Source organism: Lonchura striata, chromosome 4 (assembly GCF_050655825.1).
Source record: "Lonchura striata isolate lonStrDom1 chromosome 4, ASM5065582v1, whole genome shotgun sequence".
In the NCBI taxonomy this organism is placed as follows: domain Eukaryota; kingdom Metazoa; phylum Chordata; class Aves; order Passeriformes; family Estrildidae; genus Lonchura; species Lonchura striata.
In genome coordinates, this window is record NC_140706.1 from 29,331,453 (window position 1) to 29,468,769 (window position 137,317).

At 36.7% G+C, this 137,317-nt stretch overlaps 3 protein-coding genes across 10 annotated transcripts; 2 read left to right on the top strand and 1 right to left on the bottom strand.

Moving 5' to 3' along the window:
* Positions 1-33,330: 33,330 nt before the first annotated feature.
* FGF20 (fibroblast growth factor 20) lies at positions 33,331-43,253 on the bottom strand. 2 transcript variants are annotated; one of them, XM_085577918.1, is made up of 4 exons: positions 42,900-43,253; positions 37,557-40,034; positions 35,274-35,377; positions 33,331-34,554 (listed from the first exon to the last, which is right to left on the bottom strand). In XM_085577918.1, exons 2-4 carry the CDS (start codon positions 37,849-37,851, stop codon positions 34,309-34,311), a joined length of 645 nt encoding a protein of 214 aa, XP_085434044.1. In that variant the 5' UTR covers positions 37,852-40,034; positions 42,900-43,253; the 3' UTR covers positions 33,331-34,308. The 2 variants fall into 2 exon arrangements, with proteins under 2 accessions (XP_085434044.1, XP_021390869.1); XM_021535194.4 differs by having other exon boundaries at positions 37,557-43,251.
* Positions 43,254-43,347: 94 nt separating this feature from the next.
* On the top strand, positions 43,348-95,525 carry MICU3 (mitochondrial calcium uptake 3). 6 transcript variants are annotated; one of them, XM_077782842.2, is made up of 15 exons: positions 43,348-43,650; positions 55,947-56,100; positions 59,605-59,636; positions 60,442-60,520; positions 63,911-63,958; positions 65,294-65,376; positions 70,414-70,485; positions 71,818-71,856; positions 74,187-74,282; positions 79,322-79,419; positions 79,734-79,905; positions 83,975-84,083; positions 84,993-85,150; positions 88,026-88,100; positions 93,251-95,525. In XM_077782842.2, the coding sequence occupies exons 1-14, from the start codon at positions 43,363-43,365 to the stop codon at positions 88,092-88,094; spliced, it is 1,497 nt and encodes a 498-aa protein (XP_077638968.1). In that variant the 5' UTR covers positions 43,348-43,362; the 3' UTR covers positions 88,095-88,100; positions 93,251-95,525. The 6 variants fall into 6 exon arrangements, with proteins under 6 accessions (XP_077638968.1, XP_077638967.1, XP_085434043.1 ...); XM_077782841.2 differs by lacking the exon at positions 88,026-88,100; XM_077782845.2 differs by lacking the exons at positions 43,348-43,650; positions 88,026-88,100 and adding an exon at positions 43,778-44,199.
* Positions 95,526-102,147: 6,622 nt separating this feature from the next.
* ZDHHC2 (zDHHC palmitoyltransferase 2) lies at positions 102,148-133,992 on the top strand. 2 transcript variants are annotated; one of them, XM_021535314.4, is made up of 13 exons: positions 102,148-102,352; positions 112,461-112,487; positions 115,121-115,215; positions 118,142-118,262; positions 119,181-119,250; positions 120,807-120,839; positions 125,598-125,718; positions 126,489-126,621; positions 128,549-128,675; positions 128,836-128,928; positions 129,979-130,088; positions 130,520-130,597; positions 133,270-133,992. In XM_021535314.4, the coding sequence occupies exons 1-12, from the start codon at positions 102,184-102,186 to the stop codon at positions 130,558-130,560; spliced, it is 1,140 nt and encodes a 379-aa protein (XP_021390989.2). In that variant the 5' UTR covers positions 102,148-102,183; the 3' UTR covers positions 130,561-130,597; positions 133,270-133,992. The 2 variants fall into 2 exon arrangements, with proteins under 2 accessions (XP_021390989.2, XP_085434762.1); XM_085578636.1 differs by lacking the exon at positions 102,148-102,352 and adding an exon at positions 104,343-104,464.
* The last annotated feature ends 3,325 nt before the right edge of the window (positions 133,993-137,317 follow it).

Here is a 137,317-nt window from a genome sequence, read left to right on the forward strand (position 1 = left end):
GGCTGCAGTTAATATTTTTTATTAAATAAATATATATAAATATAGAGTTTAATCAATACAAAGATATCAATATTCAAGAGAAATTCTAGAATTTACTGAGATATTTTCCACAAGGTGTTTTTTACTTCATTAAAAAATATTGCCATTTTCTGTATGTCCTCCAGGTATAGCATTTCCACAGTTCATTAACAGTATCTAGCTCTTACCAGTGATAACGCTATGCAAAAAACAACATATAGTTTTAACTTGCATCTAAATAGTCTCAATGACTTCAAAATATTTGTACAGGATTTGTATCAAAATGGAATCTGGCCTTATATCTACAAAAGCTACTAATTTCAGGGCATTTTACTAGAGATGAGTTTAACTAAATCCTGTCCAGGGTCTTTTTATAATTTCAGAAAAATGATCTATCAAAGCAACACCATCAAAGCACATTCATGGAATTTATACTTCTGAGTATATTGCTGGTTCTTAATTTTTGAAAGTCATACTATAGTACCTTTACTAACAATTTATTTAATGTCAGTTTGCAAATGTGTAGCATAACTTATCTGAGATCCTCAAAATTTTTCCTGATGTTTCCAATTTTCATCATACAATATCTTGTCAGTCTGAGGAATGAAATACCTTAGTTTTAAAAGGAGAGGAAATAAATCAGGTAGTTTAAGGAAAATACATAGGTTTCAGGTGTCCTCTAATTCCATGTGACTGGGTGTTTGGATAGCCAAATGAGACTGCTGCAAACCCTTCTGTTCCAGTAATTGGACACACATACACAGGATAACTTGTTACATCAGACCTAATAGTCCTAACACACACATTTTAGTATGCATTGTTTGCACTTTGTGGGAGCAGGGAGCAGGAAGGTGGAAGTGTAACATTCTTTTCTATTGAAACCCTAGAGAAAAAATAAACTGACAAATGTAAGCTTATTTTACCTAATTAATTTCATGAATACTCATGGTGCAGATACAACAGTATAGTATATTAAAAACAGTATAGTAACATAAATTCAAGGAGTATGTGTACCTTTCTGATGACTAATGACAGCTTTGTTGTTTTTCAGTTATTATTGATGGCAACATTAATAACAAATGAGTTGTTATTGGTTTTGTTTGATTTTTGATCAGTGAAGTTAATGTTTTAAAATTCCCTAATATGCTGGGGAAAAAAATACATGGAAATACATTAGTCTTAGCCCATGCATACAATGAACCATATCTCAAGGGAGAGAATACTTCTGTGATGTTTTATGCTAAAATACAGTTTCACAGATGAGGTGACTTCCTCATATACTAGCATTGAGAGTTCTCAGTCTGCCTGTTGAGTTGGATTCTTCATCAAATCGAACAATGAATCAAAATTCATTGTTTGCAGAGTAAAATGAATCTTTAACCCCATGAAAATTCATGGGATTCTTTTATTTCTTCATGAATATAACAAGGTACTGCTAATCCTAATATGATCATGATACAGATGGAAAAAAGTTGAATCATACCTGAACAGATGAAATATCCTTGGTGAAATTCTTTTAAAATTACATTCAGATACATATAACAAGGACAAACCAGAGCTTGCCTATGGATTTCCCTGTGCGGCATGGCTATTGACCTTCTACACATCTTTGACAGATCACAACAAAGAAAATTATAATCTAATCCACAAGAAAGATAGATAGGCTTGAAAATTATAATTAGTAATTTTCTGATATTGTGTTACAGTTTTAATAGGGTAGCACAAACCCAGACACTTTTCTGGAGGAGTCCAGTTAGAACTTAGTAATTACTCTGGACAAACTTAATGTACAGAATGTTTCATGCTTTGGATGTCTAGTTTGGTTTTTTTCCTTTTTTTTTTTTTAATTGGGCTGAAATCAAATAAGCTTAACTAAGTTACTTTGTCATAGGCATTTTCACATCTTTCGAGATATTCTTTTAAACCAGAGTTCTAAATTTGTACTCCCTAGTATAATTAACTCCCCATTATATCTTATTTGCAGTCTTACTGTCTTCTATATACAGAAAACACTGATTTGACTACAAGAGGCAGTATCTGGAAAAATGACCTTATGAAATAGAAATTAAATGTTATGTGTGTATCAGTGAAGTCATGATACTATTAATGAGGGTGAATCGCAAGCACAATTTCAAACTGTAATACTATTATTCAACCCACCTAGCCAGGAGTGAGGCATTTTGCTAGAATAGAATTTATATCATATTCTGATTTTTGAGAGTTGCTGACAGTAATGTCAGTACTCAAGAGATCATCCCAATAGTTTCCTGAGAATTCACATTTTTATTGAACTTGTGATTAAGAGGTTTGTTTACATGTACTTCAGCAGAAATGTTAGTTCTTCAGAGTGAGGAAAGTTTTCTTCAATATCAAGGATGTAATTGACAAGAAGGGGAAGAGGAAAGAGAGAGACATAACTAAATGAGCACGTGACTGTAGCTTTCCCTAAACATAAAACTGTCTTTCCTGAATAATTTCTTGTGACTTCTGAGCTAAAGGTGGAAATAAAGGGAAAAAACTAAGAGACCTTTCATCTTTTTATCCATGCAGTCTTGAATTAGGACTTTTTGCTGTTATTTTCACGTTAACTCTGTAGACATTTTACCTTCTTTCCCTTTGGGTCTGTTCTGTGAATGGTTGACACCGAAAACAAGTCAGCCAAAGCTTCTATTCTTTTAACTTGAAAAATGGCCCTGTGCTGTGCAGAACTCTTGAGATCAGAAAGCAGAGACATCTGTGGAAAGAAAAGAGGTGGATTTTAAACAATTTTATCTGATTAAGAAAAGAGAGGGCAAGTTAGCAGTTAGAAAGGCATTCCCCATCAAAGAACAGCAAGTTCCCTAACAAGATATAGGCAGTTCTGCAGCTTAACTATAAAATAGCAGTGAATCAAAGAGGTGTTTCCAGGGTCCTGATAGTATTATTGATCCTTGGTGGTTGTTATTTTGTATTTTCTTGGTAGCAGTTTCTGTGATATATAATAAACAAGCAATCAGCTCAAGAGAACTGAAGCTGAGAGTTGCTATATAAAACAGAGTTCTGATAACTCATCAAAATAAAAAGCCAAAATACATGATAACTGGAGCATAGACCTGTCTGGGTTGGGAATGTAGTGAGCACTGAGGTAAGCTAAATTTCAGAGCAAGGACACAGATTCGCATTCTTCTTCCAGGATGAATATTACTTGCATGCTGGGGCATGCTTTCATTGCTCCTGGAGCTCTGTTTCTCCAAATGTCCAGGTCAGGCACAGTTTAGAGTATTCTGCAGCTCCTTTTTAGGAGCATAATTGTGGTTTCGTTCAAGAAATTCAGAAGGTAGTGTGGTGTATCTCATCTGAAGTTAAGGTATGAATACCTTTCACATAAAAAATAGTGCACTGAGTTCCCAAAATTTACAACAGATTTTTTCTAGAAGAAGATACTTCACAACTGTAGCTGTCACATATAATAAATCCTTTCATTGCCTGTTTCTCGGAATTGAGCCTGAAAACAAAACAAAATAATCCATAATTTTTGCCAGTTTTCAATCCTTTTATAGCACAATATCAAATAGTTTTACTGAAGGAGGCTGTACCAGAAATGCTAATTGAATTAATATATCTTATTTTTTTGTACAAAAAAAGTAAAGTGTTATGTTATTTTAGGAGCATTCACACTAGATTGTACAACATATATAGAAGTTCTAATAAACCAATTTCACTTCAATTTTAGTGGCTATTTATTTTCATATCACAAATATTTATGCTTTCAATGAATTAATTTCATACCTGAAAACAGCACTGGCTTGAATATACTAGGATAATGAAAATATCCAGTGGAATATGATAGAAATAAATAATAACAGTCAAGAAAGTAGTTAAATAATGGCTCTGAATGGTGTCTGAACAGATTGTCATACTCTAACTAGAACACCAAAACCAGTTTTACTTAACCTGATATGACTTCTGTTTAGTTTAAAGACAGGGTTTAATATTTTTCTTTAATGGTTTCAGGCTTAATAAGCTGTCTTTTTCTTAATGACCTTAGGAAAGCCAAGCAAGACCAGCAGTTCCACATTATAACATCTCTGGTTTACTTAAAGCCTAAACATTGTGCAGATAGCTGCAGTAATGGCTATCTCAGCTGACCTACCAGTAACCCCTGTTTTGACCTCTAGGAATCACCCTCTCCCTAGAGGGCAAGAAGTTATTTCATTTATGGGGTTTACTGATTCTTCTATTTAAGTGGAAAAGTTATAGGAAACATTTCAGAGGCTTTCCTGGCTTTTTTACATGCTTATTTTCTCTGAAGCTTTCATTATGACCCTACAAAAAAGGTTGATTTTCCTTCCCTCAAAAAAAAAAAAAAAAAAAACCTGCAAAAATAATGTAACAATTCAAGACCTCAAACATAAAAATTGATTTTTTCAATTGTCAAAATAGAAGGGAAAACAACTACAATATTTGCCATACTTGCCCACAGAGCCCTCCTAGTTGCCCAGCTCAGGAAATCCTTTATCCTGCCATTTGCACTGCTGATTGCAGTATTGATTGTCACTATATATTAAAGACCATGTAAATGTCTTCTTACAAAAGGCAGAAGATTCCTTACTGTGTCAAGAACATTCCCATTTGCTGTAGTGTCTTTTTAATCAAAACAAATTGACAGTCAACCAAGATCAAGAATGTTATTAAGGTAACATATAAATATACTTCAAGAGGTAAAGGTACCAAAAAGTTATTACATCATTTACCCCTGCTGTCTCCAAAGGAAGTTATATTCTTAAGTACATTTATGTATCTGACACAATTCCTTTTTCAGAATTATGACACTACCACTATAGAAGGAGCTTATATACAATTTCCATATTTTTACTAATAAATATGTTTAAAGAATGAGACATTAAACAGGGTACATATAGAATCAAACAAAAATTATTAATTTCAGATTAGAATTTCTTTCTTCTAGATGAACTCTGTCAATAAGGTTGCTGTGTGGAGGGATGGGAAGAAGGTGTCAAATACAAATTGGAATTTATTGCAGAGGAATAAGAAAAAACATCTGGAAAACTATTAGTGTTTATCCAACTCAGAGTGGAGTGCAATTTTTCCTGTTGTTTTCTCTTTTTCCCTAAACATTAAGTAACTACATGCAATAATGTATTTTATAGTATTTTATAAAATTTCTTTTATGCTGTGTGGCATGTCCTCTATATCAAGGTTAATGCATTTTTACATTTAATCACCAGCATATAATGTTTATATACCCTATTACTTAGCAGCTTTGGATATCTACCTATTCATTGTGACAGTAATACTAGAGATCATCTCTGATATTCATTGTTCTGGAATTGTTCTGGTACCATAACTGATGAAACCAAAACCTCAGGCATTTGGCTGTGTGTGCTGCTTGTTGCCTGCTCTTTTAGGTATACATAGAGGAGGTGCCAAGAGGCAGAAATAAGGGTGCTGCACAGGAGGGAAGGTGAGGCAGGGGCTCTAAATCTGCCACTTTCTTGCACCAGTTCTATGCCTGTGCCACAAGAGCTGCCATTTTAGAGTACCCTTGGACCCAAGCCCAAGCTGCTTATGCTTCATTGCTTCAAGGTCCTGCATATTCATCTTTCAAAATACTTCATTTACTCTTAAGCACAGTGACATTTCCTACTCATGTAGCAAACACTTTCAAAATCTGACAAAGACTGCTCATTCCATTAAACTCCCACTTCTACTAAGTATTCCTGTGAGCGACTGTTGCCTAAGATGTACTTTTGATGATAATTCCTTTATTTCTAAGATAACACCTTTTGCAGAAAAACATGCTGAGTGACAAAAAGGACAATTAGTTGACCTCTTCTTTACCACAGAAATAAAGAACTAGCATAACACCTGATGAATGATGTGGTTTTTCTGTAGCAAACTGAGCACATATTCTTGCTCTTATGTCATACAGAAGCTGACATGATAACGCTTTTTTATTTTGATTTCTCCATAATAATTAATTATCCTCATACAGAAGGTGTTTTATACATCAGTACAGCAGGTATAACTTTTAGTTATAAATCAAGTCTGAGATTCACTTTTTCTCCTTTTCTAGTATCAAAGGTATTTAGGGTGCTTTTTTATTGCTTCAAATGGAGTAGACCATCACTAAAGTGACTGTGACTCATGTCTTTCTTGCCCTTACCTTGACTCATTATTTATGGGATGAAATTCCCCATAGTTCCCATTATGTGGCATCAATTTTTTTTAGTGCCCCAAACAATATGTGTAATAAACCATTTTGGAAAGAATTTAATAGAAAATACATTTTAGGACAATCAAATCTTTAAACCTGTCTTTTCTTCCTCAAATATCCACAGAACACAGAAAATGGGAGACTACAGGAAATTTCAAATAGTCTTTAGGGAGTATCATTTTATGTTCATTTGTTCTCAATTCAGCAGTAACAGCATGATTTCCTTCTGTCTCCAGGGAGTTTTCTTGGAAATTTTATTCCTTTGATATCTGTGCCTTAGGTCTTGTTTTCAGCTGGGACATGAGTGTAGACCTAAGCTTAGGTTCTACTTTGTAGGAAGTGTTTTTCTACCACTGCCACATTGCTCTATCAAGCCAACAATAAATTGGTCCTCGGTTATTAAGGCACTAGAGAGTCCCTGTATCTCACTGCAAATCACATCAATATTCATAGGTAATGTTTAATTACTTCATTAAAAAGAGGACTTTCACCATGCCAACTAATATATCACAAAACATGAAATTATTCAGGCATCTTCTTACCTACGCAGTCTACAGAAAAAAATAATTTAGAAAGTAGCTTGGCTAGTAAAACAAATTATTGCTTTGATTAAAAAAAAAGGCATAGTTTGTGTGTCTTAATTTTTTCTAATTTAAAAGTTTTGTGTTTAATCTCTCTTCTAATAATCCAACAGCCATAGCAGATTAATTTGCCTTACTTAGATAACAATTCTTTTGCTAACAAAACATGTCCTACCATTTGTGATTTGAATAGAAAATCAAAGCCAGTACACATGGTATTTCATCCAGTAAACATGACACTCCAGAATGTGAATGGGAACAATATGGGCAAATTCCTGCTTTGAAGTCAGCATTAATCTCCAATAGACCTAAGCAGGCCACATTTCACTCGATGAGTTCTACAATCTGTCTCTAAATATGGCTGTAAAATCTGAAAGTAAATAATTGACAAGCCAGGTTAAGATGGAATGACTTGAAAAGTGTGAAAAGCATTAGAAATTCATATATCAGTCTCAATGTTTCCAGTGAATTTGTGTTTCATGATTGATAGACATTTAAAATTAATTAAAATAAATGTGAGCTCAACCATTATGAGACAGCAGACAAACCACATAGAGAGAGCATGTCTCACTTCATGGTCTGAAAAAAGTACAATCGTGCCTTTTTAAACAGTAGAGAATCCAGTCCTCTGCAAAAATACTGGAATTTTTTTTGTGTCTAAGTTAATTCTCAAGAAAACAAGATGTTCAGAGACTCTCTTATTTTTCATTCTCTTCCTAATCGTCTGCCTCCCTCCTCAACTCTATCCCTCATTTCTCCTTCCAATGTGACTTTCTCAATGACTAGGAACATTATAGATTACATTTTGTTTTCTGTAGGAGGTGAATTATTATAGCTTCTTCATCTTCTGCCTGCTTTCATGAAAATTCATAGATCTTTTACACCTATAATCCCGATTCAAAATTGTTTGAAATATTAGCGTCTATCAGTAAACTCAATGGTATTTACTCACAAAAGCATACCTATATTAAATTTGCAATCATTTATGTGGCAATGAAGGCTATCAAACATAGCTGAGGATTTTTTTAATGTTATCATTTTCTGGTTTACATGATATGTAAATCTCATTGAAGTGCCACAAAGAAATTGCAAGAATTTTCAGCATGTACTACAAAATGACTGCTGAGAATAATTTGAAATTATCAACCGCAAAAAACACTAGGTAGAAACAACTTAATGTTAAATTCTTTAGGCCTCTACTTTCAGAATTTACATTATAAAAATATGGATGTTTATTCTATGTGGGCTGAAAAACTAACAATGAAAACTCATTGGGTCCTGTGTACCTCACTGATTCATGAGATACCCAAATAAGTGTCTGTTTCCCACTTCTCATAGATTTTTCCTCTATATTTTCCTTCAGATGTTTGAGTGTTTATAACCTACCAGCAGACATTCTTCAGAAAATTAAAAGCTTTGAGGGTTACTATTAAAACTTGAAACCAGAGGCAGAGTCCTGTAGCACAGAAAGATACAGAAAAAGATCAGTTTCATTTGGGAAAAACTTTACCTACTTTAGAAGAATTTGCATATTTAAGGATATAAAGAGTGTCTCTTGGACTTAAAGACCCCAAAAAGTCTAAAAGGTGTAAGAACCACAAACTTTTATTATTCTGATAAGCACAAATAAAAAAAAAATATTTTAAAGTTCTCAGAATTCTATCATCTTGGCTGTTTTGGAAGTTTATTTAAAAGTTTAGGACAACGTGAAACACAAATTCTATAGATCTGGTGTCTATTTAGCTGCTTGCTGGAGTCTTATTTTAGGGCAAATACGCTCCAGGTGCTTCTGTTCTGCTCTCTGTCTCCTCTCTGTTCCCAGAGTGTGACTGAAGTGAGCAGCAGCATTTGAAGTCTTTAACCTTTAGACAGTCCTAAAAGCATTCCACATCCTCCTGAACATCACATTAGCCAATGTGCTGTTATATGCACCGGACCTACAGCCACATCTGATTCCCAACATGCAAACCCTTACTTGGAGTCTTTGATAGACTGTTAGAAATTACAAGGAAAACAATATAAATGCTGCACATAGATTAGCAGATCATTATTAGCCCTTTCCACACTAAAAGCTGAAATCTCCTTGATCCTAGACTATAAAAAGCCTTCTGAAGCATTTTGAGTTTCTCTTTGATTCTTGGCCCAAGCTTTAATTTTCTCACAGGGCTGCAGCTCTGGGTTTCATTAGGGATATCATCTCAAATTCCTTTGTGCCTCTACCTGTTTGGAAGTGTTACTTGCACCCTCATCTTGGCATGCTTCCCTACCTATATAAAAAATCAACTGCTAATATCAAAATGGCTTAAAACATGTCTGCTAATGAGCATTGTTTATCTTTTGCATCCAATTTAGTCTTATCATTAGCCTGTAATATAAAAAAAAAAGCTTATCAGCCATCTCAAAACAATGGATTTGTTATCATAATCTTCTCAATTTCTTTATAAATATTTCTATTTTTGTTGTATTTTCAGATAGTTTGTTTCTTTATGGAAGTTTATTTTCAACTTTTCAACATTTTAAACAAAAATATTCATTTTTATTTCTTTTGAATGTGAACTCCTTCTGCACATTTAAACCAGGGAGACTTATGCCTTGTAAATGTGCACCAATCACTCCAAAACACAGTGCATTAGCACCTGTAAATCAATGTGAATAAATACGTGAACAGAAAGCAAACAATTATTTAGCAATTTATAATAACCACATGGTAAGAATATAATAACATTACTGTATATTAAGGGTCAAAAATTGCCAAAACCTAGAAATCTTTCCAGGTTGTAGAAAGATTCAGAAGGGGAAGGAAAGAAAAACACAATAACACCAGAATCAATAGCAACAGCAAGGAGATGGAGATTCTTTTGTGATGCTAAATTGGATCTTGAACATGAAAGCCTGACAGAAGAGAAAAATTTATAATCAGAAAAATGGGATGAGAAAAAAAGTTAATTTTGATGATAATAATAATGAAATTACTGCTTGTTTGATGTAACAGTGTTATGGATCCAAGATATTATGTCAGTGAAATATAGCCCTAGAAACACTTTTTTCCTTTATCCTAAAGTTTATTGAATTCTTTGACTGTGAAGTTCCATAACTCATTAAAACATACTGGCTGCTATAGACTGAGCATATTTAATGGGAAAAAGGTTATATTTATAGTCTACTAGTCTCATAAAACTGTCATTGTTCACTCTTAGGTTTGGATTTGAAGCTACTTTATATCTCTTGTCAGACTTTCATTTGCCTTTCTTAGGATGAGCTGTTAGAAGAAGCTTTCAGCTGCAACAGCATAGCCTTTTCTGAGAACGATATTTTGGCTGTTAAAAAAAAATCTTCCACTGAAAGTCTTCATGCTTTTATCATCAAGAGTAGAAATCCAGAAGTTGTCTCAGCAGTGTCCATGATGTGACATGCACCATTTTCTGTCTTTGAAAAATTCCCTTTATTGTGGTTGAATTATAATCCTTCCAAAGACTGCTGTTTGCACCTGGTCAGTCAAGCTTTCCATGATTCCTCCTGCCGTGAGCACACTGGTGCCAAGAGATGCAAGGCTGCAACAGGACATCTTAATGATTGCTCCAGTTAATAGCTAAATTCTGTGACATGTGACCCTGGAGCTGAAAGCGAAATGTCCATTCCTCCCATCCTCAAGTACCTTTCAGCTGGCTCTCACACAATGCAGAAGAGGACACTGCCTGTCTTGAAAGCAGAAGAGTGGCCAGTGTGAAGATGCAGCTTGCAAGGCAGCAGAAAAGTGAGGAAGGAGCTGCAGAGTAAGGGAAATATGGGAGCCATAAATGAGGCTCCAGAAAACACAAATATCTGGAGTTCAGAAAGATGCCAAAAAGCCAGGATGCTTGGAAAGACACATACAAAGGAGGAACATGAGGAAAACCTAATTTCTTTCATCAGAAAGTATGAAGTAAAAGAGGAGAAATTTCAGGAATATGAAGAGCACTAATTAAGTTGAATCTACGCAGGTTTTAGGGATGCAGTTGATTACCCAATGAAAAATCCCAATGAGTCATGTAGTATTAGTGATAGGATGCAAATACAGTTAGTGAGCACAGCAATTATGTACATATTGCTTTTAAAAACTCAGATATTCTTAGAAGAGTCATTCTTCATTTCTTATTTGTGGCACACAAAAATGGACACGGTAAATTTGGCTTTAATCTCTTTGTGCTTCAGTTCCATAGCTGCAAAAATGGGACACTGATAATACATTTTCAAAAGGAAAATAAAGATAGGTTTAGCAGCAGCCATGAGGCAATTAGCTGATGTGATAAGAGAACCAAAGAAATTCCCAGGAAAAGAAATTAATAATTCTGCAGTCAAGATTTTTGATGATGTAGCATAAATAAGGCCTGAGGCTAAACCACATAGTGAACAAGATAAAAAGAAATGTTGGATAACTATTACTCACTCTGTAAGGCAGAGGTCTCCTGGGAGAAAAGCTGTGTGCAACTGTGTAATTAAAGATTATATCATAACACATATGCACAAGGGGATTAAATAATAAGGTTGAGTGAGAAATGTTGATTCCTGTCTGTCCTTCTTTCCTGACTTTTAAAATGTTAGATCTATTTCAAATGTTAGAATAAAGAAGCATTTGCAAATTTTTATAAGGCTAGCAAAGGGAATTTTTTCTAGGTATTGAAATTAATCTTAGCATTGTAAGCAAGAACTGCTTAGGTATGCATTTTAAAAGACAAAATAATATTAGTCTACCAAAAAAAAAAAAAAAAACCTGGTTCAGAACAGTCATGTACAGCTGAAGTTGCCTGCTACTGCTTCAATATCATATTGAAATTACACGTTGCATGTGTTTCTCTTCGCCATTATATTTTATTAAGGAATTGCAAAACACATCAGACCATAAGTCACTGAGAAACCTGCTGCTCACCAGCATTCTAAGATAACTGAAATGCTATCAAATCCTCTGTACTCTCTGTGTTTTCTTACCATTTGCTCTTTGCTCTTTGATCTTCTCAGTCCAATGGAATCCAGATAAACTTTCTGAGAATTTTCTTGGCTTTCAAATACTTTGCCACTATCATCTTTGTAATGAACATCAGAATACACACAGGAAAATCTGCAGAAAACTTTTCCAATCTATGCGCTCCTTGGCATTAAGCAGCCCTTGGACCGAGGCAAATAACAATACAAATCATATACTGAAAATCTAAGCAGTTATTTGAATGATGTCAAGACAACACCTTGCTCTGCAAAAACTTAATTATTTCACTACATTCTTCAAAATTAATCAAAATTGGTTTCCCTCTGAATATAAAATTAAGCTTTATTCATGTTGAAAATAAGAAAAAACAGAATATCTATTCCCTAATGAGAGCTAGCTTTCTTGTGTCAATAACATGAGCAATGGACTAGTACTTATGAACTCTTCATCTCCAATAAATCACCAGATTATAGAATGGCCCAGGTTAGAAGGACTTTGAAGATCATCTATTTCCAGCCCCCTGCCATGGGCAGGGACACTTTCTGCTGGACAAGGTTGTTCAAAGCTCCAGCCGACATTGTCTTGAACACGTCCAAGAATAGGACACTCACAACTTCTCTGGCAACCTGGTTCAGTGCCTCACCACTCTCAAAGTGAAGAATTTTTGCCTAAGAGTTATCCTCCTTTTTTCTGAGGCATTTATTGATTCAGACAACCCAATAGCTGTTTCAATATTGGAGTGCAGTGCAAATGTGAGCCCAGGTTTAGGATTCCATCAACTGAACCAGAAGGTTGAAGCATTTAAGTTCCTTCTCTCATATTGATTCCACAAAAAGTGTGAATGGGAGTATTTCTCCTAAGAGATGTTATTCTGGACCAGGCATCATGTACCTGTGTGCTTCTACCTGTAAGTCGAGTTGGATATTTGATACGTTGCATCAATGTCAAATATATAAAGCCTATGCTGCCAATTTGACAAAATGGAATAATATTTCTACACCTGAACCAAGTAAAAATTGGCTTAAGCAGATTATCTAATAGGTTACAGATTTGTTTTCAATGAAAAAAAAATAACAATTCCTTCTAAGGAAGGCAGAAAATTCATTCTCATTCTTGGCTTTCGGAAAACCATGTACATTCTTCCTTTAGCAAGCTGGATCAAAATAAGTTGTTTGAGGGAATTTTAGAACAAATCCTATTCACTGTTTTCTCTTCAATAAACCTTTAGTTACCACGTAGCTTTCCTTGACCTCTTAATTTCTTTCCATCTTTTAATAAATTAACACCTCTTGTATAATTGGTAGCCATAAATAATACCTCACCTTTAGTGAGTTGATGCTGGCTGGATGCCAGGCACCCACCAAAGCCAAACACTCACTTCCTCACCTGGACAGGGAAGAGAAAATATAATGAAGGTTTCACGAGTTGAGATAAGGAACAGGAAAAATCACTCACTAGATACCACCATGGGCAAAAAGGGCTAGAATTAGACATACTAATTGAAATTAATACTAACAAAATCAGAGGAGAATAATGAGAATTAAAATAGAACCTTCAAAACACCTTACCCCTACCTCTTCCTCCTTCCCATCTCCACCTCCTCCCCTAGCAGCGCAAGGAGACAAGGAATGAGGGTTATGGTCTGTTTCTCACACATTGTTTCTCCTGTTGCTAAGGGAGAGGAGTCCTTCCTCTGCTCCAGCATGGCATCCATCCACGAACTTCTCCAATGTGAGTCCATCCCATGGGCAGCAGCTCTCCCCAGACTGCTGCAGCATGGGTCACCTTTCCATGGAGTGCAGTCCTTCACAGATAGGCTGATGCAGTGTGGGGTCCTCTCTCCCCAGGTCTCCCATGGTGTCACAGCCTCCTCTCAGGTATTCACCTGCTCTGGCATGGATCTCTGCCTCCTCATGGACCTCCCTGGGCTGCGGGGGGCAGCTGCCTCACCTGGTCTGCTCCAGGGGCTGCAGGGGAATCTCAGCTCTGGCACCAGGAGCACCTCCTGCCCCTCCTTCTCCGCTGATCTCGGTGTCTGCAGAGCTGTTCCCCTCTTATTCTCACCTTGCTCTTCTCTGGCTGCAATTACATCTGTGCAATTCTGGTTTTTCTTCGTAAATATGTCTTCACAGAGGCATTACCACTGTTTCTAACTGGCCCAGCCTTGACCAGCACCCAGGGATTGGCTCTGCTGGACATGAAGGAAGCTGCCACCAGCTTCTCACAAAAGCCAGCCCTGTAGCACCCCCACAACTGAATCTTGGCCATGCAAATCCAGTGTCTTTCGTAGCATCATGGCAGATGCCAAAAAAAGAATACTGACCATCTTTTGCAATGTAAGTTTTCAGGTTTCAGATTAACAGGTTTCCCATTTAATACACACAAAAAAGGCAATTTTTTTTTTTACAGTATGTTCTCACTATTCGATCAGTTAAACAGAAACTGCTTCTGGTTCAATTAATTATCTTTCTTCTAGGCAATCTATAATGTGGAAAAACATTTGGCCATGTCAAGTGTCCCTTTATTACCTTATGTTCAATACAACACTCATCAAAACCAGATTAACTACCTCTGACTGCATATCAAAAACCTGAAGCTAGATTACAATCTACCAGATTACACAACATATTGAAGATGTGGGGATGCACAATATGGATCTTCAAAGAACAGGAGGGAAGGGTAGAAGATAAGAAGATCTCATTTGTAGTTTTTTACAGCTGGTTTATGCATCATCTTGTTTACTTGTACAAACAGCATTATATTCCCTGTTTTTTCAAAACATATATATTTTACAGGCATCCTGAGACTAAACTGCAGCAGCCACCTTCTCTTTTAGGCACAGTAACTAAAAGCATTAATCTGCTTCTCTTTAATATTTTTTCTTCAGCACTTGTGAAATGAATATATATGACTTGTGAATAAAGTTGTTTTAGAATTTACTGATTTTAGGATATTGCTGGGAGAAGTGGGAATGAAGAAGATAGATTCTGAGGATTAGGGCATGATAACCATTGCTTTGAATATTTCTTAAAACCTTCCTAATTGAAAAGTTTCTCATTCTTTGATATTTGCTTTCTAAGAAAAAAATGCTTTAAAATTATTAATGTTGTACCTTAATATTTTTCTTCCTATGTGGATAAGCAAAGATTGAATTAGTAATTATCAGACCACTTTAAAATTATACAAGTTTTACTTTGTGCTCTTTTTCAATCTTGAATTTCCTATTATTTTCAAATACTGAATTTTCTCCAGCCTTTGAATCCACCGTCTCTTTCTTCTTAGCTGCTTCTCAACTTCAGCAATTCAGAAAGTATTCCTAAATGTTCAAGATCAAAAATAATCAACATATTTTTAGAAGTTTTTTACCAAATTAACAAGTCTAATAAAATAGAAATATTTATGTCTGTCAACACAAAACCCAGGTCTATTCTAACAATAAAGAGTACACCCCTTTCAGCACCTGAACTCCATCCTAATTTTTTTTTCTGATGCACTTTACCGAAAGTTAATGAAGTCATTCTGTGTCAGTCATGTTCAGACATGAAAGTGATTCAAAATGCAACATTTGCAACTTTCAGTTTAGGTTTCACAAGGCAATAAACGAGTTTACTAATACAGAAAAATTGCTCAGCTTGCCTGATTATCTGAGGAGAGGGATGATTCCCAAATGGACTCCTATATCAGACATTAAACTGGCAGCTGGTTATCATTACCAAAATGAATAATGAAGTAGCACTGACATCTGGATGGGTTCTAGGCAGGCACTGATGTATCAAGAGAGTTTCTTTGTTTTAAAGACTGATCCTTTCAGTGTCACTGATATGATAAAATGCATCTTCACTGAAGCTGTGAAGTATGTTATGGAAACACAGAATTACAGTAACTGCTAAAAAGATTTAAAGGAACTGAATCATAAATAAAATTTCCTCTCTCCATGTCCAAGCCAACTATTGGCATGATGAGATAATGCAGTAAACATCCCAATAAAATGACAGAAAATCAAGTTTAACCCCTTTAAATGCTTTGAGCTTATGACACAGCTGATAAAATCTTCCACTTACAAATTCACTTCTGGTGTGATGATTTATCAAGACTACATAATTGATTTTCAATGAGTAAATGCCTTGCTTTATAGATTTATAGATTTTATAAATAGATTGCCAGTAAGATATATTACACAGTTATCAATTTGGTTCACTGATATAGAGAGGAAATTATAGAATGTGACCTCACATAAGGATATTTTCCTGTCTTTTGCACTAACAGAAACACACTGACACCATTAATTTCTTGTCTATTATTGTTAAATGCATCAGTACATTATCCTTGCATATATTTGAAACAGCATTTGATGAGCAACAAAAAAAAGGCAAAGCCAGTTGTATGAGCTATTTCCCAAAACTTTGTTTTGTATTACTACAAGCTTTATTTGGGATTTAAGAAGGGGAATGTATCTGGGTGTTTATAAATAGAATAAATGGCAACACAGTATTACTATTTTCTTCTTACTGCTAAAATATATATGTGTTTATGTAATAAAATTATATATATGTACATACATACATTATATATAGATAGGTGTAATTACTGCTTAACATTTTGAAAGGTTTTGATGGATATCTGACATCAAAATTAGTCAGCTATCTGGAAATTACTCAGAAAAAGAGGACTCAATTTTTACAGAGGCAGATTGAAATATTTAGTCCTAGTGTCTGAGAAAAAGTGAACCAGTTCCTCACTTTTCATGCTGCTATATCATCCAGGAATACAAGGATGCTGTCCTGAAAAACATTTCCATACCAAGCCAGTGATTGTAGTACAAACTGGAAAGTTTTTATAGAACTCAGTTTGGGAACAAGTAGAGGGATTGTACTTTCTTTCTAGCAATTATAATTATCAGACTAGTTCAAGCAATTTCAGGGAAACCCCTGAGGGAAAGTAAACATGTCTCTAGGTTTCTATTCTGAATGGTCTCCATGCAAAACAAAGTCAGTAGTGAACAACAACTGCATAAGAAATCAGCTATTCAGAATTAGTTTCACAACCTTAAGATGAAGTTGCTGATTAAGTTTTATAATTATTCAGAAGGCCTTATTATACGTTGTTAATCACTTTACAGAAGTTAGAGCAGTGGTAGGTTTTGTATGTCTTAAGAATTGCTTGGATGGGAAAAGAAATTGCTGTGCAGATTCTATTGACATTGAAGACCCTTAAATATGCATATGAAGATAGATAAAAAGTCTTTTGCATAACTTTTGAAGTTACATGAGCTTCTCATATATTTCATTGTTTATTCTTTAACATCACAAACTGAATTCAATTGGAAGTGAATTTTTATCATGAAGACAAAATGTTTTTCATTTTGCCAGCACATCTATCAGATTTATAAGCTAAGATATACACAGCAAGCATTAAATAAATGCATTTCTTAGACGCATTTTTCTGCTTACTTATCAGTAATTGCAGATTTCATTAATTGTCAGCTTGCTGTTCTTTACCTCTTAGTGGTTGTTGTTATAAAGGGGATTATATACAATAACAAACTATCAAGTTAAAAAAACTTCCACTTCTTTGACTGACAGACAGACTAGCTGTGCTAGTCTTTTATAAATTAAGACCAGTGAGAAATAAATTATGTTTTATCCTATTCAGCCAAAACAACAAAGCATTGGGGGGTTTTCCTACAGATTTAATGTAAAAGTCCCCAGATGACAAACACAAAAGCCTAGATATCAAACAGGTTGAAAATGCTGATGTTTAACACCTGCACCGTGTGAGGGCCAAGAAGAACGCTAAAGCCTTTGCTAAACAACACACCTGCTTGATAGTTTTTAACCCTTTAATCTTCATTCTCAAATGCCTTGCTTTTAATAGGAGAGGATTGTAATAGAATGGTGCAACCTAAGATATTTTAACACACAGTTTTAAAACAGAAACTACACTCTATCTTCTTTTCAAAGTGTATCAAATACTATTTTATTTGTATTGAAGGGCTATCTAGCTTGACAGGTTTTTTAATAACACTGGAAAGGATTATTTATGGCTACAGACTTATGGGGAAAAATCATACAAGCTGTGTGGATCTGTTTTCTGTGTCTAGCATGTCTGTATTACCACATGGTTATATCTGACCAGGCATGTGCTGCAAAAAGCCATGATCTAATCATTCTCCCTGTTTTTCAGAGGCTGGAATCCATCCAGCCAAAGCTGAGTCCAGACATCTACTGGGTCTGCCTTGGCAGTCCATAAGCACTGAGTGCACATGCTGACGTGCAGAGGGCTTATGCTTAATGTCACAAATGAATGAGCAAGGGCCTGTGTTGCAGAAATTCTTACATTTCAATACTCTCCACTCCTTCAAAAAGAACATTTGACAGTTTTTCTTCTGTTGTAATTAATACTGAAGATGAGGTTCATAATATAAGGTCCTCAGTCACCTTTAAGATAACACACACAGGGTAATTGCCACTGTCAAAAAAAGCAGTTTGCCTAACTGAAAACTTTTGCAGCAAGTGCAGCAAATATGTCAATTTAAGTAGATGTCACTTTCTGTTTCCTTCACTATTCCATGTAAAAAACATGTAGTGTCTTCCATTACTGCTTGGAAAATTCCAAATTAATTTAAAACCTATCACTGTACACTAGAATAACATGGGATACTGCATATAGGAGATAGTTCTGCTTCTTATAGCAGTAAGAAGGGTTAAGGTGGAAAGGGTGGACTCAATTAAGTACAACTATAGCTGTGCAAATTAGGCATTTTTCCCACACCTAAATTATACTAAAGAATGATCACACCAAAAAAGCAGGATCAGGACCTGTGATTTTGTTGGAAGCATTGGTAGAAATTCTTCATGTTTAAAGATAGGTGATCCCATGTAATACCAGGAACTCTACCATGTTTGAATGTGAAACTTATTTGTATTTTTTTCATCCTTGCTTCCATGTAAAAAAAAAATCATCTACAGAACTACTCAGCAAGAGCTCTTCAACTCTTCTTGATTCAAATGACACTTCAATTAGACGTGGAGCTGACTATCCTTTAAGGTAACATAATTTTTAAGTCACAACCTCAGAAGGGAATAAATTAAGAAATTAATACCCTGAGGATGAGTTTTCATCACTTCATTTGGTCAGGAAGCAATTCACAGAAAGTCCTCATACAGAGGGTTTATCAATAGCAATTTGAGAAAAGCTGACTGTTCCATAAAAGAATATAGAATAGAGAACAACAGTCTCTAAACAGGACTTCAGGAGTGTTCAAAACCGGTGAGGAATCTGAGGCTGAACACCCATGTAGTTGTTATTGCATGATCTGGGTTTGTGTATTGTGCTAGATACATGAAACAGCCAACTTCAGCTTTGTGTCTTTTCTCCATAAAATCAGTCTGCACGGTATTGGGCATTGAGGAACTAAGTGTTCAGAGTTAAAACCCACTGAAAGGTAATTCCACAGCATGGACTCTGACATTTCAAGACACAAAGCAGAAATCCTAACTAGAGTCCCTGTCAAAAGAGATTCGTTTCCCAGAGCACTAGAACCAATTATCAAGCAAAACAAGGGTAAATATGAAGTTTAAGGAATCTGACAGACTGCTATTAAGATGCAGAGTTCACCCCTCCTTTCTTCCCGGGTGCATTTTGTATTTAATTGATAGAAACTCCTGAAATGTTTTCAATATTGATCTAGCAAAAGTGATTTTCATTCTCCAACATCACAGATCCAAGGACAAGCAGCATTTTAATATTTATTACCTCACCAAAGATATTTTGGTATGCTTCACAAGAATATTCCTTTCTCCCTTGCTAAACAAAATTATATCCAAAAGTTTGACAATATGTTCGTGGAAACAAAGAAAAGGGAACCCAAAATTTCTTTTGACTTGCCACCTCCTTTAGCCCATCCTTTTAACCTCCATTTGAACTTTGGCAGTAGTTAAATTGTAGACTGATGCTTTAAATAGAGCTTAAAAGTGCTGACAGTGTTGGAATAAAGGTTTGAACACACTAATAGGTTTTAGTGTCTGAAACTTTTGATAATCTGGCCCTGAGTGTCATGGGTCTCTCTGAGTGGATTCCATCTGTCCCATAAACTTATGTACTGAAACGTAATGCAGCCTTTTGATCTTCCTTGTGTGAAGATCCTCATGTTCCATAAAATCAACAAGATGCTCTCATTCACTGAAAAGCCAGATCTCAGACATGGTGATAGGTGACACTATACTACTTGCTAGTGTGTGTGCCTTTTCCCCTTTGTCTATGTCAAATTTCAGCTGCAGGATGACCTCACAAACACTGTTGAAATATCAAGTGCCTTTACTATTATGATATAGTTATGTTAGAATAAAATGTCACACTATATGACCATATTATGACCTGGCCATGTTAGCATAATATCAACTGAGACAGTAAAAGAAATACTAATGGTTGTGCTCTGTAGTAAAACACACCATAGTGAATTAACAGACACTTCAGAAATGTTGTTTATTTGTCTCTAATCAAGGGTTTTGACACTTCAGTGGAGTCTGTTAAACAAACATGGCACCTAACAAGGTTGCTTCCAATTAGCATTGCCATAGTTGGGACTGGAGTAAGAAAAGGATTATTTCTAACTGAGTTCATAATTAGAAATTAAAGTGAGGCTGAAAGCCCACTTGCTGTAAGCCCACAGCACAGTGCAGAACAGACTCATGCACAGTCTGACCATGCTGAGACGCCCAGTCCTACACCCAGAGCTGCCACCAAGCTGCTTAGAAGCTTTCTAAGACCACCAAAATCAACACCACAGGTGAAATCCAAACAGGGCTGGAACCCAGCTGGCCTCCAACAGTCCCAAAAAATGAAGATCCCCTTGTCCCACCTCAGCATCCACATAGCAATGCTGCTGTGCTTGAGGATTTTTGTGGAGACAGATGTGGGGCAGGATTTTCCCTCAGTGACTGTTCAAGTTCATTCAAGGACTACAATGCACATCTGCAAACAGAACCCAGGAGACTCTATTCCACATGTCTTCATCCCCAAAATTCATTTAGGTCTTTGTGTGAAGCAGTTGGCAAGAAACCACTTCTGGCACTGTAAATACTGTGTAAATAGGATTACATATCACCCAGAAAATAAATCTGTTATGATGTGTGAAAGGAAGTTTCATTTAATTTGGAGTTTTTACTTCCGATCTTCAGAGAAAACTTTATTCATTGTCTTTATTTAGTTTAGAATCTTAATATAATCTGTAGGATGAGGGTTTTTCCAGCTACTTGAAATATAATGTTTGTTCTAATTTTAAAATATAATTATTAGTATTATTAATTATTAACATGAATAACCATTATTGGGTTTTTATATTAATAAATACATAATTGATAAAGGTACTATTTTCATCTTGTTAAAATGGTATTAATAATGATCTGTATTATATAATAATATCTGTATTATATCTCCAAAAACAGGTGACAAAACCATGAAATGCTTTCATGCAATTTACAGTTATTTCATTAGATGGCAGTGTTACATTCAAAAACAAGAGTTTTATTCTTTCATACATATGTTTTTTATATTCATCAAGAAAAGCAGTTGATCTTACTTTACGTGATAAACTATACATGTGTATATACACGTTGGAATGTTCAAGTCTTACATCTGGAAGTGTATCTTAAAATTAAATGCTAAGTGTTGCTAATTGAATCAAGATATTATTCTACTTGCTAAAAGGTTATACCTTAAAAAAAAAAAAATTATTTACCATCATCTTTAACTCCTAATATCTATTCAAGAAACCTGTATTCCAGAAATCAGTGTAATCAAAGGAATTTTAATTTTAAACAGTCTATGTTTTCTTGATCCTTAGGACAGCTAAGAATCAAGTTAGCTCCAAACAAAAGTTTGAAACTGCTTTAATAAATTACCATAAAGAGCTTTTACAATGCCAAGAATGATAAGTTATTTTTCTCGTGCCATGAATATCTATGCTGACCCTCTGCTACACTAAAATATGAATCCACAGAGAAAAGACTGGCTACCTTGCTTTTGAGAAAATTAACGGAAAGCATATCTAAGATTTTATCTTCTTACCTAATTTCTTTATACTCCTTTCCTCCCTTGATATATTTATCAAGGAGGAAAAAGGAGTATTAAAATAGAAAAAAAAAGAAGGACTTTTGTGGTAAGGGACACTAAATCTAAGCTAACAACAAAATATTTGTTATGACTGATAGTGAAGTAAAGCAAGAAGTTGGAGGATGAAAGAATTGTACTGAAAAATATCATTATATTTTTCTTTGCAATATTGTAATGAAAAATATCATTATATGCTTGTCCTGGTCACATCTTCTGTCCTTCACATTTGGCACTGGACACTGTGTAGGATATTGAGATTGATGGACAGACCCTCTCATTCAACCTGGTAGCACTGTTCATAAGGAAAACTACTAACAAAAAATTATTCATGATATATATAGGCTTCTCTTCAGGATACAGATTGTTCTCAAGTGCCCCAAATGATGTCTTTTTGCTGCTTTTTTTTTTTCCCTTTGGCTGGTTTTTGGGGGGTTTTGAGGGGTTTTTTGGGTTTTTTTTTGGTGGGTTTTTTTTGTTTGTTTGTTTTGGTTGGGTTGGGGTTTTTTATTTGTTTGTTTGGGTTTATTGTTTAGGGTTTTGAGGTGTTTTGGTTTGGTTTGGTTTGGTTTGGTTTGGTTTGCTTTGCTTTGCTTTGCTTTGCTTTGTCCAGGAATAAATTCAACCACCAAAATATACAAACTCAGTTTCTACCTACAAAGTCTGTTCTGCATTTTAGTCATTCTATCCGTGTTGATCTCTACTTTTATACTTTCTGTCAATAGGCTTTTAGTCTTGCTGGAGGAAAATGATAGTAGAACTACACTAGTTCTTCTTCAGCATTTCTTTATAATCAGTCGTTCTGATAGCAGCAGCAATTTAACTGGGAAAAAATAATTCCCAGTTTAAAAATGTGGTTTATTTCTCACTCTTTCTCTCTCTTTGCAGTATACATGATGCCAACATGATTATTGATGTTCTGTTCCTTTGGATTGTACTTTCCAAGGTTACAGGATTAATACTGCAGGTGCCTGATAAGAGACAGCATCCTCCTCAATGTTGTACTGTCCTTCCATGTACAGAACACTCAGGCAGTGTGCTAATATGGACTGCTTTTGTCTCACAATATTCCTTAAGGGATTTCTATTCTTCAAATAATTGCTGATGAGAAAAGCATTCTAAGAATCTCTGGTTCTTTAGAATTCCATCTATTCCTCTGGAAAGGCAGGTTATCAAAATGCCATGTCCTTTACTGGCATTTACCCTGAAGGCTGGGAAAGCATTTCTGTGAAAGGTGGAGTTCTTAGTACAGAATTACAGCAGATGTGCTACAAAGCCCTACCTCAGGCTACTTGTTATTTTTGCACCTTATCTGAGCTGATTGGTTTTTCCCACCTGTGTGAAATTAGCATGTTTTTCTTTTTTTTTTTTTTTAATTACTAGTGTTGTGCACCAGTATAAGGATATCACAGATTTAGCCACAAGTTTGTCTCTTTTGTGAGACACAAATATCTCTTTTGTATCCTCATTGTCTTTTCTCTATTTGAAATGGTATGACTTTTTGCCCCCTACTTTACTTTTCAAACTTCATTAGAATATACGATTCTCTTAATTTGATTTTCTGCTTCACTTTATTGGCAAGATACTCAATTCCAGGAAATTACAAAGCAGCAAATTGACACTATTATTTGACCTTTGAGAGCAGTAATACTATACATAATGTCATGAGAACTTGTAAGTGCACTAACATAGAAAGAAAGCACACAGGTAAAGAAAGAAAATAGTTTTCTTAGTAATTATAGTATATGAAATTTCTTTTTTTTCTGATATTTTCCTGTTATTTCTGATCTACATGGCTAGGAACTCTACTTTTTCTACCATGATCTTTAATCTGGCTAGCAAAAATATAACTTTTAAACTGAGGTCTTTAAAAAGCTGAAAGCCAGAACAATGATGATGATGATTAAAGGGAAAAGACATTGCAGATCATGTTTTGTGAGTTTGCAATGATACATCAGATAAGAGGTGGCCAAAGTTCCCAGTGGAGCTGAAACTCTTGCTAATTGCTCTGCAGTGTGTTCTTTCATGCCTTCCTGGTAAATACCTTCTGTCAAAATTTGTCTTCTCATTGGACACAATCAGATAATAACTCAGATTTGAAGCACAATATTCTCACATTTGTGTTTACTAATATGCTTCAAAATAAGATAACAATTTATTGAAACTTTTGGTTTTAATATTAGAAAAACTTGAATGTGCTACAGAGCCATCAAAGGGATTTAGGAAATTTTAAGTGTAAATTGTAGACATGAAAAAGTATAGAAATTAATAATCCTAATGGTTGGTTTTATCTATGAGGGAATGTGCCAGAGCAGAAGTGAATATATAATCCAAAGTCTTTACGTTTTTGTATAATCAGACATTGATGACAGAGGAACCCCATTACTATAAAATTACAGTTTGATCACCATTCCCTATCAAATAAACTTGTTTCCCATATAGTTTGTAGAGTGTGAGAAAAACACTATTATGTTTGCCAATCACCTTTTTCACTATTTAGCTGGCAAACAAAAACAGCGCTATGGAAACCTGCACCACAAAGAGGCCTCAGGTGCTGTAGCTCAGAGAATGTGGAAAGCAGATTCTACTGAATGCTCTTCAAAGGAAAAAAATCATCTGCCTTTTAAGGATAGACAGCCAATGAGATGTGTGTCAGATCTCCCAAACCAGACAGTTTCTGATCCTGCTTCCCAGCTATATAACCAAGGGCTAAACAGTAGGAGAGCAGTTTTCTCTCCGGCTGCCTTTGCCTCCCTCCCTGCACGCAAGGCTTGGCTGCCCTCACCCCTCAGCACACAGCACCCAGCACACAGAGCACAACACCCAGCACACAGAGCACAGCACCCAGCACCCAGAGCACACCACACAGCACACAGAGCACAGCACACAGCACACAGCACCCAGCACACAGAGCACAGCACACAGCACACAGCACACAGCACACAGCACGCAGCACACAGCACACAGCACCCAGCACACACAGCACAGCACACAGAGCACAGCACACAGAGCACAGCACCCAGCACACAGAGCACAGCACACAGCACACAGAGCACAGCACCCAGCACACAGAGCACAACACACAGAGCACAGCACCCAGCACACAGAGCACAGCACACGGCACACAGAGCACAGCACACAGAGCACAGCACCCAGCACACAGAGCACAGCACACAGAGCACAGCACACAGAGCACAGCACCCAGCACCCAGAGCACAGCACACAGCACACAGCACACAGCACACAGAGCACAGCACACAGCACCCAGCACACACAGCACAGCACACAGAGCACAGCACCCAGCACACAGCACCCAGCACACAGAGCACACAGCACCCAGAGCACAGCACACAGCACCCAGCACCCAGCACACAGCACCCAGCACACAGCACCCAGCACCCAGCACACAGCACACAGCACACAGCACCCAGCACCCAGCACACAGCACACAGCACACAGCACCCAGCACACAGCACACAGCACACAGCACCCAGCGCACAGCGCAGAGCCTGTGCTTGGGCACTCTCCGTGTCCCTGCCCTGCTCCTGCACCTGCCTCAGCTGCACCCCCTTGCACAGGAGCAGCGTTAGTGCTGCAGGTGAAGGCAGCCACCCTGAGCGAGGGACTTGGCGATGCCTTCCTTTGGAGTAGGAAGATGGACAAGCAGGAGCACAGCTTTTCAAAATCCAGAGCTGCCTCTGACAGCAAACACTAAACAACAGAAGCAGCAGGAGCATAATTTTCATCAGATTAATCCAGGTCTCTCCCATGAAACAGGAGAACCTGGTTGAACGAGGAATTAAGGCTATAGTTTCTATAAAAGTGTAAAGATGTGTAATTAGGAAGACCCGATTTGCTCATGGACGTGAATGTGCCTATGAAGGCAAACAGGAGGTTATGTATACAGAATAAAAATTGATGACTAACTGATTAATTTTTGGAGGGATTCAACTGCTTGGAGAGCATAGTTTCTGTGAATAGCAGGGCCATGAGACTGGGAATAGTTCAGAATATGTTAACCCCACCCTGTCATTCTTAGTGCTTTAAAACACTATTTCTGTATTAGGAAAAAGAAGCAGAAATGTTAGCCAACTCTGATTTGATTAGATGAGTATTCCCATATATTTCCAACAGACTTAAATTATATTAATTTCCTGAAAAACTGTATATATCTACTTTCTAATAGCATGAAAAAAATAAATCTTATACCTCATAAGTCAGTAGCAAAATACATTAATTTTAACATCATTAAACAGTTATGAATTTTGTACAGAAAAGCAGAACATCAGCCAATTTCCTTCACCTTTTTCCAGACATATGAAGGAAAGCCTGAACTAAAAAATGAAGTTCAAATGAGCCCAATGACCAAAATTACATTTTTCTTGGTTATTTTTATCTTACTATCATATTTCTTCTACTGATTTGAATAAGTTACCTAGGAGAAACAATGTATAAAAGTCTGTCTTCAGATCTCTGATAGGAAATCCCCATTACAGCAATAAATATTGTATCTTTGGCAGGCAATTGGCAAGCTACCTTAATCATGATAGTCCCTGGCTGACAATCACACAAAAGTGAGACCAGAAAGTATATCTTAAATGTTTCAGCACTTGGATTTTCCTAACTACTCCTTTCAAGTTCTTTATGAACAACTTGTATATAGATCAAAACATGCTAATTTCATCATCACTGGCCAGCTTCATAAAAGAATCCTACAAAAACATATGGGCACACTCACCAACTTTTTAAGCAACCAAAACTTTCATAGAGCTATTGAAGTTTCTTCATGAGATAAAAGCATTTTGTTGTTTTGAAACAATAGTAACTTTTTTTAATATGAAAACATATGAGTGCTGTGTGTCATTCATCATCTGTCAACTTTTCATTTGAAACACTGTCAAGGGGCTGCCTAAATGTGCAAAGGTAGCAAGGGCTACTACCCTGCACAGCCAAGAAAGGTCTGGGGTTTGATCCTGAATGCACTAGTAGCCCAAGGCAGCAAGAAAAAATATCAAAAATACATTAAAAATACCTGGATGTGAGATGCACTTTATTTTTGCTCACTTGAGTAAGTCTTTGAAAATGCACTGCTGAGCTGAAAGGGATCTTTCTCAGAGATGCTCAGGGGTAGGAAATGCATCCTAAAGACTGACATAAAGAAGGTGAGAGCAAATAGAACAGATTAAGGCAAACACTGCTAATAACCTAGAATTAAATAACTTGAGCTTTTCTAGGTGTATATGCCATGAAGAAAAACTACATTAACGTCTACATATTCCTTATTGTAGCTGTTTGCCCAGCACCATCACAGGATGGAGAACACTTTACATAGTTAAGATTACCAGACACATTCCTAGATAAAAGAATTTATCTCCTCATTACAGTCTACTGGAGAAGTTAACTGAGGTCATAAGCCACAAAACCACAACCACTATGCAAATGTATCTTGAGCACAATTTTCCATAATAAATCAAATGTAATGTGGTACTTGCAATGGTACTTGAATACAGTCATGAGAAATGTCTATCAAATGAGAACTTCACAGCATATGAGACAACTTCATACTGCACCTTACAGTGTAGAGCATTCACAAGCACAACACTCACCTCAGGAGACTTTTATGATTTTGGAAATGATATCCATGGCACTATGACCGAAAAGAAAAATTGCAGTGACTATGTACTGTGCCACACAAAGTTCAGTGTTTGCAGTTTCTATTTAATACATAAAGAAAACAGCATAGAATTAAGAGCATTTGCTGATCATTTGCTGACTGTTAAGTACTGGATTCTAAATCACTGAGGAAAGTTTAGATAAAGCAGACTTCTCACAGCAAAAATCTACAGTTTGTACAAATAGGTATACGATTCTAGCAAAGGTAGGGATTCCTTTGCATTAACTGTAAAGAGATCAATAAGAAAAAACCCAGATATCCAGATCACTACACTAAATCACAGTGGGTAAGAACTACAGTTGTGAAAGTTTGACTGGAGGGCCAGAAGGACAGAATAGCTTTGTACAATCATAACAAGGATTTTCCTGAATAGGAAAGCTACCATATAACATTTTAAAAATCAAAATCTGCTCTAAATAAAAGCTGGAACACAGTAGGTTACAAGCATGCACTCATCTTTGTGTTGAAAGTTACCAAAGGTATAGATCATTTTAATAGGCCCATTCTGGAATTAAAATTCTTGACAAAGTATACAATTATATGTCATATAAGACTTTTCTGCATTTGTTTAGTTTAATGATTAATTAGACATCTTTTCACTTGATAGGTGTGAAATTAAAATATAAACACTTAAATAGGTAGGCCCATGTTTGAATAGATGGTCTAAGTAGTGCTAAATCTAAGATATGAAGATACAGTCTTTATCCAGTTAAAAATAAAATAGGTTTTTGTTGGAGTTCAAAACTTGATAACCCATCTGATCAGAGAAGTAAGGAAGACTTACTAATTGTGAAGATCATCTCAAAATTTGCAAAAAGTATTGAGAATATTCTCCTATCATTTCACCTTCATCATATTTATACAAAGCTTCCATCCATATCTCTATTAGAAAAGGAAATTATATTTTCTGGCTTTAGCAAACTAGAAAACATAAAACCAGCATTAGCAGAACATTGATGAGTTGTAGCTAATATCACTTAATATTTTTATCCAGAAGCTTTAGCACAATATGTGTCAACTGTGGAAAAACTCCTCAGTGTAACCATAGCTGCCTATCACCACCTTCTGATATCTCAGCCACCTACAGATCAAATCACCCTAAGGCAAACCTACTTGTCTTGAGACCCATCTTCATATCTATTGCACTTTATAGCCACTGGAATTAGAGGTGGATGGATGATCTTACAGGAACAATAAAGAAACCAACATGCCACCCACTCTATCAGCCACTGAGATTGTCACTGTCAGGAACAACAGAAACACTTGAAACTAATTTGAAAAGTTCATAACTATATGGTAGAGTATATAGATATATATATTTAAAAGTTTTCATTTGGGAGTCAAATGTGACTTAACTAAAGTTATTCAAATAGGCTCTATTTGTAAATCAGATACCACTCCTGATTTGAAGGTACTCATGAAAGTAATATAGGTTTGTGATATTTTAAGTGAAAAAAAACATGATTCAATTTTTCTGTAATTAGACAAAATATATAAACCAGGACCTTTCCACAGGAAGAGTTTTGCTAAGCTCACTGTCAAAAGACTGCCTAACACTTTTACTCCTTTCCCTATAAACTGCCTTTACAAGAGACTTGCTATAATAAGAGAACCACAATTTTCGATATGTTCAAAATACAGAGCTTCTGTCACCAGTGTTTTAATTCAGTGTTTTCTCTTTTTCCTGCACTTCCAGAATGATTTTAGTGACTGATCATGTTGCAGATTAAACAGCTATTTTGGCAAGCTGCCAACCAATTTCTGTTTGAAACTTAATCTCTCTCCAACTGGCAATAGAAGTAACTGTTTGACCTCTTCCCTGTTTGGATTTTTTTTCTTTCTATTTGTGCACAACTTATTGATAAAGATGTCATGGTTAAATATGCCCCACCTGAGGAACTTTTACAACTTTATGGTTTTCTGCCCATGAATCTCTGAATGTTAAGAAATCATAAAGGATTGGATAAAACTTATCCAAGGCTTTATATCAAAAACTGAGTAAAAACTAATGCCATAAACCAATTTTTCAGATTACTATTTAATGGCATATAACAACTTCAGAATGTTCTCTTTCCCTCTCTAGAAATGTATTTATTGCCATGTACTGAGACAAGCACTGACACTAGGTACAGTAACAGCGACAATTCCACCACAGCTGCTGAACACACTATTGTAAAGGAAATTGTTGTAAGAGAAATGTCCGATAAAGTGCACATTTATGCAATTGTCCAGGAAGTGAAGAATTCCACCACTATATTTTTCAACATTGTGAAATGTTTGTTTCTCTTTTCTTCCTCATAAAAGGAAATATCCCAGAGGATCATTGATAGAGGAGAATCCCTAGAATGTATGTCTGTCTTACTCTCCTTCCAGTGAAGTACTCTCTCCCAGGGTGGTAGCATCTTATCTCATGCAGCTGTTGTTATTTTCATATAACGCTTGAGTCTTCAAATGGATCTGCTATTAAAAAAACTACCAAGTAATGCAGAGATTGGAACAGTGGTGAAGTTTTTCTCTTATTAAAAGTGAAAGGAGAAAATGCAGTACAGATCTCCAAAAGGTCTCCTTACCAATAGCATCTCCATGCAGTATGGAGCAATAGGAGCAAAACTTAATCATCCTGTCACCATGTTCTCAGTATCTGACACAGCCTTGCCCCAGTACATTAAGGCAATAATAAAGATGCATTTATGGTGTATAAAATTGCCTTACCTCTGTTTAGTTCTTTGCTGTATAGAAAAAGTAGCATGGTAAACCTAATTTGCAATGGTATAACTAGAGCTGTAGCACAGTGGTACTATTAAGATTGCATAAGCAGCAGAAAATATCTAAATATCACCCACTGCTCTTATAGCTACTGGTAAAGGCCTATGTTTAGGTAAACTTTACAAGGTTAGTGAAGCTAGATTAGATGCCTATGAGAAAAAAGAGTAAACAAAGCACATCAAGAAATGAGGGTAGCTGGAAATGAAAGCTATGATGAAAGTATACTTGTTAAATGACCCTCACAGAAAGTAAATTCTGCCTAACCCTGAAGTGCTACCAGAGTGCATAGCCATACCAGGGATTTCAATTCTCAGATAGAAGCAGTGAAGCTGGCTGTCACACCTGAGTATGAAAGATAACATCAATAAGCTTTTGATAGCAACTTGAAGATATGGACAGGATCAAACTGCTCCATGCAAACACAAATGGCTCAGACCAATGAAAGGACTGTGTACCTTATAGACTAGCTGTCCCCCTTTTCTGATTATATCAGCTTGTCTATTAAAATAATACCCATTTACAGACGAATTTGAGTTCTCGTATATGTGGTAACTATTATGGCTGTAAAACTTCCACAGAAGACAGGAATCCTATTTTCTGCATTCTGAATTCTGATTAAGTGCACAAAGATTAATAGAAGTAACAATTTCACTTCAAATATGTTCAGAAGTCAAGGTTCCTCCTGGCTTTCAGAGAATATTTTGTATGACCAGTATGTTATTTCTGACACAACTTGGAAAACAGAGTAGCAAAACCCAAAATATATGAAGAAATGCAGAACTGACATGGGGCACTCCATTTCAAGCCATCTCTGAGATCAAAGGACCAAATTTTACAGGTTTTAGGAGAATACATGGGAAGCAGAAAGTGGAGCTGCAACTGCTGCACAAACTGAATTAACTGTCTTAATGAGTCTTCTTCCCTGGGAAAAAAAATAAATGAGGAAAGGCAAAAATAGGGAAGTCAGTTACACAGGAATTCATTTCAAGATGTGGCATTTTCTCTGCCTTCAGAGAACTTCCTCTGAACCTTGAACATTGTCACCTCCTTCAGATTACTCCCTTCATAGTATCAGAGCAGCCCACATCTTTCAGTTTTATACAGTTATTAAAATATGACAGTTAAACTAGATCATTTATTCTACTGATTAAACAGAACAAACTCCTCCCTCTGTGCTGTTGGGCTTTTTGAAGTGGGAGTGAAAATCACATACAAAAAAACCCCCAACCTCTGACAATTAAAGCTATTAATTTAATAACATATAAAAATTGCCCTTTTGAGGTGTTACTGTTGTATCCACCATTCTCAAACTTGAAAAACATTAACTGCATCTGACGATCACAATGGACAGGATGTAACAGAAAGAAAATACATGCTGCAAGCAAAATGAAATAAGGAACCTCGATGTATTTCTTCAATGGCAATACATCAGACCTAAAAAGAGACTGTGACAGCTTTCCAATGCTCTGGAGGTTTTGTGCAGTCATTCGTCGCCACTCCATTATATTTTTTTCAAGGTTTATTTGCATATATCTAAAATGGAAATGGGGCAAGGACATTTCACTCTTTTTCTTCACTTAGATGTTGGGTATGTGTTTGGATCCAGAAGTTTCAGATGATTATTTACCATTCAGAGGTATCCTCAGTTACTGTTACAGGCTGTATCATATCTTTGAAATAAAGATGCCCAATGATAACAACAAGGTTGATTACAGCCTTTTACATCTTCAATATACTTTTGAAGATGAACAGTAAACTGGTACTCCAAAGAGAGATAATTCTTCCTCTATGGTTTAAACGCTGAGTCTGTTTGCCAGAAATGCATGGGAAATAAATCCTAAGCAGCAGCTACTTCTTTTTATATGGACACAATTTATATGGAATAAACTACTTCTTAAGATGCAGAGGAAGAATTTTTCTATTTATAACATATACTTTTGTCTTCAGTTATTGATCTATTACTAATGGGACTCAATGTCACCCACAAAATCATTATTTTATGGTAAACTGGAGTGCATTACAATGTAATTTTACTAGGATGCCTTCAGTGTAGTGTAGATTTCCACTTCCCACTTTCCAGAAAATTTAAATGAAACCTTTTATGTAAGCTACACATTGCTAGCCCCAAAGTGCTGAAACATGCTTTTGTGTATCTGTGTTTCATTTCTATTTGGCAGACAGTAAAATGATTTTGTCAACAATCCATCAGTAACCTATGCTCATCCACTTCTCACTATACAGTGGAAGAAATTCTGGCACAGTGAAGGTGCTAGCAAGGGTGCTATATACCAGAAAATGCTTTTTATTGACACCTTAATTTTATGTAAATTATGCATGTGCAGTACTTGAACCATATATAAAACTGAATACAAATGAGTTACCTTGAGCAGGAGCCCACTGGGAGCCTTGGCATCTGAAACATGAGACCACCTCTGGTGCCCTCTCCTGAACTGCAGTTTCCTGGGCTAGCCTTGTCCATGCAGGTGGCAATCATGTGACAGCAAGCCTCAGCAGGTTTAGGTCTAAATCATAAATCTATCATTAACCCCTTGTATTCTTGCAGAGCAGACTTCCCCATCAGTTAATATTCAGATGAGTTTGTGCTTCATAACTGACAGTTCTGAATTAAATTAGTATGATCTGCCTGTTTTATAGCATAACTAGCACAGAGACAGAGCTCATTTTTGTTCTGACAGCTTTCACAGAACATCTTAGCTGAAAATATTGCCTAGATGAGGAATTAAAGTAATAAAGTTGTCTTCTTAGGCTTCTCTGTACTCAGTAGAGAAACAACTCTCACTCAGAAGCTTTTCATACAGCAGTATCTGAAACTTAGCACTCTGAACTTGTTTCCCCTTAACCATACTGATAGAAAGAATAAAAACATGAGAATACTATATGAAAATTTTCCAGAGAATAGCTACTTGTGTGTTAGTAAAGATAGTAGGAATCCTTTGGGCAAAAGTCATCAAGCATGTTGTGATTTGAACCAAGATTTCAAGAGTTAATATTAGTTTTTCTTTCAAGGTAACTGCAGTACATACTTCACAATTGTTGCAGGTGGGAAATGTTGTACATAGTGTGCTAAGAGACTCACAGTTTAAAAATAACACTAAACCAAAGAAAATGAAGTAACTTTTAATTCCCTTTTTAAATGTGCATTTCAATTTAATACAATCTGTAAGGCACTCTCATAAGTAAAAAAAAAAAAAAATAAACATTCTTTTCCAAATAAGGACAGTTACAAGGCAATGGTATGCACAAAAATATAAACTTATCTGTAACTGATAAACAATGAAACATGAATGTTCAGGTTTTGGATGCATTGCAAGGTAATGTCATTTCTGTATCATGACACTTACTCAGAGTAAATATTGGTACTGTAAATGATTTCTCATTGGGGTTAGGAACTTGTATTCTCTTCATATCCCAGTAAAAAATAAACTCTTTAATAAATAAATATATAAAATAAATATATGCTATCTGGAGATATATAAATAGGTCCATCCTGAAGAAAAGTTCCAGTTTTGACTACTATGTATTGACATCTAATGTCCATCACTAAAGTGGAGACTGTAAAACTTCACACACAGTTCTCAGGATTTATTATAAATTTATAGTCCATTTCTTTCTATTTCTTCCAGCATTGTCTCATCCATGTAACATAGATATTTCCTTGCTAATCTACAGGCCACAGGTAATCCAGACAGAATTGCCAGGAGCTGGCTATGTTTTAAGAAGTTCCACTTCCCCCTGGTGACTGGCTACCAAACCATTCAGAAAGTCTTGAGGAGGCTGGTCCACCCTTATCTTCAAGGCTTTGTCTCCTAAATCCAGTGGTTAGAAAACAGAGGCTTGGCTTTCACCAAGTGGGTTCTTCACATCCAGCATCCTAGACCACTGCAGGTTCCTCATGCTGGCATCGCCATGAAAGCATGGCCAACAGCTCCAGTTTGCCTATTTGCCAAAGCTGCCTCTTTCCTCAGCTGTATCCTAACACGTCTTTGTACAGTTCTGGAACTCTCTCAGGATCCACAGGCCGGGGCAAGAAATGTGTGAATTTCTGATGTCTTTTGGACCTTGCCCCATCTCTGGGAGTACCGTCTTTATTAAGTGCTACAAAGTACCTCCGCCCTGAATCCCCATGTTTGTAGACATTGGATGAGTAAGTGTTGTACCAGTTTTCCTCAAATTGTTCCCTGAAGATGCACTCAGAAGTTAGTTTCTCCTAGAGAAAGACAAAAGAAAAATAAATTAAGCTGCCACTAGATATTTGAAGACATGAAAAAAGACATTATAAAAATAAACAAAATGCTTTAGGCTTTGTGTAGCCTTATTGTTCATTTAAATGTCAACAAACCAAACCCAAGCAGACTATGTAGACCTGACAATGAGTTTGGAAAATTGGACCTGTACACCTACAATTTCAGATTTAAAAAATGCACTAGTTAACATTTGTTGCAAGAAAATATTACTTATTTATGATTTATTTAAAATTCATCTGACTTACAGGAATTGTATTATGTAGAGTTCTGTCTTGGGCTATCTACTGTTCTAGAAATGAGATTTGGTAGAGGGACTCGGATGTAACACAACAGAGCAGGAAGTATTTACATATTTCTTTGTGGTATGCATCACTTCTCACATTTTAAACTAGAATGACCACAACCAAAGGAAGTGGAGAAACAGAATATTTTATCTGAGAATGTTTTAAAATGTGAAAGAAGAGTAGGACTTGTATTGCCCTCATAACTTTGTAAAAATTAATTCTATTTTGTTGAAGTATCTAAGGGTACACTGTATACTTCAAAAACACATTACACATTTCAACGGGAAAAGATGTTATAATTTTGAAAGCCTAGATGAACTTCTTGAGGGGGTTGCATTGTGTTCAGAAGCAAACCAAAAGCCTAAAGATGCATGAGCTGATATGAAAGTGGTACTTACAGAGCCATAGAGTTCTCCCTTCTCATTCATTCCAAGATAAAGGCCACTGTCCACACCTCTAATACTGACCAGTCCCACTGCCACACTGATGAATTCAAGGATACCTGGGGAAAAAAATTGCTTTAATTAATTTTTTAACCAGAAAACACATAGCATCCAAAAACTCAGTTGAAAACAAGTAGAAAATGCATGTATTATAGTAAATGTGGCCTAGTTTCTCTGAAGTTTGAAATACTATGTGAAAATATACACAATATTTACAGGAAAGCAGTCTGAGAAGCCTCATCTAGGAACATGAATCCTACACCATTTAAGAAACTTTTTCAAAATGTTGAATATGAAAGGATTTTATTGAGCACTGAGAATAAAGCCATTACTACCATGCTGTTGGAGTCTTTAATGATTGTACACTGTTTGCTAAACTGCCTACTTAAATATTGGAAGATTGGTTTGAATTACCTGAAAATATACTTTACTACATCTACAGAGTTATCTTAAAAAAACACATCCATTATTAGGTCATTTGAATGGAAATCAAAGTACAGATGGGAATTTTATACAACAGAATCTACCCACAGAAAAGGTATTTGCCAGACATCTTATCTAGCATATGGGCCCACACCTCTTGACACAACTTGCTGTCTTTAGTGCAGGCTTTTAAAGTACATAAAATATGCTGCTTTTTTGCTACTGTTTGGATTATAACATTATTTATATTACATTTGCCCAAAAATGTAATATATATTAATAAAGTATTTCAGACATGAGGTATTATTTGAAGCCTGAATTTGGCAAAGGTAAACCAACATATTTAACCAATTGATATGCACAGATTACAGCACATACAAAACATGAAAGAAAGGGAACGTGTGAACTGACTTTTTGGAAGTTGTTAACAATGTAAACAAAGCCTCAAAAAGAAGTGCCAAAATAATGTCTAAGATACTGCTGCTCAGCAGCAAAACCACAAAATGTTTAAAAAATCCCTGAATCTAAGGTAAGCTGTTTTAAATAGTGCAGCTGATTATGACTTTTTGTCTGTTTACTATTTATGATTTCAGGAAAATTTTCAATCTCAGATTAACTATCTGGACTATCCAATAATTTAAAATGTTTTCCATTTTAATTGAGCTTTGGCAGGTTTCTTAGTTGCATTAACAAACAGCAAAGAAAATAAATCCTTTACAAAAAGTAAGCATTAAAAACTGTATCACACATAAATCATCCTAGTTTTCCAGTTCATAAAGTACAGAGTCCCATAAAAGGTTTGGAGGCATTTTGTCTTTCTGATATCATTTTCAAAGCCACTCTTTTCCAAAAGCATAATAAGCAGGTGATACAACCCACAAAGAAACCACATCAGACAAATCTTCCAAGAGCAGTGGTAGACTAAAGGTAGTACAATTCTAAAAAGCTGAGTAAACGTTAGATCTATGGCTAACTTGATTTTTCTCTTTAAAGCAAAAAATTTATTTCATGTTTACATGCTGTAGGAAATCTTCCATCTGAAAAGAACTGTCTGACTACTGGTCTTCTACTTCTTAAGCCATCCATGTGTTATAAAAGCAATTAAGAGCCATTCCAGCAGATTGTTTTGACTATGTGGAGGATGATAGGAAGCTCTTTAATCACCTTTTTACTACTGCTAATCCAATACACACCAAAACTCACATGTTGTTGACAACAGCAGGTTTGTTCAGATGTCCAGCCTCTACAACTACTACTTAGGATTTACTCTCATATCACAGGTTGCCTTCACCTCCTTTGGGTTTACTGCCAGAGAAAGCTGGCTGGGAAGCATTTTAAACACTTAATCAAATAAGCATTTTAGGCTCATCTGCTTCAGCGTTATGTCCTTCTGTGAAGCAAAGCAGTCTAATGCACCCAGAGATAGCATGCCCAAGTCTGTGACCTATAGTGTTTTACAGAGGCCCAAGAAGCTCCGATGCCAACAGGGAATACAAAAAGGATCAGTCTGACTCCTGACCATTCCCAGAAAACCTACCGGCGTGCGCCTGTGCTTACAGACCCCCAGCATAGGCTGAGCAATGCCTGTCTTCTGACTCACCTGAGATGAACAGCCCTCCCTCACTACCCTGCCCTGGTGCAGATCCCACGGCCGAACGCCGGAGGGTGAAGCCTTTCTGTTCCGAGCACTCGTCCACCTGCCTCGGCATCACCAGCATCACATCTCCCTCTCAAGAGCACGACTGGTCCCTCCCAGGTACGCACAGAGGCTTACACACACGCGCGCACACGCGGGGCCGTGCCGCAGCCGCCTACCGAAGAGGCTGTGGTCCTGGCGGGTGCCTCGCACGCTGCCGTCGGGCAGGATCTGCAGGTGGAAGCCGGTGCGACAGTACAGCTGCCGCCGCCGCAGGATGCCCTGCAAGTGCGCCAGGTCCGCCGCCGCTGCCGCAGCCGGGGCGCGCCGGTCCCCGCGCTCGGCCGGGGCGCGGCGGTCCCCGAGCAGCGCCGGGCGCTCCCCGGCGGGCGGCAGCAAGAAGTGGGCACCCACCGGCTGGCCCAGGCCGTCCAGGCCGCCCAGGAAGCCGCCCACCTCGGCCAGCGGAGCCATGCGGGCGCGGGGCGAGCGGACTAGGGCGCGGCGGCGGCGGAGAGCGGCTGCCGGCCTCTCCCGGTGGGCATGTGGGGGTGCGCGGCGGAGCCCCAAGCATGGGGAGCCGGCAGGGCCGAGCGGAGCGGAACGGAGGCGAGCCGTGCTGATCCGAGCCGGTGTGAGCCAGGCGGCGGGGTGCTGCTCGTCAGCCCCGCGCGTGTCTTTATATATACGGCGGTCCCCTGACACATGCTAATGAAGCCGCTGGGGAGGCCGCGTTTGAAATTGTAAACCGGCTCCCCCTCCGCTCGCACCTTCCTCTGATCTGCGGGGACGGCGGGGAGGGGGCGCCGGGCGCGCCCCCCGCGCGCAGCCGGGCGCGCACACGCGCGGCGGGGGCGCGGGCGCGGCCCCTGCGCGGAGCGGAGCGGAGCGGCGGCGGGGGACGGGCGGGACCTGCCGGAGCATTACGTGGACAGGTGCAAGGAGAGGCAGAAGGGAAGAAGGAGAAAGGGCGTTACCTGAGGGTTAGACCTGCCCAGACACACATGAAAGAAAAAAACCCGGAGATCTGACAGTTTTACTCCCTGTTTCTAAAACGCTAATAAAATGTACATGCATTACGCTTCCCTTTTATCGCTTCAACTACAAGGAGGGGAATTTCTAAAGAAATTGGCATAGTCAGGGAGGTGCTTTCCCCTCTGCAAATTCTCCCTCGCATTTATCATTAATGTGACACTAAACTGGTCTAGTATTTGGGTATTGACAGGAGGTCTTCAAAACATAAATGGGCAGCTCCATCGTTTGGGATAAATATTTTCAAAACTTGCAGAGAAGAAGAAAGAAAGATTGAGAGGTGGCTCATCTAATCCATCTTCTTTGGGGTTTTTCATTGGGCCTGTAGCCAAGGTCTGTGAGCATCATAAATTAGCACTATTATCTACTGAAAGATCCCTGTTGTAGTTCTGCAATGTTTTTAATGTTTGGGACTTCGTTGTCCTGTTCCAGATGAGCATATACACTTTTTTCATCCCCGGAGTAGAATGGTTCACACAGGAAAAAATATTTTGGTGGAAAACATATTCACCGATGGTAAAACAACACTACATTAAATCTAAGAGTTTGACTTTTGCCATCTTTCCAGCCTTTTCTGTAAAGTCTAATGAATTTTAGGGCTTAAATGACATGACCTATCTCAGCATCTAAGATATGCAGTTCTTTGCCAATGCTAAAACATGGTATTAGAGTATAAAATGTAAAGATCTTTCATAGTTAATTCTTTCAAAAGTTCAAGAGAATCACTTGGTGGTTTAAGTTTCATTTAAACAAAAAAGTTGCAGAGAATCATGAGAGATTAGTTCTCCCGTCTTGCTTCATGGTCTTTTCAGTCACAGTCTAAATCTGAGAGATCAAATGGATTTGACTGCTTACCTTTATTTGCTATGGAGAGTATAGGGCTAATTAATTGGCAGGTGCTTTAAAGCAGGTAATGTGACACCTTTTCATCACTGCAGTCCTAAGTACTGCCCCTGTGTGCACCTGAATTATAAAAAGGCTGCTTTAAAGCAAGTGATTTACTGTGGAGGGATTTAAAACTGAAAAAATTAATGCTAAATACAATGATCAGATAAATCACCTCAGAGGAGAGCACAGGCAGACCTGTTCTGAAGGCAGTTACAGATAGATGTTATATTATTTTACATTTCAGATAACAGGAGTCTGTCATGTGGTAGGACCCAAAAATCCACCATAATTGAGATTTCAAAGCACATCTGTGTAAACATTATCACATCAGTGTAAAACATCAACCAATGAGCTTTCTCTTTGAAGCAAATCTACTTAATTGTAGTGCTAAATCAAAGAAATAGATCAAAGTTGAATAATCTATATGGCACCTATTTCTCAAATAGCCTGTTCACTGATTACTCAAATACACCAAAAACGTTTGAAACAAACATCAAGTATTTTTATTGACATGACTGGCAGGTCAAGATCAAACTGCTCATCACAGCTGTTAAGTTGCAGGACATGCACCAGGATGGTGCAGTTAAATGGAGGAGGTACATGGTTCTAAGCCTAAAGATGCTCCCATACAGATACCGTTCCTGGGTCCAAGCAGTACTCTTGAGTCCTACAAACAGTAGTGGGGTCTACGCTTCAAATAACATCACTGTCTCCAGTAGGGAAGGGTTGGGGTTATTCTGAACAAAAAAAAAAAAAAAGTCTTCAGCAATTACACACTGAAAGACCCTTATGGCTAAATCTTTCCTGTTATATCATGGAAACATTTAAAGTAGAGCGGAATACATAACACCAATCTTTTCTGAGTGGAGTCTTTAATGTCTGGGAACTAAACCGGTTATGCTGTTTTATAAAGTACCAGAAGAGAAACAAAAAGATAAGATTTTTTTTGTGTGTGTTTGCACTAGCCATGTGACAGGAAAAGATAACACTAAAGATTTTTTTTTTTTGCACCTTCTGAAACTATACCATGGGAAGTTAAATAATTTTGAAGAGTTTTTTACAAGAGTACATAATTCAACTTAAAGTATACAGTACAATCTAATCGACTCTACGTATACTTCCTAGAGACGGCACTCTCAGTGTCATTGAACAAATATATATGTGGTCAAGTTTTTATTTCCATAGCAAGTAGTTAGGACTTCTATAGATAATACAATTTCTGTATATTTTCTAAGAATAGCATGGTGTCATAAGCAAAACCTAGTGGCTACCAAAGGAGTGAAGAATGTAATGGACTGAAATTTTTCATAGATGGTCTACACATATATGGAGAGACAGATAAATCTACATATCTATAAAACTCCTGTTAGCTATAAAACTTTAGGTCCTACAATTTATTACACTGTTGTTAATTTTATAACTCCCTCACAACAGTCCTATGCCAGCCATAAATTTTTAATTATATAATAAAATATTGGAAAGGGAGGGCTCATGAATACATAATAAAGTAAACATTTGGTGGAACAAAAACCATGGAGTAGTACACAAAGCGGTAAGTCCAGCTTGAGATACCTATGTATCATGGCCAGTTTCAGATTCTTCTCAGATTTGGACACAAAAATATGGTTATCTGCTTTCAGGAAGGTGAGCAGAACATGCACAAGTTACAATGAGTACCTTTCTAAGCACTGCAAGTCTGAGTGAAAAAGTTGTATTCTTGTGCAGAATTCACTAGGAAGAAAAGAACAGAACCTTTCCAAGGTTCCATGTACAAATCAGGCCATAATCTGATGATGTAAAAACTTTAAAATGCGATACGTGCAGATTTTAAAAACATCAAAAGCTTTCTCTTCTGAACAGATACAGTAGGAGGTATGTATACAAGTATATATACATGCATATTTATATTTAACTATTTAAAAAGCTCAGATGAGGAAAAAGCAACTATGATTTTTTTTTTTTTCCTATGGGAAGGGAGTTCTTACACCTTCATGCTTTGTTTTTTTTCTTTAACTGAAGACAAAAAAATCATAGAGCTTTTTAGGATTTATGATTTTACTGTCCATGCTTTTGTGGACACACATGAAAAACCCCTATATATGCAGAACGGAACAGAGAAACTATTGCAATGAGCACACATTTACATGGCTACATCCAATGAGAACAGACTGTTTCCATATATCAATATTCAAATGCCTCATCTGACAGCTTTTTTATTAGTTCTGTAAGTGAATCATTGTATTAAAACAACCTTAATTTATTTAAATGACATGCTTTCTGAATCTCTGCATACAAGATGTTCAGACAGTGGATGTTTGCTACACAAATAAATTTTGCTCTTGTTCCTAAGCAAACACTTCACCAGGGAAGTTCTGCCTAAAATTGCCTGGGTGTAAGTAGTTGCAGATGTGAATTGGATTTTTGAAGTGAAAGAAATTTTAGCCTAAAGGTGTTATTGAAAAGTCAGTAAAATGTGGCGAACTAATTTCAGGGAAACAGTGTTAACAGGGAGATAACTCATGGTTCATGACTACAGTTCAGGTGACTGATGAGCTCTTGACAGGTTTACTTTGGGACACCACACTGACCAAAAATGGTTTCTCTTCCAGTCAAACCAAAAAGGTAGACTATTGGAAAAAGGTAATTGTATTGGTGAATGATGTCTCCTAATGAGGAAGCAAGAACTGATAAGATCCAAGAGCCACATTCTACAAAATTTTCCAGACTGGATGCTTAGTCATGTACTTGCAAGAAAAGTACTCATGTTTCAGTCATGCTAAGCATCAGAAATTATTATTGCCTTGACTCCTAAATGCTGGTCTTCATATTGGCCTTTAGTCATTTAGTACAGAGATGTAACTCAGACTTGAAGACAAGAATTTTCCCAAGGAGTCAAGGAGTCATATTTATAAAATAAAGCAATAGATTATTAAAAAATATAGGTTTTGACAATTGGGAATAATGAATGGGAATTATTTGATTAATGAATTGGCTTACAATATTCTAAAATTTTTAAAGAAATGCAGTAAATCTATCATTCAGCCCAGATACCTGCCTTTCTAGCCATAGATCTGAGTAATTCAACCTTGGCCATGCTTGCAGTTGCATGATCTGACAGACTGTCAGTTGATAAACATCGCCACACTTATTCCTGGGCACATATCATAACCACTGAATGTAACTGAAAATGCATGAGTGTCTTAAAAGGTATCAAGTTATCATTTGTGTATTTTCTGAAACCTCATTCATAATAATATAAAAAGTCATTAGAGATTTGGGGTGGAAGGGGAAAGGATTAGTGGCTTGGGGAAAATGTACCTGTGTAAAGAAGAAAAATACTGAGACTGTACCACTGCAAAAAAAAAAAAAAAAAAAAAAAAAAAAAAAAGAGCCATAAGGTGTGCTGTCTTGAAATGTTTGCCTGCAGTTTATAAAGTTTCAAATTAATGTAGGTTATGATACAGGTTGTACCATGGAAGAATACCCTAACATGAAATGCTTGACAAGATTTATTGCCCATCAATATCAAGCAGGGAAAAAAGACCATGCTCAACTTTCACAACTGGTCTTTAACTAGTTCTTAGTTATGCTAAGAAAGCTACCTGTCTCCAAGACTATTTATCAGAGGAGAGGCGGTTGATATGGCAAGGACACATCGCGGCATCGTGCGGCACCCGAGATCCAGGCCACGGAGTAGCGCGGCGAAGCTCCGGGCACGATGCTGAGCACACGCGGCACGCACTGTGCGCGCAGAACGGAGCGAGGCGCCCGCACGGCTCTGCCCCGCTCCCCGCGGCTCCCACCGTGAGCATCACCGTGCCCGGCACTGGCTCGCAGTGCGCGGATCCAGCTCCGTGCCGGATCCCCGTGTTTGCTCTGGCCACCTCGCATCTCCGCTAACCGGTCCGCGCCCCGCCGCCGGCACGGCGCGCCCCGCAGCCCGCCGCCGCCTGTCCCGGGAGCGGGGCGGGGCCCGCTCGGTTCCCCACCCCCTTCGCCGCTTCTCGCGAGGCTTCTGCCGGCACCGGGGGCTCGGTGCGCCGGGCGCTGGGGCGGAGCGGGGCTATGGCCGCCCTGCGCTCCCTGCTGCGCTGGCGCCGCCGCCTGGGGCCCGCGCCCGGCGCTCCGCCCGCCCGGCGGCTGTGGGGCGGCGGGGCCGGGCCGGCCGGGCCGCGGCGGTGGCGCCGGGAGCTGGGCTGGGCGGCGGCGGGGGCGGCTCTGGCCGGGTTCGCGGGGTACCGGCTGTCCGAGCGGCGGCGGGAGCCCTCCCGGGAGCCGGCAGCCGCCGGGCCGGGCGGGGCCCGGGCGCTGCTGCCCATCCCCGTGGCGGCCGCTGCCAAGGAGGCGGTGACGGTAGGTGTGTGCGCGCAGGCAGCCGGCGCTGCCGGGGGCGGCTCTGCGGAGGGCGCTCCCCGCGCTGGGGCGCAGAGGTGACCCCGCGTGGAGCAGCCCCGGGCCGGGAGGCGAGGCGGGGCCGCGGCGGGAGCCGTCAGCCGTGGGACAGACGGGCTGTCACCGCACTGCCAGCGGGCACTGGCGCGCCCTGGCTGCGCCCCGCAGCCTGAGCCTTGCGTTTCGCCTCGGGTGCTCTCCTAGCTGATCTTTCTTTAATAGAAAACGCTGGTTTGCGAATGGAGCAGCTCCTGGCAGCGCAAACCCTGAGTTTCGATTTGTACTCAGGACGGTTACCTTTCTAATATAAAATTTCTTGTAGAGTCAAAGGTTTACACTGAACTTCGTAAGAAGTGACAGCATTGTGACAAATAACGGTTCAGTTCGACTAATTCAGCGAAAACACCGGTTGAGTAACCAGGTGTAACAAGAAACAGCTGGCATTCACCAGGAAAATGAAGTTTCCTGAGATAAGGACGAACTCCTGCGCCGCAGCCTATGTAATATATGGTAATCATAGGGTTGGGGTTTTTTTCATTTGAAAATTTCAAGAGCTGTGATTTGGCACAGTGGCATCTGCTGATACTGGAAGTCAGTGGTGCAAATGGCCTGTTTTCTCTATACTGAGTTTATTTTATGCTGTCTTTGAGAACAGGATCTACATTTTTGCAGTGGAGGCCTTGTACCTAGGTATGAGTGTTGTTTGCCCTTTTGCCCTGCACTGTTATCTAAAAGGCAGATTCTGTGGTGGCGGTGAAGGGAAGTTGAATCTGATATTTTTGATTATTCATGATCTTGTGTCTGGAATGTGTTACTATGGCACAGAGGACCGAAGGCAAACTGTTTCAGTTTTTCATAGTGTTTTATTTAGCCAGTCTTAATAGTTAGTTGTCTTTAAAGGGAAGTATTTGCTGCTATACCTTTGAAAGTCAGTGATTTACTTGGATGTATGATTATGAATTTTCACACACATCACTATAAAAGCATTAAAGCTGAAAATTAAGAACTAAGTTTATATTTTAATTAATGTAAAACTAAAAAAAGTAGAAAATGTAATACCTATGTATACCTATTTTTTAAAGACAAACACTGTCTTGAAGCACCTTGCTCTGGTATGGAAAAGGGCTCTAATTAATTTGTTTTTTTATTTGCACAGAAGAAAATTTGAAAGATTAACTTGAAATATGTCCACTCAGATTTTGTGGCCTAAATCCACACTGACATCTGAGAATTTTACTTTTATGTTGCAGATTTTTATTTTTGAATAATTGATCTAATTGATTTGCAATTGCATGCCTATGTACTCAGGATTCCTGAAAAAATATCCTTTCATTTAAAGCCCCCTAAAAATGAGGATCAAATAGCTGTGGAATTTTTGGGCTGAGGTAGTGGGTTCCTGTGCTTTTTTTTATTACTGACTCTTGTTCCGCGGAATGGGTTGTGGGGAAAGACCATAGTTTGAAAGTGAATCTAGACAGGGAACTACCACGAGTAGTTTGACCATGAGCTCTATCTGTTTTCCATTTATAATTGCCCTCTAGACCTGTGATGAGCACCAACTCTTTCACTACATATTTCTAAAACATCTCCAGAGATGGAAAAATGGATGCAAATATTGTGTTCAAATTGTGTTGAATGGTATTCAATGGTATTGTATTGTAACATCCTTTGGTAGATGGCTGAATTAGTGTTTCCTGAGGGGCAGTAACTTTTTAAATTCCTAATTTTGAGTGCTGAGCTTTCAACTTTAATAGTGTGTAAGAGTTTTAAAAGTCTGACAACTTTAAAAGTAGAAAATTCTGTCATGAAGAGTAATAAAGGTGTCAGTCTTACTAGGATTTAGTCTAGGATTGGAGCTCTTGGATCTACTGCAGAGTGTGTTTAGAGTAATCATTGGAGAATGGTAACCTGCAGCTTCTGTATAGATGAGTTTGATGGAACTGTGATGCATGTTTTGCTAGGATATTTTTACAGTTTATCAGGTACTGACCAACAAAAAATCATGAGGCTCAAGTATCTTGGACTCCTCTCCAGCTACTTTTAGTTGTTTCTTTATTTCTGATGCATAAAGTCTGGCACTGCTTTCCGTAGTTTTCTAGTTTCTTAAAATTTCCCCAGTTCCCCATTTCATTTCCAATCTTACACTGCCTTTCATTCCACCAAAGCAAATCATGCATCAGCTTTTCTTTTTCCTCCCTCCATCCAAGCCACACTCTTCTACTTTATCTTAATATTTTCATTTGCATATTTCTTCCTTAATCATTACTCTAGCAGCATGCTTTTCCCAAATGCTATTTACTTAGATGACTGGAAACAGGAAGTGGAGTCTCTGCTGTCAGTGTCTTGGTATAGAGATCTATAGCAGCTGGTAGAAGCAATTATACTGAATGTTTCTTGCATCGCCCCTAGGGGACAGAATAACCACTAAAAAAGACCCCAGTACTGACAGTAAAGGGACCAGCCCCTGCAAAACCTGAATTTCTTTCCTTTAAGACAGCTGTAATATATGGATTTGTATAAACATAGGCTTGACAGAGAGTCTTAAATTTTTTTTAAATGTTCTAGGGGGAACTCTATCTCCTCCCATAGATTTTCTGATAATTTTTTTAAAATCCATTCTGAAACATTAATTGACAATGGATAATTTCATTTTTAAAGGTTAACACGTAGTTATAAACTGAAGACAGTATCACAGTGTGAAGTATTCAGATACCCAGGGTAGTTAGCACTGTCTCACCTCTAGCACTGTGGTTAACCTTAATCACGCAGTAGCAGACAGCCACTTCCTCATCTTCTAGCAGTGGGATGGGAAAGAGACTTGGAAGTGTAAAAGTGAGAAAACTTGTGGGTTGAGATAGAGACAGGTTAACAAGCAGAATAAAGGCCACACAAGCCTTTACTTCCTTACTTACTAAAGGAGAATAAGCCATGCAAATAAAGCAAAACAAGGAATTGATTCACTGCTTCCTGTGGGCAGGCAGGTTCAGCCATCGTCAGGCAAGCAGGGCTCCATTAGATGTAACAGAGACCTGGGAAAACATGCACTGAATGTGTGTGTCCATTTCCTCTGTCTTCCCCAAAGTTTTTATTAGCAAGCACAATTATGGTATGCTATGGAATCTCCCTTTCGTAAGTTTCGTAAGTTGGGCCCTCCCAACTTCTTGTGCACCTCCAGACAACTCAGTGGTGGGACAAGGTGAGAAGCAGGATGAGCCATGACACTGTGCCAGCACTGCTCAGCAACAGATGAAACATGTCTGTGTTATCAACACTTTTGGTCACAAATCCAAAACATAGCACCATATCAACTGCTGTAAAGGAACCAATTATTATATAGCTATCCTAGCAAAATCAGTACAATGACTGGTACTGAATTCCCATATGTCTTTTTTACTTCTTCAGAAGAATTTTTGTTGAAGTGTAATAAGTGAAGTGGCCTTCACTTACTAAGTGGCTAAGTGTGTCATCCAGGCAGCTCCAGTGGACAGCAGAATAGTTTTCTGATACTCCCAAACACTAAACAACAGGGGTTAACCTATTGTGATGCACTAAACCCCTACATTAACCTAATCTACATTTTGACTCTCAAAGAACAACTTTCTTTTCTGGCAGGCCACCTGCTTCCACATAATGTTCATATGGTCTGTGAAAGTATTCTGAGAGTTGTGCTAGTTCCAATTACTATCTCTACAGCTATCTTTTCTTCAGATTCTGTCACTGAGTTGAAATAATGCTTGGCAGTAATGACAGAATATTCAAGTGTATGAAGTTATATATTTTAATAGTTGGTTGCTTTGTCCTACTACTGTCTTCTAGGATTTATGAGCCAGGAAATTTTAAAAGGGGTTTTAGATTCCAGGACTAATAGTGATGATTCACAGATGTTGATGGGACACCTTTTTAACCAATTCAGAAATGAGGCATATAATTTGAGACTAACTGGAAAAAAAATGTACTTGAGACCTGTAGAGAAACAATGTCAAAAGTGTCAAAATGGTCTACATATCTGTCTCCATGTTCTATGAAATTGTTGAAGTATGAAACCTGATGAGCAACAGATTTGTGCGTTTATGCACAGATAAGTAAGAAAATGCTGTTTGCTAAAAGTCAGGTAAGCTCTAAATGTGTCACCAGCATGGGGTTTGTGGTGGGGTAGACTATTTGATCAGACAAAGATCATAGGATGAGTGCAGAAGTATGCTTTCTTGACCAAGCATAACACTTGAGGTGTTCTGGTGTTGCTCTGTGTGACATTCTGGTGGAAATTAAGATTAGTTGCAGAAGCAGCATGAAGCTAAGCCCCCCCATAGGATTGCCTTTTCCCAGATGCTTTCTGAGAGTAACTCTGGACCCGAGGGCTTTATATATGATTACTTGGAGTGAAATCTTGGACACTATAATAAACTGGCAGTTTTAATTCCAGGAGTGTTGCCACAGAACATTTCTGAACCAAAGTAAAATTCTGTCCTCAGAGCTCCTAGTTTTGTGTCTGAAGGTTTTGGTGAAGGCTGGGAGAGCTCTGCTAGCAGACAGCTCCTTTAAAGTTTAGGAGCTGGTTATGTCGAGCAAGAATCTGTTTGAAAGAGCTGTTATTTTGACATAGTGACAGAGTTCCTCAGAGGAGTTAATATTTGTCTTCTAGTTCCTTATTTCTGTAAGTTCAGTGTCATTAACAAAACTTACTACAGTGGTCTTGGAAATACCAATGATGTATCTTTGTTCTCATAAGAGACCTCCTGTGTAATCATGTTGTCATTATGTAAGAGTAGTGAACTCCAGGCTTCTATTTAGTTTTTGGGGATATTATCTGTGAATCACTTCCTTCAGAGATTATTTAGGAATCTAAAGAGGTACAGGGAGAGACAGACACAGACTGTGTACTTCACATTTCTTGAAGGCATATTAATTTCCAGGAGAAGAAACTATATACCTTGAGTGTTTCCAAAGGGTTTCTCCCTAGTATCTCAGCAGTACTGTCAAACTGCCACTTTGTGAAAATTATCAAAGGTCAAACGTTTTTGTAGCAGCACATTTCTAAATGCATTATGTCATATATTTCCATCTCTGTGAAATGAAGAACAAGACTTTACCTCCAAAAAGTAAGGGAAGCTCCCCAAGGGAGGAGGCTCTCCTGCCTGCTCAAAGAGGATGCTGTTCCAAAAGATGAGTAAGCATCACTTTTCCAAAAGCCACTTGCAGCAAATGCTACTTCATAAGTATTGTGCATTTCATGCCATAGGACAATTGCCAAATGTATGTAGACGGTTTGTTCTTTGGCTGATCACATCTGAAGTTCCTTATCAGCATAATCCTGAGAAGGATACTGCTTGCCAGCTGTAGTGAGAGCCATGCTGAAGGACAAGGAAGGTTTACCTTTTGTCATTATTTATGTGTTCCTCGTGATATTAAAAAAGGGTGGTGCATGTTTGGGATGGACAGATCCAGCTACTAATGTGTTTTGGTGTGGCCTGCAGTGAAACATAGGAACATATGGTGCTGGATATACATAATGAGTAAGGTTTTTGAAGATGTGCTGTAGGTGAAGTGGGTCCCCTGTGAAACTAATGCAAGCAGGACAGATACATCAGTCCCAAAGATTTCCTGTGATAGAGTTATATCTGAACGTGGCCCTTTTTACAGCATTTTAACCACATTCCAGCTTCCTATGCTTGTAAATGCTTCAATATAATAATGTCCTTACCTGAGTGAAACAGGATCAACTAACAGAATTGTTGGCTGTACTACATCTAAGTAGTCTGCTAGAAATACAACTTCAGTAAGCATCAAAACAATTTTGTCTACTTTGGGATTTTCCCACACTGGAAACCTGACGGTTAACCTTTTGGCCACCCAGCATGAAAACAGAATTGTGCTACTTTTATCTACATGGGAGCATATTAAATAAGCCTGAAGTCAAATATAAACGAAGGAAGTTAGGAACAGCGTTGCTTTGAAAACCTTTTTATTTTAATAATTTGCAAAGATTCTCATTGATGGAAGACAGATTGCTTTGTGAACAAAAATTCAAAGAAAGCTACTCACTTGAAATAAATTAAACTACTGTTGCAAACATATTTTTGACTGCAAGCGAAATGTATCTTTAGTAGTAAACATTGGCTTCTTTAGCTAAAATAGACACTCCTTTATCTCAGTTGGAAAAAGCAAGAGAACACTGATTTGACTTGGAATAAAGTGGTAAGATTTTATGTGATACTGTTGGAGCTTTTTGCCTCACATGCGCATACAGAATGTATATTTTAAACTATTTGTTCTGTAAAACATTGTTCATTTTTTGTGGATATTCTCAGAATCTGGTAATTGGAGTATTAGTCTGGGTTTCGACAATGGATTCTTGTAGATTACTTGTCCGGAGCTTGTAGGCATAAAATTTTTAATTTCCAAAAATCCTGTATCTGGCATTTAAGCTGATCTCTATGAGAAAACTAGGTATTTTGTCTCAAAATAAAACTTATTTCTTACTGGCCTAATGTTACACAAGACTCACACTTGACAAACAGCATTTCTTTTGTGTTTTTAATAAAAAGAGTAATGAGGTACTGCTTTATGGTCTGCATTTTACTCCCAGTGAATTTGAGTCATATCATTGCCATTTTTTGATATTGTCATAACTACTGCAAAATTTTAGCTATTTCAATGTTACTGTGGCCTTGTGCCTTGTGTTAGGCCTTGTGGTGTGTTATCACAATTTAAAGTTATTGCATGGGTTTCACTGGAAGGCCATACAGGTTAATTCATGTTATACCAAATTCTGAAAGGAAATGTTTCTGAGATAAGACAGCCAGTAAGATTAACATGGGACATGGGACCAGAAATAGAGATTAGCCCTTGCTTCAAGAAACTTCAAGGAGTACATGGAGACCTTTGGTGAGAACACCAGATTTTCAGGGCATTTTGACTTGCCTCTATTGATAGACACAGCACATGAAAGATGAACCCAAAATGGAGGGTGGGTTTTGAATGCTGAATTTGCTTGATAAAAAGTCTAGATTTTCTTCACACAAGTTTTTGCTGTGAATAGAGGGAGGAGATACTGTGGAGTGTCACTCTGAAGAGGTTCTGTAAGAAATGCTTTCAAAGTTGATTGACTTTAAAACATCAAAAATCTTCATCTAAAGTACTACTGCTTTGTGACACACGTGGTGGTATTATTACAAGTAGAATATTAGGTGGTCCTCTTCAAATACAATACTCGCAGAAAAGAGTTTTTAATAATTAAGTCATTTAAACATGTTACTGAGAGAGCATTATCATCATATTTTCATTTGTATAATATATTTGAAACTTTTGAGGCCTTTCCCTCAAATATTTTGGGCTATTTGTAATATTTTTATAGCATATATTGGCAGCACGCTGAATCAAAGAATGATAGTCTCCCTTCAGAGAAGTATCCTGCCAAATTACTATTTGGTCTTCAATTTAATTTTTACTTACCTTGTTTCAATAAAAAATGTTTCCCTCTGTTTCCTTTGCCTAAGTGTGTTTTGTATATACTTGTTGAATCTATTTAATCAATTTTAGAACGGGCTTTGAAATATCCTCCATGGGAGAATTAGGGGTGTGTATACACAATTCTATGTTATGGATCAGCAGGAATATAGACCAAGATAATTTTTTCTCTTCAGCTGATTTAAACACCCAAAAAAAGTGCTATGTTCTCTCTGCAGTCCATCTGCAAGAGTATGGCACAGGAGGATGGGATGAAATGTGGAGCATTGAGGAAGGAAGGACAGAAGGATGATAACCATAAGTTGTTTGATTGCAACTCTTAACACTTAAAATTTTTTGAGAATAGGGAAAAGATAGTATATAATTTGTGAATTCTGATAAACTTCAGTCTTGCCTCTTTTTGTTTCCTTCTTGAGTTGTGAAGTTGAAAGAATGGAAAGTTTGTCTATCAGCTAGATTCTTGGTTTTAGCTGTGGACTTTTCCCCCTTTTTATTTCAAATGACAAAGCAGGTCAGTGTACATGTGCATGTAAACCAGAGATAAGCAGCTATGCCTAAAATTAAGGTAAAACTGCTATTAGGAGATTTGTGACTTTCTGTGTGATGGAATTGGGCGTGTCTGTTTTTTAAAAGACAGAGAATTGTAATGTGATAGAAGATCATAGCAATTAGTAGGCATGATTGCCAAGAGGATTAGTAAACATGTAGCATAAAAAAATCTACCTTCACTTGTTTGTTAGAGAAATGTGCTTTCATGAAAGTTTTTGAAAATACTTGCTAATCATAGAGAGATTTAGTCTGGATAAGCTCTTGAAACTTCAAATAGAAATTGGAAACCTGGTGGATCTTGTTCACTCCTTCACCAACAGTACCTTCCCTGAGGTATTCAACATCTGCTTTCTGTTTCTTGTTCACAGAATCTTAGAATATTTTGGAAGGGACCTTAAAGATCATCTAGTACCCAATCCCTCTGCTATGGACAGGGACAGTTTCCACTGTCTGGCTTCCACTAGACTATGTTACTCAGAGCCCCATCCAACCTGGCCTGGAACACTTCCAGGGCATCCACAGCTTCTCTGGGCAACTTGTGCCATAGTCTGACCACTGTTCCTTTCTTCTCAGTAAAGAATATCTTCCTAGCATCTTAGCTTATTCTACCCTCTGACAGTTTAAAGCCATTCTCCCTTATCCCATCTCTATGTGCCCATGTAAAAAGTCCTTCTCCAGCTCTCTTGCAGACCCCCTGTAGGTCCTGGAAGGATGCTCTAAGGTCTTCTTGGAATCCTTTAGGCTGAACAATTCCAACTTTTTGAGCCTTTCCTCACTGGAGATGTGTCTGTTGTGTCCATTGGTACAGTAAGATTGCCCAAGATGGGCATAAATAAATCAATCATGAGCAATTGGTATTGTCACTAAAATTTTCATACTTGGCTCACTGCATTATCATTTGCAAATGTTGGGGAAAACAGAAGATGCTTCATTGTTATGTGTTGAGACAAATTTCTTAAAAGAATGCCTGAAGAAGTGCAAAATGAGGAAATACTTTAGAACATCCTGGTTTTTCATTAGAATATTTGTTACTTCCCAGTAATTATGGCTTTTATACAAGAGAAAAATGTTCTCTATGACACATAAATTATTAAGCATTATAGAAGCAATAAAGCTCTGAAAAGAAATTGGATAAAAAATAATGTTATTTCCAAAGAAAGTTTTATTTGTCAGTTTGCTGATTGTGTGCCTGGAGTCGTCTGTAGCCAGACTTTGCTTTTAGTTGGGCATTTACTGTATGGATCAGTGATCCAATACATATTAAGCCTTGTTTATGTTTATTGAAATTCATGTTGGATCAATAGCAGAAAGAAGTTGTTTTGATTCTTTCAGATCAAACCACCAAGTTCAAAATAAAGTGTTGTTTTTACTCCTTAGAATAAAATAATGCTCACTTGAAGTAGGTGGAGCTTGCTGCTGGAACAGGTAGTATTTTTTTTTTTTCATAATCTGTAAGCTCCTGTGGCCTAGGTTTTGCAACAAATAATTGGTTTTGTGGGGTAGACCCAGGCATCTATCTGGCTTAAATATAGCAGCACCAAAAGAAAAGTTCTCAATCAGAGCAGTTCCCTTATCCAGTTTGATGTTTGGAAAAGTGAACATAAAGCACCAGAGTGAGGTCATGCAGGTATTGGACCTTTAGGGAGGTACTCCTCATTATGGGGGCAGGCTGTATTCATATCAGGTTACCATGATTTTGAGCCAGACCATGAAATACTGGCATTGCTATATAGTCAGAGGGAAACTAGATTGAAAAATGAGGCAGAAATTAAGGCTTTGCAAACCTGAGTACTGACATGCATAAATTTTAAGCATCTTTGAAATTCCATGTTTGCAGCATGTTATTTTATACTTGTAGTAGCATAGAGTCCTTAAGATAATATTGAAATATGTGTCTGAGAATTTAGCAAATATTTTTCTAAGCATCTCAATAAAAATATTAAGCAGTAGTACCTGAGACAGTGAGAATTTCTTGAGAGCAAAGAATCTCAACATGCTCTCTAAATACTGACAGTGATAAAAACGAAAATTATATTGGAGAGTTACATTATCTAGAGATTTCCATGATTGTGTCTGATTGATTATGACTGATTACAATTTATTATCCATATAAGTGTGTGTAATATCGCCTTAAAGCTGTTTCTTTTCTGCAAATTGACTTTGCAGAAATTTGCTTTATTTGCTTTGCAGAAATTGCTTTATTATCGTGTTTGCAACCTGACTGTATTCACAGGCATGTTTCTAATAGTGATAAAATAACATTTGTTTTAAAAGAAAGATAGATTATTAAACTTTAAATACAGGGATAATCAGTTGTGTCACTACAAGTTCTATCAAAACAACTGACTTGTGTACTTCCACATGAAGGCATAGCTTGAATGCCACTGAACTGCTGAAGGATCAGTAAGACCAAAATATTCAAACAGTGAGTTAGGACAGAAGTATTTTGTCTTGCATATGGGTACGTTAGAAAAGAATTCATCTTCTTTCTGCCATTTTAAGATGACTGTAGGTCTGGCTATTTGATTTTTTTTCTCCCTATATTTAATTTGGTAATCATTTGAAAATTATTAAAAACATGAAGTGCTGGTTTAGAGCTGCTTCTCAGGCAGAATATTTGTAGAGCAGTCTACTGAAAATTAAATTATTTTTTCAACCTTTCTCTTAATCTTACTTTCTTTGACAGGTTTGTCTTATGAAACAAAACATTTTCACACATACACACATGGAAATACACTTCAAAAGAACTAGAGGCAGTCCAGAAAGAGAAATACACAGTCAATAGTCTTTTGTCCTTATAGAAGGCTGGCTAAAATGTCCTAGATAAGATATTAAGTAGAAAGACTCCCCTATAAAACTTTTCTTTTTCTTTTCCAAATAGAAAGTATTTGACCTCTTCTAGATGCATTAATTTTTGATGTTTCTCTTCTATAAATCTAATTTAATCTCCTAATTACAACTGAGGCCATAAAATTTTGACTGCAGTAGTCTTATCAATGTTTTGTTTTTTAAGGATGTTGTTTGAAAAGCTGAAGAAAAGCGAGCCCAGATCTTTGACTACTCAGTATAAATGTATCTTTGCTTCTAATTGCTGAAATCTGTAATCTATTCTTAGGAGACTTTTGTTCAACCAATTTTGGTTTATATTTGAGGACAGTTATCTCTTAGTGGACAACCCCTGTGGACATCTTACAACTTATGTTTGGGTTTAGCCACTTCTCTGAAAAATAAAATGCATTTGTCTATTTTCTTAGTTGTTAAAAGAAAACATATTGGTTGTGTGTTCCTTCATTAGATGGAGAATTTTAGGAATACTGTACTAAGTGACAGGAAGAATGAGCAAGTTGTAAGATTTCATTGATAAAATGTTGCATTCCTATTTTAACTTAATCAGCTAAGTTACCTGTATGATTGCTTTTACTTCTAGGAATCAGTTTGCATTTAGTTTCTTCATCTCTGGAAAAAATGTTGATACTTACATTTTCTCCAAGATCCTGATTCCACAGAGGAGCTTGCCTTATTATGGTCTAAAAAGAGTTTTCAGATAGCAGTAGCATATTTTCTGTTAAAGGTTTGGCAGTGCCACAGAAAGATGTGAGAACTTAGAACATACACAGTTTTGTATTACCAAGTTTACATTTAAATCAGCTGGATGGGAAATATACCAGAAACTCCTTTGTGATATTTGAACTTAATGCTATATTATACTTTTGTAATTCTGGAATTATAATTATGCTCTTGTCTTCCTCAGTTCCCACAGATATTGTAGCTTTACACTGGAGTATATTATGGAGACCTATTACGATCAAGAGCTGCACTCTGTATTAAGAAGCAATATAAGAAACATATTACTCTGTTCTCTTCTGGAATGATCAGAAAACTGAAATAGTTTTGGCAGAGCTGTTTGAAGTCTGCCTGCTGAAGTTACAATTATTTCCTTGAGTTAAAGTTCCACTTCTTTTATGATTCAGGAGCCGAAATTCTCTTTAACTTTTTTTCTCCTGAGGTTGGGTAGTACCACCAATTGCATTACACAAAGATTTTTGCTAAAGTTGTAGAAGACTGCAAATGATAGCAGTGAAATCCCAGTTTTTGTTTCAGCTCCTACCATAGAAAAATACTTAGATGCATTTGACTTTGTGAATTTCACTTTTATAGTTACAGTTCCTTTATGGTGAATGTGGCAATTTTAAATCAGAACCTTGTTCATAGATTGAAACTGTGTCCTCCTGTCTTTGAAGGTTACACAAAACAGATCAGACCTCGAAGATTTACATCTTTATGCAACTCCGCGGGAGCAACGGTTTCGCATGTTTGCCAGTCTAGAATTTGAAGGACAGCTATACATGACTCCACACGACTTCATCCAGGCTGTTACAAGTGATGAACCCAAACGTAAGCAGGAGCTTTATAATGCAAAAACTACTGGGGAAAATGTCTATAGAGCATGTTATTTCCCTGTTTGCTTTTAATTCCTACTTCTGTTTCTGATTGTGATAGAAAGGTACTGCATCTTCAGAATTTTAATTGTGTCCAAAAGCATATAAACAGTATCCTGATTGTTACTAGATTATAAACATCTGCATGCTAGTTAAACATTCTTGTCTTAAAGATTGAAAACAGCTCAATAGTCATGACATATGGCAAGTTAATTTGTGTCATTTGCATAGACACAGTTTCTTTCTGAGCAGGCCTGTATTGCTGTACAAATCTTGCTTCCTCATTCATATAGTTTCTTTGTAAGCAGGCAAGATACACATTCTGTAAAAGACTAAAGATAAGATAAAACATATAACTATATCATGGCTTTCTAAATAACATGCTTTGAGTCAGAGTTTTAGTCCCCCAGGGGATTAACATTCTACACTTAGCCAGTGTTAGTACTTTGTGTTAATTAATGAAAACGTAACTATCAACTTTAGGTCATTTATTGTAAAATCTTTGCTTTAAGTGTCAAAGAGTAACTAAATAGTAAGGTGATCCCTTTCTGCTCTAGTTTGATTTCCTGGCCCTCAGGCTTGCAGGGCATTGGTAGTAGCACAGGGCTTCTGGAAAATGGGAATATCTTTGCTCAGGTGCAACATGTATAATTACACACCTTAAGTTTTCCTTTATTCAGTCTACACCACAAAGCTAGTATAGAGAAGAGTCAAAAGCACTGCTAAAACAGTCAGAGGAAGCTTAAAATTCTGTGCAGATATTGGATTTTTTTCCCCTTTGTTCTCTTTAACAGTAATGAAATGAGGAAAGAATTCAGTCATGGTACAACAGTGATCAAAACTTCTGTAACTTTTGAATAAAGATATAATCTCATTGTAACAGTGAAGACAGAAGATAGATCTTAGATGGTGAAAACTTGCAAAACCTTGAAACTCCTACAAGAAAGCAAATCTTTTCTTTTTTTGCTTTGCAGTTAAAAGAGAGGAAGCAGATTGCTTATGACACAAGTTAATACAGATACACATCAGCACTTTTTATCTATTTCCTCTGCTCAGACCTTCAATCCTTCTCTTTTCTGTTAGTGTGGAGTTGGGTTTCACTGTATAGGGTCATGAAGCATTTGTGCTGTATATACTGGACATCATTAAAACATTGTAGTTTAACTCTGTTTTATGACAGTTTTATTGGCTAGCCCTCACTATGGTTTCCTATTAAAACTTTTCCATGCTGATGAATTTTCTGCTTCTCCTCTCACAAAGCAACTATTCAGATTTTAAAAACAAAACCAAACCAAAATCATTAAGCTCATAAGGACATTCTGTTTATCTCATGGAAAAGGAGAAGAGATCTGGAGTTGAGCAGTCAAGGCACCCTTCTGAATTCAGTGTAGCAAACCTTGTTTCTATCAAAATCCTTTCTGTTCATCCAGTTCATCTCTGAGACCAAAAGCAAAACTAAGCTGGGTGTCTTTTAGGTTTCCTGGTATTAGAGATTACATGGCTGACGTAACTATTTTGAAGGATTATAACTAAGTAGAAGTGGATCACTTTGTTCTAGTGCAGGTCATATTGTCTGGGAAATTGAGACAGAAGGCTGATAAATAGGAAGTAATAGCTGAAATAGATAACCAAAGATTACCACATCCAGCTTCTCATCTCTGACTATGGTAATTTTAACCTTTGTACTGAAGCACTGCCAAAGTACCACTTTGTCTTCTTGGGCAAGTCAATTTTCTGTCTTGCTCTGTTGAAAGTAGTACATTTAAGGAAGGACTTTTTCTAATAATACATTCTAAACTTCTTTTTTTAGGGGGGTAATTTTATAAATATCTTGCAAGTTGTATATAATTGGATCCATTCGGGCTGACATACTAGACCATCTATATTTTGCATAATAAAAAAAGAACATATACCTGAGGTTTTTATTAATGAAAACTAGGAAGGTCCTGAGTTTTGTCCAAAAGGGAAAATGTCCTTTGAAGTATAATAATAGAAGTTCTTTTTGTCTACTCTATAGAAAAGCTAATTATACTAGACCTGAATGCTTTTGTGATGGAGTGAATGCATCTATTGTGATTGATTTCCTTTGGAAATCATGTAAACTCTACAAAAGTCAAGAGGGAGTTCACTTCCTTTTTTTGATTAAATACTAACTAATATGGTAAGAGTGTATTTGCTTTTATAAAATGTAATTTTTTACCCTAATTTATTAGAAAAAATATAAAATAAATGCTGTCATTAACTTGTTTCTGCCTTTATAGTGCAGACTTTCATTTGGGAACATACTTTTTTTTTTTATTTTTGAGAAAGCAAATTAAGAGAAAATGAAATATATTTTTTCCACTTAGTGTTAACTGTAGTAATTTTAGCTTAATACTGAGCTGTAAGTGTATGTATATACACATAAATCTTCACTGACTTGTCTAGAAAGAAAATATGTATGTAACATTGACACTGGAAACTACCTGATTGGAAAATTAGATATATTTAGTCTCCTCGTTGCTTATGGTAGGCATAAACATACATCAATTTACATGGCAAAGGAGATTGTTTTAGGGGACTTTTAAAAAAAAAAATAAACTGAAAAGCTTATGAAAATCTGTTAGCTCATGTTATGATGTTGGATGCTATAACTTCACCGCAGTTAGAGTGGGATTTGTCAGCCATCTTGGTGTAAACCTTTACCAAGATGTAAAATTAAAATTTCAGTCAGTTTCTAACCATTAATTGATGGAAGACCATAGTGGGTAGCTTGTGTATTGTTTTAATTATTTATTGGAGTGTGAAGTTCATTACGAGAAAAAGATTTCTAATAATACAGTGTCTTTTGCTCTATAAAAAGAAGCCTTTCCCCACCAAAAATTTGTTATGGATTTGACCACATAAAATGCTGCTTTCTGGACCCTTGTGAATTCTAATATTCACAATGCCTTATCGTAATATTGAAGCTGTACAGATACTTGTCTTGAGAATATAGTGATGAGCCTCAGGTTTTGAATTCTTGAATGGTTGTGGACAACTCTTGTTCAATTATAACTACCAAAGACTGGAGCCTGACAGAAGCTAGAAAAGGAATCTGAGTTAGTAGGAAGGGATGAAGGGTGTCTTAGAACTTAGTGTAGTTTCAAGGGCTTTTTTTATGTATTTGCTTTAAAAAATATGAGTAGTCCATGAGGCGAGGGTTGTAATCCAGGTCTCCTTACAATTTGCATTTCAATACTACTGCTACTAACTAATAATTTCTGAATATTGATACCAGGGGTTAGTATGAATGCCCTCTATTTCCTGTTAAATGTTTTAAGGATATATTTTGGAGGTTGAAAGTCTTTTCCCTCACTGAAGAAGAGTTGGATTAAAAACTACATCTGAGTGGGTTCTTTAAAGTTAGGACTTTACGTACGTTGGTGACACCGCACTGGCATAATTAAATTCTGTGCTTTCATAACATCTTTTTTTGCAGGTGCTAAGAAGTGGCGATCCCTTTCAAAGCAGGTGAGCAATAATTCCTGTGTGGTCTTATAACCATACATTTTGGTAGTTGATTTTGTTTGTGATGTAAATGTAGAATCACAGGAGAGTTTAATTTCTGCGTTTTTGTCACTTCAGACACAATTGAATACAGAATTTCAGATACTTTAGCTACAGTGCCTGTTTTGTTGAATTTAATGACTTTCTCAAGCATCTGTCAGTTTCTCCCTCAGTCTATATGTGACTGCATTTCTTGGTGTCTAGGTGTAATACGTGTATCCAAAACTGCCTGAAATATTTATGCCACTCTCTCCCTCTTGTGATGTTTAAGTGCCTGGGTTTTTTTGTTTTGTTCTTTTTTTTTAAATTTATGTAAGTGCAAAATGCCCCTGTCTGTTTCACTGTATTTTAAGTAAAGCACAGGGAAGCAAAGTTTGCTCTAGTTCAGGTCGAGTGTTTTAAAAGAACAGTTGCTCGGATTTTCTATGAAAACCTTGCTGAAATCCAGGGGGACTTACCCTTGGCTTCAGTCAATATGAGCAGTGGTGACTTTTTCAGCCACAAATATATTGCATGTCTCTCTCCAGCTGACCAAACACCTAGTATTCATGCAGACGATTAATTCTTGCAACAATCATGTGTGCAAAAATTTATGGAGTGCTTGAGTATTTGCAAAATCATTGTGGCAACTGAAGCTCAATTAACTGGTAGATTTGCATGCAGTTCCTTGTCTTTTGTATTGATATCCTAGAATTTCATCATTATCTATTAACTACTTCATTAAATACTGAAATATATGCTTTTAAATTTTTTAAACCTTATTTTTTAGGAGCTGAATCAGATCCTTATGGAGACACCACCGGTTTGGAAAGGATCATCCAAACTTTTCCGTAATCTTAATGAGAAAGGTAATTGAGGAGAATTTATTTTCCTGAACCAAATTATCATTCTATTAACTTTTTTTACTTAAATCTGAGTCACATTTTGAAAAATAAAAAAAAGTGCTTGCTGTTGCTTTCTACATTTTACAGCATGCAAAAGTTCCATGTAATCTCTACACTGTTTTAATGATGACATCTTCCATCTACCTTATTTAAGTGATTGGGGACTCAGAGTTTGTTAAGCTGATTTTGAATATTTCAGGTTCAGTTTGTTTCCACGAATGATCTCTGGACTATAGACAGAATATTCCAGTAAAGAAACAGTATCTCTATTTCTTTTCAATAGTTTCAATAATGTGATTATTTCTAAAGACAGTAGGGGTATCTTATATCACTGAATAAACATTTTGCACACAAGACAAAGAGACAGAAAGAGTTTCAGAAATGTTATATATTTCTTTAAACTCTGCAGATGAGGGCTTTGATAGCTTTTAAAACTCACACTATTGGTAAGTGAAGAGCCAAGAGTCACTTCCAGTCTCCTCTGCTGTATTTTTTTCTTTCTTATCACTTAATTTTTATTTCTCTATCACTTCACAACAAAAAAACATAAAGAAATAAAACAATGATGGCTTTACAGACATTTAAAAGCTATTTATGATGAATAATCGACATATTTCTTTGCTTATATTCAGAGTGACAAAGGTGTAGTGGTGTGTTTGAAATATTTTCAAAAGCAGACACAAGTGCTTGTGTTTAAAATATGAATGCCAGCAACAGAATTCCAATCAAATGAATGCATGCAATTGATTAATATAATGCAAACGCAGCTCAAATTTTTTCAAGGAGTAAGTAGTGTACATACTCTCAAAGGAAGCTCTCTTATACATGGAGATACTTTTTTCCCTGAGTCTGCAGCCAGCACTCCAGAGGGGCAGAAATTGGCACATCTTTGCATTGTATTTCAGTGTAATTCTTTGCTCTAGGCTGCTTTCAATATAGTTTTCTTTTGAAATATTAATTATATAAATATATTAATTGCAGCATGCAGATGGATTTTGAAATATTAATTGCATAAAAATTCAGCCTCATAATCTGTTAAAGCAATACATTATCAGTTAAAAATGTATCTATATGTTGCTTATTAAGTCTGTAATAAAATGTCTTCGACATGCTCAGTCTTGATTCAACAGTATCTTACTCCAGTTTTCTGCCTGTGGACTTCTGTAGAAGTTGATGGAATTGGTAGGACTCAAACTGTCAAAATAAGACAGTAAAATCAGTATTAGACTTTAGTAGTTGGATATCTTTTCAGCATGTTCTATGAAAAAGTGAGTTCTATTGCCCAGTTTTATAAAAAAATACAAGAAAATGTGATGGGTCTTATGACTGATAACATAAATTGCTGAAAGAAATGGAAATAGAATTCAGGTCTTAGTTATAATGTAGTCTTTATTTTTTTGTTTCTTACTCTTTTGTTTTTTAACATGCACATACAAAGCAATTAGGAAAAGCCTATGTCCATTTATTTTGCCATGGATTTATATAATTCAGCTGAGGTATTCCAATTTATGCCCACTGACCTGAAGTTTTTATGTTTTACCCTTGAGTGCCCTCCTTCTCTTCTTTCTGATTCTAGTGTAAGTTTTTCTTTCCCTTCAATCATCACTTCAGAGCCTCTCTCCCATACCACTCAGAGCAATCAACCAGAACTATCTGTCTGCAACTACAATATGCCAGTATAAACAAAAGGAGAGAAGGCTTTCAAGACTGTTTCTATTGCTTTCTTCATACCTGTGATGGACTACTTGACAATTGTACTTTCTTCCTGTTTTACAACAAAGAAAGTGCCATCAAAAACCAAAAAAAATATATTTACATTTATTGACTGGCTATTAAAGAATGTTTTCCATCAGGGAATGAGAACCTTTGAGGTATCTGATTTCTTGATAGGTGCTTGTCCAAACAGATTCAAGCAGGCCTTTGAAAACTTAATTTCTGCAAGCTGCTGTACAAAATCAAGAAGATAAAGTATAGAGCATGTGTTACTTAAATGCCTGTATTTAATCATTGCTAATCTTCAATAATGTGGAAATTGAGGAAAAGAGTAAGTGGTATTAAAAAGAAATCATAGTAGCTTTCCTAACTAGATCTACTAGCAGTAATAAAATCCTGGTTCTGAAGACTTAAATTTGCTCTTGGATCAAAAGATGGGATGTGAAGTGTAATGGAAGTAAAATCCACATGAATGATACATTGTTTTTAGTTTTAACTGTACAGGTTTTTCAGTGCAAAAAAAAAAATCAGATGACTACTTGCCTAGTTTGTCACTTTTTTAGTTAGGCTAGATTTTAAAAGATATTTAAACATCCAAAGATGTGGCTGTTTTTGGAAAAACTTTTGCACCTGACTTGGACTGAAATCAAGGAGACAACCAGCAACTTTTGAAATTCATAGCTGATAGACATCTTTACTCTCAGGCATCTAAATACTTCTTTTTTCACTCTTTTGAAATAATCTGAGATTGTGGACTGACTTAAGACTTCTGATTTTGGAGAACAGACAAAACTAATTTGCTAGAAACCAGGAACAAGTTTCCCTAGTTCAGCCTCAAAGGTCATTGGAGCTAAGGCCTTTTGGGAGAGCTGCAAGCCATTCCTTTCTATTCTTACTGAACTATGAGACGCTTCTCTTCATTGCTGCTCTGGACATTCTGCAAGGTTGTCTCTTTACCCCCTACTCCAGAGCTAGAAAGGCACAAGTACAGCTTATGGTACCAGACATACTATTTGGGTATTGACTTCAGCTCTAATTTAAATTTTGCCTTAATCACTTCTGAAGAGAAAAGGAGGTGTCATTCCACAGTGTGGTTCCCTTTTGTAATCTTGCTAAAAAAAAAACTCCATGAGATCAAGTTTTCAGTTCATATAACACATGCACTTAAAAAGCTCTTAATGAATTCAAGAAATGTATTCAAATTGTGTGTATCAGGAGAAAGCACTATTAATGTTCTCAAAGTAAATGTTTTCATACTGTTAAAGAGTATTATAATGAGTTACTGATGGGGTTTTTGGAAAGAAAATTGAATAAATCATTTATATTTGTTTTTAAGAGTCTATCCATAATCTGTTCAATGAGCTGTGCTCCACTGAATGTCGATTTACTTGCCATGTTTAATGTACTCCTCCCCTAAAATACAAACCCAAACAAAAAGCCCCAAGCCATAGAAGAATATTGTAGAGCAATAACTTATTGACCAGTTGAATAGTTACATGCATACAAGTATGAATATGCATATGAATATGCATATGCACATGTACAGAAATTCTGATTCAGTGTTTTCAAGTTTAGGATGTGAAGACAAGGTGAAACTAACACGGCTTTTTTTTTTTTTTTTTTTTTTTTTTTTGTCTTCAGGTGTGATATCTTACACAGAATATTTATTCCTCTTATGTATTTTAACAAGTAAGTAATTTTTGAGAAAAAGTGATAAAGATTCATTACAATTTCAAAGGTCTGAGTGTGTTGTTGTGTGTCAAAATACACTTCCCATCCCTGCTTGTAGAGAAACTACACCTCTCATACATCTCTATGTCCCTCTGAATATCTTTTGCCCTTCTGGAATCTTGTGTTATGCTTTAAATGCATTATTGTCTAGAATACCTGTTAATGGCTGTTGACAAAGCTGTGCCATACAGACCAGCTAAACCCCAGTTAAGAGCTTAAATTTATTTTCTTGTTTGAAATTACTACAATATTTGTAGCTAAATTTGCTGAAGTTTATAAGGGACACTGAATAAATACAGGGAGAAGAGAAAGATACGCATGATTGCTGGTTTGTTTCATGGATTAGTGCATAATGGGTAAAATCAAAGAGTCAGTGATAAAATATAGAGCATTTATGTCAGAAACACAAAATTGAAAAATCATTATTTTGTCTCCCATAAAATCAAAGTAAAATACTTAGAGTAAAACTTAGAGTAAACTGTGTGATTTTTATTAATATTTTAAGAGGTGTTTTCTGAGAAGAAGCAAAGAATTTTACTTGTTTTTCACGTTCATGTAATTAAATTATTTCTATTGGATTCATTAGTGGGGTTTCTTTGGACATGAACTGGATTTCTATTATGAATCAGAGGTGGAATTTGACCCTGAACCCTTAGTATCTTCCACTATGGGCTCAATGATTGTTCCATAATTTCTTTGTTATCTGAATTAACTTTTGGCCATAATTTATTTGTATTGCCAATCAGTGGGTATCCCCAGAATGTTGCCTAAAGGCTTAACTTACAGTTACCTTCAAAGTTGCCAAGTTTCAGAAATAAAGTTCTAGCCTGATCTCAAATTGCAATGGCTCTAAGCATGTAAACAAGAAAATGTTGAGTGTCTTTCAGCATAACATTTACTTTGACCAGAAGTTTCATCCAGTACCTTTTTTTCAAAATCTTTTAAAGTGTCTTTTGGAACACTGTGTTTTCATAGAAAATTTATTTTCTGCATATCTGTGTTAGTAATATAAAATGGACTCTACCCATGAACTAACAGTCTTTTATGAGATGCTATTTTTGAATAGTTCAAGTTCTATTTCTACTTTTGTGAGCATGCCTTCTGTTTGAATAACATGGGTTATACTGCTTTACAGGTGTTATGATTTGCATTTAGTATGTACACAAACATCCAGATTTAAATTAGTTGAGGTTCTGGCTTTTATGAAGGGACACCAAATAAATTTCCTAGAGTATTATACTTACTTGCTTTCCAAGGAAATAAATAATTGAATGTTTGGCATTTTTTTGGCAGAGCCACATGCGGGTTTTCGTATTGCTTTCAACATGTTTGATACTGATGGCAATGAAATGGTGGACAAAAAGGAATTCTTAGTGGTATGTGTTTTTGCAGTTTTTGATGTAATCTTGAAACCAATGTGATGATGTCAGCAGTCATGAGAATATTATCTACATTGCTAGCTATTCTTCACTGAATGTAGTTGTTTATTTGCCTGATTTAGTATAAAGACTTATTATAATGTAAACTGAAAATAGAAGTTCCTTCTTAGAGTGCACAGGAGTCTTGTATGTAATTATTTTTGAACCTTAACACTGGTTTTTATTCTACATGTTCTAATTGCTGATGTAGTTACAGATAGGCTATTAAAGTAATAGAAATGTTTTAATGGTTAGCAGAGTTACTTAATTGCTGTAATGATGAAAAGACTTGTAAAATAATCTTTTGCTGGAAGACCACCTCACTTTGCCATTCATTCTGCTGATAATCACTAGTGACCCAAAAATATTGACTGACATAATGTGACACTGTCATATAATTTCTTTTTGATAAGATTTGTAATGAAATAAAACATGCTGTACATATATCTAGTTTACCCCGTAAATCCATATGCTGAAGCAATTTGCTAAGCTGGGCTTCAGTGAGTTCTTTTTAAGGAGAATTTTCCTACAAGTGAAACTGACTTTGACCTGATGCTTTCCACATGCTTTGAGACAGATGGCAGGGTACCTAGAACTTGGCAGTAGTTTGGTTGCATCCAAGGTTTTGTTACATTACTAATTTGAATGATAGAATTTTTCAAATTAGAGCTTTACTCTGTTTATGACTGAAAAAGCAGTTCTGTGAATTCGTCTCATTAATTATATAAGCAGAGTTTATTTTTTTTTCAAGTTAGAAATCTAAACAGTTTTTAAAAGCTCAGACTTTGAAAGAAAAATTCACATGTTGGTGAGATTTGAAAAGGAAGAATAATTTGTTGCTTGAGGGAAAATCTTTGAAAATCTAAATCATCCACTGTATATTCACTTTATAGTGATAACTCTTCTATATTCAATTCAATAATAATTCAAATTAAAAATCTGAATACTTCATAATTTTTCAGGTAGTAGGATGCACCAAGTTCAGGAGAATGATCTTGCACTAACAAGAGGGCTATTTTTGATTTATGTTCATTTAATTTATTTTCTGATTTCATATGAAATGGGAGGTAGAATTAATGCTATTCTAAATAAATGCCAGTGATTGATCATTAAAAAAAGAAATGGAGAAAACTGACCACTCAAAGTTGGAACTTCTGAGTTTACAATAACCGTGTGGCTTTATGCTAAAAAAAGTGCACCATAAACCAGAGATCTCTGAATTTGGTAAGTGTCCTTAGGCAGCAGCTGTCTGGGATTACATTGAAGCACTCACTTATGGTGGACATAGGTTTTGACTTTTCTTTACAAATTAACATTTAAAATTCTGTGGTTAGTGGTGTAGACAAACTCTCTGAAGACTACACAAGGTATTAATTTTCTACTGAAAAAGTACAGATGATTAATGCAACATTTTGAATCAGATGTTGGAAAAATATATTTGTGTAAAAGACATAAATTTTCTCTCCATAGATTTTTGTGTAGTTGAGCTTATAAAGAAATACAGTGAGTACACATGAGATAAAGCCCAGCGCCTTATTGAAAAAGATGGAGCAAAGAATGATATAAAAAAATACAAAGAAAAAATACAAAAAATGAGAGACATATAGAATGTATTTAAGTGTCAGAGTCCAATTTATTTAAAATAAAGATGCCCTAGTTTTCTGTCTGTGGTTTCTTAATTGGTTCAAATAAACTATGCTAACCTTAATAAAATAGAAATATGGAAGAAACTCTCCTTAACATGCTGAACCTTCCCTCAATTCTCCTTTTCAGGGAGGTGAGATCTGAGATCTGTGGGCTTGTTCTGGTGACATGGCTTAAGCAGAACAGGTGTCTTCTTGAATTCCAAATTCATTTTGGAAGGTGACACCACTTGCAAATTGTGGCACGCTGGTCATTTTTTTGTATTCCATTATTAAATTTACACATCCTCATATGTGCTAATTCTGAATAAGCATTTTCTCCAGTTGGAGGAACAATCCAGCAAACACTGGATTAATTAACAAAAGAAAAAAAAAGGAAGAAGGAAAAAAAAAGCAAGCATCTTTCATGATTTAATTAAATAGAATGTGGTGGAATAGACTGACAAGTTTGTTCTAAAAGAAGAAAAGGCTTCCATTACAACAGCCAAATGGGAGGAAATTGAAGCAAGAGGCGTTGTCTTTCATAAAATGATGCTGAAAATGAAATAAAATAAGCATGTAAAGTGGGAAGCAAGGACAATATTTAACTATACATATTACATCTTTCTTTCTAACTATGCTTTTATAGTCCTCTTCACATCCGGCTATGTATTTGTTCTCTATCATGATCCTTGACTAAAGTTTCCCCTTATTTCTGTTAGCAGACTTGGTGGATAAAAGTAAGAAAGTAGAATTTTTAAACATTGGATATACTGTCCCCTACCTATGGTTGTATTTAACAAGTTTATATAGATTAAACTTGAGTGCAACTTTGCTTCATTAGTTGTCAGTGATCCTTCAAAAATTAGATTGTAACCCTTAAGTCAGAATTTGAGATCTGAAGTGAAAAAGACTAAAATAGATAGGTAGATAGATTTTTGTGTAATAAAAGTATATATGAAAATAGAAGTTGATTCAGTGATACTGCAGCTATGATAGAACTAACTCCAGAACATATATTTGGCATCTTTCCTTAACTTTCTTGAATATAATGTATCATATCCTGTGTGCCTGAAAGAAGGAGACTGTTCAAAAGTTGCCATTTGAACTACCCCAACATTTGCAAAATATTTATCCATCAACTACAGACAGCTATTGCAAAATTGATAGTAAGTGCTATTCAGTTTTACAATTAAAGAGACTCTGAAGAGCTTTGTTTAGAGATCACGTGTTATGTGATTCTTGAGGAAACTGTGTGTAAGTGAAGAGTTGAAAAATGCTTAGTTTTTCTGATAACAGCTGTATTGTTTTTGTAAACTAATTTTATGGTGTTTGTGCTTTTCTCTTTGCTTATGTCATAGGGGTTAGGTCAGGGAACAGAAGGATTGTGTTGCCTTGTTACTGGAGATCTTGTTTTTGCTGCCTTCAGCAGTCAATCTCATTATCCTGTTTCAAACAATGTTCCTATCAAAGTACTCCTAGAATCGTTTTGCATTCACTTTTTTCAGTCACTGGTATCCTATAGCACTCTTTCTGAACAAAAGATCCATTTCCAGAAGTTTAGCAAGGGCTTTAATAATGCATGCAACAAAATCCTACTTCTTTTGCCTCTGTGGCAGGGGAAATACATCCAAGGATGCCTTGCTTTTTACTGATCTTTTTTGGTTTTTCAATTACTGCCACTCTTCTCTCCTGCTTGATGGCTTGTCACTTCACTTTTCACAAGGGATTTTCTTTCTATTTCTCTCTGTTCATTTAACCTTTTTCTTTGCATTGTTCTGGGTTGTGAACTGTGTAGTATTCTATCCTATCATGACTCTTTCCTTGTTTGCCTAAGTTACAGTAACTTGTGCCTGTAGGTTTGAAAAAAAAATTTGAAAAAAATGTACCAAGCTCTGTAAATTTATCCCATACTCAAAAATTGGTATTGTGATACACAAAGTGTTCTGATCTGTATTTGCCTTACAGGAAATTCCAGAACTCAGTAGTTAATTTTGGAAATTAATAACATTTTGTTTATAAATTAGTTTTCTTTATAAATGTAGTGTTAAGCATTGAATTCTTTAATTTCACTGTTGTAATACCCCTGCAGTAAAGCTTGCTGATTTCTTTGTCTTAGTCATCTGCCTTCTCTGAAGTAAAGATATTCTGAAATTTAGTTTGGAAAATTTCCTTGCAAAATGTATTACACACACCTTATGTTTCACATTCCAACCCCTCTGGAGCTCTGTGTACATGCCATTACATTATCAGGTTTTAGCAGACCTTCTGGTAGGTAAAATTGCTCTTTTGAAAGGACTGCCACAATTGTGTCTGTATGCCAAAGTGTTTGGTTCTGAAAATACCATATTCTAGGTTGGACAAGTTTCTCAGATCAGGGTTTATTCCTTTTCCAGCCCACTTGAAGGATAACAAATGCTACATGAGACAGTACGATATTTTCACATGCAGTTTTTCTAAAAGCTGAAGGTCCAGTAGAGACCTAGATGATATCATAGTTAATGCTTTCTTCTATTGCTATACACTGTGAGACCTTTTTCTAATGGTTTGGAAACATCAATTGGTATTACTATAAATACAGTAATTGGTATTGCTATAAATACAAATTGGTATTACTATAAATACCTAATTAAAACAGATACTTGCAGAGAAAGATAAGTATAATCCAGTTCTTACTCTGAAGACTTTACAGAAGTAAATATGCTTAAGAATCTGTATGTTTGAAATCTTGTATTTGAGGTTTTCTCAGAAGTCATGTTTAAAGCTCTTCATGTTGAGGTAGTTGTGAAAGGGGTATTTTACAAGACCTGAAGGTATTCTTTGAACAGACTTGAAAAGAAAGGGTACTTGATAAATTACTCTTGAGTAGTAGTTTGTTGCTGCTGAAGGGGAATGTTTCACCCCAGCAGGTGTTTCTACCCCTCCCTTGTGCCAGCAGGAGTAAGAACTGATCAGGTTGGGAACTAATGTGTAAAAAAGATTGATCCAGCTGACGAAGTAACCACAGAGATACTAATTAGAACCTGACACGAAAGGATGTGCCTGAAGGTGGTGAAAAAAGGTGGAACTTCCCCTTTTTATATTGGCCAGATTGGCTAAACAGGACATTCTTCGTATTGTGCTCCCAAGTAGAATTGTTACCCTTACTTTGCAGAAAAAAATATTTCCTTTTTCCCCTTTCTGTGTGATGGTTTAAGTCATAGAAGGAATAGGAATGCATAAGTATGAACAATAAAGCATCCTTGAAACTCTGATATTACAGTAAAGAACTGCATTTTAATATTGTCTGTAATGTTCCTTATGATGAAGGATATTGTTATGCAGGTGAAAACAGGCTGAACACTAAATATGAACAAAATGGTTTGGTTTTTAGCTCCAAGAGATCTTCAGGAAAAAAAACGAGAAGAGAGAAAAAAGAGGAGATGAAGAAAAACGTGCAATGCTGGTAAGTAAAATCAGAAAAGTTGCATCTGGTAGTTTGTTTGGGGTTTTTTTTGATGTAGTACAAAATTATGTGTGTATATATTTCACTGATCAATTTTTTTAAACACAAAATTCATATTGTTAAAAGAATAGGCATAACTTTACATGTAGGAAAAAAAGTAATATTTAGCCTAAACTGCAGTTACTGGAAAAGAAGAGTAAGTGGTTTATATGAAGGAAAAAGTAGTGTTTAAATACTGTAGTAGATGTTATGAGAGTAGAATTTATTCCATTTGGAATTTAGAAATCTAGGGAAAAGTGAGTAGTAATGAGCCAGTGTTACTGTCTGTAACAGTGAGAGGTCTCAGTGAGAAGACCAAGTTATACACTTGCTTTTAGAACTAACTGAAGCTCTTCATGTAGACCTACTGATCCTGGTGCTTGTTATCCACATAGTAGTTTTAAAATAGATTATGAAATGTTAGAACTGAACTTAGATTTTATATTAAAATTTAAATTCTTACTAAATAATGCTTACAACCAGTGCAAAATATGTTAATTTGAATAGAGTTTTGTGAAATATTGGGTATTCACATAATGTTAAATTTGCATTTCATGCAAATTAATAAAAAGGTAAGTCATAAATAAATGAGTCTGTGGTGATTTGTCTGAGGGATGGCAGCAGTAACAGGTACTTCTTTCACTGTTGGAAAAGTAAATATCAGGGACAAATTTTTGCCAAGCAGAGAGCAGAAAAAATAATGATGTTCATTTACAATATGCATATTTATGAAAAAAATTCCTTAAGAAACATTTTTACATATTGGCAGAGCTTCTCAGTGTCCATTATACTTTGTCCAACATCAATGCTCAGTCTCAGATCTTTGTCCCAGAAACCACAGGAAGTATGATTTTCAAGAATTACTGCTTTTTAAACCTTCCCTGAGAAAAAAAAAGGATTTTTTTCTTCCCACCCAGAGAGACTATCCTGCTTAGCTTTTCAAAACTGCAGGTCAGTTGTTGAAACTCTCAGAGACAGCTTATTTTGAACAAAGAAAAATGTTATATGTAAAGGAAGTGCTTTTGAAGAACGTAAAGATTGCAAAGTGACACATAAGTCCTGAGGGTAATCTCTAAAATCTGTACTTCTCTTTTGAAAATTTGAAGAGTAAGACTGAAAATAAACCATGTTTTCCTTCATTGTCATTTTGAAAACAAAATAAATAAAAATAATAATACATATATAAAGTAAAGGTTTGCTTGTCTTAACCTATTCTGTTGTCTTTTTCCCCCCTTCTTTTGTCTTCATTCTGACATGTGATACTTGGCTTGGCCCATTTTTGCTGTATGTCAGCGTCTTCAACTTTATGGATATCACACTCCCACTAACAGTGTATGTACTCTATTTTCAATTGATGCAGTCTTCACCAGTGAGATGAAATAATGTGATATAAGAAAATCTATTGTATTAATCTTTTTCATCAAGTAAATTATTTCTGGTAATCAGTAAAAATGTGAGGATTCTTGACTTGCATAAAAGATTGTTGCATGCAACAAGGAGGAAAGGTTGCTCTATATGAAAAATGAAGGCAACAGTATTTTTAAGGGAAAGTACAAAATGCATTTCAATAAACTGTAGACATATTTTTAATTAATGTGTGAAATTAAGTCATCCTGCATGAGTCATTTGATCCATCTCTTTCTTTCCTTGTGTATAGTGTGAATAGTTAGTCAATTGAATCCTTCACCTCTTTGTTGCTTCCCAAAAAGAAACCTGAAGAGAGCTTCCTATTTTTATGCTTCACCTACAGAAAAAATACATAAGAACTTTCAGTGCTGAACTAGGAAAGGATTTTACAGAAAATATTCCCTGTATTACTTAGGTGACAGTAAACTCTTTACAATAATTTTTGATGGATGAAAAAGAGAAGCAGACAGAGATCTTCGGAGTTTTTTAATGTCTTCATCATGACCTGATTAATTTCTGGATCATGGCAGAAGTAAAACAGTTTTTAAAAACCAGATGGATTTTATGTTTAAATAGAAGAATTCATCTTGTTGTGGCATTATTGTGATATTCCAAATGACAGGATTAGATCTAGGAGAATTAGATGACTAGTGAAATTCCAATTTAAATATTTGTTTTGTTATATAATTATTCACAGAAATGCACAGATTTTTTTCATGTGAAGTTGGCATCTACAATTGGAGCTCCAATTGTAGGAAGTCTGTTGAATTAAAATGTGCAGTTTACATGATGTGCGCACTGCAGTGATATGAGAAAAATTACAAAGAATATGCAAGGCCTTATGATTCAATAGATTTCATATCAGGCTTTACTGTAGCAAAACTTGCTGGATAGTGATTGCCATATTCTCATGCTTCCTTGTGTTTGAAACTGAAACCAAACTAGTTAGGTATTCTACTTACATAATTTTCGGCTTCAGTAAAAATGTCTACTGGACTGCAGCAATGCCCAAGCACGTTATCAAGATAATGCCCAGATGTATGCTGTATTTTTTGCCTTCCTGCTATTTTCCTACAATCTCCATGCAAAAGAGACCCAGGTGTATAGGAAATCAGTAAATCCCTCATATTCAAAAATAGATATTTTGGGGTTCTATTTCTCCTACTGAAACAAGAATTGTAGCAGTCTTTTGTTGCCCTTGATGTACTGAGGAGTTGAAGATACCCAGGTTCCAAGGAGATGCAACCCTAAAATGTCTGGGATAGTCCAACATGCTGTCTCATGCCTGAGGTCCTCCTCACTTCATCTGACAAATCAGTTCTAATTTTTTTAAATGCATTGAGGTCCATGGGCCATAAAAAGCATATGGTGATGTTTTAAATGAGTTAAATATTTTAGTATTTTCCTTTGCATAGGTTAATTCTTTCAAGTCATGTTCTGGTGCATACTGCATTTGTGTCTAAGACTGCTTTGGCATGTACTGCATGAGTGCTTGCACTGGCCAAATGCCAACCAGAACATGATAACTGCGACGCGATGCATGTAATGGAAATGAAATGTGCACAGCCAGAAGTACTAATTCAATTGACTAAAGTAACTCCAGTAAGAGAACAAATTCAGTGAATACTTAAAATAGATAATTATACAATTGTATGCATAAAAGAATGTGGTGTTCATTCTTATGACAAGATCAGTTTAATCATCAGATGTGGATGGTGTTTTCCTGATAAGTGTGTTACAGTTGAAGTTGAACTTACTAGGCTTGTTTTTTGCCTTTCTTTGTTGGTGCAATGATGTAATCATAAATATTATATTACATTATTTTCTATAACTATTTATATAGTGATATTTTTTATTTTACCAATAAAAAATGAATCTCATAAGTATATAAATTAATGTTTTATGGAAAAACAGAATTGATAGAAAAAACACTGGCAAAATGCTGAGTTTAAATGGCCGTTTTGATGTGTACTTTCAGTAAATATGTTCACTTCTGCTTCCTTGAATTTATTTTGTTTGGGAAGATGGAGTCCGATGATACTTTTAGTGCAGCCAAGAGCATTAAGCAAAGAGCTGTAATAGACCAGTGTTCCTTTCATTTACAGAGTGTCATGTAGCTGGTTAAAATGTCACTGTCTAGAAGCAAGAGAAACAAGTCCTGCTTTTGAAGATCAGTTAGAAAATATTTTAAAGTTTATAAATGGTTTTTCTATTGTTTTTTGTTTTTCAAACAATTGTGCTTCTTGAAACTACAGGTTCTTAAAACAGAAGGAGAGGACCTTGTCCCCAGAAGCTACTGGGATACTTTGAGACGTAGCACAAGCCAAGCACTCTTTTCAGACCTTGCTGAGGTATAAAACAACCTCTCTGGTCTCTGCTCCATAAACAGACTGCTATTTTATTTATTCTGTTCTGATTGCTTTCTTATATTATGCACCTTGTTTCTTCTTCTCCTTTTAATTACTTTTTTTTTTGTTTTAAACCTCAAAGTTCTCAGATCAAATGCATTTGGTTCTATACAATGTGATAACTGAAGGTTGTCATTTCCAAGAAAAAGCAAAGTTACCTTTTGAAAGAGTTGGAAGATGAAGTCTTCTTCAGTCCTCACTATAAGCAGCATTTGCTAACACTAATAGTCATGGCAGTTCACAGAGAAGTAATTCAGGAAACCTTTGTCATTTAGACGTAGTCCAGTAAAATAACAACTTTATTTATTGAGAGTTGTAGCCATTTATGCTTTTAATCTTTGCATATTTATTGTTCTTTTTACGTATCTTATCAGAGCCAATCTTTACAAAAAGTATAATGCAAAGATTGATTTAATTATTGGAGAAAGCCAGGAATGTTTTAAGGTAACTGAAACATTGGTCCATCTTTTTTATATTACACAATCATTATGGAGGTCTAGAACTACTGCTGAGCTGTCAAATTAATTTCCATAATGCTTTAAATTCTAATAATTCTTGTTTCATGATCTGCTTCTAAATAACTAAGTTAGATATTTCTTTATCATTTCAGAGGGTCATAAGACTAGATCATTTATGCTTTTCTGTGCCCCACAGAGTGAGAGTGATTGCTCTGCTGGTAGTGGCATTTAAGAATATAGAGCAACTCCCTACTGACTCTGGTCTCAGAGTTCCATGTTTCCTAAGCAGGATCATAATGAGAAAAAAAAAAACTGAAACTGACCTCCAGAGTAAAACAGTCTTTTTCCTTGGTTTGGAAGCAATGTGGGCTTCACATTAAAAGTAATTAGTGTTTTGTCCTTGCTGTTCCTCTGCAGAAGCTATTGAATAATCTGAGGACTTTGATGGACTTATTTCTAATTTCCAGGCTAAATTTACTCATAGTCCCTTTATATCAGTCTGTTGTTCATTCATTTTCATAGGGCTTTTTCTTCTTTAGTGTTAATCTTCATACTCATGGTTGTGTTCATAAATGCAGTCATAGCCCTGTTTAAATTTATTTGAATTTTAATTATGGGCCAAACAAAATAAAGTATTTGATTTTTCTTTTAAGGTAGAACCTACATTTCATACATATCAAATAAGCCTTTTCTGTATTTCTCTCAGCTTGTGTTCATATGCCCTTCAACAAAACAAAATCTGGTGTTACAGATTCGAGTTTTACAACAATATTTATAGCAATATCCATAGTAATAACATATACATAGTAATCTTGCAATAAAGCAGTAGACCCAGCCTATCTTTTCTTGCTCCTACATTGATGAGCTTCTGAATTGTTAATCCAGTTATTAATCCTAATTTATTCCACCAAATTTTAAAATCCAGAATATTAGTGCTCTTGTCTAATCAGATAAGGCGACATAGAGGGGAGACGCTTCTAATTTCACTGATTATTCAAGAAGCCTGGAGCATTTGAGCTTTCTGAATGAAATGTCATTTTAGTGTACAGTTATTTGGCATTAAATCAGTTCCAAGTATAGATGGACTTAAATTTGGTAATCTCTACACACATTTAATTTGGAGGGAGAGGTTTTTTAGTATCTGATGCCTCAGACTAATATCTGTAACTATACTGTAATTGAAGCTTAATAGCAACTATACTTAGTAGTGATTTAAATTCTCTGTAAAGTGTATAAAAAGTCTGTGTGCTCTCTTGTAAATAATTTTATGAAGAAAAATCATGTTCTGCATTTTCTTCAGTGACAATTTCCCCCTTCTCACTGTAATTATCTTTATCTTGCTTGGTTTGAGCCAGCTGGCTTTCATCCATATTCTTATCTCACCCAGGTATTCTTGCATCTGAATATTATAGCTATTTGTAGTAAGAAAGTGATTATAAAGCAAGGTGACATTGGGGTCTGTGTTGTTTAGTAGGCTTTTGAGAAGTCTGTGTGTAAGTTGAAAAGGAGAGTAAATAATGTTTGTTGCTATGGGAATCAAAAGGTCTCTTTGGGAGAGTAAAGTTATTTATCACAACTAGTTTTCTCTAGGACAGTGTCTAATACTGTTTCTGTTCTTACTAATTTAGCAATTCCACTGTCCTGTTGGAATATGGCAGTTACCACAAAATTCAGTTTTAGGGTTTACTCTTAAATTACTAAGTGAAACTGGAAATCAGTAGGTTAGTTGTCACTGTTGGAAAAATCAAGAGTTTGCAGTAAGAAAGCTCTTATTAAATCAAATCATAAGATACATACTTTATTACTGGGATATGCTGTAAAAGTGGAATCAATGCTCATAAGCATTACCTACTTTTAATCTTTTTAATCAAGAACTTGAAATTAGTTTTGCAGAATACAAAATAAATAGGCTTTATGCAGTTCAGGTTAGAAAATAGAAAGGAGAAGATACTGCCATTATGCAGCAAGTCAATCAAGTCATTGAAACACTTGTCTTTAGTCTGTCTCTTTACCTGCATTTGAATAGTGTAAAGGTAAAGAAAAATGACAATTATTTTATTCTCATTTAAATGACTGCAAAATATATTTGATCAAAATTGAGGCTCGTATTTGTATACATGGAAACGGGTGAGGCAATTTAATTTGCATTGAAAATAAAATAAAACTAATTTTATAATGAAAAATAACATAGATTTAAATGATTAAAGCTTCTGGTTTTATCATTTACCATATAAAAGAGAATTTTATATGGTGTGCAGTGCAAAAGAAGTACAGGAATAATTTTCAGTTGTCTGCAGTTCTTCAGAGAGCCATATTAGGTTGAGTTTCTGCAGTGAGGTTTTTGTCTGGGGTTTTTTCATTTAGTGAGGCCAATCAAGTGGGAATTGTGAAAAGACTTACAGATTGTAGTTTTTTTTAAGCAGTTCTTTAGATATGGGCAAATGCAACCTAAGACTAAGGTTTTGAAATGTTTTTGCAAGATGAAAGGCTGTAATTTAACATTTGATATCTTTTCAGTGTACTTGAGGGAAATTGTTTGAATGTGCTCAGGGATTTAATTGCTTAAAAGACATAAGAAATCAGGGTATCTGCATTTCAGTGTATTGTGTCCTGTAGCAGAGGATAACAATATTAAAAGACAAATACTGATTAGTTTTCTGTATTAGTTTGCTCACTTGAAGAGCTGAGCTCTCTAAATTGAAGGGCATGAAATATCTCTACCTTTATATACACTATGTCATCTTATTTCTCCCTAGAGAAGAATATGAGTATAAAGAGGAAGCTAGAGAACATGAAATGCAATCTTGAGAATCCTAAACTGATTTTACTAAACAGAAAAGTCCCTCTCATTTCTTTAGATTGGGTGCTGAAAGGAAGGGATTTGTATTGTTACTGCCTTGTGTTTTTCCTTGTTGTTGATACATAAATACTCTTATGGAATATTGCACTTTAGGCTTTTTACAAATCAGTATGTAAATTTGAAAATAATATAGGTGTATTTTAGAGAATATACATGTGAAATTCTTTTTCATGATACATGATTTATCATGTTGTTGAACTCTTGTGTATTGTTCAAAATTTTTTCCTGGTTTCTTCACTTAGAGTTTCTTTGTTACAAATTTATAGCCTCTTCAGTGAAGAAATAGTCTTAAAGGACTCTCGAGTGTGGCTTGCAGGCCTATATGTGTAGATCTTTATAGAGCTGTATAAACAATTTTCTATACCTGTGGTAGATCCCACAGGGTCATAATGTATCGTTATGGTACGAAATTATTACTGCTAGGTTTCTGTACTGTGCCTTGCTTTGTACTGTAACACTAGAGTCAGACAAACTTCCTAATGGATGGTAGCTTGCCTAGGAAGAGCAGAGACTGCTCTACTTTTCATAAAGTCTTGTCTTTATAAGAAAAATGAGATCTTTGATGCTTTTCATAAAGTCTTCTCTTTATAAGAAAAATGAGAGCTTGGATGGGAGGTAATCTCTAAGCAGGTGCACTAAGAAGACTAAATACATTACTTTTTAAATTTCTAATGTTGGCAAAAGCAGGTTAATTCCAGGAGGACAGTGTCATGTTGGGTTACTGTGGCTTATTCAAGAACCTTATATAATACTGAATTATTCTTTAGCTCTTCAGTGTATCAAGAGCTTCTTTTTCAAAGAAGAAAAACAATGCATATATACAATAATTAAAGGCAATGAATATGTAGTAAAAAAAGTGGAATATTATGCAATCACTATAACAGATGATAGCTGCTTCTGTTTGGATTCCTGTTTACAACTTGTGCTATTACAAATGGTCAAAATTAGTTGGCTTTCTCTTCTAATTCTAGCCCTCAAAACCTTTGTTATTTATTAAGGAAAAAGTATTAATACATATTCAGAGATTCCAGTCCTGCGCAGAGACCACAACCCGGTACACGAGGAACAGTCTTAAGAGAAGTAATCCAAATATTGCTTCATTATTTCAAAATATTTTAGCATTCCAGTGTTTTAAACGTATTTGGGCAATAACATTTAACATGTAGCTATCTACAACTTACAGAAAAAAATCATGTAAAGTACACCTAACTGATGTGATTTTGGAACACAATCCCATACTTACTTTTGTAATATGGAATAAGAGTATATGAACTAATATACTTTAATTTCTTTGTAGTTTCATAGTAGAAGGGAAGTGAGATTGTGTACAAAGGGAGTTACATTTTATGGTTTGCCTTAACTGACGAGATTACTTTTTTCCTCACAAGTTTCTGGTTTTATTTGTCATACCTTTTCCCCCTTCACTGCAGCTTCCATGACGTCATTCTGTTAGTTTAATTACTTTCTACTAAATGCAATTAACAGCTATTTTTACTTTATGTGAAAATTGCATGACAAAATTAATGTAATGGATTGCAATATTAAAATCTTGTTAAAGACTATAAACATGAAATACAAACTCTTAATTGAAAAGTCCATTATAATTATACTTCTGTATCTGATCCAATCATGGCCTTTAATTATTTTTTATTCTAATATTCAAGCGTGCTGATGATATTACAAGTTCGTCAGATACTACACTGCTTGTACACTTTTTTGGCAAGAAAGGAAAAGCTGAACTGAACTTTGAAGATTTTTATAGGTGAGTCTCAACTTCATTAATTCCTTGTAAAAAATATTTGTATACTTGATCTAATTAATGTGTACTACATTACTATTTGCATAGCTTATGCAGGTATGTTTATAGGGTTTATGTTCCCTCTGTGTGTGTTATATGCACAAAGAGCAAAATAAAACAATAATTGGCCCAATAATAAAAAGTCCTCTTCCAGTGTTGCTGGAAATTTTAGGTAGTTTGGGGTGGAAAGGTTATACCCCAGCCCTGTCCTTATTTAAGGACATGAACAGTAAAAATATAAAGTATGACAATTTCTTCACATTTTATTTGTGCTTTAGATTTATGGATAACCTGCAAACTGAGGTTCTAGAGATAGAATTCCTTTCCTACTCTAATGGGATGAACACCATCAGTGAGGAAGACTTTGCCCATATTCTCTTGAGGTACACAAATGTGGAAAATACATCAAGCTACCTGGAAAACATGCGTGGCAGTATTCCTGAAGAAAAGGTAATTGCTTAGCAGTGGACCACAGCGTGCAGTCCAGTTGTCATTAACATGAAAACATAGCTTTGTTGTACTGAATTACTTAGCACCAGGATTTTATTTTGATCATAAACTGCATGCCTGGTTTTTCAGATTACTTGCTGAATAAAATATAGAAGAGTAAATAGCATAGAATTATATTCCATAGGGTTTAGCTAGTAGTATTGTTGAAGTTTAGATAGAACATAATAGACAGATAAAACAGATTAAATTGCAAAAACCATAAGACATTAAAAATTTTCTAGCAATGAATTATCAAAACCCCCTCTCTTTCTCTCTCCCTTTCTCTCCTTTTCTCTTTCCTTCCACTGCCACTGGAGTAGCATCTCCTCAGAAATAACATCACATTTTATCTTACTGTTTTATAGTCTTATCAGTGAATTGCTTGCAGTTATTGTTGGGTGTGTGGGTTTTTTAATGACTGAAGAGATAGAAATTGTAATATAAACAGTAAAGGTCAGGAGGTAGATAGTCATTATTTAAGAACAAATACGTTGTCAGAAGTGTATATGAGACAAATGTACTAGAAACTATGCATCAGGGATAATCTATAGGATAATGTTAAAAGTAGCCCTTCAAACGAGATGTTTTGGATATACTTCTGTTTGTGTTTACAGAAGATCAAATTAATCTGTCCTAGGAATCTAACTCTTTCAATAGCTATATCTTTTAATAGCATTGGCTGCAGAGCTTGCAAAGAAAAGTAATACATCAGTTTGAACAGTTTGTTTAGGTTTTGTTTTAATTTGAGGAATGACATTTTAATTTCAGTTTTCACAGTAAGTAAAATCAGTCAACTGACCTGATAGAAGCATACTCCAAAAATCAACAGTTTTCTGTTCAGATATGTGGGTTATCTGATTCTTCCTGTGGTTGTACAGCATTAGGGTCACTGAGTGTTAAATATAGCTGGGAAAGCAGGGCTGTCTCTTTTGACCAGATTAGGTGTCAGATGATGTGGTTAAGATTGTGATCAGAGTTCCTGCTCAGTCACTCTTTCCAAGTTCCTGGTATAGGCACTAAGGTGCTCAGATCAAACTGCTGTAAAAGGTCTCTGCAGCTTTCAATATTCAGAGCCAAGACAGTGCAACAGAACTGCTATAATGGCATGGTTCCAGATGGAAATCTAAAAAAAAAAAAAAAAACCAACAAAAACAACAAAAAAAACCCCAAAAAACACTCATTTTGGATCTTGTGTAGAAACAATAACATAAGTATCATTTGGGAAACTGAAAAATAATGACAGTTGTAGTTATAGAAATACTTTGAATGTCAAAGGTAAATACTAAGAAAATATATAGGCACTTTATTTTGTACAGGTATATTAGACTTTGAAGTTCATATCTAAGTCTTCCAATGTCACAGCAAGTATTCCACTGTAGTTTCCTCTTCTTGGTCTCCAGTGGGACCAACAGTTAAGTGAAACCTCCATGTAGAAAGCTTTGTCATTTAGTTACAAATTTGCTTTTATGCTGTGATCTGGCAATGTCCTGACACTGGACAGGTGCCAGATATTTGGGTATTTGAGGTATGTCACATGCTATACCTCCATTAAGTGAAACAAGACATTGCTGCTTTTTATAACTTTGTATCATGGGCCTGGTAGATGTGCTGTCACTACATCTCTTATGCTGGCCACAGGCTTTGAAGAATAGAACTTTGCCTATTACTGCCATGAAGGTGTTGTTCATATGTTGTTCAAATCTTACCACATTTTTTGGCTCTAGTCATAACACTCTAATTTGAAAATTATAAAATCTGCTCTTTATTTCATGACAGTGATTTGCTGCAATACTAATACTAACCAGAGGATTCTATTCAGAAGAAAAATTAGTTGAGTCTGTAAAGTAATATGCCCATACTCTCACAGTTGGCAGTGTTAATGTTTCATGGCACTGTATGAGAAGCCCCTAAAGCAGCATGATGATCTTTTGTCATATTTTAATCAAGTTAAAGTGTTCAGCTGGCATGCTGCCTGCTCACAGGATGTCTTCCTCCTTTTACTAACTAGATGCCAAGCAGTGATTCATGTAAGCTGGCATCATGAATTACTACAGATACCAGCTCCTGAAGAAAGTCTCTGTATTTTTAGCAGCACTGGTACATTAATCTGAGTTTTCTTTGCTGTAGTAAAATATAATCTGTCCATATAAATTAAAAAGTTAGCTTCCTTTTTTTGTCATGGTTTGATCCCAGCCATTGACTAAGCTCCACACAGCCATTTGCTCAGTCCTCCACCAGCAGGATCAAGGAGAGAATTGGAAGGCTAAAAGACAGAAAACTTTAGGGATGAAAAAGAGCAGTTTATTAGGAAAAGTGAAAGTCATGCACACAAACAAGATTTTTGGAGTGGCTTGACCTCTTACACTTACTTTTTGCGTTCAGAAGTTTCACAGATAAATTGGTGCAAATTAAGGATTTGTGAACCTAAAAATGTCATCTCAAGACTTGAGTGGATATTCTCTACAACTGCTGTTTTGCCATAGTACCTGAAGCTCCTGGCTGAGAAATGAAGTTTCACTGATCTAGGAATTTCATAAATGCATGGCAGAGTTATTCCAGTCCTATAGAGTTTTCAGTCTAAACACAGTGTGAGAACCAGAACTTGGACACACAAACTGATAGTGTCAAATGCAATGAAATAAAAAGACAGTGTTGATAATATTAAATTCAGTTTTTTAGATAAAAATTTAAATAGGGTGATAGTTCTATTGTAGCAACATAGAAACTTATGAGGGTTTCCTCCCAGTTGTGAAGGATCTGCTTGTTGAGAAAAGCAATTCATGATGGAGATGGGCCAAGCTCTCCAAAGAGTTTATAAATCTTAGCTAGTGATTAGGTAGGATCACTTTAGCAGGGGTTTACATCTCAAGTGTGTGGAGACCTATTAAATTCTTCTATTATAACACTATTATGCTGCTCTCCATATTTCCACAGTCCTTGTTGTTTCATATGGGTTAGCATCCAACCTCTGCCATCTTCTGGCACAAACCTATATTTGCACGTTTCCTCTCTTCCACCATACTATAAAGACTATGTATATATTTGAGCAGAGGCATAGATCAATCTTTTAGTTTGAACATAAAGGCTCACAGGTATTACTAATTGCCTTCAAGTATATTTTCAGAGACAAGTTCTTAAATAGAATAAAACAATAAAAACAAATGAAAAAATAGCTAGGAATTTAAAGGAGTTAAATAGCCAGGAAGTTAAAGGAGTCCAGAGAGATCAAGGTTTGATGCAGAATGCCATTCCATATTCAGAATGGCTGAGACCAAGGGGAAGTTTATATAGGCAATGGTCCTGGCTTAGTTCAAAGTTTCATTTTCAGAGGCTTTCAGAATTGATTTAGAGATAGTTGATCAGATGTTTGGATCTCTAACTAAGATGAGAAGAGTGCAGAACAAATATTACAAGGAACGAAGATAAACTCTTTTAACAAGAACACTTTCTGTGGAACTCTCACAGAAGATAGTCTAAAGTCTGGTCAAAATGCAATTGATTTTTTTAAAAAGCTGGACAAAACCTGCAGTACTTGGAAACCCTCAGCTGAAGAGACTTGGGTGTCTAAATCTGGGTATATAAAATTTTCACCCTCAAATACAGGCTTAAGGTAGATCATAATATTTATTTATTAATCCATTCATGTATTCATATGAGCACATTCACATATATGTAATAGTGGTTTTCAGGTTTCCAGTAGTAAACATACTCCAATGATAATCCAAACCTGAACTTTTTATTCTCAGTATTGACTATCCTAATCTAATAATCCTGGAAATCTTAAAAATTGCCCACAGCAATGGAGCAGTATTTTTGACTGCTCTGGTGAGAGTTGCTGTCATGTTGTAGTTCCAGAGTAAAGACAATACTGCATTCCTCAAGAAACTCTGGTTCTCTACTGATTGACTTTTACTACAAGTCCCTTTTAAAAAAAAAAAAGAAATTTGCATATATAATTGCAAGGTTTGTTTATTCAGTTGTTATTACAATTGATAATTCTTACAGTGCATATTGTTGTCCTGGTTTTTAGGGTATCACATTTGAAGAATTTAGATCATTTTTTCAATTCTTGAACAATCTAGAAGACTTTACAATTGCAATGCAAATGTATAATTTTGCAAGTCGTTCCATAGGTCAAGGTAAGTATATATACATTTTAAAAATCCATTCATATCCATGTAGAACTGTTGACAAAAATGCTTTTTTTTTTTTTTATTTATTTCCTAGTTTGTAGTTTTAATGTTTCAAGTAAAAGGCTAAAAATGCTAGGACACCAGCTTTGAGAGGAAAAGGCTTGGTCATATCACAAGAGATATCATGCAAAGTCATATAAGTAGGAGACAAGCTGAATGCAGAATAGTTGTCCATCAAATCCTACAAGAGTTAAGAGGCACTTGATGACACCAGTGAGAGATCAGATTAAAGTAAACAAAAGCATTTATTTACACAGTGAGTATCTGAAAATTATCCTTCTACAAAGGCTGTAGAAGAAAATAGTGTCAGAAAGTCCTAATAAATCACTAAGTGGGTATTTAAAGAACCAGGCATGTATGTACTTACTAAATCCTTAATAAAACAGTTGTGATGTCTGGGGAGCACAAGGTGAGCAACATGCAAAGTGGTCAGACTTGTGAGCTCTCCTCAAGTAGCCTCTTCATGGGTCTGACCCTGTAACACCAACATGGTCCTGCCTCATGTGGCCTTAACTGAGGGATTGTGTAATTTTCTCTGTGCTCTATTTCTTGGGTTCTGTTTTGTGTCAAATGAGTAAATGCCATATATGTAACAGGTTTAATTATAATATGATATTCTAATTTTGTTATTGCACATAGTAGTGTATATGGAGTATTAAGCAGTCATTTTATATCAGTTAAGAACTACTTGGTTTAGAACTGTGAAATTCAGTCCTAATTTTCACTTTGTCATATTTTGAGTATTAAATGTGAAATTTTGAGTTAAAAGTTTACATATATTTCATAATATGCTGTTCAAAAAGTACCCTTAAATTCACCTTTTACATTTTTTTCCTGGTGTTCCTCCTTATGCAGATGAATTCAAGCGTGCTGTGTATGTAGCCACAGGTGTGAAGCTCTCACCACATTTGGTGAACACAGTGTTCAAGATTTTTGATGTCGACAGAGATGACCAGTTGAGTTATAAAGAATTTATCGGCATTATGAAAGACAGACTCAATCGAGGGTTTAGGGTAAGGATTATAATTTTTATAGTTATCTTAGTGGACTTTGCTACTTACCACTACTTCAGCATCTGCAGCACCTGTAGATTTCAAACCAACAGTGCTTATTTTTAAAGACATTCATTTTATACATATATTTTAAGACTGACATTTATAGAAATACTGAAGCAATGTGTAAGATAAAATCCTTCTTAAATTCTTCTTCTTCTTCTTTTTTTTTTTTTTTTGTTAGAAAGCAATACTTAGAGGACATGATGTACCTTTATAATGTGCAAACTAAATAGGAGATGAGACATCCCCTGTATACTGTCATTTCTTCTGTACTGTGTGATTAATAGATTAGCATTAAGTATTTTAACAATGGCAGCAATTATTTCTGTATTGCTTGCAGAGAAAAGAGAATTTGTTTCTCTCAAGCTCAAAAAGTTAAGTTAAAGGTCAGCTCTTCTAAAACATGATATAAAATACCAAGTGCTCATAATGACAGTTTGAAAGAATTGCAGCAGAACGTAGTTTTAATTTTCAAATAAAAATTAGTGAAGTGGTGCTGAACAATGCTGTGTTCTAATTCACAGCTGATTTTAATAATTAAACCCTGAATCTAATATTAAATTATAATAAGCTAGAGGGCAGGAAACTACTTGCAGTCATTTTTTTTCTTCATATGACAGGTGTTAACATTTTTAACTAAATGTAAAATGGTGTACTAGCCAACAACCTTTTTACTTTATTGCTTAGACATAAATCTTAAACTCTATTATAATTCCTAAAGTTACATTTTAATTTGTTATTTCTGTAATTTTAGTTAATTGTAGTTAGCTTCCTAAATGTAATTTTAGAACTTTGTGGTGTTGAGTCTAATAGTTTACTTGTTATTTCTGTAATATTATGATCAAACATCAAATGTAAATAACAACCTCTATATTTGTTACAAACTTATTCCTTGTTGGTCCTCAATTCCTTTTATTATGGTGTGGTAATGATGATTGTTTCGCAGTCGTTTCAAGCTGTTCAGCTATATGTTTTAATTGTTTACTAATTGTAAATGTGCAGTGTATGTTAATTTAACCAGCAAACAGTCTGCTTACTAAGTAATTCTTGTATTTATTACATCTTCCTATTTCACAAAATGCATGACAGAAATCACATATAATTTTAAGAATTATATTATCCAGCACTATTCAGTGTTACATCTGTATCCTGCATTTCCCTAGACCACTATAAAATATTCCAGTGGACTGTAAAGAACTATAAAGAATAGCCAATATTCAGAAGAGTAACAGTCTTTCATAAATTACAATTCCAATTTAAGTTAAATACTAGAGAACTCCTGGATTAGGACACAATTGTGATTTGGTCCTGTAATTCAGTTAAATTCATTCTCTTCACTAATCAGTAGTATTTCAAGACAATTACAGTAGTAAACTGAGGAATTACAATTTCCAGTAAGTTTTTGTAAGTGTCACACAAACCAATTTTTTCCAAGAGTGGATAGCAGTAAAAATTCTGCAAAAATTTGCCTTCATAAAAAAAACCCTGCAACAATTTTGCCTTAATAAACACCCCCGACCTACTGCAGTCTTGGTTTAGATGAAAAGTAGAAAATGCTTAAGAACCAGAACAAATTGGTGGAAAGTGTTAATTGCTTCCTATTGTTGGTATGTTAAAAGTTGCAGAGTATTTAATGTGTCCAAAACAAGTAAAACTTTGCCCTCTTCCTCCTACAATGTGTAGGAATGTTGTCTTGTGCTAAATCAAAACTAACAAATTACTAACCTTTTCTTTATCAATAACTGTGTTTTGAATCCATATGAAAATTCAGTCAATTTCATTATACAGATAAAAGATCGTAACAGCTTCACCTTAGTCAGTATTTTATAGCAACATAGACATCTTGGCCATGAAAAATCTGAAACCCTTTATGAAGTATAAATGCCTGATTTTAATTTTAAGTATTCCACAATTAATATCTGCCAATTAATGTAGTATCTGATTATCTCTCTATAAAAATCCCAAAATAACAGTTAGGCCTGTGATTTGAAATACAATTTTACAATTAACATCTTGTACTGAGCAATTCTGACTTTTTAAATGTTGTTTCACTAATTATGTTTGCCCAGAATCTTAAGGCCATTCCAGGATTTGGTACTGGGAGCACGTATTTTAGGAAAGGACATTTTGTAGTTATATAGTCGGACTAAAGTGAACCTATTTAAGAGCAAAGAGTCACACAAGTTCAATAAAAATGCAGTTCTGAAACATCAGTCAGTATGTAGAAGGTTTGTCCTATGTAAAAGCTTAGCCTTGAACTTAAAAATCTCAGGAGGGTCAGGTACTACCTCTTATAGGAAAAAAACACAAATGAACAACATGTTCATTTTAATACAAATGTTATACATATTCTCTTTTGGAAAAGTAAATGTCTTCAAGATTTTACCAAATGAAATTTCTCTTTTTCTGCAATTTTGTAGCACAACCTGAAACCTTGTTTTTGTTTTTGTGGTTTGAAGCAAACTCATATGTTAAGCTGCCATCAAGTGGTCAGTCAGAGTATTGCCATAAACTTAGTAAAAATGGTCAAAAATGAAAAGCTTTTTTTTTTGCTTACTGTTTAGTTAAAATCATTATTTCCCTTTCTTTTTCAAATTTAAAAATATATAAGAAGATTCCCTTTGCTTTACAAATTCCAATTTGTAAACCAGATTTGGAAATTAATAACTAAATTATAGACATTTTGCATAACACATACTGTACTGTATCTCCTAGCTATTTGTCAATTAAAGCCATTTTTTTGTATTTTCATGATACTGTTGTCTTATGCTTACCCCTGGCTGCCTTCACGTGTTGTCTGCATCTGCACACTTCTCCATCTTCTGCTCCACAGGGCTACAAACCTATACAGAGGTATACTACTTTCAAATCCTGCGTGAGGAAGGAGCTCTATAGCAGATAAATGACGGTATGTGTTAGCCACCAGTCTGAGTGTGCTGGCATGCCTGCAGGAATGGCTGAATGTTGAACTGTCACTGCTCTGTTTCCTGTTCCAAAACTCAGGAATAGGTTATATGGCTTCAAGCAATGTAGTAGCTCAAGGCATCACGTTGTTTTTGACTGAAGCAATAGAATTTTATCCTGGAGTTGGTAATGACTGACTCACACTGTCACTGTTCTGTGAGCCAGCTGTGATTTTGTATTGTGTTTGAAATTAGGAAAAGTATTTTTTTATAGTTTTTGTTGCTGTTTTCTGTCTGTCCCATTACCTCTTTTTAAGTAATTTTTCAGGTACCTGTAGCTAATAAGTATTTACCAAGGAAGATTGTAGAGGCAGATTTTTCTGACTTTTAGGGACTTCATTCTACTTTGCTTTATACTGCTACATTCTTGAAAGCAATCGTGGTTTTGCCTCAATTAATGCTGTACCAGCAATTTTGAAAAGTCCACACATAATCATCATGGCCCTTTTCACATATCCACTACATGAACATCCATTTGTACAGTTCAATTGTACTGGGGATTTCAGTGTAAAAACTGGGGTGTGCCTAGTCTGTAGCTGTGTTGTGAAACTTTGTCACACAGAGGACATAGGCACTGCATTAGTAGACATTTTTCCTCTTACATAAAGGAAGAATTTGTTCCTTTGCAATTTAAGGGTTTTTCCTGTTTCTATGTAAAGACTTTGCAGGAGTTGCTCTGAAGGCTGTTGGCTCCCAGATGTTTTTTTTACAGAGGGGAGGAGCAAAGAGATGTCCACCATGACAAGCAAGACCCCATGGCCAGTGGTCTGCTCTGAGTGACCCTGTGAGGAGTCCAGCACATCTCATGCTCCTGAGCCAGGAGGGTTTGACTGTGATTCCCCTGCTGGTTTCAATTCTGAGGCACAATATTAAGCTGAGACTTCTTGTTCAATACTATAGCCTAATACTGAAACATTGTACTAATATGTGAGGGACAGAAGAGGAAATTCGATCTTAACAGAGCATCTGGTTTCTCCACATTACTAATAGGAAGTGTAAATGACTAATAAAGTAGTTTAAACTTTTTAAAATTTAATATTTCAGTAATCCAAGTCACTAGTCATATGAGAGGAAGTAATGGCTATAGTTTAATCTTATGTAACTTTGTACCTTTGAAACTTTTGATTTTCAAAGATTCCTTTCTTCTTTTCTCATGTATTTTTAAAAATAGTTATTAGTAGTATTTTGTCTCCTTGTCCAAACCCACATTGTAGGTTCATGTTAAGTATTAATTAAACTGTGAACTTTTCAAGATGTGGAACAGCTCTTATAAGAAACTGCCAAAAGGTTTCACGGTCATGATGCTTCCCTAATAATTTCAGTGAATGATAAGTGACCAAGTGGAAGAAAAGGAAGTGACACAAAGGAATCCAGTATCTAATTAACAAACCTGATAAAATTATTTTGGTGACAGCAAGTGAGACTGTGGTAAAAGCATCAAGTATACATACCTCAACACCTTGTCAGATCTAAATTCAGGCACTAAATAAATTAATTCTTATGCTGAGATGATGTAAACTGGGGAAAATGAACTATGGAGATTTATAAAACCCTTTATAAATGTTGTTCACTCTGTATAAAGTCATTCTCAAAAAAAGTTATAGTACATCTACACTACCCATTTGGAGACAGAAGAAACCAGGTTAGTTTTCAGGGCATGGGCTTGGCTACAGGCAACATCGCTGAGTTAATATGGAATCTGCTACGTATTTACCCTGCCCTTCTTCCCACCTGGAGCTCCTGGATTCTTACTATAATCAAGTCTGCTTCAGTAGTAGGTCTGTGTAAAATATCTGTTGCCTATACACTGAAGAATACAATGTAAGCCTTGTGTATATAAAATTCTCTCTTCCCTGCTGACACATTATTTTGCTATTGGCCTTCACTTGAGCAACTGCTTCTTGTCTCTTATCACAAGTCAGAATCACAGAATTGTTAAGGTCAGAAAAGACCTCTGAGATCAAGCCCAGGCGTTACAGTGATGTAACCAACCAGCTGTTGGCTGTTAAGAGTTCCTTTTCGTGCAAAACATAACTCATAATATTTCTTCAGATTTGCTGTAAACTTCTACTAATGGAAATGGAAACTAGTTGAAGCATGTGAAGGGATTTGGCAAAAGTATTGTGGAGTAGAATAGAATAGTTCTGTCTTTGCCATACATTCTGGAGTGAAAGTGGATTTTGCATAATGCTAAAAATCATTATTTTCCATTTAGTTTATAAATTGAAAAGATAATAAAAATGGAATCATTGTCGATTTGAAATCGAACTATTTCAATAGGTAATTAAATTTCAGTCTGATGTCCAAAGAAGCACATAAATAAAAACATACAAAAATCAGCTGCAACTACATTCCACAGTTAAGTGCAGGACAACTACTATTAATTTTACTTTTTTTCCAAATATAAATGTACAGTTCATTGTGCTTTGAAACACTGTGCTCTTCTATGGTAAATGTAGAACTCTGGTGAAGGAGATTAAGGTACTTGGCATGCTTGCCATAGATTATAACCTACTGTGAATCTGCACCCTAGACAAGCAGTAAACAGCACATTGTGCTCTACATCACATATCTCTAAAATGCACTGATGCCATTACTCCACAGTGTAAAGAATGTTGTACCCTTACAATAAATAATGCAAATTTCTCCTTGGGGAGCAACTGTGCAAGCTGTGTGTGGTCCCTGCAGGGCACACAGCCTGACTCGGCATTGGCAGGTACTCCTTTGCATACACTGCAGGGAGAACTGCAAAAACATGTTTGTAGAGAACTGCCTGACAGAGCACAGAGGAGAGCTTTGCTTTGAATGTCTTGTGGAAGGATTATCTAGGAAATTTCTAACAAAGCCCTTTCAAAGTTAATTTCCAAAGAGGGATGCTAGATACCAACTTATGAAGGGATTCAAGTCCATCTAAAGTCCTGTTTACTAAACTATTCATGTGTTAGTAACTGTAATAGATACTTAGGCAATAACTGTGATTTTATTGACTATTGAAATAATTAATTATTACATCACAAATGTAAATCTAGAAATTAATTTCTATGTACTAGTAATTTTCTGAGAATCTTAAGATTTTTTAATTAAAATAATTGATTTCTCGATGTTCTGAATATTGTGGGTTTTCAAAATTTCTGATGAAAAGCTTTTAGGAGGTAATGGTTAATAGCTGAAAACAGTACCTTGAGACTGAGTGAGGAAAGAAATTTATTTTGAAAAAGACATGAAAAACTGAAGCATGGATTCAGAATCTTATTTCTAGCCATTTCAACTATAAATTGCTGCCTTCTGTAAACACTTCATTCTGTCAAGTGAGATAAAATTTTTCATGTAGCTAATCTTTTTAAAGCTTTTTATTTCTATACTTTCCTAGTATGCAGCAATTGAATACATCTAGTGTAAAAGATAGCTTTAAAAAAACTAGAGGCTGTTGCTTAGTGTTTGAAGAGACTTTTGCTTACCTCTTCTCTAAAGCAGAGAGGTAAGGAGTGTGTGATTAGGCACAACTTCCTGACATCTTACAAAAGTAATTGGAAATTGTGGAACTTGGGCATTTGATCCTAAACCTACAAGAAGCTTAAAAACCTACCTGGAAACAGTGGGAGGAGAATGTTCCAGTGAAACACGAAGGCATTGCAGAACGTGTGGACAAGCTGTTCCTTCTATGAATTTGGTACGCTGAGAGTAAATATAACAACAGTGCATACATTAGAAATAAGTAGATGAACAGTCAGTGTATTTAAGCATTTATTTTAATGATTTTCATGAACATTTCTCTGAACTTGTTTCATTAAAAAAAAAATGCATATCTTAAAGCACAGGTTAATAAACTGAATATGCTTTTGTTAAATAATGGACTGCAATTTGCAAGTTACACATCTTTTCATGAGATTGACTATAAATATCAGCTAAATGATGCATTCATGTAAGTATGGTTTCCAGTATTTAATTTATAGTATAGTACTGTGGATTAAATTGTGTTCTGAATATCTACAACTTCTTTATAAACTTCTGTGCTTTTTAATTAAACAAGATGAGGGATAAGAATAAATATATGTAGTAATTTATTTAACATCTTCACTCAGTTCAACCAAAACAAGGTATTGGACAGTCTCACCATGTGTCATGGTTTTAGCTAAGAGTGAGTTAATTTTCTTCCTAGTATCTGCTACGGTGCTGTGTTTTAAATATAGGATGAGAATACTATTGATAATACACTGATGTCCTGGTTGCTATGAGCAGTGCTTACACAGAGTCAGGGACTTCTCAGCTCTCCACCTCACTCCACCTGTGAGGAGCCTGGGTGTGCACAAGGAGTTGGGAGCAGACACAGCCAGGACAACTGACCTCAACTGGCTCAAGGGATATTCCACACCATGGGGCATATGCTCAGCATATAAACTAGGAGGAAAGTGATTTGTTTTCTCAGTTGCTCTGATTCTTAGTATCTCTCCATCTATTTTTTACACTTACTATGAAAATAGACTTGTGGAGTTAGGAACAGTGGAAGAAATATTGAGAGCCAGTGATAACTGCAGAGAGCGTAGAGCACAGAGCAGTGAACCTCTCAGGCCAGCCCTTGGCCAGTTATCCATTCAATGGATAACTATTCATGTTGCAGAGCTACAATTTAGGATTAAGTTAATCTAATATATAGAAGCTTTTATGTCATCTGCCCATATGGTATTTGGCTTTTGCTCGTGCCTCAGTTTATATAATTTATAATTTTCTATTCTTTTTGTTTGGTGTCATGGGTGAACTTTTTAGTACAGTGTCAATACAAAGAAGCAAGGAATAAAACTATAGAGAGGGAGCTGGACATACCTGAATAAGGAGGAAATACTTTCTTGCATATTTTAATATGAATAGGCTATTTGTTGAATGCTAATTGTGTGCTGTGAGGTGAGGATGCCTTTTGAATACTTAACCTACATATGGATTTATAACTCTCTTTTTATAGAAGTAAATTTAATCTCTCATTATTTTAATATTAAAACAGCTATCTAGTATGTATGAGTCTGAATAAAATTTAAGATAGAATTAATGACTTTATTGAATGGCAACTTTTTTCCAATTGTATGTTTTTTGCTTTTCACAGGAGACTCCAAAGTATGGTTGGAAAGAATACTACTCTTGTGTGATGACTGTAACCAGTGAGCATCTCAGAGATCTGTGGAAGCAATTTCGGAGACGAGATATGCTGAGATAAAGGAAGAAAGCAGGATTATCTGCACTGGCTAGAATTATTTATTCCCATTAATTCTTAATGAAGAACGAACTAACCCAGGTGAATGGTGAATCTTCCACCTGCAGTAGAAAACACAGGACTTCTTTTCCACTTAGTGTAGTGATCATCAACTCTTAGAACTGCTTTTCAGTTATGATTTTATTTAATTGATGAACTAACTATGCCCTGTGAGTGGGAGAAGCCTTCTTATATAAGAACACCTTTTGAATATTATTTTTTATTATTTTGAGATAAATTATCATTTAAAAGGAAACAAAAATAAGTCTTACACCTGGGCAGGAAGATGTTTGGCATTGAAGAGAAACTGCCTGCATCAGCTTAGACTGTGAATTCACTTTCAGGTGAGCACTATTAAAAGTTTGTGCTAAACTGAAAATGAGACTACATTAAGTAGCATAACAATTACATATGGTTTGAATGGACAAATTAAACTCTTAGAGGCTGTTGTTTTACAAAGAGTAAAGCTGTTACGGTTATAATGTGAATGATAGGTATTTACCTAGGAAAAGTACTGTATGAACTATAATGTTCAGATTCTGCAAGTCTTATTATTATGTTTATTAATTTATCCTTTTAAAATAGTCCAGATTTTAAGATGTCTTACAAGCAGTGTGTTAAAGAAAAGTAAAATGTTCAAATTCATGTAGCACACACTTTGTAATATTTATTATAAATCTTATTGCCATACACTGGTATATTTCTGGTAGAGTACAAATTCATGTGTTTCTTGTGAATAGTGCACTTTTATATGAAGTGGCACTGAGTAGAAATTATAGTTTTCTAATTTGCTACTCTGGAATGCCATATCTGAAAACTAGGTAAATAGCTTGTGTCAAACAAAAAACAAAACAAAACATGAATGCATGCACAGTACAGAACAACACTAAGTAATATTATTTGGATATTACTTATTTGCTATTCAGCAGCAGTGTTTTCCTTACTCCCTATTAACATTACTGTTAGGTAGTTAGTAGGAATTAAATCCACACAAACAAGAACACATATTTTTTACAACCTTAAATCTTGAAAAGATTTACTGGACATTGAATAAATCTGTATCTGTTTAGGAAAAGACTATGCCATTACATAATTCTACCTGAATACGCACACACTTGAACGAATGTCAATAAATTGTCATTAGAAGCAGAAATATTTGGTAGTCAGACAATCAAAACAGAACTAAAATAATGCTTTTAAATATCTCACTACTCCAAATGATGAAATAAAACTTTTTAAAATTTTACTCAGTGCACGTTGCACAATTACTATTTTATGTCACATGAGTAGATGTATGGTGTCTGTGTAACAGTGCACCTAAGTTTTGAAATGCTTACTTTCTAGTAATATATATCTCTGGTAGAAAAATCAAAACAAAATGAGAAGGAAGCTTTTTTAAAGAAAGTCCACACTGTGAATTGTCAGAAAAAATATGTGCTAAGTGGCTTTTATCTGAAAAAAAAAAGAAAAAAAAAAACAAAAAACCCAGGCCAGTTCAGAAAACTATCAAAGGATGATACTTCAGTTAATATTTCATGATAAATAAATTCAAAATTTCCACCTTGGTGTCCTTAAACTATTGACAGCAGGAAATAAACAAACTGAGATAAAGTTTCTTGAATTGACACAGCAGAACATAGATAAGCTGCAGTCCCTCTGTGGTCATTTAGGGAATGAGCTGTATTCAATGTATTGTCTTGGTATGCAAAACTGTCTCACTGCTTCTTGTCAGCACATGTAAAACCCAGTTTGTTACTTCAGTGGTGAAGGACAAAGAAAATAAAAGAAAACACTGGGAGTCATTGAAGGGGTTCCCATCCTTCCTTTTCATTCATGACTGCCCACTCACAGTGACCTCTCCTTGAAGGAAGCAACTGTGCCATCATTATTTTGCTGCTCCACTGCCCTAGGCAATAGTGCACTTTGCTTTTATGGCTGGCTTGAAGCAATTTTAGCATTTTTCTATATATTTCCTATCTATAGTTACTTAATATGAAAGAGAATGTGAAAGTGTCAGATTAGTCTTTAAGACTATTTTTTCTTCATGTTTATTAATATTATTTAATATAAATATGAATATATACATTAATATTCCTGTTTATTTCAAAATAAATGCACTTGAAACTAATTTTCTTTGCAGTGGATGTAATTCAAATTCTTTTGTCATATTAGTCTTTTTTTTTTTTTTGGTAACATAAATGTGTAAGTGCTTTGAATTAGAGCATCTTGCCACAACAAAAAATGGACTTCTTTTCTTCTTTTCTTCTTTTAGTCATCTCTTTATATAGCTTCACTTTTCACAGAATTCTGCATAAAAGACCTGACAATGCAAGCACAGGTGAAAGCAAGGCACAGTAATGGCACATGCCATCTGCTGTAGAGGCACCCCTTGGATAAGCAGCAATCACTGGGCTCAATAAAATCGTATTAAAAATCTGCAGAATTCCTGGCAGCACAGAAGATGTGTATGCTGCAACTAAATTACGTGAAAAGTTGCGTAAATTAAGGCTTTGTTTAAAAGCAGCTCTAGTTCTTCTCTGTAAGTTGAGAACACTGTAATAATGCACGTAAATATTCAGATGATGCTTAGGAACTGCCCACAGATGCCTACGCCAGCTTGGATAAAATGAGAACTAGGAAAGCTCAGCTTTGGGTAGCCTTGTGATACTAACAACTTTTGCCTGAGCTGTGATGAACTCCTATCTCCTGGAAGAATATCCTGTAGTGCAGGCTGCTCCCTGATAATCTGCTGGTGTTTAAGAGGCCAGTGGCAGTTTCCCTCCTTGCACATTTTAGCAGTAAGAGGATAGACTCCATCCACTGTACATTCTTGCTTTGCATGGCATAGAATGTTATCGGCCTGAAAGGAAAAAAACCCAAACCATTGAACAGTGATTTCCAGAATTTTGTTGGTCACACTGCCTGGTCTCTGTAGTTATTTGATCTCTTCTTCTCCACCTAAATATCAGCATGTAAATGCATTGACGTAAAGGGGGAAAGAATGATGCAGAAATTTTTCACTTCCATGTGACATTGTGTTACACAATGGTCGTTACCTAATGATGTGTCTTGCCCTCTTGACCCACTGAGGATATAGTCAAGACAGATTCTAGGAAAAGAACTCAAGACTAATACTTGCAGGAGGAAAAGAATCAGACCAAAATTTTACTATTCAAAAATTGATCTGGAACTAATTTTTAGCAATACCAAGTTTGAATTCCCCTTAAAATCAAGGCAAAACTTACATTAATATTTTCTCATATGTTTGAGGTCTGAACACACAGTGTACTTCCCTATATCTGAGAATCCATGAAAGCATGTGGCACCCTGAACCTGTCAGCAGATAGTGCCCATGGATATATTGCAATTTTTTTTCTTACACATACTATTTAATACGAGGGTGTGCTTTAATCTTGAATGGGTGATGTTAATTTTCACCACTAGATTGACTTACAAATTCCTCCCACAGATGAACATTATAATTAGCTAGTAGCATTCTATAAAAATACTAGTACCCACTTGAATTTTTTTTATTAAAATGCATAATTTTGTACAAGTATTCATAGAAAAAGCAATTTATTACTTGTGGAGTTTTTTTAACTCTAACCCTGACCCAGAAGCTATAACCTAGATTCAAAAGAGAATGACCCTGTAAAAATAAACTTTCAAAAGCAATTTATTACTTGTTTTTTTAACTCTTAACCCTGATCCAGAAGCTAGAACCTAGAGTCAAAAGAGTATGACCCTGTAAAAATAAACTTTCAGGTACTGTAATCTCTGCAATAAAATACTGAGTCTGAAGTTAGTTACCTCGGCTGGTAATTTTAAATTTAGATGTCTGTTTTTGGAGTCAACCGTTTAATCACCTAACTTCTATGCCAAAGGGCAGAAAGCACTGGAATGATGCACACAGCATGGGATAAGGTTTCTCACATACGGCTCTTGAAGGGTTTTCTACTGCAGGGGTTTGATTTTTGCCTAAGCAGAGACCTGCCTTAGGCACTGTACAGATCTCCGCTGCACGAGAACCAGTCCTGATTGGAACTGGTTTCATTTATTCCCATGTTTCCCACCTTAAGTGACAAAGGGAAAAGCAGCAAGGGAATGAAAACTCCCAAATGAATGCGTCTGGGAAAAAACAATGCAATGAAAAAATCACCACTGAAAGTGACAGAAGAGTGGGTGGATAATAAGCCCAAATAGGACTTGAAAAAACTTCCCTGAAGGCAGACCTGACAAATGCAGTATTGTATCAATACAGAGGTAGAAATCAAGAAATCTAAAGAAGGAATTGGAAACGAGCTAAATGTGCCTGCCCTGTGGAGGACCAGGAAAATTGCCACAAAAATTTAAGACAAAAAAAAAATCATACAACAACAATTAGGTTTGGTTATCCAAACAGTTGCAAATAATTAAGTACCAAACTGGGTTGAGAGGGCAAGCCAGAAGTTGAATACATCTGGGCCAGCCTTTCAATTAAAATACATTTGACAGCTAGCCTGAGACTGGGGAAGCTACTTAACTGCTTATTTTCATGTAGCCAGGACCTACAAACTATACACAGATGGTCCCTAACTCTAGCTGGGATACAAGATACATTTTCCAAGTGATATCTTATGCCAGAAATGTTGCGGACAGATTTCTTTTCCTGTGTGTGCTAAGTGTGGCCCAACACCCGAATATTCTGGAGAGATGCAGCAGCACAGTCAGTCAGGAAGGCCAGGAGCATCCCTGCAGGGCTGCTGGCTTCACCCAGTGAATGCTGTGTGCTGCCAGTCTGTGTGTTTTCCTGCTTCTAGCTGCTGCTCTGTGTATTGCACTTGTGTAGGAGTAAATATGTGTACTCTTGTCCTACTCTCCCTCCTCCTCCACTGAATACCTGGGACCTGGTGGGGCAGGAATTCGGAAGTATTCCATCGTATCAGATTGCTTACAGAGAGGAGTAGAGCCCCCTAGACTTGCAAAGGAGTAGTTTTTAATTAGGACTGCATGCTAAGGGTGTCAAGATGCCTTCCTTCAGAAAGAGGCACAGTTTTCACTCCCCATTCTGTACCTGAACCCAGCTGGAGCATACCCGTCAGAGCATTTGGGAGGAGAGAGCGCCTGCTTCATTAACGTCATCCGATCAAGGACCTTATCAAGTGGAATGACAAAGGCAGGAAGCCAAACATAGGGATGTACAATGCACCCAAACAACACTCACAGAGACAACAGCAACAGGGACAGCCCTGGTCAGACAGGGTATTTGGCAAGGGTATGTGGAAAAGGAGGATGCTTGTTTCAGAAAATCAGCTGAACAAAAACCTTGTCAAAGTACAGTGAGCACCAAGCTGGACAGTTGGTGATTTGGGACCATGGAACAGGTAAGGAAGTCTGGGATCTGGGCAGGGCTATCACTATCAGACAACCAGGGAGGCCATAGCCTGTACTCAGGGATCTGCAACAATGCATGTGCTTGCGAGGGTAGAGGGGAGGGAGGCGTGTGTGTTTCCACTAGTGACACTCAGCCTTGTCAGCCGAAGGGGAAAAAGGGAAAGGCTGTGGGTGCTTGTGTGAGCCCTGGGACACTTCAACAGAGGCACTGTTGAAGTTGCTTCTGGTTGAGCAGGAAAGCAGTGGCCACCTTCACCAGTCTGGGGCAGAGACACCAGGTCCCCTCACTGGAGTCCAGCAGGGAGAAAGATGCCCAGCCCCAGAGCTACAGGTAGTGACCCTTTCCTTTACCATCGCTTTGCACAACTGTGTACAGATAATAGAAGTGGCAATGTTAGAAATACCCAAATGTATGCCAGGAGAGACACATTTAAAAAATCTACCAGCAATAATTTGCATATACCTTGCCTGAGGGGAAAGCCTGAGTAGCTTCACATATGACAAGAACATTTTATTTCAATTTGCCAAACACTCAAACTGCCTCCTCAAACCCCAGCTTCTTTCAGCCCAGCTCCTGACAAGAAAATTGCCTTCATTTCCTCTCTTTTTCTTATGAACATTTCATACAAGCAGCAATAAACTGTGCCCCAAGTAACCTCTCTCACTGTAGAGACAAAGTCCAAGCACACTGATTTGAGAAACCTCTCCTTTAATACCCAATGGCTCAGACTGTCCTAGGACTGCCTTCTGCCATAACACAATGCTCTTTTGAATATGCTTGTTCTTGAGTTTTTCTGCTGTTACCTAAAATTTCTGTAGGTCATACCACAAAGGGAGGAAGAGGAGGAAAAGCACGGTAGAAAGGCCATCTCGTAACCCAGCTGGAGAGTGATGAGAGTCACGGAAGAAATAGAAAGTAACTGCGGACATGAAGGAGAGCTAGAGAGCCTGTGTTCACGGGGAAAAGACATGAGGACAGGAGAGAGGGATTCTTTACAGCTGTCTGACCAAGGGATGCTCCAAGGAAATTCAGAGTATTAGTCAGAAAAAGCTTTTTTGTTCCATCTACATTGAAGTGAAGTTTGCCTATTTCACTATTTTTGAACCAGATAACCATGATTTTGGAGCTACGATAAAGCATACACTATAGTAATTATTAATGTAATTACTAGCATATTAAATAGGAGAATTCTGATTACTGTGAATGTTGAGCAGTGAGCAGTGGGTGGTAGTGGCCATGGAAAAGGTGGAATGCTGAACTACACAAGCCCATTTCCATGAAAGGATAATGAAAAGCTTCTGAACAGAATTTGTATGATATAATTTAAGGTCTTTGTAACACATCATCTTTTTATTCCCACACTTCTGGCAAACTGCCACCTTTCTATATGCTTAATATTTTATAATAACTATGATTCCAAAGAATAAATTACTATATTATAGAATTTTCTCTAGTGTTTACTGTGTTTCCCTGGCATGTATTGTTAATAAGCCCCATGTCACATACAAGCATTTTAAAATGCTGGTTTACAGGAGAAATCTTTCATAGCCCCTAAGACGATGCAAAACCTACTTCATCCTTACATACACAGCATCTAGCTGCATACTTCTCAAGGAACAGACATGTCTCCCTGGAAACACAGAACACAACAGATGCATTATCCTTGGTACCTGAGAGAGGTCACTGTCACTTATTTCCAAATAAGTGCAAAAAGCCATCAAATGAATTTAATTGCCTTCATTACTTTTAACTTTTGCCAGCAGAGCATGGGGCTTACCTTCAGGCAGTGATAATCTTATTCCTTATGCATTTAAAATCTATGTTGAATAATCACACATGCTTTCATTAAAACATAGTAAAAGCCTTTAAATGTTCTACTTAAATGCTAGCCTCAGTGATGACTTGCACAATTAATTAAGGCAAAATAAAAAGCTTTTATTGTCTAAGTCATGTTGGTTTCAGTCCCTTTACTCTTGTTTTGAGAAATATAGCATGCAGGAATATAAAATCTAGCTTTCCAGCACCATTCATTGTATCTTCACCTTTAAATGTATAATACATAATTCCCCATTATGCAGAATCTTTTCTTAAATTAATTTGTCCCAATCTTTTGGTAGCATATTTTATTAATTTCTCTACTGTAATAACCATACATTGAGGAGACAGTTTTGCTGTGCCCTTCAGAATGATATACAAGTCTTCTTCCTGAATAGGCAAAGACGATTTACTGCCATGAGATATATATATTATTCCTCTTGATAAATCATTCTGTGTTGGTCATTCACTCAGTTCAGTGTGGCTAACTGAAATCACACTGTTTGGTCTTACAGTAAGAGGATTGCATGATTTTGCATCACATAAAAACACTGCAGCCATATGGTGAACTTCTTTTTTTGTGTCTCTTCAACAAACACACTATAGCTACTCCATTTCCTATTCTGGAATCTGCCAGCAACACCTACCATTGGTTCTGTGTTGTTTTCTCCAATACTTTTCTCAGCCTTTTTCTCAATCAATGATAGTTGTAAGCCTTCCAGATAGCGATTACTTATCTTCATGTTTAGTGTCCTGAGTGAGGTTTTTAGACAAGGGGTTTTTTTTTAGACAAGGTTTTTTTCAAAGTCCAAACCCATTTTAATAAATCAGCTACTTCCCACCTACTGCACTGCTGATGCTCTGAGAGCAGATTGCAGAAATACAAGGGCTGCGCTCGACATACCCGATTTTGCAATGATAGTTCAGCAACGATTAGGGTGCACACAACGTAACCAGGCTGGGTTTGCTGTTATAGTTCACAAGTGTTTCATTAGGATGAGTGTAATGTAAAGCCTTTCGGGGAAGGGTGAGTCAGCACAACCTTCCGCCACCTTCCCCTGCGCGAACAGCTGCCAAAGGCCTCCAGCCAGCCACGCCTGCCCGCCGGGGCACGGCAGCCCGCAGCACTCGCTCACTGTACTGCCAAGCGTCACTTGCAAAGGAGGCAGCGCTGTTTGTACCCGGGTGTTCCGCAGCGCTCGCAGGGCGGTGCAAATCGCCATCCCGGTTTCAGAGGGGGATGAGGAAGCAGGCGGCGTCGAGCGCCGGGCGCTGCCCGCCCCAGCGCCCTGCACGTGGCGGCCGGCCGCGGCCGGAGCCGCGCCCTGCGCGGGCGGGGCCGCCGCGCCCCCCGCCCCGAACCGGGCGGCCGTGCCCGTGCCCCCGGCCCGGCACAGACACCCGGAGCCCGGGGGCACGCTGTGGGCTCTCGGGCGGCTCTCCCCCCGCCGCCCTGCCCTGCCCTGCCCTGCCCTGCCCAGCCCGGGGGGAGCGGCGGGCGGGAGTGGGAGGAGCGGCCGTGCCGGGAGGGTGGGGCCGGGGCGGGCTCCGGCGGGGAGCGCGGCCGGGGCCCGGGCCCCCGGAGCGAGCGGCCGGGATGCGGTGCGGGAAGATGGCGGCGGCCCCGCCGGCGGCAGCCGGGGCGCCGGGCGCCTGGGGCGGCGTGCGGCGGCGCTGCCAGCGGCTGCTCTACTGGGTGCCGGTGCTCTTCATCTCCAGCATCCTCTGCTGGTCCTACTACGCCTATGTCACCCAGCTCTGCCTGCGTGAGTGCCGCCGCGGCGGCGGGGGGCGGGCGGGACGCGGGTGGGCGCCGCCGCCCCTGCCAGGGGAGCGCAGCCGGGCGGCGCGGGCACGGGCACGGGCGGCCGCCTCTGTTGTTTGGCGGGGCCGCCCCTGGATGCTGCTGCTGCCGCCGCCACACCCGGACCGAGGCCGGGGCCGGGGCCGGGTCTGGACCGGACCGGTTTCCCGTGCCCCGACCCCCTGGGCGGGCGGGGGCCGCCAGCGCTGCCCGATGTCCCCCGCGACCCGTCGTGCCTTGTTTCCCCTCCCACGCGAGGAGGCAGCCGGCGCACAGGGCTTTCCGAGGCGTGAGTTTCCCTCCGTGGAGTGCGCAGAGTGGCCGGTCCCAGCCCCGGACGCGGGAGCGGGACCGGCCGTGCCGGCGGCTGAGCCGAGTTCGCGGTCCCTGCGGCGCATACACATGTACACACACGGTGCTGGGAATGGGTAACGGGAAATCCGCGAGCCTCCCTGTGCCACCCTTCAGTCGTCTAGAAAATGCCCAGCTGTCACAACTTCTTGATCCCTTCTTTGTCGTCGGCAGCGTGCCGGTACATTCGGAAGTCATCCTGGCTGCGCGCCTTGGCACCCGGTCCTTAGCGTCAGGCGGATCGTTCGGTACATACTGGAGGCTGGGTGTGATGTGTGATGTGAGCGTTCGTGTGAATTAGAGCAGCCGAGCCAGAAGGATTTATTAAATGACCAGCTCACTAGCCTGTCTTGGTTTGGGAGTTGTTTTTTTTTTTTTCCTGATTTTACTTCAATTACAGTGTATCTTGTAGAAAACCCTTGAATCTGATTTTCAGAGGCTAATGTGTGGCATATTGATGTTTCAGTAACAATGTCAGCATAATGGCACACAGGAATATAAGTTCGATGTACTTAGTTTTCAGCTGTTCATGTTGAAAATCTCAGCAGTCTAGTACCTAATTTTTGATTTTATCTTTTTTTAATAGCCTACAGAAAACTGATAGGATTTTTGTCCTGTGGATGCTTGGCTGAGCAGTTGAGGGATTAACCAAAAAATGATTGCCAGGCCTAGCACCTCTGGTTTTTGTATCAGGACTTGCTGTAGTTCCTATATTGGAGGTTAGGCTTTTTGCATTTTTTTCTCTGCTAACTCCATTTGCATCTGTTCATTTTAAGCAACACCCTTAAATAAAGTTGCTGTGCCCTCATGAGATGAACAATGAAGTGTCTACCTCCAGCACAAGGAAGCAAATTATCTGCAGGGTTCTGGGAATTGACTGAGTAAGCCTGGAAAGGGGAGCTGTAAGCTGACACAAGGAGGGCAAGGATGTTCCAGGGAAGAGCCACTCTGTAGTTAACGTTCTGCTGTATGCAGCCTTGTGTTAGGTACAGTAAGCTTGTTCTGGGCACTACTGCTTCAGTATTGTACTGTATTTTTTGTTTTGTATAACTGTCCAACAGAATAAGATTGGGTTTTCAGCTTACCTGAAAGCAGGTTCCTCTTAAGTAGATGACATGCTTGAAACTTGCTTCAGACTATAAACTGTGGTTCATTGATTCCTTGAGAGCCCCTCAAAGCAAAAGGCCCACAGTGGGAGGGGGAGGAAGTAAAATCTTGGGGCTCACCTAAAGCATCTTTTACTGAATTCCTTTCAATGGACAAGGGTGATTTGTTTGTTTGTTTATTTCCCACCCACCCCGACACATTCCAGTGGGAGCTGGCTCACCAGGTTTTTAATTCAGCATAATAGTCATCCACAATCTCCAGTAATTCCATCTTTTGTCTATATCTGGATCTTTTTCCTCATTTTTGGTATATTAAAATAAAACAAGCTTATGTTTTGTCTTAGTGATGAATATTTAGTGTAAACAACAGAAGGAATAACTAACAGCTCTGGGAATGAAAGCCAACGGCAGGAATAGACTGCAAGCATTTTCTTGCTTTGAAGCCAGCCTGTCTGTCTATTCAGTGCATCTTTTATTCCTGCAGCACTGAATGCTAAAGAGGATGTATATAGCTGGGTTTTTTCCTGCAGCTCGCTGTCATTGAGGCTGACAACATACAGGGAACAGTGTTAACTGTTGTACAGTAGGACCTAGCAAGGACTTTGCGCTGTTGGAATGTAAGTGGTGTCTTTGAGCTTTTAATAATGAGAAAGTGTTTCAAATGTAGCATTTTGAATGTGTTTGTGGGGTTTTTGTCAGTTTATTTGTGGGGTTTTCTTCTTCAATTTCATACAAGCATTATAGGAGGGACAATTTTTTTTTTTAAGAAATCTACTAAGCTGATGCCTTATATACCTAAAGCTGAGTAGTTACAGTATTGAGTAGCATTTAGAAACAAAAAGAGGTTTTAGAAACAGAAATCCACTGTTTTTAACACTAGTATTGCCATGTCTAGAGTTCTGTCTCTTTTATTAGTGGATTCAGGTAAGTGTTCGTGCAGCTTTAACCTTTAATGAGAAGGAGAAAGGTGTTGAACACTAGCAAACTCTTCTTTCTGCTGAATGTAGAATGAATACTGGAATTAAATGTGTATATGAGTTGGTCTTAAAACACTCAACTATAATTTGCTTACCCCTAATCCAGTGCAATTCTCTTGATTTTGCCAGTATTGTCATCTCACAAGCCCTGTTTAGTAGTAGTACTTTTTTTTCACCCTGAATAACTTTGTGTTTACAATTACCGTCTTTAAGTATTCCTTCCCTTAAAAAATAATTTGAGTGTGTTTATGAGAATCTAAGGGATACAGATTTGTTGTTCTTTCTCTAAAAAGGATGGGGAAATACAGGTGGTGTACAGCAAGTAAAGTGAACTTTGATAGCTCAAGCTACTGAAATTTCAACCTAGGATACATGGAACAGCAGTAACATGAAATGCAAATGAAATACTTCACCCTAGCACCTGTATCCATGTGTCTATACTGAAGAAAATGCACATTGGATTCACTGTTTGTGAAAACCTGAAAATGAACATTCAGTGTTTATTAAAATCTTTGCTTACTTCATATGCAAAGGAAAAAAAAAATATTCTTACATTTCCCTTCTTAGATACCTCTGTAATTCAGGTTAGTAGAACCATAAGGGACTTGGAGGAGTTATCGATTCCATGTTTTAGGTAGGGCAGAACCAGTAGTTACTTGCAGTTTCTGACAGTTCTTTATCAGAAATGTTCTTGGCAAATGCAGATACTGACATCGTTTTGTTTTGTTTTGTTTTCCTACCTGCTCAAGATTTGGAGTTGCATATAACATGGAAAATGTAAAAAAATTGACAGTGTTGTGACAGCTGTTTTTAGGAAAAATAACATCTTAGCTGATGAAAGGGTTATCCTGTAGATACCCTGTATTCAATAGAAAATGGATGGTTTTTTTCCAGTTTTGATCAATTTTTTCATGGTACTGATTTTAATTCACAGGATAATGCTCTTACTCAGGGAGTCCTGTCAGGAAATGCAGCTTGAATTAGTAATTTTTAAGAAGGAAAATAGATTTACTCTGGGACAAACAAGCAATAAGCATTTTGTGACTATTCCAGTGAAGGGAAAGGGAGGAAATATTGCCACCTGGTGAGTGATTTGCCTGATTTGGAAAAGAATAAATTACTTCAGCATAGCTGAAGAGTGAGTACAACAAGACATTGACAATACTGTTAGGAATGCTCATAAGTCACAGCTTTGTTTTTGGTGTGGAATATATGACTGGTATCTGTCCACGTCTACCTTCAGAATGGAACAGAAAGCCTGGAATGACATCCAGCTGCTAAACATGTTAATGATCATGAAAGATTTTTGCTGGATGATCGGATTGATTAGTGCTGAATTGAGGTTTTTGACCCTGTGAACCATCAGTGGAATGGAATTATAACGGGATATAAAGCTGCTTAATTCATCACTTTTTAGAGGCAGAATTAATACATGCCCTGTGGGCTTGGCACAGTGTCTTTAGGGCAGTGGCAGAAAATAAGGAGATAGAAGCTGCTGATAGGGTGAGGGGGGGAAAAAAAGCTAAAAAAAAAAAAAAAAAGGTCAGACCCAGGATTTGGTCTGCTGGATTCAAGCTCTTTGCTCAGTATGTTCTCTGGGTAGATTAAAGGATTTATGGTACTTGCAGCTTATGTCTTGTAACCATTTAGAGCTTAGGTTTGGCTATAGAAATACAAGTACATTGTAGCATTGCAGTTGGCTGTTGTCAAATACCGGTTAAATATGCTGTCTGCACATTAGCTGCTAAGGTGCAAAAGTACTTTGGTTCAAGGAAGTTTGCATTTTTATTCCATATTTTGGAAATACTACCTTTTTTTTTTTTTTTTTTTTTTTCCCCTCTTCTGACATCTTTGGTTACTTTGAGGAAAGTTTCAAAACTGGTGACTGAAGTAGAATTGGCTTCTGAATTATAGCCAGCAGTGCTTCTGTGCATTTCCCAAATTTCATTTGAGTGCTTTCTCAGATTTTCAGAGGCAGCTGCATTCTACAGCTCTGAAACAGAACTGAAGACTATGGCTGGTTATCTCTCTGTGTAGTGCCCAGTATACTACCTGTAGGTCTTGTGCCTTGAAATGTAAACCATGGTTGGAAGTTAAAAACGTAAAGTCTGTGGTGAAGATACAGTTACTGGTTAAGTATGTTTTCAGGAAAAGGTTTAACACTGATTGAGACATAACTTTAAGAGTTGTTCTTGTCAGGCTGCAGTTTTTGTTTGCTGAAAAGTTTCTGGCAATGCTGGCAACATAAGTGTCTGCAACTTTGGTAGAGCCAGACACTTTTCATTCTTCAATCTGTCTTTGTGATTTGGAAAGTAAATGAGAAGTTTGTAAAGAGGAAAGATTAAGTCAGTTCTTGCTCATACCCTATACAAAAGCAGTGGTTTTGTGACCTTATGTGCAAAGATAGCTAATAGCAAACGCTGCTGGGCAAGTGCACAGTTGTGCATTTTGATGAGCACAGGGTTAAAATGAATCTTCTGAAACATTTGAAAATACCAACAATTGCAAATGTATGGGTTATTGATGACTGCCTGTGCCAACCTTAAATATCCCAGAAATATTTTGGTTACTTTTGTTCTGAAACAAAGCACTGGGGGCACCTTGTCACTCTGAATTAATGCAAATCACTGCTCTGTCTAGCAGAGAGGTAGGTTCTTACTGCAAACACTGATACTTTTACTAAAGGACTATTGCAGACAATGACAGAACACTTGTCACAACTATAAAACATTTTTATGTGTGCACAGAGCTGAATCAAACTGTGTCTATAGATCAGTGTTTTACAGCTTCAAATATGCTATAAAGATAAAATGTGTACTTAGTTTTGTGAATCAGATCCAAGATGTTAAACTTCATAAAAGTTTGAGAGAACCAGCTATTTATAGATGGCTGCAGTCTCTGCATCAGATGTATCTTGTTTTCCCATTCCAAAGATTTAAATATTTTAAAAATGTACATAAAATATGATAGCAAAATTTTGTATATCCACTTTCATCACTGCTTTAAAAAATTAATTGCTTTCTCCCATTTTCTTTTTTTATTTTTTTCCTTATTTTTAAATCTAGCCAATACATTTACAGTTCAGAAACTTTGGGTTTAGAAGTCAGGCAAAATGTAACATTACATAGCTAATGCACATTTTGATATGAAATCTTTGAAAATCTTTTGGGATTTGTGCTAGCAATGTGTCTTACCATGTCTCTAGCTATGTGGAGATGCATGTCTACCTAGTTTTTACATGGTTGAGTGAGAATTAAGATTTCTAGAGAAAAGTAGAAATTAAAGAAGTGGGAAATCCACTTGGTCTGACCCAGTGTGCAAGGTGCCTAGTAATGTGATTTCTCTTCCTAGCAGCAAACCAATTTGGTGATGGAAACCATCCTGGACTTTTTAAGATCTTTTGAAACACAGCATTCTGTCATCTTTGCAATTGTTCTCTGCGAGCGCAGGCTGCTTAGTGGCATTGACTGTTGAATGTGCTGTTCCTGTTCCTGGCTGCTTGGGGCAAGCAGGGAGCAATGTTTCTGGCTCAGGAAGTTGGCGTCTGCCTTGGCTGAAGTCCTGCGCCTGTCGCAGCCCGGTCCCTGGTTGTGCTGAGCACCATCTGCGAGCTGCGTCAAGAGCCAGAGCGGTTCTGTGATGTGGCAGTCTGCTGGTACTGAGCTGGAAACAGCATCCTGAGGCTTTAGCAGTGCAAGGGTGATTCTGAATGAAATTGGCCCCTGCAGTATCTCAGGCGAACTAAGCTGTAACTTTTTAATGATTTCCTGAAGACAGATCATGTTTTTATAATTATTTCCATCTCTGAGTATACAAGAGTATCATTCCATTTTGGTCTCAAAGGGATTTACCCTGTTTTCTCACAGAAATTTCTTAGCAGTTGGGATTGCAATGTCCTTTGTGTTTATTTTTGTCATCATAGGCATAAATGCTTTTTACCCATATTATTTCTGTGCTGTTTAACTATCGGCAAATGCATTTGCAGCATTTCAGCTGATCTTTATTAATGACAGAATGCACAATCTGACCTACTTTTCACCACGGTGAGGGTAACCCCTTGAAACAGACATGAAAAAATTGCCAGGAATACTGATACAAATGTTTCTAGTAAAAAATATAAAATCTGGTTTAAATAAATGTGTTGTGTGCTATTCAGAAGGCAGGGAAAATAACAAACATTTATTTGATCAAATCCAAAATTAGAGGATTTTTTCATATTAGAAAATTATTTTCCATGCTCTTAAATAGTACAGTTTTAGTGTAATCTTAGGGTTGGCATCTTGTAGTTACTCTAAGAGTCTCTGTATCATGGTCATTCAAACAAATTTAGAATTTCTCCTAAATCTATTCATCAGTTCTGCCACACTGGTACAAAACAAAAAGTTTTCTCACTCTCTCCCCCTCCCTCCCCCCCAAAAAAGCCAGCAACCAAACAAAAAAAACCCCAACCAACCAGAAAAAAAAAAAAACAACAACAAAAACCCCACACCTTCATTTCCTCTCTGGTGCTGTTGTATTGTAGATGCTTGTTCATTACTTTCCCACACACTGTACCTCCTCCAGGGAGCCTTTGTCAGAGGTGATTTAAAACAGCATAAGCAGAAGGACTGGAATTTCACTTCATGCAGGTTATTGGATATCTTGCATAGTTCCTTTCTGTCACTGTCTGTGGGAATACTTGTTGGGTATGCAGCTAGTGTCCTTGTAAACACCAGTTGCAATATGTGTGGAGAAAAATGATGGTAAGATTGAAGGTACTGGCATCTTTTTTTAGTCTGGTTCTTCTGTGCTTTGGTCTCGTACAGTGGTTGCAGCTCAGGAGTGTATGAAATAACATTGGATTTATACTTGGTGGTTAAAAAATTAACATGACAAGATACATATATTAAAAAAACCCAAATCCCAAAAACATGCTCTCACCCTCATGGGGTTAACTGGACATCTCGGCACTTGTGTTTTAGCCTTCATGGTCCTGACTGTCAGGAGCATTTGGATTCCAGGCTAGATAATGCAGAAGCTGAGAAGACAATCCTCTGTGCAGGTGGAGACTCTGAGGAGTGCATTTCCTTCTGGAGGTGGACAGAAATTTGGAAAAGCTTTGGGTTTGCTGTCTGGTGGAAAGTGCTATATTTGGATTTGTCTGTCCTTTACTTAGAGGCATTGTGGAAAATTTAGATGTCTCAGACACATTAGTAAATACATTTTATGTGAAGATAAGGGGCAGGAGAAAGATTACAGTTACTTTCACAGCAGTGTTCTATGGCATTCCCTTGTAAGGAGAGAAAAATACCACAAATTATTGCGAAGGTTGGTTAAGTAGATTTTGTTTTGAAACTGGTGATTCTGCAATGTATGCTTGGCTGTGACTTTTTAATTAGCAGAGAGTAGCTATTCCAAGAAGACTGGCAAAATTTCTGCATACTTTGCTGACTGTTCCAAATGGAGAAAGAAAATCGGAATTTGAATAGTGGCTAATTTTTCTTAATCTGAGAACTCCATCACTTTTAAATTGCATGTCAGCTCTGAAGCTGTCTTTTGTTTTGTAAACAATCATCTGGTGGATGACTGTTTCCTTACAATTTTACAATTCTTGTGCATTATTGTAGAGGAGCATGTCTGCTCCTCAGAGGCAAATGTATATACGTGTTCCTTCAGCTTCTCTCTAGCAGTTGTCTGGATGGATATTTGGCTTATCAAATTCTAAAGAGTTCAGAAAACTGAAGGCAGAATGTAGTTTATAGTGGTTTATGCAACTTCTGTGGTGTCTTTTTTTTTATTTTTTTGAGGAGCTTTATGAACACGGTTGCTTACTGGTTTCCCTCAGGTAAGGTTTGTTTTGCTGGAGCTATAGTCCAATCTCAATTTTAACAGACCTACTTTATAATTGCAGAATTTTGGTATAATTCATGTTTGAGATGACCTCAGCTCATCTAGTCCAACCTCCTAATCAAAACAGGGCTAGGTGTGAGGTTAAACCAGGTTGTTCAGGGTTTTATTGGCTTGAGTCTTGAAAAACTTCACGGGTGGAAGCTGTGCAACGTGTCTGGAGAGTTTCCTCTGCTGGTGAATGGTTCTCATGGTGGAAATGTTTTTCCTTGTATCAAATCTGATCCTTTCATTTCAATTTACATGTGCTGGCTCTTGTCATCTCACTCTGTGCCTGTATGAAGAGCCCAGCTCCTCAGTGCCTCCTGGGAGGCCCTCCCGAAACCACATCTTCTCCATGGCTGACAAGCGCTGGCTGTGCAGCCTCTCTTTAGAGGATGAGTCCCTGCCAGCTTCATCACTTCCTGCTGGACTTGTGTCTGTTGTTTTGGGGGCCCAAACCCCGCAGTGTTCTGGGTGAGGTCTGATGAATGCTGCCCAGAGGGGAGAAACCCTTCCCTTGGCTGACCAGCCGTGCCCCCGCTGATGTAACCCATGTGGCTGCTGGCCCTTTCTGCTGCCCACCAGCAACTCCATGGCTTGGTCCAGGGAGCTGCTCCAGCACAGCAATCCCCAGTCTGTGTCGTTGCAGGGAGTTGCTTCTTCTCAGGTGCAGGACTGTCTTTGCCCTCATGAATTTCATAAGGGCCCCATTGGTTCATTCCCCCAGCCTGTCACGGTCCCTCTGAATGGAAGTTGTGCACGTACCAGCTGCTGTCCCCAGGTTGGTGTCATCTTCCAACTTGTAAGTGTTCACTCTTCCAGAGCATTAGCTAAGGGGTTGAGCAGCGCTGGTGCCGCGGTCCACCCTTGCAATGTGCAAGATGTATTTAAATGCTGGCTTTAACTCAGTCACCAAGCCTAAGTTTAATCTATCAGTCAGATGCATGGGTCATTGGCTTTCCCATAGGAGTTGCCTTGTGCCTGCTGCTTGAAGACCAGTCTGGTGCAATCATTTTTATTAGGAAGACAAGAATGGATGAAAGCTCTGTATATTTACCGTCCTGTTGTAGGTACCAGTGTACCACAGCTTGTAGACTGCTTAACCAGGATGGATAAATGTGTGGTGGAGTGGTTTGGGTGAAAAGAGGTTTTGATCTTGGGAGTTTCTGATCTCTCTGAGATACCTGTTGTGGAATGGTTACTTTTAAATAATGTGACAAAGAGTGGAAAATGCAGTTACTGATATGTGTTACCTGTGTGCTCCCTTCCATGTCTGACATGCTTGCCCTTTCTCACTCTCTTACTGTTCCCAAGTCTTGTAATCCGTGGGCAATTTCTTAAAGGAAATGCACATTTGAAGATCTAAGGTATCACCAAATATTGCTGTCAAAACCAATTCTGGAGTCTGATACCTCCACTTCAAGAGCAGAACATAAAGAGTGAAGCCTGTGCAAACACAGTTAGAAGAAATAACTGCTCTTCAGAGATGGCTTTTCTTGGATTAAACTTTGGCAGCTTCAGATAGATGGAAGTCCTAGTTATCAGGAAATGAACCTGGGAAGAGGAGCCAAAAATCCTGATAAGCAATTGATATTGTGTACCTATTCTCATGAACAGGTACACAGCATAAAAGCTTCATAGTGTGTGACCTTAAACGTGTATTGTTTGATGATTACACTTCTGTCTTTGGCTGAAATAAAAAACTTTAAATGCTGCATTATATAACTTGTTTTTGAAACATAAATTTTTATTTTTTTATTTTTTTCAGTGACAATGACAAATATCGGAGAAAAAGGTAAGATTTTTATTAGCTGTTTATAGATGTAATTTATATATCAGAGTAGAACAGTAGTTGACTACTAGAATTGAGAAACAGTCTAACTTAAAAAAATAGATTTGTACTTTTTTTGTTCCTCAGCACCTTTTATTATCTTGCTGTTCCTGACTATTGCTATAGCCATTACAAACAGAGAAGAGAAAAATTAGAATTTTTTTACTCTTCTCACTGGCTTTCTGATATGTCAACTGAAACAATCCTTACATTCTGGTTTTAAAAAATGTATTCATAATACAAAAAACTCTTGTAAAAGCAGGATTTCTAGGGATGAGCAGTGTATTTGTGCAGATGCAACATACTTAAATGGGAGGCAGTTTTTTTCTGCATTTTCTTTTTCTTTATGTGGCCTTGTCAGAATATAATAATATTGCCTAGTGAGCAATGACTACAGTCCCTACCCTGACACTGTACCATGTTTAGATTGTTTTCTCCAGATGCTATTTTAATACTACAGCACAACATGGAAGTGTAAACTGTAGAGCTGCAGAGCTTTTGGAGGAAGAGCTTTTTATGTTTGTGTAATTCCAGCAGATTTCATTAAGTTATTGGCAGCTCCCTCACTTAGAAAACACGTTTGTCAATAAAGAAGCATTTGCTTGAAAAGCTTTTTTTTAGTTCAGTGATGTCATCCCCCATATGAGTGTAGAAGTGTTATCTGCAGGCTTTGCATTTCAGTTTCTTGCTGCTCCATACGCTGTGGGAGAGGAAGAAAGTAAGTTGATGGGCATTGCTCACAAAACATATTAAAATTATCAGCAAAATGGGTTGGGCAACATTAAATTTCCTTATTTTCACTCAAGGCCTTGGTGGGCTTCAGCCAGTCAGAAGAAACTTACCCTGGCTATACTTCTAAGATTTTTCAGGAGTGAAAACTGGGCAAATGGGGCTCAGCTGTACTATAGGTTGCCCCCAATTGCCAGGCAACTCTAGGTGTGCTAGCTCGCTGTAAATTGGTTGCCTGCAAGCAAGGGATGCAGCATTTGGGTTGGGGTTTGTTTTGTTTGAGTTGGGTTTTTTTTTTGGTTGGTTGCCTGGTTCATTGATTTTGGGGTTTTTTCCAGAAAACATATAAAATAGAAAGGTTTCTGCCAGGGAGCATCAGACAGCTCTTCTTTAACTGTCTCAAGTGAAATGAGGTTCTTGTGTTGGACTCAGCAGCCACCAGTCTTTAGGTGTTAGGTGCTTTTTTTTTTTTCTATGCGAACAATTTTCTTGTCAGTCAGTTACTTTTATTTTTTTTGCAATAATAAAATGCTTAATGCAGATCAGTAAGTGCATCATGTACCAAACTGAGGTAATGTGTCCTACTTTGCTCTCACTATATGCCATGAATATACTGTTGTTTAAAAAAATACTGATTTTATTTGAGTAAATCGGTTCTTTTTAGCATTAATAGAAATGTTCTGATAAAAGTGGGGACTGTTCCTGTACACATACTTATGCTATAACAAAATGGTCATTTAGTGTATTCTGCTTTGCGTGGAGTCCAGTTCTATCACTTATTTATACTGATAAGGTTTTTCTTTCAGTTTATAGATATGGCACATGACTTTGCCCCTGTCATCCCAAAAGCTTTGTACAGAGTTGCTCCTCAGATTCTATTAGCTTTTGTTTATTATTTTTAACAGCTTAGTAAATAAGAGTAAATATTTACAATGTTACTGCTATTTGAATAAATGAACATCAACACCAAAAGTATTTATTCAGTGTTACTTTTAAGGCAAAATTGCAAAAAGTAAGAGCATGCCAGACCACTATTTTGCATTTATATGCACCATCATGCATGTGTTATAAAGAGTTCTCTAGCCCTGAATAATATGACACATAAAAATACTCCATGAGCTGGCCATACAAGGGCAGTATTTCAGATCATGAAGTGAATGCTCAGGTTTCCCATTGTGATGCTTTTTGAGGATATGAATTTGTGGAAAAATACTCTTGTCTTGTTATTAGAGTAAGTTAATCAGGGGATATGGATTTATGATATGCTATTTACTGTAGTGAATTACTTAGTAGGGTGAGAGCTTTTAAGTGGAAATACCTATTAACCTATGGCAGACGCTTTGGAAAAGTTACTCCTCCCTCCTAAAATCTAGTAAAACAAGTTAACTGGATGTGGTTACTGCTCAGGTATCATGTGCATATTCACCCCAAGACTTCCCTCACACTTGTCACTGTCCCCTTACATCCTTTGGGGGGTTGGGGCTTTTGCTGGGCAGAGGCAGAGTGGGGGTTTGCATGGCTAGCAGTCTCCTACAAGATCTATAAAGCCAATAGGCACAGATGCATCAGTTAATGAGGGTTTAACAAATGTGTAAGGGAGACTGTTTGCTAATTAATGATGGGTCTTTAATAGGCTATAAACCATTTGCCTTAAACTTCTGTAATCTATGTAGACTCTATCATGACCTTCCCTACACAGTTTGCATTTGCCTGATGTAAAGTTGCAGTGCAGTATTTTTGTGGCAAAGCTTTTTCCAGAGCCTCGTATTTACGTCTGTTAGAGAACTGTCTGTGATGCCTACAGGCACTGTTTGTAAGTACAATATCACTGGTCTGTTTGTATTAATTCTGTTTCCTTCTGATTTTAGTTGTGTGCCTGGTTGCTTACCACATATTTTTCATGCTCTTCGTCTGGTCATACTGGAAAACAATCTTTACTCTACCAATGAATCCTTCAAAAGAAGTAAGATAACTTTTGTTTATGAAATAGCCTGGCCAAATGTCTGATTTTGTAGTTTTTGAATGACTTAGTCTGTGATCTCATGTAGTTTTACACTCTGTAGAAAAACACAAATGGTAGTTACAGCTTCTTAATAGGAGTCAGATTGCAATCAGTGTAGGGACCAAGACAAAAAAAAAGTAACAATTTCTCTGATTTTTTAATAGATATTTTAAAATGAGATATTCATGGTAGAAGAAAAAATCCTGTCCACTTGAAAAATATGAGATATATGAACTAGTAGCCTGAATCTTTGCCTTGGGAATATCAGACTTTTACATGGGCAGAAATTTCTTTCCCTGTGTTTAAGAGTTATACTTCTTGTCAGCATCTGTCTGTTGTGCTCTGAATTAAAACTTCTTCCCCATTTGTGTTGGTATGAAGGAGCTTTTGGATTGTGGTGGGAGTGCACATTAGGTAAGCTCATGGTAGGAAGCCACAGCTGGCCGAGCAGGAAGGGAGCTAGTAAAGAACAGCCACATGAAAAAAGGGGTCTGGGAAGGTTCTTCATCAATGGCCCCAGTGGAAATTCTGCCCATGCAGCTTTTTATAGCTAACACATTTTTTTGGCCTCTTCCATGCTGTCTTTGTACAGAAACCCCTGAGTCCTCAATAGGTGCTGTGTCACACAGCCTCTGAGGTCAGGAGGAATCATGCTATGGTTGTCCTATTGTTTGAAATACCCACAAAGCAAACACATACTTTGGCATGGACTCAACTCTAGCTGCTCTATGTACCAGGTCAACCTAAAATGAATAGCTTGTGATTTCTGTTGTCTATTGTGTGGAGGTTCTTTTCCAAATAGTTTTCATTCACTAGTAGGATATGTAATTGGGAAAGCAAGTAGATAATTCAAATTGCCATCTTCACTGGGGTTCAGTGCAGTCTTTACTACATCCTGGGTGGGTAGGAGCAAAATAAATTAAAAACCTGTTTCATTTGGAAATTACATAGCAAAATGTATGCATGTATATGGTGACTGTACTGATAATTAGAAGGGTTTCCAAATCATTGGGCTGATGCCAATGAAAGCATTTTGACAAATCCTGCTGATTGTAGTACAGTTCCAAATCCATCGTACAGTGCTACTGGAGAATTTCAAACGGGGTAGGAAAAGCATTGTAGTTGAGTAATAGAAAGTAATGTGTGGTGTTCCTATTTTATTTGAATTTACACAGTGTTGCTGGCAGTAAGTGACATCTTTGTTGTTCCATGTCTTTTTCCTATTCTACTAGAGCATTTTAAATGTTCTGTTAGAGCATTTTCCTATTCTACTAGAGTATCTTAAAAATTTAATTAGGGTATTTTGTAATGTTAAGTTGCTGATTGGCTTCCATTTTATAGGATGAAGTCTGCAAATAGAAAAAGATGTATTTTCAAGTGAACTGAGCTAGCAAATACTCATTTGAAGACTGAAAAACAAGCTTTTGTATTTTGTTTTCATTAATACTGCAGCTGGTGCAAACCACACAGCTTTCTTTAAAGCTTATTTCAAACTTTTACATATAAAGTAGGTTTTGATAGATTTTCCTCTAGTGTGTGCTATTCTTTACTTGTGTGTACCAGCTTTATACAAGCACTGCATGAAGATGGGAGTGAAAATGGGTACCCAGGCACAAAGGTTCTAGATGAAGGACTACTCTGAGGAACAATAAAAAAAGATGGCAAAGTAGCTTTTTTTACATCAAATAAGCATTTTTTAAAAAGTATTCTAAACTAGGTTTCTGTAGTGAGAAATCTTATGTATCCCAATATAAATCAACTCAGATGTTGGTAAAAGTGTGGTCGTGCAAGGGGAAAATATGGTAAGCTGAGAAACTCAACTAAAACAGTGAATATCCAGCTTCAGCTGGAAGTCTGTGGGCTTTGTCAGGAAGGGTGGAGTGGTGCCTTCTCTATGGAAGTGAGAATAGGCTCCTAACTGCATGTTTCTGTTTGCTTTCTTATTTTTACATGCATTACTTTTTTTTAGGAAAGGAAAATCAATATTATTGTAATGACTAGCCTTCCTGTAAACCTAAATGCTGCGCAGAGGGCTTATTTTTCTGGCACAGGATAGAGGCAGCTCTTCCTGCCAAATGAGGACTTCTTTTCAAAGGTGGTTTTGTATCGTCTTTCTCTGATAGAGTTACCAAAGACTTCTGCCTGTTTCTAGAAGCTACAGTGACAAAGCTAGCTATGTTGCTGTGTTGCAGAGGACTTCAAAGTTTAAGAAATTTGTAGTATTTCATGTGTACTAAGCATCTCTTTCAGTAATTTTTACCTTTTCAGCACTTGCTATAGCCACATTTGTTATTGTTTTGAGCAGTGACAGAAGCTGCCATTTTATTCAGGAAGGTATTCAAGATATGGTTATTTTGCCATACAAGACCCATCTCTTTCTTCTCTCAGCCAGTCTCTAAAGTAAAAACACATCCTAACATCTGCATGAAGAGAATAGCAGTGACAAAGAATAAAAGGGAAAATGACAGACACCAGAAGAGAAATAAAACTGTCTTTTCTGCTATTACTAGTAGTGTATTTTCTTTCAGTTAAACACTGACATCCCTAGATTATATTCGCTAGTTAATATTTGGCATTACAGGAATAAATTGACTGACCTTTTAAAGGAATCATAAGCTCTTGATCTTTCTCTTGAAGAATGTTACATAATACTTCTGGAACCATTCAGCATTGCCTCTATACCAAATCAGAAGTAGTTTTAATTTTGTCTTCAGCTGCCATAAAATGAATTAGTTGTCGTGGGAACGTTGGGTCATTTGCTGTAATACCCTGTACATGTTGCTAATCCATGTTTATATAATGAATATTTATTCGTTTTTAGACATCTACAGTTACATGTTTAACTTGGAATTTTCTAATATTTCTTTGATTTTAAAAATTATTCCAGTTTCATCTATCCTATTCAGACAAGGAGTCCCTAGAGAGGGAGCCTAGAGGTGAATCCCAGCAAGAAGTCTTAAGACGAGCAGCCAAGGATCTTCCTATCTATACACGGACAATGTCTGGAGGTAAATAGGTGTTCAGGAGACTGACAAAGGCAGGTGTCTTGATGTACTACTTAAACTAATTGAAAAAAAGTTTTCATGGGTTTGGATTGAAGGGAAGAAGTGCTTTCCATATTTCATAAAATAATAGAGTGGTTCAGGAATTTTTATTTAGTTTTGTGCAGATACATTCATAATGTGTATAGAGATTGTTGGGAAGTAAATTGCAGCATACAATTTAGGATTTTAAAGTGGATTGACAATGCCTTGCTTTTGTTTTCAAATTGATATTACCAAATAACTTTGATACTAACAAGCTGCAGAAGAGGCTGTAGCATTCATTAACTGTTTAAATATCCTTTATAATAGGTTAAAAAAATAATAAAAACACAATCACTGTCTGCATGTCATGTATAGCTAGCTAGATCACAATAAGAAACTGTTACTGTTTTACTTGTTGGTCATTCAGTTGCAAGAACAAAAGATCTTCCAAACTAACAGTTAATCTAACCCTACTCATATTGTCAGTTTTTCAGTGCTGGCTAGCTAAGCAAATCCAAGAGATACTATCACATAATAAATTAAAGCTGTTAGAATAATAGCTTAAAATGGCTATATTGTTGAACAGTCTTTAACAGTTTTCCAGTCTAGTGAGGGTTTTGTGGGTTTTGTTGGTTGGTTGTTTTTTAGAGCTATAAGGCTTGGGGGGAAAAGAAAGATTAGTATGGTTAGCAGAGATGGCAAAAACAGAGCTTTTTGGGTTCAATCTGATAGATTCAGCATTGCAGGAATGCTTCACTATTTCCAACTGCTCCTGATCATGCTGAAATGCTTTCCTGGGGGTTCTGCTAGGTGGCTGATAGTATTTCCTTTTGCACAGACTTCAGAAATCAAAATGTGTAACTGTACATTGACATCTAATCTGTGAACTTTTTTCTTTAGCAATCAGATACTGTGACAGATGCCATCTTGTAAAACCAGATCGTTGCCATCACTGTTCAGTATGCGACAAGTAAGAATATCCTTAAACAAGTGATTTTTTGAATTAATCAATTTTTCTTTCTTAGCACAGAAGCTTCTATTTTTTATGAGTAGATTTTTCAGGGTTAGTATTTTGGCAGATAAACTTTTTTCCCCCCCTTAGATTTTTTTTTTTTTTTTTTTTATTTTTTTTATTTAGTTTTCATTTACTTATTTCTAAGGAAGTCTGTAGCCTAGTCTAATTCATTTCTTGACTCCCTTATGTATTCTTTACATAATGGTTAAAAATTATAAATATTAATAAAGAATTTTCCTTAAAAATGTAACCAAAAATAGCTGATTAAAAAAATGTACTTCTTTTGTTAGAATCTGAATAAGCATCACTACCCATCTCAATCTAATCATGATGTCACTTACATCTTACCTGAGGTAATACACTTAATATCCTATTTTTTACTGGATAACTTGCAGGTTACTTTTGTTTAAAGAAAGAAACAGCCAAGCATTTTCCCACTTCTATCTAAAGCCATAAAATTAAGTTCTTCTTTGTCTCGCACAAAAGGAAGTTCATATCCATACTCTCCAGAAGTCTGATTGCTTTCTAATTTAATTTTTTCTTTTAGCTGTTCACTCTGACCCTTCTCCAGTTAGCTTGGATGTCTGTGTTTCTTCACTCTGGCCCACCAGTGCTTTATACTTCTAACTTTGAGAGGAGACATTTCTCCAAAGGGAGGTTTATTCTTAGCTTTAAGGCAGTTGCAAATACTCTTCAGCTGATCAAACATTACAGCACGATTGTGAGGTGGAGAAGACATTGCTTTGTCCAGGAAAGCAGCAGAGGCAGGAAGAGCATTTTGGTTGTGCTGTATGGAATGGTGTTTGCAGTGTAAGATAGGAACATAGTCATGTGTGTTTCTAGTGAAGAAAAAAGGTGACTTGTTATCCACAAAATGTGAGTGAAATTTGCAGAATTCCATTAGTTAACATACCTTTATTTTGTCCATACCAAAATTTGTAATTTCAGTCATATCTGATTTTCTTGTGAACATATCTGATTTTCTTCTTTGTTAACGGAGAGTGATTAATGGCAAAAGTGTTTGGGGTTTTTCATGTAAGGTAATCTCTTAAAAACCTTTTCTATTTGCATAGAAAGATGTATATATTTCTATAAAAACAGACCATGTTGTTGGAAATACATTTAGTTGTATCACTACATAATAATTGAATTAGCCCAGTTTCTAAGGCTCTGCCAGAAAATAAGCAATAGTTGAAAATCCTATTCAGATTGAGGACCGAATACTAAAGTTGACCAAATCCTATAGATTGCATTTTCTTAAATCATGAGTTCTTGATATATCAAAGGTTTTCAGTTTGGCTTATCTGCCATTTCTGTAGTTCCCTCGTAGGTAAACTGTATTATTTGGCTTTAAATAGATGTATTTATTAAACAGATTACATAACATATAGTAAATATGGATAATCTTTAATCTGTATGTAAATAATTTAAATCTGGCATGTTACTTTGCTTCTGACAATATTTTTGTTGTCTTTTGTCAATGCTTGGAATTCTGCTGGGGTTTTCAAAAGATGCATTTTGAAAATGGATCATCACTGCCCTTGGTGAGTGTACTACTGGTTTTCTTCTGTTCTGATTGGGTAAAATACACTTTTGTGGGGCCTGCCATGATGATGATGCTTCAGCGTTCCTAGAGTTAGATGTGTATGTGTGGTTACTGGTCTTGCAGAACTGTTGGAGTTTCTATATGTCTTCTTTTCCTGGTTGTGACATACAGAAAGAATTTCATTTTTCTTGTACCTTTGAGTTTTTACAAGTATTAATGAAGTAGGCTTCTGATTAGTGAGAACTTCTTTTAAGAATTGCATCTTTTCTTTGAGTTTGAATACTACTGTGCCTTAGTTGCATTGGAAGGTGAAGTGCTACCCTAGGTTTAAAACTAAAGGGCAAGGTTTTGCCTAGTTCCTTTTACCAAAGCTCCCGGGACAGTTGGAGGGGGCTTGCTGGAAACATGAGGTTAGCACTTCCAGTTTTTATGGGTTCTTTGTTTTCTTTGATTCTTTCTCCCCTCTGCCTCCCTTGTTTTGCTGCTATGTCAGCCCACACAGTGGTTTTGTTCTCCTGTCTTTTAGCAGCCCTTGGACCCAGTGGATAGACAGGATGTATAATTAGTTTTATGTCAGTTTGGGAGGTGTGTCTCATGGAAATAATTAAAGGTAGTTGCTTAGTAAGGTCCAAGTTTAGGGAATTGAATGGTACATGGCAGTTCTTCACCATATAAAATGATCAGAAAAGAAGAATCCCTTGTGTTGGACAAACGGAATGGTAGATGGTTCTAAGCAGTTGTTTTGACACTTTTACATCAAATTCTAGGACAGAGGAGGCTCTGTCCTGGGGCAGGAAGGGGTGCTCAGTCCCCCTGTTTCTCTTGGTCCTGACTACAGCATCTGCCATAATGTAATTTGATTTTAACCATTTCTTCTTATTTTACATCTACATGGTAGATACAATTAAATAGTGTAGGGTAGAGTTTTTTTGCTAATCAGCATGTGAAAATTGAGAGTGTTCAGTAATACTAGTGTGCTTCTTAAAAAAAGACACAAACAAGCCACCACAAAGCAAACAGGTAAAGCCATTGAATGTGGAACAAATTTCTTAGAACAAAAAAGATGGCTTCCTTTTTTCAGCTTTTTAATAGCTGCCTTGTCAAAAGCTCTAGGAAAAACAGTAAAAAGTTGACAGGCTCTTTGTGACAAAATATCAGTGAAAAGTCTCAATATGACTATTAATATTCAGTATTACAAAGACTTCTTATAACCTTTATGGTCTCTTCCAGATTTTTTTGTGCTTTTATGTCTTAAGACATTTACATTAAAATGTTCTTCATGTAAGCTTCAATTTCAAAATAAAAATCCATTATATCAAATAACAAATCATAAATAATACTTAGGTTTTGTGTAAAAAGACAGTGAAGTGTTATTTCACTAGGGCAGAAACTTTTAGAAAAAAATCTGTTTTCCTCTCCAGTAGCATTTGCTTACTCTACGTTTGCATTCTTCTTAATCTAACAACATAAACATACCCAGTTTGAGAGAGTATTTACACTGCTCATTGGTTTTAATCTAATAAGCAATGGGTGCACAAAATAAAAAATACAAATAGAGAAGGTAATTGAAAGATGTGTAATGCTTCTTGATGGAGAGATGTTCCTTTTGTACTCCTAGTAGCAGAAATACATTAGAAAAAGAGGTGTGTGTTTTTTCCTAATTTGAGCAGATGTTCACAGTTCCTTGCTCACTAAAAAAAAGAACTATGTGGAAGAGATGAAAGAGTTTTGAAATACTGCAGAGGTGCTGATCAAGCTTTATAGTTTCCTGTAGAGACCCATGTTCAAAGGTTCTTAGGGAGATATATGGCTATTTTGCCAACAAAAGTAAGGGTGCAATTCAGTATAATGGATTGACTTTAACCTCTCTGAACATCATTAGGTTCTGCTTTGCTTTTCATGTTGCAATGTTTTTGTGGGAGCAAGTTGGGTAGGAAAGAAGGGGGAAAGAACTCATGTGATGCTTAGGGAGAGCAGGGAAACAGCAATGAGAGCTATCTCTCTAGTTTAATACTCTGTCAGGAGAAGGATTTCTGGAGAGTGAATGGGTAAAAATAACCTATGGAAAGTAAGATGAAGCTCTTGGAAGACAGAGGTAATGAGAGGTTGTTATGTCCTAGCCCCAAGTCATCTGTCTTTTGCTCTCTGGAAGGCTTTATTTTGGCTGTCACTCCTGCACTAATGGAAGTGCTGTTATAAACAGAAATATTTAATGCTAACTGTCCACTAACTACTCTGAAAGGTTTAAGTGATGCATTTAGGGGATTAAAAGGGGATTTCTAGTGCTGGTGCTACTCACTGTATGCAGATGCACCTGCAGGTGGGAATCCAATGGAGGCATGTCCAAAAATACTGTTTGTATATAACACTCTTAGTACTAAGTAGGTGCATTTAGGAATGCCTTAGGAATAATTCAGAACATCTCTCCTTTATCTTTTGAGTGATCCAAATAGTTAGCGTCTCCTGGATTCTGTGATGCTTTTTGTTAAATGAGTTGCCTTTTGTTAAATTGTCAGTGCCTTGTAAATTATTTCTTTGCCTGGTATTTTCAGTAAACTAACCCCTCAGATGGGAATTATATATATTCCTTTGAAATTGGAGCATTTAAAATGTTAGCTGTAATCCAAATTGTTATTCTGGATTGTTCTGACTGTATGAATGTTTTGCTGCAATAACATACTATTATTTAGCTGGTTGTTGGTATATTTATTAGTTTTACTCTTTCTCAGAAATGTTAGACTTCAAATCTAACCACCATTCTGGAGGTTTAAGATTTGATGCTACATGCTCAAACAGGACAATAATGAAACCTTGGTGTTTACCTTCTCTTCAATCTTCTGATGCACTATTCTTTTCCAGTAAGACCTCTGCAGTTTGGGGCCTTGTTAAGTTTGAAGGGAGCATAATAATTTATGCAAATTTGTTTTGACATGTGTACCACATACCATTGTGCAAAACAATGGTTTGAAAGAAATCTATCTTTGATTCAAGAAATTTCATCTTTGGGGAATGACATTTCACTTAATATTTCTTTTCTCACATCAAACAGTGTCTTAAGTAAGAACAGCTCAAAAATAAGTATCATGAAAGGAAAGTAGGATTATCATATAACACTTGAACCTGAATTGCTTGCAGTTTATCATGGAATTGCTTACTTTGACATGTTTAATGAAAAAGCCCACTTCACTGTGGAGAATTTTATATTTACTTTTCGATAAGAATAATTATGAACTTACAAATAATATGTTCTTTTTCTTTAATTAGAACAATCTGTTCTGAGTGCTTAACTGTAGTTAATATGAATGCTTAGCTATTGCTGCATGTTTAAATGAAAATGCAGAATTTAACGTTTAGCCATGTTATATTTTGTCTAAAAAAAACTTGGAACAAACTGACCCAGCTCACTACCCACCCTGAGAATGGGTAACAGTAAGGTACAGTGAAAATTTCTTCACTATTTTAAGATTCTACCCTTATCTGATTAGCATGCCTTCTGCCATGAGTCCCTTAGCATCACCATCTCCCTAAAGAAGAGAACAGTTGTGGTAACTTGTCCTGTGCTTGTGGAAGCTAAAGTTGAGCCTCACCACACTTTTTTTTCCTTCTTCTTTTTTTTTCCCTTCTTTTTTTTTTTTTTTCCCTTTTTTAGAATTATTAATCAATACACAAGTATCTTTGTGAATGTAGTCTTATCTTAATTGCCTGATCAGTTTGACAGCAGTATCAGTTAGGTTTCTTTAAGCTCATACGAAGAGTTCTGTCAAGGTTAGCACAAAAATAATTTTGATTAGTTCCTCAATGCAACAAATGATAGAGGAAGCAGTTTACCAATAAAATGCCCATGGGGAGCACGCCAATATTTTTTTATTTGGTGGGTGTAATATCATTATATGTTTAATAGTGCTCTGAAATTCATAATACTTATATGTTGTCTCTAATGGGAAGCTACTATGGTACTAAATGTACCCTCATCATCATAATGTGTACTAGTTGCTCATTATCATGTATAAAAATCTGCAAATGGGAGGCAGGCATCTTAAAGCCCATAAGTGAAAGTTATAAAATGAGATTTATTTTAACATTTAGATGTGTTTCAAATGTCTTATTCCCTGTCATGTTGTCGCTGGTGTGGAATGTTTTCTATTACAGAGTAGCATTTCTCTCATTTCATGTAAATGTAAATATTTTTAGGGATCTTCTATGAATGTTCTTACATTTGAGTATCTTATTAAGACATTTTATAGTATGAGAAGTTTTAAGTATTTAGTATGATTAATGAAGGAGGATCTGGATTAAATGAGACTGCTGTTATTCTCACAAAATTCAGTCCAGTTTCAGTTCCTGGCTTGTTACTGTCCCAGTTGACATGCAGTATGCCTAATGGTGTAACATGGATACTTACCAGCAAACTAAAAAAAAATAGCTAACTGCAGTCACATTTACATCAGATGTCCTGAGAAAAAGTTTCATACCATAATTGAAAATATAATTTCAGTAAGCTGTTAAAAGCAGTGTTACTTGGTAAAGTTCTTTGGGCTTTTTTGTGGTGGTAGTGTTTTGATTTGGGTTACTACACTAATTTGCAAATTGAAGCTAAATCCATTCCAGTAGCTTGAGGCAGCAGAGATAGGAAGTAAAACTTGGTTTACATGCTGATATAAATGTTTCTAGAGCACATAAGTTTAATTTAAATTGGATGAAAGCAAAGAAAACTTTCATGACATTTCCTTCTTATGTGTTTGTTTGTTTTTATCAGGGTGAACAACTGTGTAGGATTCTCCAATTACAAATTTTTTCTTCTCTTCTTGGCTTACTCACTACTGTATTGCCTTTTCATTGCTGCAACAGATTTGCAGTACTTTATCAAGTTTTGGACAGTAAGTACTCTGATCTACATACTGTCTTTTAAGTGTGTGGAGTTACCGCTGTGCAAAAAGTCAAAGATTTTAAGGGGACCTACAGAAAAGGTAAAGGTGGACATTTTTACAAGGACATGTAGTAATAGCACAAGGAGAAATGGCTTTAAGCTGAAAGAGGGAAGATATTGATTAGGTATTAGGAAGAAATTCTTCACTGTGAGGGTGGTGAGGCACTGGGACAGGTTGCCCGAGAAGTTATCAATTCCCCATTCCTGGAAGTGTTCCAGGTTGAATTGGATGGGGCTTTGAGCAACCTGGTCTAGCTGGAGGTGCCCGTGTCCATGGCAGGGTGTTGGGAGCTAAATGTTTTTTAAGGTCCCTTCCAGGCCAAGGCATTCTGTGATTCCAAGGCATTGCATTGTAAGCTAGTATCTCCCAATGTCATGTACAAAAGAATAGCCTATATATACAATCATAGCCTTCATTTTTTTTTTCAAATTATTATTCTCTAAAAGACACTTCAAAGTTCAGATCTAAATTTCAGACTCTTGCTCTCAGTATTTATAGTTTCCCAAGAAAGGGCCTATTTCTTTAACTTAGATTCTGTTACTAACCTAATTGTATGGCTGACTGTACATAGAAGGTATATAATCCATTTGTTGATATTCTTGTTGTGCGGTGTATTTGTCTGTGTGCTGAATTTGATTTGGCTGTATAGAGGATTATTAATAATCAAATTAAATAGCTATTTCCCCAGTTCTAATGGCTTTTTTTTTTTTAATTTTCAGAATGGCCTTCCTGATACTCAAGCCAAGTTCCACATCATGTTTTTATTCTTTGCTGCAGCTATGTTTTCTGTCAGTTTGTCTTCTCTCTTTGGGTATCACTGTTGGCTTGTCAGCAAGAATAAATCTACATTAGGTAAGTAGATTTAATGCTTCTGTGTTTGACAACAAAAAATGAATAATAAATATATCTCATATGAATGGGGGTAATGGAGGAAGTGGGAAATTCTATACCAGTTCCTTGGATCTTGGCTTGAAGACTGCCAAGTTCTTCTGCTCCCTGGAAATTTTGACTCTTTCTTTCTTGTCCCAAAGGACCGAGTTTATTAATAAACTTAACGCTCTTCCTCTCACTGCTTTCCACCCACAGTTTGTTAAAAGAAATTGAATAAACTAAAAAAAATGTAAATAAAATCAAGATAAATTCCTAATAAATGTTAGATGGGCTGCTGTGTGCTCGCACATATAATGCTTGAATGCCTGTGTGTCTGATCACAAAATGTAATAAATAAAGTCCAGAAGATTTAAGTACCTGTTCTCTACTGCATGCTGGACTGTAATAATGCCAATTTGCAATATAGTCATTAAAATTTCTAAATCTCTAAATGCTTTCCTGTTGACGTAAGCTGATTTAAAGTAGGTCAGTGAATTGACCTGTTTCTTCCTGATTTTGGATTTGTTAATGGTGATTAATGATGATTTTGGTGATTAATGGAAAACTTTGAAAATAGGTATCTGTATCAATGGAAGAAAGCTTGTTTACTTCAAGATTTCCTCTAAGATTTTTGAGTTTCTTCATTATTCTAACAAATCATTGACTTTCAACAATTGTTTACTGGTATTAATTTCTACCTAGGTATAAGTAGAGCAAAGTTTTATTAAAGATGCTTATTTGAATGGAAATAAATTAGTGTTCTCTTTATAAACTGATCTATGATATAATTATAATTTTAGTGCAAAAAAATTTTCAGAGGTAATCATAATGTGTTACACTTCTAATTCAACATTTCATGTTTTCAAAACAAATGGAATCTCATACTGGCAATATAACATGTTTCCTGCATACTTAATTTACTCAAAAAAATCTGGGCGTCTCTTCCCATTTTACTTTGGGAAAATGCTCAATATGTGGAGCTTTAAAAATGCAGTAATTTGGTAATGAAGCCGTGCTAGCTTTAAGTGTGACTGTGCTTAAATCATCCTGGGAGTTCTTTTCCTAGCCTAATATGGGCATCTAAAAGATGCCCTCATTTTCCCTTCCCCCTTCTTTAAAACCCATTGTAATTCATGTACACTGCATGTGGAAGGTCATTTCCAGCAGTTCTTGGCTAAGGTTTGACTGGAGAAGGACAGTCTCAGCATGGGTCTGACATGGTTTGTGGGACCTGTACTGTCAGGACATCAGGACAGAGCTTGCCTGCTATTTATAGGCAATTAAGGGAATTAAATGGCTATCAGTCACTTGGTGAAAAGTGAATGAATTTTCTGCTTCAGGCACTTTGCAACACTTGAAGCTATATTTAGCTCTCTTCTCCAGAAATTTAGGTTGGATGGCCAGGGGGAATAATCTGGGTCTATGAGTAAAGACATTTCTTTATGCAGTGGTAAAAACACACAGTATTTTCATACTCCAGTGCATGTGAAAAGCTAGTCTTACTGCTAAAGTAGGTTAACTTTTTCTCCTTTGTCATTACTTTTTCTGTAATAAACCCTTTGTTTAGGTTTTTCTTTCTTGAACACTGTGCTGTAGTAGCAGACTGAAATCTTCATATAAACAAACATATCATGTCTTCTTAAAAACTGAGTTCCTCACTCTTCCTTGCCATGATGAGGGAGGAGGGTGAAAGAAACTTCCACCCTTCCTCAGCCATTGGACTTTCTCCACGTGCACAACGCCGGTGTAGCACTGACTTTGGCTTCCAAGAGTGCACTCACTCTGTCTCAGCCATTTGGGCAGTACAGCCTTTCCTTTTGGGTGAATGGCAGTGCAACTGCCTAAGTACTGGTGGGAGAGTCCAACATGCTAGCCTGCAAAGAGGTCTAATTAATCTTTTGCTTTTTAGAGGTATTCAGAGCTCCCATATTTCGTCACAGAACAGATAAGAATGGCTTTAGCCTGGGCTTCAGCAAAAACCTAAGGCAGGTGTTTGGTGATGAGAAGAAATACTGGTTGCTGCCTGTGTTTTCAAGGTATGCTGTTCCTAATGCTTAATTTGTTTAAACTTTTGAATGATCAGGATCCAGAGCATTTGGGGGATGTTTTTTTGTACTAAGATAAAGTAATAAATAAAAAATGGTCTTCAAAGCTGAGAGTTTTTTATACGTGGGACACTAATTCTGAATTTTTCAGTTTAGGGGATGGTTGCTCCTTTCCAACTTGCCTTGTTAATCAGGATCCTGAGCAAGCTTCCACACCTGGTGGACTTAATTCAAATTCCAAAAGGTAATCTGCTTTTGTTACCCATTTCAAATAGTTGATCTTTTTTTTTTCCTGTGCACACATAAACAAAATTATGTATAATATCCTTAAAAGTGGTAAGCAAATTAAGAGTATCCTTTTAATAAATCTAAGTCATATTTTGATAGTTAAGCTGTAAATCAGGTAATCCTCACATGTATATTGAAATTTATGGAAATGAGGCAGAGTGGGCTTTTCTCCTGATGCTTTGTCTTGGTTCAGTGACATCCCAGGACCTGAATTTTTCACACCTGCCTAACAATCAGTATCAGCAGTATTCTTTATGCATACATATGAGATGGTTAGTCACATTGCCTGTGATACAAATCCATTGCCTTGCATGGCTTTTGGGGAATGCCTGCTTTTTCTTGTCTGGTTCAAGCTGCTTCATGTAAGGGAATCATCCCTAATGGCACTTGGGCCAAAGCACAGGAAGCTGAATAATAAATGTTGTTTCTGCTGATAATAGAACTTGTTTTATTACTTACCCTTAATGGACGTTACATCTTTTAAGTGTGAAAAGTATGCATATTCTCCTCTAAATAAATTCATATTGCATCTTTTTTGAAACATTTGATAAGTGTAGTGAATATGTGGCTACAAAATGATAATGGAATCATACAGACAATCTTGTATTGATAAAAGAAATAGATGACATTTCAGCTTTCTGTTTACTGATGTTTTATCTTACCCCAGCATTCTGTAGCTTACATTAGGAAATAGATTTTGAAGATGTTCTCTCCATTTATCATGTCAAGTTTGTTGTAGTGAAGAAGAATATAGGTAAGAGTGCATTTGGGGCTGAAGTACAGATATTAATATAAAATAGCTGTCAAATTAAAAATCCTTGTGCTTTTTAGATTGTGCTTGCACTTGTGGCAACTATAGTATGTAATGATAAAAAGGTAGTGATTCATCAGACAAGAAGTAAGGTGAGGTAAGGAAAATACTGTGTATGACAGACTGTTTGTAATGTGTGATAAGATGATGAAAAATTACTTCAGTTCACTAATGTTCTTTTTATTGGTGCTACAGTGAGAACCATCTGTTTCCTGCAAAGCCTTTGCGTGATTCCCAGAGCCACCTACTTACAGATGCACCATCTTGGCCAGAAACTGCTGCAAAGGCTGACAAGGGCAAAGTTGGTAAGGAGCTGACTTATGCTGCAGTGATTTGTGTTGTATAAACTAGTTTTGGAGGATATATTGCAGCAATGGTCACAGTCACATGGTTTGTATTTGTGAACCAAAATTCATGAAGCTTTTTTTTAAACACATGTAGGAAGTTCCATGTGTCAAGCTGTTGTGCCTTTCCCAGTTAAGCCTGAGCAAGGGATATCAGAACACTGATACCAGTAGGTGCTAATTATTTTTTAAGCTAGGCCTGATTTGACAACAAATTTCTTATAAAAGAGGTGACACCTATTAGGAGCTAGTGAAAAGTTATGTAATAGACATGGGTTAGGACTTGGTAATAGAGTAATGACACCAAAATTATTGTTAATTCAAGGTTGTATTATTTGCTGAAATAGACCTGAGACCTTTTCCTGTGGGAATACTATTTTTTGTCTTTTAAGGTATGAGCAATCCTGCATTAACCATGGAAAATGAAACCTAATTTCCCTTAAAAGAAACATCTGAATATGTAAGGAAAGGTATGTTAATATTCTCTGTATTTATTATTTTATTTAATGATTCCTTACCATTTGAAGAATGCACAAAAGAAAATTACTAAAACACTTCCTATTTGTTTTATTTTCTTCAATTAATTCTTTAACACATGTAGTAGTACATGAACATTTAGTTCAAACATTTAGTTTTAAACTAAACCTCCTATTTCTTGATGTCTCATGTTTGCAAATTAGTTTGATCTTTATACTCATTGGTTTTTACGTAATAGTCCAATTTTTATTATTATTATTATTATTCCCTTTATTTAGAAAGATACTGAGAATTGTGAGCATTCAAGCTGTTCAGCCAATATTTGTCATGCTAAGTTTGAAAGTTTGCTGATTCTTAACACTGAATGCAAAGATCATAGCTCTGTCTACTAAAACAGGTAAAAGTCTATCAAATTTTGAAGCAAAAAGGATTTAGTCTAATATATAAGCTATTAGTGTCTTGCTCTGAGTCAGGTACTGAGCTGCATCCTATATTGTAGTAAAAACATGCTGCCTACTGAAAACAAAAGGTCCGTATGACTTCCTGAGCATTTAATCGCCTGTTGTCAAAAACAGCTGAGATTGTCTTGATTTCTTGCATTAATATCTTGCAAAACAGACTTCTTGGAAAGCAGGTTTGAGAAGCAGCTAGTAAATGAACTCCTGTTATGTTAGGTACGTAACAGGAGTTGACATTTACCCTGGGTTGTGGAAATGAACACAATCATCATATTCACTCTAGTACTTGAATATAGCTAACTCCACCAAAACTTAAATTATTTTGTACTTAAAACTGTATAAAAAGTTCGACTCCAACCCTAAGAATTCTTGCATAGAAAGTAATCAGGGAACTGCAGTGATTGTAACTAGACTCATTAGGAATTGTATTGCACTGTCAAGGCAGATTATAAAACTAGTGGGTGTGCAGATACCAACAGATGGGCCCAATAACTTGTATCAAAAAGTTCCCAGAAGTTCAGTTTGGTTCATGTGAGAAATTTAAAAACCTCTTGGCCCTTACATTCTGGTTTTGTGTTCAGTGATGGAGACACAGTTCCAGATATAGGTACATCTGCAAACTTGATGATGATGTGAAGTGTTAGAGGTGTTGAAATTTGGGTGTCAGATGAGCAGAGTTAAAGAGATGAGTGAAGGAAACTCAGACAGTGTCTGCAATTTTCACTGCTCTGTGTATGATATTTTAATAGAATATAAACCCCTCATTTCTAACCCTTTGTTCAAAATCTGAAATGTCGCATTTCTGCGCTGTTTAGTCCATCAGGTCTTTCAACATAACAACACCTTCCAGAAAAGACTAAATTATTTACCTTCAGTTACTTTAATGTCTTATATGTCATCACTAATTAAGAGTAAAATATTGGAGACAGACTTTAAAGAAACAGATTCTTAGATTGTTATAGAAATACCATTAATTGCAACTAGTTTATCAGGTTGGAGTTCTACTTTCTGAAGTCCTGACACTTTATTTACTTAAGTAATAGCTTTTAAACTTTAATCTTTCTTTGAAGAATGTGTACGTTTTATTGGAACTTTGTCATTCAGATTACTCTGAATATCAAACATAGACTGTGACTGTTCTAAAGATGTCAAAAGTGGGTGGATTTCCCATCAGTTTAGCTTGATAAACATCTTGTGCTCTTTTTAAATTATTTTCTTTTAGTCCAGTCTGAGAAACAGTTGAGTTTCCTTCTGATTACTTCACTCTGTGGCGTTTGGGGGCTTTGTTTGGTCTTGTTTTTTTCTTTTTGGAAGCATCCATTTTGAAACAAGGCTTTTTAAAGAGAGACTACTTTCAGAGGAGGTTATGTTCCAAAGAGTAAGTCTAAAGTCATATGAAGGGGCTCCTGGAAGTTGGTTTTGCCTCACTTGGATTCATGCACTTTCAGAAGGGCACTAAGAACTGGTAATTCTCTGGCATGAGCATAAGCACCAGATTGGTTGTACCCTTAGCTCTGAGATATTTCTATGTGGCAGTTAAAACTTTCTGGACTGGTAACAAAAGAGATAAATTACTGTCTATATATATGTCACATACAGTTGCTGGAATAAGAGCCTGTATATAAAAACTTATTTTAGCTGCTTTGCATTTAACTTCCTTACATTACTGTCAATACAGGAATTATATTTGTTCCTAGGGGTTGAATAGAATATTTTTAATAGAGCTGCTGAAGTCACCACAACAAAACCAAGTAATTTCATCTTAGATACGAAAAATACAGGCTGCACCCCCTGCCAATGTGTTAGAATTAGAATTTATGTCCCATTGAAGGATCTGTTCAATATCCTGTATCCTGTAATCCTTCATATTTCAGCAGAGGACTGATTATCGAAAGTGCCAGATGTCGTTTACACTAATGTAATAGAGAATTATTTTTTAAATATGTTGCTATCTGGAAGTACTGTAAAAATAGCTTGTATCATTTTATAAACTGGTGGCCTGCTTGCTGTGTAGTCAATACTTATCATTTTCATCCTGAAGTAGATTAATAACATACCTGTGAACAGTCTTATTCCTCTTTAGGGTAGAATGTTTATTCTGCTGTTAGTCACTTTCCCCTTCAAGTTGATGAGACTTGTTACAATAACATAATTTTTATGTATTCTTTGATTCTAATAATGTGTTTGTGATAAATATTCTGTTCCAGTTTAAGTGCAAGCTGTTGTTGGAAGGAAGATGCATTCTTCCAAGTATCAACCCTGTTGGCCAGCTGCTCCTGTCTGCTCCTCTATGGATGTGCTCAGAAAACAAACTGACAGATGATTAGCTGTCTCCATGTCACTGCTTGAAATACGAAACTAAACATACTATTTCTGAACCATATAAAGGATGTTCCAACTTAAAATTACTGGGTTTAAATGGTGAAGGATAATTGAGTACTAGAAAGAGGAAAAAAAGAAGAGTCTGCGTTTACAATTGTAAAAATTCAATGGCTGGTTTTACTTTGATATTCAGCACAAGAAAAATGTGACCTCCTTCACATCCTATCAGTTCATGTTCTTGACTTGGTTTTGAAAATTCATCTTTTAATTCAAATTGTTTAAGTAGTTGACTTTAAAATCAAATGTTTGCACTACTGGCTTTATGAATTGGGAGAACAGCCAGTGTTGATTAGGAATAGTTTAGTGGCTTGGTGGACTATTTTCTTTTGAGCCCTTGATAAGCAATTTTTGAAGGTAAGAAGACCTAAGTGAAGTATCTGACTGGTTTTGGAACATTTTTTGGAAAAAATTCTTCTAAAAGCTCTGTTTTTCCAAAGGTCTGCATTAGAGATAGTTTGAAAAGTTGTTGAGAAGGAAAAAAATCCTTTGGTTAATTGAATGCTACAGTGGGCCACTGCTCAGTGATGTGATGAAAAGCCTGTGTTCAGGTGGGTATTATATAAATGAAACCAGCCAGCTGGGGATTTTGATGGAAGCTTCACGGAATAGTCTGATGAAATAGGGTTTTATTGTCCCATTTGGAGCTCTTACCCCTTTTTGAAGCAAATGTTGGCCCTGAATTTCAATCCAAAAGGCTTTTGACCAACCTGTGTTAGTTACTGAGGGCCACTGTCTTTCAAGCTCCTAATTTCCTATTAATCCATTTCCTATTAATTTCCTATTAATTAAGAAATCTCTCAGATTTCTTTTTTCACTTTTTCTTCAAGATACTGCCTTTCCTACTGCATAACTTAATGAATACCACGTGCAGTCAAGATGACTTACTGTTACAACTTGTGATATTTGCATTTACAGGACAATGGACTTTTGATTGCAATACCAAAAAGCCAAGCTGCTGCACATAGAAGATCCCTTCAATTAAGTTAGGAGCTAGCAGCTTTCTTAGGATCAGTTTACTGACCAGAATGAAAGAGGCATTTTTGGCTTTCAAAGTCAAGGAAGTTTCAGCAACACAACTCTAATTGTCTTGTGCCTTTTGTATACACTACATTTATGGTATCAGTGTTTACATTTAAATGCAAATTTCTATTCTGAAAACAATTTTAGGAGGAACTTAGTTATGCTTTCTAGGGGGCTAGATAAAAAGACAAGTCAAAAAAGAAAGGTGAAAGCCTCTCAGACTACACTGAGTTCAGTTGAAATAGAAAAGTGCTTCTATTGGCAAACCTGAGTTACTTAGTAGGTTGGTTCACAGTGTAAAGATGCCAGATACTTGTTTAGGAAACTGGCAGCAGGACTAAGTGATATAATTCTGAAAGCAGAAGATACTATAATTAACTCTTCTACCAGCACATAACTTCAAAATTTGTTTTTCTTGGGTTTGCAACTTAAGTGATAGCTGGTGTAGCAAAATGTGGCTTTTTTTTTCTCCTCTAGTGAGGGAAAATGTATTTATTTTACTTTTTTTCTTTTAAATGTAAAATTTTTACCAGCCTGAAAACATCTGTTTAATGCCAGAAGTGCCAGAGTGTGGATCCCTTGATGTAGAACACCTTTTCTAACTAGCATGAAGGTAGCATACAGTTTACATTATGCCTGCAGAGATCAAGTTACCAAAAGATTTTTTGCAGCTCTTTATTCAGTGTTGTTCTGTCAGCTTACCTCATATTCGTGTTTGTTTAAAGGCGAACTTGTCAAGGGATAAGGGGGAGAGGGAAAATATATTTTTTAACACTTCAGGTTCTCTATCTGTAGAGTCTTGTTTTTTATGCAGTTAGTCACAGGGTGGTTTGTCATGGAGCATGCATTTAAAAATACTGAGTAGAAAGTTGAAATTCAGCTTCAGTGTTTCTTGCACTATATTTTCATGTAAAGACAAAAGATTTCCTCCCCAGCAAAACACATCATGGAAATGGAGCTCTCTAATACAGATGTCATACTCTCTGTGGCCAGGGCTCTGGGATCTCTCAGTAAGGCTGGGGATCAATGCAGAGAAAGGACAGGGATAAGGGATCAAGAAATGCCTGGCTTCTCCATGTCTCCAAAGTCACACTTGGGAAGCACAATGGCCCTAAATAATATGAGGCTGTCTCCCTCTCAGAAAACTGATGGAGGCATAGGGAACAGACACTGATGAAAGGAGGAGAAAAAGAAAGGGTGGTAGTTTGGAGGTAAACACTGAGCAGATCTGAGCCAGGGGGCTGTAGCTACATCTGCTCTCTAGATGGGCATGAGCTGTGTCTCCATGAAGAGCACTGTCAGCAGGCTTTGAGGGTTCCTGGCAGTTTTCACTGTGTAGAGTATGGAGAAAATTGAGTTAATCATGCTCCAAAGTATAATTTCTGACGATATGACTATTCTTGTCTTTAAACTCTCTAATACTTTCTATAACAAAGTGAAAATTCTCTTTTTGACATACTGACCATTGTCAGTGTTAAAATGCATGCAGGAGAATTTGTGAAGAAGTCAGGGTAGCAAGGATGCAATGTTGTTTGTCTGCATACACTGATTCTCCTGTCCTTTACATCCTTGCTAGGCACTTTACTACAGGCTTTTGTGTAATTTCTGTATTTTTTTTAAGGAGTACTTTTTACCTACTGTACAGTTACTAATCTACTTTTTTGCTAAAAAGAAAATAATATCCCTGATATTTGTCTATGACTCTATTTCAAGCTTTAGTGGAAACTGGATGAGTTCTGCAGGCTCCTCAGATGGGCCTGAGTCCCAAATTACAGCAGAGTTAAATTTATTTTGTATATATGTAAACAGTCATATGAACCATAGCTCCCTACATGTGTAAAAAATGTCTTTTCTTTTTAGGTTAGAACAAATCCAAAACATCTGCACCAGAAGTAGTCCACACATACTCTGTATCAGTAGATGTACGGGTGATGGAGTACTCAAAGTCTTCACAGAGAACTATTTTTGTTAAGAAAATGGAACACAATCTTTGTGAGCAGTTAAGATAGAGCTGCTGTTATGCACTTTAATTCTTTAACTGGAGAGAAAAAACACTGTCCAGTTTAGGTTACAGACTGAAAGCTCTTTAGTAGACTGGGCAAGTAATGAATGAAACACAGAATCAGAGTGGCAAAGGTTGGAAGGGACCACCACTGGGGTTATCTGGCCCCTGCTCAAGCAGGATCATCCTAGAGCACACTGCACAGCATGAAATACAGATGGTTCTTGAGTATCTCTTGTGAGGGACACTCCAGAAAGGAAACAAGTTTGTTTCAGTGTGTGGAATGCTGTAGCTGTTTTTCATCATTATTTGGACTGAAACCTATTTTCCCTTAAAAGAAACAGCTAAATATGTAAGGAAAAGTATGTTAATATTCTGTGTATTTATTATTTTATTAAATTATTCCTTACCATTTGAAGAGTGCACAAAAGAAAATTACTGAAACACTTCCTAACTGTTTTCTTCAATTAATTTTTTAATTAACTGATAGTTCTTCCCCTGGTTTGGTTGACTGGTTTGTGAAGGGGTGGGGGAAAATATATTTCTACATAAATTTAGTGTATAACTTTGCCATATGTTAATGTATTGCTTACATAAATAAATGCTTCATGTTCAGCATGCCATGTATGTAGCAGTCATTGACACACTACTATCAGTTTTACTGAAAAGTGTACCTGAACAGCAGACCATCATCTCTACTAGGGCTTCACTAATAACATAGTTGCTGTAAATGTCCCCCCTCACCCCTTCACCAGGAGTCTTGGATTTTTATAGGTGTGTTTCCCTTCTCCAAGGTTCACTTCACAATGCACTGACACTGGAAGAGGTTGAGAAGGAACCAATTCTTTTAT

Excerpts from the sequence above, each read along its gene's own strand:
- MICU3 (XM_077782841.2), top strand. The coding sequence starts at position 43,363 with ATGGCCGCCCTGCGCTCCCTGCTGCGCTGGCGCCGCCGCCTGGGGCCC. Across the intron at positions 71,857-74,186 it reads ATCACACTCCCACTAACAGT|GTTCTTAAAACAGAAGGAGA; the intron begins GTATGTACTCTA and ends TTGAAACTACAG. Across the intron at positions 84,084-84,992 it reads AAGTCGTTCCATAGGTCAAG|ATGAATTCAAGCGTGCTGTG; the intron begins GTAAGTATATAT and ends CTCCTTATGCAG.
- ZDHHC2 (XM_021535314.4), top strand. The coding sequence starts at position 102,184 with ATGCGGTGCGGGAAGATGGCGGCGGCCCCGCCGGCGGCAGCCGGGGCG. Across the intron at positions 115,216-118,141 it reads CAATGAATCCTTCAAAAGAA|TTTCATCTATCCTATTCAGA; the intron begins GTAAGATAACTT and ends AAATTATTCCAG. Across the intron at positions 119,251-120,806 it reads CACTGTTCAGTATGCGACAA|ATGCATTTTGAAAATGGATC; the intron begins GTAAGAATATCC and ends GGTTTTCAAAAG.
- FGF20 (XM_085577918.1), bottom strand. The coding sequence starts at position 37,851 with ATGGCTCCGCTGGCCGAGGTGGGCGGCTTCCTGGGCGGCCTGGACGGC. Across the intron at positions 35,378-37,556 it reads CCAGGACCACAGCCTCTTCG|GTATCCTTGAATTCATCAGT; the intron begins GTAGGCGGCTGC and ends TTTTTTCCCCAG. Across the intron at positions 34,555-35,273 it reads AGGGAGAACTCTATGGCTCT|GAGAAACTAACTTCTGAGTG; the intron begins GTAAGTACCACT and ends GTCTTTCTCTAG.